We start from the raw sequence: 144,179 nt of genomic DNA, 5'->3' as shown, positions 1-144,179 counted from the left end.
AGAGATCTTCACACTGTGTTGAAGCAGATACTGAAAACCTCTCTCGATCCTGCTGATCCCCCTCGATATCTCATTAAATTGACAGACCACAGTCTATTACCATACTTTGGCCGGCTGCATGCTGGTTATGCGATCTAGAGAAGGGCTCGTCTGACATCACCAGCTAAACTAATACTCCCGTGCGACCTCTACCCAATTTGCAAATCCCTCTCTGTCTGAAGATGAAAGGCCGGAGCACTACCCTGTGAGTCCCTCCACTCCCGCCCTCTTGCACGGCGAAGTAAAGGAGGCAGAGTCGAAACAAATCTTACTTTGGAGCTGAAAAACTCTCACAGACCACTATAATTTATTTCAATTTAATATGGATACTCATATGCAGGTGTAGAGTTCTTATATTTTACAGCTCTTCCTAATTCCACATCTTACTGCAGACGGTAAAGACATAAAACATTTCATCACAGGCTTTGGTGGAAGGGTTTAAGAAACCCCCGTGTGCCGTACAGCACCTCCTCTCCAAACACCTGGCCCTGCTGCTCTGCTGTGTCGCGTGTCAAGAGTCACAGACTGAAACTGAACTGAAAACAACGGCCTATGAAGCTCAGAGGAGAAAAACAACACGGAGCTGCATTTTTATGGCAGGATTTTGGAGACAATGTAATACAGGCAGAACAAAACTTTCAAGTGTTTTTGAAGCCCCCTTTAAAATGGCCCAAGAGATGTAGCTCACCAAGAAAGCCAGTAAGTTCTCCATAACCAAAGGGACAGAGGACATCAACACTCGGATGGGCTTCATCCAGTCGGCATGCGCACACTGACCAAACTGCAGTGCTTTGCCCTGCTCTAGATTTTGGTTCAACTAACTGCAGTCAGATTAAGGAAAGAAAAAACAGGAAACAAGAATATGAAATCTGGCTGCCAAAGCCTCTATTCCAGCAGGAAGTACTGTTAATTCAGTAACTTTCAAATACCAAGTGATCAATTTGCCCAGCTTGCCCCTAGGTACCCAGCATGGCACTTCTTGCAATGCCGTGTAAATGAAATTAGGGCATTGCTGGCACAGGACATGACTCAGAAGAGTTTTTCTCCCCCTCCCATCCCTTTCTATAATGATAATCTGTCCCAGTCTTGTCTCTTATGCAGTTCAAGTCAAAATCATTCCTTTCTCCTTGAAGAAAACTGTATTTTACGAAATAATTTTGCCTCAAGCCTGCTATCCAGTAGATTGTTCTTCTTATACAGCCAGGCTGCTGGGTTAACTGGACTGCATTCACAAGCACACAGGAAAAAGAAAAAATATCTAGTATACGTACAAACCAACACTTGATCTTAATATTACAGTATATTTTAAAATAGTTCAGTGATTGTTCTCTAGATAGAAAGTCAAGAACAAAGTCACCTAAAGAACAACGGAAGTCTTTGTGGAAGAGCTGGTTTTCTTAGATTTCCCTAAGGAAAAAAAATACCCCCCCACACACAAGCAGGAACACAGTTAAGCTGTAGAGTTTCGCCTTCAGTATGCAAATATCACAGTCCAGTCTCATGTCAGCTTGAAAAGATAATATCATGCAGAAAATTAAGACCATCTGATGAAATAATGTTATGAAAAGTGCTTTGAGAAAGCAGCTTCTTGAATGTAGCAGTTTGATATATTCCCACAACAAAACACAAGTGTCCAGGCAAAAGAACTCAAGATCTTGAGTATTTCAATCAAATTTTCTTTTTCTTTCATACAGAAACAACTAGGGAACGGGGGAATAAAAGTATATTTTAATTGAATCTTTAGAGATTGGTATATAGAAAGGAAATAAATGTTTCAGCCTATTCATTTAGTGGTATGGAATTAACTTGATAGTAATTTGGATAACTAATGCTGCCTTTAATGTTAATTTTCTGAAAGCTAATGTCCTTTACACACACGCAGAGTACATTTACAAGCTACCCAGCCTTCAAAGTGGTATGCAAGTGCCTCTAATAAGTTTTAACCCATTTCTGGCAACTTGAAAGATGGAGAAGATTCATCTGAGCTGGAAAAAATCTTTGCCTCCTTTAAAGGTGGTTATGTCTCTGTTTCTCCTTTTGGCCTAACACAGGAGCGAGTGTGAAGGGGCAGGGGAAGGCGCCTCCCCACGAAGGGGCTCGGGAGAGGCTGACGCTGCCGGTCTCTCCAGGAGCGCAGGGCCGGTTCCCGTGGCCTTGCAGGAGATGGGAGCCGCGAGGTCCCAGCAGCGCTGCTGGCCCTGCCCACTGGGGAGGGATCCCATGGGGCCCTCTGCAAAGTGCGCTGCGATAGGATGCACGACCCGTGCGGGATGAATTACTGTCAGAGAGTTCCTAGAAACGTTACATAAAGTTACAGCCTTGTTAAACTCTGTTCTTGGAGTCTTGTCTCTCTTCCACCAGGGCCTGGGACAAGGAAAACGTGAAAGACAGGATAAATTACAGGCAAATTCCCCTAGTTGCTATGACAGTTGTTTTATAAGTGTTGCCTCTACTCCAGCAAAGGACACAAGGCCTGACGAGCTTTTCTTGGAACACAAGTTATTGCTGCAGATTTACGTAATGAGTTCGTTTTAGGAACTTAGTTTTGGAAAAAAACAAAACAAAACAAAACAAAAAAAAACAAACAGCATACAATTAGTTTACAGAATCAAACCAATTTACTATCGTACTACCTTTAGATGGCTTAACCTCTCCTTAACCTCTTCCTTCCTCCTGAAAGCTAGGAGCACTTGAAATAGAATAATAAATTAAAATACCAATAAATCATTGAATTTAAAATGTTGTAACATAGAATTACACATTTCAGCATATTTTTTTCTTCCTCGTTTTTGGTATACTTTGGAATTACATTCTGACAAGGTCAGATGACAGTGATAAGGTCTCACAGAAATAGCCTAAAACTGAAAAAAGAAAACTAATTAATCATGGAAACAAAACTATTCAGCTGAAGTTATTTGACTGTCCTATTCTACTTCACTCACTGCTCTTCCACCTTTTCCAGTTTGGCTTCAAATGTTTTTAAAGCTGCATCACTACTTTCAGCTCCTTTCTGCTTGTCCAAGGCAAGGGACAGAAAAAAAAGGATGAACCTGCCCCATGAGGTCACTCAGCAATTACTTTTCTGAAAACACAGCAGTTTCTCTGATATCACCAACATAAAACTGAAGGCTAAATGGGCTGAGTCAGAAAAGTTTTAGTAATCTTGGCAAATAATGGCTTGCATGGAGAGAGAGGCCAGAGCTACTTCTAATGCAGCATGGCACTTGCCCACCCAGGTCAATGATCCTGCAGGTACAGTTGCTATCTCCACCTACAGATTTGTGAGAGAAGGTAGTGGAGGCAACACCTTGACTGACTACACAACCTTATTGAAGTTTTACGCTTAACACCTGTGACTGCTCTCAGCTGGGACCGAAACAGACAGCGCAGCCTGCGGGCACGGCGAGCCAAGGGCTGCGAGCAGACGTTCACGGCCAGAAGCAGCAGCCCCACGAAGCTGCAGATCCTCGAGCCGCAGCTCTGCATCGTGTGCACAGCAAATGCCCAGGGAAAGCCTCACCTGGGGCCTTCCTGCAGCCAGGCACCACCAACAGGAACGAGGCACCACAAATGCAGACTTGGCCGGTTCACTGAAGCCAACAAATCAAACCAAGAAAGCTTCTCACTGTGTGGATGAAGTGTTCTGAAGAAAGTGTTAAAAGAAATAGACTCTTCCTCAAGTCTTTCCCTTTCCTACCAGACAGCACAGTTTCTTTCTGAGAATCCATGTCATCGTTCAGCTGTTTCTTCTGGCAAAGCCAGAATCCAGAACAGAATCTTCATGAAAAAGAAACCAATAAATTAGAGCTCTTTGTGAGCAATTTGCCGTTAGTTGTATTCTCCCTGCCTATTAAGATTCTTTATTTGCTTCACCAAGAGGTTTCTGCTGACAAGTCTATTCATTTACTACTAGCCTAGATAAAATGCTAATAAACAAAATGTCAAAAAACGTATTCATATGACTTTCCCCTTTTCACTGGGCTTATTAAAGGGACCATGGAACTAAACACTAACATCTGGTGAAATCAGGACGCTTGTTCTCCCCCTCAAGACTAGGCCCTATTTTAGACTTGAAAATAACTTGGAAAAGAACTATTTAAGCCTCCATATTTCTCTGTTCTGCCAGACATGCACTTAGAGAAGCTGCAGTTGTAACACCTCTACCCCAGCCCTGCCCCCAGCTTGACTAGAAGCACTTTTATGAAAAGACACTGCACCACACTACCTTTTATATAGGTTTTTTAAAGTGACCCACAAACGCTTTACAGTGGGATTATAATGCTTTGTTAAATCCCGCAGAAAAGTTGCATTATCCTGACTTCTATAAAATTACCCAGAAAAGCCCTGGGACCTTCTTTCATCCCTACCTGGTTTGTGCCCCTTTATACTCTCTACCTACACCAGAGTCAAGGTATGGTAGAGAAGAGGCTCTTTGCTCGGGTACTGCCAAGGGAGGGCCCATCCTGGCAAGTGAGGTCAGGTGTGCGGATGGGGCAGAGCCCAGAAGCAAAGATAAAGTCCAAAACCACCATGAATTCAGGAGTCAGACAGCAAAGCCTGCAGAGACAGCTCGCCACCGGGAGGTGATCCCAGCTCTCGCTAGCTGTGCATAAAACACCCACGTAGTGTGCCAAGGGAAGGACTCCATGTGACACTGCGGTGTGTTTTCTCACAAATCTTGGCTCTCCAGAAGTTCTGGAGATCATCATTTTCTTTATGTAAGGTGACCTGTTCAGCCTCTTTGAACAAACTTGCAGTCAAGCTGCAGGACAGGAAGCCATGGCAAGGAGCAGGTCATATCTGCTCCTGCTACCCTCACCCCTGGCTCTTTTTAATTCGGAGCGAATGATCCCCTCGGGATAGCAAGGCCCTTCCCGAAGCTGGCAGGAAGACATCTTCCCAGCCAAAGCTGTCAGTTGTCCTAATCTGATGTGCTAGATATATCCCAAATGAGATGGATGGGAGATGCAGCCTTGCATGCCCTCACACAGGGAGGTACAGGTCTGCAGTGCAAAAGGCCAATTATTTTATTTTTGGAGTGGGTCTTGCGGACCTTTCAGGTGAGAAGAAGAAAAAGCAGACCCGAACATTTCCATCCTGCTTGAACTCTAAATGAGACACCTACAATACAAACCAGAAAGGTACCCTCGGGGCACTTCTATGCATTTATTATAAAACAAAGATTAAAACAATTATATGGAAATTACGGATAATACGGAACACTTGTCTTTCTCTCAGTCAAACAGCAACGTGGCCTAGTTCAACAAACAGCAGCCCAGCCTGAGGCGCGTGGCGCGGCGCAACGCAACGGCTCGGGCCCAGCGGCCGGCCCCGCCGGCGCAGCGCGGTGCCACCCTCAGGGCCCGCGAAGGCCTCGTCCTGACTGAAGAAGCTTTTAAAAACGGGTACCGAGGTTAATCATGAAGTTTTCCAAGTGTGATCTTTTTTTGGGAAGGGTCTCTTCAGCCAGAGGAGGTTGCAGGGAAGAAGGGAGAAAGCAGTAATGCAGAAATGAGGAATTCAGCACAGCCCTGATGTTGTACGTATGACGGTACATAAGGGGGCAAGAATGTCAACAGCAGTAACTGCAAAAAAAGTCAACAACATTCACATCATTCTGAGATTAGAGAAATACTCACCTAACTCATTACTACCACTACTCTTTCTTTTGGGAACTGGTTTTCCACAGCAGCTGGAGAGGAAATATTCATATAATTTTCGTAAAGATTTAGGAATGTAAATAAAAACCCTTTCTGCTTTTAGTCACAAATGCTCAGTGAACCTGTGAATTATTGAGTAACACTACCCTTTGAGGTACATTAAAACACAAGGTTTTCATTATTGCCTAATATCGTTCATCAGAAAGAAACTTATTGCTTAATTACAATTTTTTAATGTTATGATTATAAATCACGTTTTAAAGTTGATGCAAACAATACAGTGGTTTACTTCCACAAAGGGAACATACTGTTCTAACTTTTTTTCTGTTACATCAAATACTGTCACAAACAGCCTCCTTAGTGTTAATGGGTACAACTGGAGTAAGGCAATATCACCCAAGTAAAACTGTACCAGTTTGTCCCATTATGAGTTTAAGTGAGACCTGCCCTATTAAAGCAACAAAAAGTCCTTTTCTCTCCACTTTTACAAATGTTTTGAATATAAGAATTCATCAGGATTTAGGGGATTAAGAAACCACTGTCCACAAAAAAAAATCTGCAGAAATTTTCATTAGTTCTTTTATGAGTTGGCAGCAAATACTCTAGCTGTGAACTTTTATGAAGCTATAAATATAAAGGACCTTCTGATACTGGTATGATGATAATTCTAAATTTCCTCTTTGCAGCTGCAGTTGATCCCCTGTATTTGGTAAAAAATCTCTCTTTTTGTGATTTAACAGAAAAAGTTGGCTCAACTACCGTATTGCCTTTGAGCACTTTGTGTGGATTTCATGAATTAAACCCACATGGCAACACAACCCCCCTCCGCACCTTTCCCTTAAGGTGGCTATAAAATGTCAGTAGAAAGCAAAGCTGTTTATTTTACTTAACATTTGATTCTGTAAGTAAATGAGTTTCTAGCGTGGCTTATGTGCAAAGCACATCTTTGCAACCAAGTCCTTTATATCACTAAACTTTAATAAAAGTATGCCATAAATATTAAATCAATGCTTAGAAATTTAAACTTAATACTAACGGCAAAAATAACTGTGCAGGTAACTAACAGACTTTCTGAGAACATATTCCCTGAAAGACCAGGATATTTGGTCATGGTAGTGGTGGTGGGGAGAGTGTTGTAGATAAGTAATAGGTAAAAAAAATCTTCACTATGGACAGCTTTTTAACAAAAACTCGTTTCCCAGTGGATTTATCTTCTGGGAGCAAAATTTAAGAGGGGATTTGTCTACTTTTGCTACATATTTCAAAATCTTGGTGGTGAACAGTATTTCTGAATTCCTCTGATAGATCTGTGCCACTCTGGATTTGTCTAACCACTCTATGTCAATACATTCCACTTCGTTGTCTAATAAACACAAGAAGAGTCATTTTTCCTCAGGATGTCTTGGGGAAAGGGCACAATCTGAGACATGAAAGGGATCTTAGTCCCTTGGCTTCTCAGCCCTTAAACAAATACTGGAGCAGCAAAAAAGATGCCCATAAAAAAAGCCATACAGAAAATATGCAAGGGAAATGGCTCTGCTGGGGCTGCAATTCGATTTCTGGGGAGCAGGACCGGGAAGCCACCAAACGTGCAGGCCGCCCAGACACACGCAACACGCACTGCGACAGCACTTGCGTTTTTCTGCCCAAGGCAAACCCAAGACCAGCTAAACCCCTGGGAAGTTTTCCATTATGCAAAAGAGGAAAGTCACCATTAGACACCCACTCTTCAGATCTCTAAATCTAAGAAACTGGATGCAGTGTCATTATGTACTGACTGCTCGAGATCATGAAGAAAGGCCAGGGAGCAGCCTGAGACGAGCACACAGCGGCCTCAGCTAGTGGTGGCCTCTGCTAGAAGCCTGAAGAGCCTGGGTGGACTCCTGCACTTCACAAAAAAGGTCCTTCAGATTTGAAATGGTCACTGTACAGACTGTGTTTTCAGTGTCCACTGATGGGAGACTGAGGAGTGACGCACATACAGGAATCCCTGGATGCTGCATTTTCCTATGGTTATCTATGATTTCCTACAAGAAGTAGTACAAAATACTTGATGAGGTAACTAAACCAGTGAACAGCTATGAGCTCCATTTCCTACAGCATTATTCTATAGCAATCTGAAAACTTCTATCTTACAGTTTACAACAAAGGATATTTTCTTAAACAATCTAAAGGTAACTTAAGTGAAGAGTCCCTCTTTCCATGCATCTCTCTTACAAGCAGACCACAAACTAAAATGCCAGAGAAGTCTGATTTGCTACCATTTTTATAACTAAGAAATGTAGCTCAGCCTAATACACTGTTTTCCATTTTTTCCTTGGAAAAAATACAATGGTAGGATATCTAATAGCATATTAGTAGCGAACAGTGGTTTATTAGGTGACCTCAGCAGGTCAACCATAATTAAAAATAGGGTGACACATATGGAAAGTAATCCAGGTGCACAAGCACTTCTATTTGTCTTTTTCCCAGTGTTAGCCATGTAATGTTCAAGAAGGGCATGGATATAACTTAGAAACCTAATTAGGCCATTAGAAGTAAACTCCATTACAAAAAAATTCTTCAGCTTTAACAGTAAACTGCAGCCATTTCAAATTTAATACTGCACCAGCAAGTAATGCTATCATTGAATAATGCAACGTACTGTAACATAAGGCGAGAAGAATGAGAAAGTGTAATTGCTATTTTCACTATGATGCATCTTTTTGGGAGATAGAGTAAAAACCATGTACCACTGACTATTTTTAGTATTTTATTGGCAGTCACAATTGGACAAAAAGTAGGTATTTGTAGGAGCAAAACAAGTTTTTGGCTAGATTTCTTCAGCCCTCTATACTTCAGAGTTTTATTTCTGGCTAAACTGAAGCTGGATGTCAAATCTGGGTCCCTTAGAACAAAATCTTAATAATTAACTGGCAAAACTGAACATGATCGTTTCTGACACACCTACACTGGTAATTATTGCTTTGAGGCCATTTACTAATGAAATTAATGTATTCATTGCCCTAACAAATTAGCATAACTCATACATAATGCCCCACATTTCAAGACCTTCCTAGAAAAACAACACTTAATACCGCAGAATGAAATGGCAAGGGCATTACATGCAGACGGTATTCACTGAATTACTACACGTTAAAAAGCACAATGGCTAAGTGTTAGTTATAGAGCAAAAGGTAAACACAACGTGGGTATTGAAACCATTAATAGTGTAGTCAAGAGTGTACAATTGATGATTATCTTTGCACTTCAAATAAGCACACATTACAATAGCAGCAACCATGGAATGTAATTAACTGGCTACTTTTAGTGATACCAAGTATGAAAAGGAAGCTTTGCAGAAGCAGTTTGCTCTTCCTTGTCAAATTCCTAATAAATGCAGTATGGCTCCCCCAGCCCCCCAAACTGCCATTGAGATGAGTTCAATGCCTAGAGTTGGCTCCAGCCAACTGGGTTAAGTAGCAGTAAAGGATCAGATTAAACGTATCCCCTTTGGAAAGGACAAAGGCATCGGCAGGACTCTACTGCCATTTTTAATGGGCAAAATTCAGTCTGTGAAAATGATTCCCAAAGTTTTCTCTTTCTTCAGAAGAGAGGTCAGAGGGGCAGACCACCATGCGGTTAGATGTCGTCCCAATGTGAGCGGGGGGAATTGCGTGTGAAAAACATCTGACACGGTGTCACCTGGCAGCCTGCGCGGCTGCATGGAGAGCCCCAGGCAGCGAATGGAACACGCACTGCCACTGCAGACCACGCGCAACTTGTGACCTTGCAGAGTGCCAGCGTGAGGCAGATTACCCGTCAGGAACCTCTGGCTTTGGGTATGAATAATGTATTTATGTGCTTCAAATGATAAACTTGCTTTGAGGGAGAACGTGGGGGCAAAAACACAGTGGGATGGCAGAAAGTCATCTAGGACTCTGAGCTGCACAACATCCACTTTTGGCTTAGGTGTGGGCAGTGGGAGCTAGGGAGGACTTTACCAGGTCTTTCTTCCACACATCTAAGGAGTCAAGCCCTGATGCTACAGCCAGGTTATTTTACTTCTGCTGTCTAGAAGAGCCTAATTCATTTTCTCCTAGGGAGCACCAAATAGCACCTGCTTCTGTGACATCTCGCTCTCTCCTCCTACACAAGGATAGACACACGGGGACAGAGTTCCCCTGCAGATCCTGCACTGCATCAGTAACTGCTGCTCCAAAGGAAGCACAAAAAAACAAAAAACTTCAAGGAGAAATACTTTCAGCTATCAGCTTGAAAATAGAGTTTTCTTAGAACCCCACCCACAAGTGTTTGGCTCCTGCCCACCGGCATAAAGTTTTACATCTTAATTTATTAATGTTTTTATTCTACCCAATGTAATTTGGATTCTCTCATTACTCATACAAATGTCTGATCTTTCTCAATCCTCTTAAGCTCTCAGTTCCCATGATATCTTGTGGCAATGAGTTCTGTATGCTAATTATGAGATGCATAAAATTTCATTTGCCCAGATTCATATTTCTTGGTTATCATGTCACTCTACTTCCTTTCCTAAACATTCCTCTTCTCTTTAGAATCCCTCATTTTCTACCTTTCTTCAATTTGAATTAAAAAAAATCAAAGTTTTTCCAGTCTTTCTAACTGATCTTTCTTTGACCATCTCTGGACTTCTTTGGTTTCTATTTTTGCATATCTTTATTAATTTCTTTTTATAATAGAAAATGACCAGAATGGATGCTACTGTAAGAGATTTTTTAGCCTACTAAATATGCCTTAGATGTGGCCAATGTCCCAAAGCAGAGTGGTTTAAACAGTCCAGTGGTGGATTCCTGAAGTGCTGAGCTGCATAGGTGATTGTGCTCTCTCTCCTCAAGACATGAAACCTAATTATATTGTGGCTGCTACTGCTAAGTACAGATACCTTGAGGCAATTCACGTATGACTGAGAATACCCCTCCTCTTGTATCTTCTAGAACCAGCTGATCTTTGAAGCAATCAGCTGAAGTGTCATGAAATTGCTTCTCTGAACCTTGCCCTGTTGTGACATATTTATAGATGGGTAGATAAAACCTATTACTATTTTATTAGACTCTGTTACCTCTTTATTGTTGCTCACAATTGCACACTCAGGGCCCAACTTTCATTTACACTAATCCTCTTTTACACTCAGGTAGCAAGCTTCTGTGTATTTCTATCTATATTCAGTAATGCTGGAGTAATGGCAGCAACCCTAGTGAGAACAACAATAGGGCTTCAACAGCTTCTCCTCAAGCAAGCAATAAGTAGTGTAAACCTGCTATGTATTTTTATGATTTTTTTTCTGCTTTATAAAACAATTCCACATCAAAGAGTATCCACACAAAGCTTAAGATGCCTCCCCAAATCATTTAAGAGCACAGAACTACAAGAACACTTTACATTCCTGTCAAGGCACTCTCTTCTTTCTCACTGGACCGCAGCAAAGCTCCTGCAGGCCATCCTTACAACTGGCCTGGATCACATAGCTCACAGCCAGATACTGATTTGCTCCTGATCTACATTGTCCAACTATGTCCTGCAATATTCCATTCATCCCATCATGTTTCTGGTGCACTTACTTCCAAAGGTCAGTCTTCTTCCACCCCCAGACACTGAGTTCACCCATTTTGCCTTTAGATCTGTCCGTGATAGAGAGACTGTGTTTTTGGCGGCATGCTTACTTTTATTTAATTCCTTTGTCTGACACACTGTTACTTCCCTCAAATCTGCCTCTGTGACCTTTCTTCCTCCAGGCCACCTGTAATTTCTGTCCTATCATTTACTACTAGATACAGGGTCACTTTGGTATTGTTGACATTCCTAGCAGATGTCTTTGTCTGACCCAAGAGCTCCTCACCACCTGCCACCTCGCTTCCAGGTCTGGCTATAAATAATCCCCCTCCTTGCTGGTTTGACTATAAATAATCCCCTCCCCACCTTGCTGGCTTTCAGCATCAGCTGGTTCCAATTTGGGTAAGGTAGAGCTTCCCTCTCCTTGCAGGGTTACAGTCCCCCCTCTTCACTGTGTTACCCACACGGAAACCCTCCCAGAGCTTGGAGACAGAAGTATTTAATAGAAAGATATCAGTAGGTCTCTAAATCAAATCTTTGGCCTGTTTGCCCGTGTTTCGATTCCAGCGCTGCTCCCCCTCTTCTCCCAGGACCAGTATGCATGGAGGCACCAAGGCCATGCTCGCTACCATATGCGCCTCTGCCCACCCCTGTGCAGGGGCCACCACAGCCACTTGGCAAGCGAGCCACCTGTGAGGTGGCCTTGGCCACTGTGCACCTTCGCGGGCTCTCTTGGGACCAGCTGAGGTCCAAGGGCTGCAGTTCTGGTAGCCTTTGCTAGCCCTGTGGCACCAGCCTGTGACCAACCCCCTGTGGCAGCTTTGGGCAGCCAGGGCAGGAGCAGCCTCTCCTCACAGGGCCGTCACCCTGAGAGACGAGGACGCTTACAGACCGACTAAACACCCTGATGTTGAGGGTGTCTATAGGATGAAATGGATAAGAAGCCATGGCCTCGTGTGCTCTGCAGGCCTGTCCCAGGATCTGCCAGCATGGGGGCCTCACAGGCTTGTTCTGAGCTGCAGCTAGATCTTAGCTATCCAGAAATCATACCCTGTACCCACGTGCTAAGTGATCACTGCTTTTCTCTTCGGTGCTCACCATTAACGCCTGGCACTTTTAGCATGCACTTTGCATGGTTCGTAATTAAGCAAGTAGGTTTCCTAAGCACACAGCCTCTCCACCTTAGTTCCTACCTGCGGGGTATGAACTGCAGTGAGGGGCAGAGTACAGTGGTGAGTGCCTCAGGTCGGCCCAGGGTGGAGAAGAGAATAGGAAAAGGGAAGTGTTGAGGCAGTGCACATGGCAGCAGCCCACATTGAAACCCAATTTGAAAGAGCTCACATCAGCGGAACTGTTTTCCAAAGTTTTGGCACACCTATTTTTGCTCTGAGTTGGCTAGTTTACATTCCTCTTTACAGAGGACAGCCGGTACCCATAGCAGGTAACTAATGCTGCTTTTCAAGTCAGTGGCCCAAGGCTTTCCTAAAGAGGATGCAGCAGAAAACAAACAGTGTCAACACTAGACTAAACAAAATATTGTGGGTTTATGGCCCCCTCTCAGGAAAAGCCACGATTGCAGCAGTAACAACAGGCCCCGTGCAGCAAGATGAGCAAGAAGTGAGAAACAACAGGAGAAGAAAGAAAGGGTGGCTTGGTTTTCTCAAAGCCCTTAAAGATTTGACTTCAGCCAAAGAACTGATGGATTTGCTGGGCTGACTGTGTTTCTCACATCCTCAGGAAAAAAATAGGGGAAAACAGCAATTAAAAAGTGTGCAAGTCTGTGGAAAAGAGCTGGTGAGAGAAAGCACGCTAAAATCTGGAGAAGACACGGATGATGCATTCACTCACCCGCTGGCATTACGCCCATTTACCCCCACTGAAGACCTGTACGTGGTGACATTCATTATCTGGCCCAAGCAGAGGCATTTCTGCAAGAAGGGTTAACTCGGGGAGCCCACGCGGGCAGCGATGTCCCTCCGTGCAACGGGAGGCACGAGCTCCGCGTAGCTGGAGGAACTCTGGGTGACCTTAAAGGCTGCACATACAAGTCTTGCCTGCAAAACCCGTGAGAACTTTTTCTGCTATGATTATAAACTTTACTAAGTTAGACTCTCACAGAGTTATATAACCCTATGTGGTAGTTAATGAAGTGCTGGATGTAAGAAAAATAACTGCAATGTTATTTTGCCCCTGGTATGCTTTGCCTTATAAGGATTAAACCTAGAGCTAATTCACTTGTGTTTTGTGATCTCTATCATGCTGCAATAATAATACTTAGCACTTTATAGCACTTTTCACTTATAAAAAGTGCTTTACAAACATTATCTAATTATTAATCTTCACAACAGTCCTGTGACATAGGTATACAGGTCAATTTAATGTTCTGCTTTAATAAACTACTAGCACTTTAGTAAATTGAAAAGGATAAAACACATTAAATTCACTTAAGAGAAACAAAAGTTAGTGAACAAATTGCAGTTCTCTGCAACATTCTACGTGGGCAATACACATAGCAACTGCCTCTGATCACCACCTCCGAATGGCACAATCTATGCAACAAATATTTCAATTAAGTAGAGGAGAGACTCATCTTTTAAGAGGATAGAGTTACCTTTTGGCTCACATTTTTCACACCATCAGAGCAGCTGATGCTGCTTGATTAAAATAACAGTGTATTAAGTTCTGAACAAACAAAACTTGCAGTGGTTTCTGCTCTGGGGGGGGTGAAATCTAGGTATAAAACAAGAGACAAGACATGGAGAAGTGGGGGAAATCAGTACAGCAAGCAGTAATCACCACCATTCAAGTAATATCTGCCTACACACGCATATGCAGAGCCATTTTATGCCAGTATGCTTCCATCTTCTCATTAGTACTCTGCAGTTCTTTCCTTGCTCTACCTCACAAGCCTCAGTTGTTTGCGATTGAAGTCAGTGCAAGAGTTTGACATTTGGTAAACACATCATCATACAGCCTTACTTATATAATCACAAACTATTTTTTCCGAAAGGTCACCATTTCATTCGGTGCATTGCATGGGCTTGTCTTGAGGATGAATCAGTGCAGGGCAAGAAGCTGTTGCCTAACGAACGGAGCTGCTGCTCCTTGGGTTGCAGAGGTTCAGAGTTATGTAGCGGCTGAGGAATGCAGGAAGAAAAAAGAAACAAAAACACCAGAAGTCTCCTACTTAAGGTAGTTTAAAAGCTGCCCTGAAGAGTTCAAGAGTCTTTACCTATGTCTGTCACAAGAGAGCCTATGTGATAACATACAAGTTTCTTAAAACCAAGCTTTTTACACAAGGTCATCCATCAATTGTATGTTCCTCATTTGCTCATTGCCTGACCTGAAACATGGGGTCTACCTTACTGAAAGTGCCAAAATTACACAAATACAGCTGAAGTTAAAGGGAGATCTGCTTTGAGCATAAAGCACATTGCTAAATACTCTGAAAAACAGGCACTTTTCAACCTTGAGCTGCTGTGTCCCAGTCTCCATCTGTCAGATAAGGACAACAATTCCTCTCTGTTTCACAGGGGTTTTGTGAAAATAGCTTCATTAATGGTTTGTGAAGCACTGTAGTTTTGAGTGCTATATAGAAACTATGAGAAAAATAATAACTGTCTCTGGGGCAAGTTTTGAAATGCATGCACTAAAAAGGGCCTGAAGGCACACACTGAACAGAAGACACAAAAAGCATTAAATTCAAAAATATTTAAACAAAATATTTGAACTGCTCATTACGTAAGTGCTATCCCATTCTCTGCCTACCGGGTTGCACCCTTTCTTTTACTCTCAACTTTGCAGTCCCAGCAAGGTTTATTTTCAATTTCTCATCCAGCTATCCAGCTCTCCACAAATGCCATGACGCACACTTATACTGACAAGCCCACGGCTCACTAGCACCACTGGCATCGTTTACACTCACAGTGCAGAGCCCCTTGAGCTCATGGAATAAAGCAGCAAGAGCATCTTTCTCAACATGAACCAGTACTTGCAGGACACAAGAACATACTTTGATATAGATTTTTGAAGGTATTGGTGAATAAGAAAAAAAAAAAAAAAAAAACCTCTCCTTTTTCACTCTGAAAGAAGGAAAAATATATTGCTTTGTATACTGTTTTGGCCACTTCATTTTTTTCTTCCCTCTGAATCTCAAAACTATAGAGAGCGCAATACGTATTCCCCTTTTTCAGAAAAAAACCAAACCATTTTGATCAAAGTTTTTCCAAATACCTTACACCAGGAGACAGCCCAGCAAGGGAAATATCAGTCCGAACAGTTGAAGTTTGTGAAGATTATAAACAACTGTACACAATTTTTTTTTTAAAAAATGAGAATTGTCAAGTAACCCTAATGGCAGGCAATATTCTCTGCCCTACCTAGCATGTTCATGCACACACTGTTCTACACTGAATATTTTTGAGTGTTTTGCTTGCTGTGCAGCTCATTTTAATTCTCTGCTAGCAAATCTTTGTCAGTGCTGAGTTTCCCTTTTTTTTTTTATTTATGTTTTTATTACACACCCCCTAGCTGTTTCTTATATGGAGAGAATAGTACTTCTCAGCTTCCCTTAAATAATATACAGATGACTAATCACTGTGGCACCCAGGAAAGATATGTCAGGTAAAGTAAACATTCAGAAAAGAATGAACCCTTGAGCTATCCCTGTCAAATAGTCTTACCTGGAACTGTCACAACGATTGTGGTGCGACCAAAGAAGGAGCCTTTGATGACTGAGGAGTTATCTAAATTAGTAAACTGCCTGGTGAGTAGGAGAAAGCCTACTGCCAGTTAGTTTAAAGCAGTGGCATTTAATAGAGATGATAGAACCAGAGGGCTGCCTTTCATGACTGTGATATTGAGGCTATGAAATATGTTTTTAAAATGTGAGCAAGAGAAAACTGCTCTTGGCTATTTTACTGCCATTTGTCCAACGGGCTGACCTGGTACAAATGCAAAGGCCACTTTTTGGCTGAATAACATTATAACATAAGGGTTTATAAGGGGCTGACGCTAAAACTAGAACTGCATCTCCCCACAAAACATACGTAAAGAAGAGGACATCCACTCCCCTCCCACTCCAGCATCTCGCTTAAATTCAGATTTTATAAGAAAACAGCTTTGAAAACTCTATGCAAGATTTTCTGTCTATAAATAAATAACGTAAAATACTATGATATTACTCTCAACATGAAAGAGGGCACAATATGTTTTAGCGGTGCTATGGCAGAAATGGCTCTGCTCTTTAAGTTTTTAAGAATTGCTCTTGCCCATTGTGTGTTTGCCCACAAACACCCATCGTGAACTTTTCAAATCTGCCTCAACATAATGTTGGCTGCCTAATCTGAAAGCCAGTTTTAACCTCATTCTAAAGTATCTTTTGGGATGTCCTCTCCATGCCTCAATTTTGGTTCTTAGCTGCCAGTTTTCCTATTTTATTTTATATGCCTCACCTGTATTCTGATGCCACCTTGTGTCACATGAGTAATGATTTGGACATCCTGGATCAATGGCAGCTGAGGCTGGTGAACATGTAGCTGGCACGTGCTCTGTGGGAGCATTCGAGAGGCGACCAGGCCAGGAGAGGCTCCCCAGGAGCCTGCGGACTGGGGAAGCCCGTGCTGTGCGTGAGGCCAGAGGCAGAGCGGGAGAGCGGCCGCACGGAAAGCTTCTCTATCAGAGTGAGACAGTCTGCTGTCCCGAGCCCAAATCTGCCAAAACTGAATTCAGTCCAACGGATCGCTGTAAAGGAACACACAATCCCTAGGCCAAATACACAGGAAGGCAGAGTCTGTGCACATGGTTACAAAACTGAAGCCCGCCTGCAATACCGCACCGAGCACGGCTCCTCACACCGAGCACGGCTCCTCAGACAAGTAACTGTCGTCTCAAAGGGACTGAGCTGCTTAAAACTCGCAGTTTGTCAGGACAAAGTAAGAGAAAATAATCTACAATAGACAATTTACTTCTCCTCTTGCCATAATTCCTTACACTAGCTCTTCATCACAAGCAGGCTCCTTGCTATCAGGCAGCTGATACTGCCCACTTCCAGATGTATTCCCACATACTTTGTGCTACAGACAGTAATGCTTTGTTCGGTCCTTGCAGGCATCTGGAGTATAGGCCTGGGGGACACAGCTGGGAGCTGACTGTGCAGAGATGCACGTGCTGGAGCTGAAAAGAGTAAACCCACTTCAAAGAAACAGTGCAAAGAGTCAGAAATTGGTTGGACAAGAAGGATGATGTGAGGAAAGGGAAAAGATAATGGGAACTGTGGTTTGCATGTGACACTCAAGAGAGGATTAATATACATAATTATAAGCAGCTAGCAACAGGGTCCTCCCAGGCAGGCTGCATCCGGCTCGTGTTAATGGAAGCCCCTTGGAGCACAAGGTCCAATATGAACTTTTAGGAAGTTTATTCTGATGATAAAAATATTCTAATCTGATTATACTCTGCTAGCAAACTTTACTGAGCATTACAGAAAAATCTTGAGTCATGTCTATCACCCCACTCAAGTTATTTCACATAACTTAGACTTTTAATAGGATCAGCCTCTTATTTATTGACAGACACACCTCTGAATTACACGACTAAGTAATTTACTTCAGAAAATACCTTCTACTATACAACAAAGAGAAATGCACACGATATCCTTTACTTTTCAACTAATTAGAGAAACATTCTCCTTAAGATAACTTCCACACTTGCCTGTGTCGGAAAACAGCTATTTGGCATCCATGGAACGGAGAAGGGAACACACACCAAAGCTTAGCTGAGGAAACAGCAGACTGAAATGTATCTAGTGTGTGAGGATGAGACTCACAGACCCGAAGGCTTGCGTTTCAATAGTCAAGATACGATAGAGAAACGATACAGAAAATTACTTATTTTTCTAATGTAGTTCTATGCATCAGAAGTACCACCATCAGAGTGATTTAAAACTCCATGCTGTTTTCTCCAGCCCTGTACCTGTCACTGCTGATACCTACAGAGGTCTTGCATAGGTATCTACTAGATTTTGCTTTCTTGAACTGCCAATTGTTAGTTTCACATTAAATCAAACACTTTTTGTCAAAATATGTAAATATTTTGTGCGACTTACCTGTGCTGTACACTCTCTGCATACTGGACTATCTTATAAATAAAAAGCCTAGAAGAAAAAGAGACATAAGAAAACTTATTTGAAGATTGTCTTTACCAGCCAAATATACATAAAACCTACTACTATCGCCCTCATGGCAGAATTAAGAACTAATAAAGCCAGATCTGTAATGAAAAGTTAATGCCTTAGCACTCCAAGATCTAGTTCATATTTGATAATTGGCATTTCTTTCTTCCATTTACAGTTTTCATATTATGCAAATACATATGTACCCCAAGTCAATGAGGTACAAAAAGATAAGTTTCAAAGAGTTCACTGAGGATCACCATAAACTAAAGCTCAGGACCCTTGGGCCCTTCTGAGGCTTTAGAAAGAATCAAAGTTTATGCTGTTTAGCCATCAAGGGAAACATGCAACTTTGGTGAGATAATGCACTCAGGAAAGAGTTTCATGAGTTTTTGTAGCAGTAGGTGTGTCTTGAAAAGTAAAACGATTATCCTTAATAAAACAAAGACTTCTAAAGATGTGGTTGTCAAATCCAAAATATACATTTAACACAAATCCCAAATGTGCCTGCACTGCAGACCCCAAAATCGATTCTTGCAAGTACAGAAATCTGCTTATAGTTTGATCAGCATTAGAGTAGGATCAACAACATGCTGAAATTAAAGTGCTGAAATACAAGGACCTAACAAAGGCAGGATATTGTTTTTGCTGTTTTGAAGCTCTGTCAGACACACAGAAGGTTCAGCAGAACAAGGGCATCTCTAGCAAAGTCTCAAATACAGCTGCCGCTGCGACTCTCCCAAGTCACATCGGCCTGGTTTTGCTTTCTTCAACTACCTAGAAACAGGGTATAGAGAAAACAGAGCCAGGCTCTTCTCAGAGGACCACACGTGACAGAAGGAGAGACCATCAACGGATACCAGTTGATCCAGCAAAAAGGGAAATGTAGGCATAGGAAGGAAAACGAAAAAAACCCCACAAGGATAGTAAAACAGTGTAACTGGTTGCCCAGAGAGATTGTGGAATCCCTGTTCTGGGAGATTTGCACAACTGGCCAGGACATGGTCCTGAGCTGCCTGATGCAAGTCAGCTCTGCTTTGCGTGGAGAATGGGCCCTCACGAGAGGCCTCTGCTCTCTGAGGTCAGAGCTCCACGACTCCGACCTGGGCTGGAATGAGCCCATTCCGACTGTCGCAGGAGACTGAAATCTCCCTTCTCACAAGACAACTGCCAACTTGAGTCTGGAAGGTATCCACACAACCCACATCTTTTCATTTGTGAATGGCAACTCAAAGTACATCAGCGAAATAACTGAATAAATGTTCTAGAGAAACAGACAGACTACAACTCTAACGGCTAAACGCTCCCACCACCACCGCACCTTTCACCTCAGAAAGGCTGTGCCATAAGGATGTCAGACACCACCTCAGATAGGCTCAACTACTGGCTGTGAGGCTTCTCCTTAAACCCTGTAGGAGATCAGAAGTGGCACAGAATAGGGCCTGCACTCTGCTGTGCTTAGTTGATTGGTTTCCAAATGAAAGCTCAGAGTGTAGGGAGAAGGCAGGAGCAGAGGGAGAGGGGTAAAACTGCAGCAACGGTGTGGCTGCACTGCAGGAAGGCGGCAAACAGCATCTCATATTTACTAAATAAACGGGTCATTCCTCAACACTAGTGACTGATTGCCATACAGGTGCCTAACAGAAGTTTGTTCAAAATTAACCGAGGAAAGTGGAAGAACCTCTAACACTTCTCCAGAAAATGTGAGGAGAGCCTTTCTGAAACACTTCTTGCTGCCCGGGAAGATGTCAGCAGAAGAGCAACAGGACGGTTTTCCGAAGAGCGCGACATGGGGCCCGGGCTGTTCCCAGGGAGCGCCTGCCCGCTGGGCTCGCAGGCCGACGCGCAGGAGCCTCCGACTCCAGGCGGCTGCGTCGGAGCAGCGGTGCCTTGTGCGGAGCAACCCGACCGCTCCAGGGAACAGCCCTCAGCACCTCTCCTTCGTGCTGCTCTCCCGAGCCCCATCTAACCTTCCCAGTGGGAACGGTAGGTAGCCAGTGTCACGGGGAGCATTTCTCCCTTACATTTTAGAAAACTGTAATTTATAACATGAAATTAAAACCAACACAAATTAGTAATTCAATCCCTATATTCCAATTTAATGAACTTGAGGCTTCATTGCATTATTGTTTTGTGCCACTGGACCAATCATTTGGTTTACAGACGGAATGCAATTCTTTGTTAATAAATAAATGCATAAAAAATAAAAGGTATCCTCAATGCAATTATGTTGATGTCCCTCAGGAACCAGAATGCAATTATTTAAAATATTATTTTCTTAGATTACTCTCAAGAAAATAAGGAAAGAAATATGAAATTTGTGTCCTTTTAGCTTAAGCTCATTTTAAGAGCAGTAACAGTGATGCAGTTGGTCCCCAGTGGCAACTGAGAAGCACTTAGCCAGAAAATTGTTATTGGATTACAGTTCTGGCTTCATAAAATGTGGCTAAAGATCATTTTAGACATCTATGAAATGACCCATCATCAAAACTCATGTGACAAACAAGTGACAAAGTTATTGTTCTTGGTCACTTTGGAGGATTTTTTGAATCACAAAGGTAATTTGGGGCAGTATCAGCCTACACAGTTTGATTCAATTATAAAAATAACTCACAATAAGAATAATTCTAGCATAAATAATTAAATCTCTCTGGAGGAAGAAAAAACCCTACAAACGTACATATGCTTTCAAGTATTCTCTATGTATAAACGATTGTGAAGTGATATGGTGACCAGCAGTCAATTCTCATCTTGAGAACTACTTTTCAAAGTAACTGGTCTTCCTTATTAAAATAAACAAGATGAAAAGGGCACCAAAGGACACTGCATGATTTTTAACAATGTGCAAACTGAGTCTACTTAGATATGTTCATACGATCTTTTGCATTTCACTTTACAGCTTTTCCTAAACAGAAGTTTTCCTGGATGAGGCTGCTACCTCCTATATTTTAATCTGCTGGCAAAAAAGAAAAAATCCTAATGGGAACATATGTCAGATGCACATGTGCACACTTGGCTAAATGCAAAGGAGAAACAAAATCTGTCACCTTTGCATTTGAAGCCACCATGACCAACTGGAACCACAGCAAGAAAAGAGGTCCTTAATCAAAAACCTAACATGGGATTTCATTTCTTCATAAAAATTCTTTGATATTCTTCTTCACTGACCATTACATGGTAGGTCGTTGCTCTTGTCATTACATAATTAACAGCCTCAGCACCTATTTCACCCCTTGTTAATTTTGCTAAATATAAACACAAACACACTTAAGGAAACCAACTTGACAAGTGTAGGGCATTACTAGATGCCTGTAATCCACCCGCTGGCCCTGCCACTGGGCACTTTCCATCAGCCCCTGGAAGAGTAGTGGCTACTGGGATGAGTCCATCTCTCCACTGGGTTGGCACAAGCCTTGGGTCAAGGAGGTCTCCTTTTTCTGTCGATAATGACTTGGGTAGCATGGAGCTCCAAGAAGCAGGAGCAGGAGTTGGTAAAGCGCAGTGGTCTCACAGTGGTCTCACAGCACTGTTAATTCCCAAATCCGCTTTCTAAAAATCAAAAGGATTGGAAAAGGGGTGGGAGGGATTTAGGACCTAAAGGCTCAAAGGTCTGCTGAATAAAAAACATTTTTGCAGTTTATCCAAGAGGCTAAAGCCACGTAGTTTAACTGACAGCACTGTATAACCATGATCATCATTCAATTGAAACAGGGGGTTGAGGATAACTGGGGTTGCAGTGTTCCTCCCTCACACCTCCGCAGCAAAAGAAGAAGGTAGAGAAAAAAAGAAAAGTCTACTGCAAACAATAAAGATCCAGAAAGGAAGTTCCCAAAGTTTTAATCAATCCACCCTTAGCTAGAAAACTGGCAGCCTTATTTCCTGCACAACAATGTCCAGAGAGCAATTCTGTTCATGCTTGTGAGAAAGGAAAATATCAGATGGGTTCCATTTAGCAGGGTCACGGAGACCAGATCTGTGCTCAGCCGAACATATGGATCCTCACACTTAGGGTCAGATTCTAAAACTCTTACTCACAACAAAAATTATTCAGCTGCTCGAATGATAGGTCATGGAGGCTGGTATTGTTATACCAAAGGAAGGGTATTGCTGATGGCTGCTGGTGTCGCAGCCACACACCTTCAAATTTAGGGCTTCCTACAGAAGACTCCTGTTTCTCTACCCAGACACACAATGTCACTTGACACAGCACCTATGGAGAGCAGAACTGTTCTGTTTTCAAGACTCTTCTCCTTAAGAATCACTATCCAGCTCATTTCATAGCACAGAGGTGTAATTCTGAGCTATACTGAAGTCCAAATATACTGTGCTGACCTGCTTATTTCCAGGGCTCTGTTTAATTATCCAAAATGTACGAGAAAGTAGAGCAGCCCTGTTTGAATGCTCTGATGCTTTCTCAGCAATTTCTGCTCCTGGCACATGCTATTTCAACAGCCAGTGATCACTGGAGTTAAAGTGCATGCAACCAGCTGAATGGGATGCAATTCTTATTCTTATGATGAATATCAGGGTCAGGGGTGAGTACCAGATAACACATAACAGATGTGGAGGGAGTAGAAGGAATTCTGTTTACTTTGGGTGACCACCTACATTTCAAGGGGGGGAAAAAAGAGCCTAAAACTGCAAGATGAGGATTGCTTAAGGGACTGCATTGTACAATATTGTGCAGGACAGAGTTACATATTTGTATATTAGCGTGAAATATTGTCCAGCCCAAATTAACCTCTCATGCAATGTAACTCTTCAGGAAACAAATAAGAGAAATTTTTCAAAACATACCCTGTGGTCACTTCTGGTATTGAAAGGTTGTACTTCTTTTTATGCTGCCTGTACTTCCTTCCATTTCAGGATTTTTTCACAGATGAGGAGCAAAGTTGCCTTATGAAGATGAAATGGATAAAAACTGATTTGAACCCCAGAGAAGTTCTGGACAGCCCGGGAAAGGCTCTGCAAGAAGCTCCTGGCAGCGCATTTCAGAGCATGCAGTGCAGGATCACGAAGCGCTGCAAGTTGTCACTAGCTGCTTGCTCTGGATCCTCAGCCCTGAAGCCCGAGTCTTCCCAAAGGGCCTTGAGACTGCTCCATACAGGTCATGGCCCATCCTTCCAGAGAACATAAGGACTCACAGGAGCAGGGGATTCACACTCCTGAAGCCAGCAAGACCCTCAGCAACCATTTAGCTGCTCGGCCCTTCCCAGCCCGTGCTTAGGGAAGAGGAACCTTCCTCCTCAACTCCCGCAGCTCCCAGCTCCGGGCAGCACGGAGGGGGCCTTGTGACTTCACCTGGCCACTGCTGGGGCAGACGGGAACATTGATAACTTCAAGCACAGCAGTGAACTCACTTCTGATATAGCAGTGAACTGACTGTGCATTCATGAGCTAAAACACTTCTTTGTTCCCTTGTTTCCTTTTTCCCTGTTTTCCTTCCCCCAAGAAATCATGAAAGTCATTAAAGGTCTTGATATTTTCCATACAGATGTTTCTACAAGTTACAAGGTCAAAGTGGACCAGTTAGGAGAACTTCAGAATATCAGGAGAGATTTCAATAGAAAAGGCAGGGTGTGGGGAGGAAATGAAGCTCGTTTATAGGAATAAAGAAATGAAGCCATTCTAGGACAAGTTGCATTTCTCAATATGCTACAGACATTTACCCCACAAACAGCTGAGAACAAATGCCACTGTGAAGTCTGCCCTAGCAAGGATTTTCAACAAGTGTACGGGTTTTGCTGAAAAAAAATCCAAAATATGTAATAAATGTGTATAAATAATTTAAAAACAGATAAGTAGCAATTAAACACAGACAAATTGACCAACTCAGAGCTCAAAAGAGAACTAGGGAAAGTATCCTTACAACTTCTTAAACTAATCTTTATGGAAAATCTAGCAGTTGCTGTAAGAAGGACCAGCTATTAGAAAATAATTGTGAGCAGGCAAGCTTACTTTAAGTAGGAATCAGCAGCAAAAAAATCACCATGTAGATGTCACCAGTTAGTCTGCTATCTTCCTTAATGAGTTTTTCTGCTTATTCCCTTAGAAGCCTTGCTCTGGATGTTGAGGATCCAATCCAATTTTTACGGGTGAAGTACACAGTGGGCAAGTAAATATGGCAAATGATCTCAGAAGTCTTTGAAGATACAGTTCCCTTACATTTTTAAAGATATACACTGCCTCATTTAGATGATGGATTGAAACGGAGAAAAGAAGACAATTTAAGTAGAAAACCCAATACATTTCGGTTCTAAGCCTTCTATGCAATGTAAATCTCATCTCCGGTAACATTAAAGATAATTAAAAATAAAATCCTGGTTCTTTAAAATGGAAAATATATTTGCAGCATAAAGCAGTCATTCTTTTCAAAATCAAAACAATCTGCAGGAACAACTCCTGGGCTATTCCTAGAATCTGTTTGGAAGAAACCAGCCAAAACCCCCAAACATTTCTCAGAAAGTGGAGAGGAACGTATCCCCACTACACCAACCTTTGGGTTGCTGCCACACCTCCATTTTGGCAACCAAAAGAATGCTCTGGGCACCATGAAAGGCATCTGTGGCAGCCTCAGGGTTGAAGTCCACATTTCTCATCTTTGACAGATGGTTAATTTGTGGTCATTATTACTAAATTCAATCGCTCAATAATTTAGAAATGACAAATGTGAGTAGGAATAAATGCCAGGCCACCCTTCTAGGAATCCCCATATCGCATCCCCCGCCCTGCTTCACCACGTGTCCTTGCACTGAGCACGACGGGGCTCTCGGAGCACCTCGGCTCCCGGCTGCCACTCGGGCTGCATTAGCGAGTGGCTGTAGAGAATTACTGTGTTCGGACCTCGGGGTGGATGGATTGGCTGGGCTAGAACCTCCACTTTGTCCACAAAGGCAATGCAACTCCCATTTCTCTGTTTTGATTTGTTTTCTGAGACCTAACTCCAGCCCTGCCTGGAAGGCAGCTCCTCCATACACTGCTACTAAAGGGGGGAAGGGAGCTCAACTACCTTCACGTCTCAGAGTCTGCTCATGCTTTTGCTAATCTGTGGAACATTTTGCAACATTTCACTAATTCTTGAGCTGACATTGGCTAATTTATAGATTTATTATAGAAAACACGTAATACTACATTTGTGCCACAAAACTGAGGTATCACACCCTGGCTTGGGGAGGGGGGGAGAGTTGGGGTGAACTTTTAAGATCTAAAGTTTTTATGTTTTTTTACTCCTCTCCTCCCCTGCATGCCTTCCTGTGCTTGTATAAGCCCTGAGATGTTGTATTTTTAGCTAGAACGTGAACCTTTTAGAGCAGAGACCTTGCTATTGCTTACTAGTAACTCCCAGTGTACGCTACTGCCGCTAGATAGCGTGAAAGAAGACCTCACAACACGAGTAAGTCCCAATCAGCCCCTCTCTGCCCGAGCACCATTCACGGTGCCCCAGCTCACAGCGGCTTCAAACCATCGTGGCCGCACTGCCTGGCCACGCGGTGGGGTGGCCCGCATGCCCCCAGCTGCCGCAAGGCGGGGAGCGAGACACCCCATGGGCCCTTGGTGACATCTCGTGCGGCTGACACTGCAGCCAGGAACTGCTCGGACAGGCGGCTTGAAACTGTCTCTCCCCTCCTTGCCCCCCGAGCGAGGTTAGCAGCATGTGCATGTAAGAAGCTTAAAGAGCTAAAATAAAACTCATGGAAGAGCATCATAACCTCAACAGTGCAGCGACGTCCAGGGCACCACGCGGAGTTCAAGGCAATCAAGGCTGGAAGGGAAAGCTCGGCACAAGTTTCTCCCCCCTTTTGTGGCCAGGTAACCGCCTGCTTCTGGTGAGCACTCGCCTTTCTGCAGCCCCAGAAGTGCAGCGGAGCATCACGGCCCCTCTTGTCTCCTGCTCAACAGATAAAGCATTCTTGTGCTTCTAATTAAAAAGATTAATAAAGTAAGAGGACACATCAGGTTTGCATCAATCATTGCCCATGTGGTTCTTATTATTGTAATTAAAAGTTATCTCCTCAAAATTGTTGGATGAAAGTGCCATGATCTGCAATTGAAAACACATTGAAGGGAGTTTTCCAACTTATTTGACTGTTTTAAGACAGCCAAATTTAAGAACACTGTGGAGATAATGCATTCAAAAGAGTCCTTAAAGGCAATCTGTCAGTAAAAGTGCACTTCTGTCCTACAAACCCCGCTTTAGAGAGAATGTGAACCTTGCTAAGGGTGTTTTTTTTTTTTTTTTTTAAAAAAAGAATGCTAATAGCAAGAAGGGATGTCTTCTTTCTTTCTTTCTTTCTTTCTTTCTTTCTTTCTTTCTTTCTTTCTTTCTTTCTTTCTTTCTTCCTTTCTTCCTTTCTTCCTTTCTTCCTTTCTTCCTTTCTTCCTTTCTTTCTTCCTTTCTTCCTTTCTTCCTTTCTTTCCTTTCTTTCCTTTCTTTCCTTTCTTTCCTTCTTTCCTTCTTTCAGAAGTTATTTCAATTCAGCCTCTAAAATTCAGGGCTTGATCTTGTGAGTTGTTTAGGTCCTGCATACATTAGGAATGTTCAGCTCCCCTGGGACTGAACCCTTTCATGGGTTTAACTTTCCACAGTGAATGGGCCAAATTTCAAATAAGCCTAAACAAACCTGGTTCTTTTGCTGACATATGACCCCTTTATTGCACCGAACTTAGCGCTGAGTTTTGACATGCTGGCTTTCACAATATACTGGCATTTGGAAACTGGTGGTCTAACTAAAGAATTTTTGCACGTGCAGGAATGCAGACTTACAAATCCATGAAATCAGGATGCAGAGCAAACAATTTATAATTACAATTCTTTTCTTTCAAACATTCATATGTAATAGTTTTAGCAACAATCTAATTACATCAAATTTTGTAACATGCTAAAAATCCAAACCTTTTAATGCTTTCTTTGTGTAAGACAAATTCTAAAGCTCTCTCCCTCACTCCCTTCCTCTCCTTTCTCTCCACCGTCATATATTTTGGCACAAGGCACAGCTACTTCACAGAGTTCTGTTCAGAATTACCCAAGATGTGAAGCCAGGCCCCAGTGTTTGAGAAAGGCTAGCAGGGTGCTATTAAAAACCACTTTCTTAATATGAAGGAAGGTACCTCCAGTAACATAAAGGAAAAATCTCTTATTTAACACATCACAGGAAAGCACCAAAGGGTGCTAACAGAGAACTTATTGGAATCTTTCTGTGAAAGAAAAAAGAACATTTTCCTGAGATCCTTGTTTGCAATTGAACTCTACCATCAGTTTTACTTTTGTACCTTCTGCAACCCAGTTGTCTCTTGCATCTTCTTTACTGGTACCAAAAGACAGCTTGATCCACAGGCAGGGGATCTACATGGCAGTTGATCTACGTGACAAGAGATGAAATAGTCTCCAAAGGGTTTTTTAGAAAGCTATAAGAGATTATATAATTTGTTTTACAATCTTCAGCTGTTAAGAAAGAGCTTTTTTAATTTTACTGTTTGCTCAGATGGAATTTTCCAGATTCACCGAATTTATAAATTTTACAGATAAGTCTGAGGGAAACTCAGCTTCCAAAGGAAAAAAAAATAATAGGAAAAAAAAGACTAAATAAGACAAGTGCATAATTTTGAAACGAGACCATGGGAGGAACATGGCACAACATACTTGTCGTGGCTCCCCTCTACAATTTCCTACAGAAAAATTACCTTGTATCAAAGAAAGCATAGAGAGAAGAGAAACGGTGATGCTGAATGTGACAAAAAGCTTGTTTACGTTTAATACCTAGGAGAAATTGCTCAAGAACAGTTAAATGTGACCCATTTAATATTCCAAGGTCTCCAAAACCTATGGTTCTCTGCTGAGTAAGTGCTGATTGTGCAAATGAAGGCAGCCTGGGGATACATAGTGCTTTTCCCTTGCAGTTTGAATTTTACCAGTTCTCAAAAAACTTTTAGAGGTGTGGACACATATTACAGGGTCACTAGGGCTGCTCTCATTTCTTGAACTGTTGGTTCATCTTTGAAAACTGCATCTCTCTAGCATTCTTGAGTCTTTTTGACACATATGCCCATGTTTTGGAAGGCAAAGATGTAATTATCACTTTTACCTGCGTGACTTAAAGCAGAGATGGCCAAGTCGATTTGAAACAGTATCCTAAGACTCATACTTGAGCTTCAACAGGAAAGAGGAATGAAAATGATAGTACTTACTGTGACTCCAGTTTACTCTACAGTTTAGGAAGGACTTGGAGGAGTCAAAGTGAACATAGATTATGTCTCTAGTACACACTCTATTCAAGATTTGATACCTGCTAGAAACCCTCACACTTACTGGCCTAGGTTCTTGCTATAATCTGGGCTCATTACACCTGAGTGAATGCAAGAAAATCCAGATTACAGCTCATCTCTGAATCTGGCATCAAACACCCATTCAAATATTTACAAATTAGGTGAAAATTGGGGAATGAGATGAGAGGGCTAAAATAACCTGCAAGGAGTTAGGAACAGCAATGCTGGTTTAATATGGGTATAATGCACCCACTGTCTGAACACAAAAGCATGCAATGGCAGGATATCCATCTTTATGATTTCACTATAATTATATAGGTTTTAACTTAAAGAGAAATATAGTCGCCCTAGTCCCCATTCCATAGACATTTCTCTAAAAGATTAAGATGTACCTCTTGCTCTGCCTATCTGTAGTGATGGCATCAGTAATTAAACATACTATGGTCCAGAGCCCCAAAGAAAACATCACTCTGGGTTCTGGATGTGCTCCACGTTATCTTGAAACAATCTTGAGCAATGTCTGGAGCCAGCCTTGTGATCCGGGTGATCCGCAGGGACCCACTGCACTTGCCAGGGGAAACGCTGGGGTTTGACAGTGAACACAGCTTTATTCCCTGTAACTGAGGCATGACACAGTGCAAAGCTGCTGGTGTTCTCCTTGGTTTCTCTAAGCCACTTCAGATCAAATCTTCCCTCTGACTATTTCTTGGCTAGAATTTAAACCACAGCCTGCAGCTCCTCAAGGGAACATCCCAAGCTCCTGATAACAGCATGCTCCCAGGGAAAGTACTCTGAACCCCCATTCTTGCAGGTTCTCCATCAAGAGAGAACCAGTTAAGGATGCAGTCCCAGGGACCTGTTTTTCAGTTCAAGAGATCTCTCTCCTGCTACTCCTGCATCTCCAGCAAGCTGCTGCCCTCCTCTATTCTGCTGCAGTACCAGCAAAGATTTGGGTTAAAAGCAGTAACACTTGCACCGACCCCTGCCAAGTGTCCTCCTGTAACTCAGGTCCTTTCAACGTCTGCAGGTCCACGGCACTGTTGTCTCCCAAAGAGTGGCCCCACAGGGCTGCACACAGGCCCTGCGAGACACGGCAGACGCGGCAGCGCGACGCGGAGCGGGAACGGGAGTCCTCCCGTCCCGGCTGCGGACAGCGCCTGCCATCAAATAGTTAATTCCCTCCAGAGCAGAATGAAATGCTTCCAGTGCTTGCCTTTTTTAAAGTGAATCCAATAGGAACCAGATTTTCTTTTCTTGCTGTCAGTTTGCTTGCCATGCTGCAAAATCAATTATCTCCAGAATCCTAGTTTACATCATGGACTTGGTGGGGTAACAACTGCGGTCACTCTTGCTATATAGTCCATATTGATAAGAGGCTCTTCTGATCTTTTCTTGACTTCTTTTCTGTCTTCTCTTTCTTACTAAGGACAAGTTTGAAAATTTGATACTTAATGAATAAAAATACACACTCTATCCACTAGCTGCATACAGTAAGCAAAGAGATGCAGATGGGCTGTTTAGATCCCTATCCAGAAAGCCATTAGGTATTTTGAACATATTGTTGACACCTACATAATATTTTTAGAGACCTGCTGTCTCACAACCGGGACCATTAGTGCATTTTATTTGACATAAGTCAAATAAAAGATTAACAGGGGGAAGAGGGCTTTTTTTTCCCAGAGATGACCATGAAATATTAAAATAAAAATTGCTAGAAGCCATTCTGAATTGTTTGTGCAGCTGTAAAAATGGATTCTCCTATATTATCTTTGTGTCTACCAAAAAACAAGCTGGCATATACTAATGGAAAAGCACACGAAGGCTTGCTTCTACACCTCACTTAGTATTATTTTCTTTCCCTCACAGAAACAAATCTAGTTATAAGGTAATTGTTGCAAAACACTTTACAGTGACTGCCTGTCAGAAAAACAACCTCAGCTATTTATGCCAAATCACAGCCCATGAGTGCAGTGGAGTTCAGGCTCGACACTCCAATGGGTGACACTATAGATTGACGTAATACTTTCTTCCAAAGGTGTAATTTCATTAGTTACTTAGTGAGGAAGGAATGTGGGTGTTTAAAGACACTTAATGTATACTAATGCTCTGGGTGTGTGTGTGTAAATACCTAGCATTTGTGTGTAAGTACATGCACCTATCACCAGAGAAGGATTCTGTACTAGACAGGGCACTGAGACAGGCCCTGCTAGTGATACTCCTTGCATGTTTGTGTATTTGTACAAACTATCCAAGATACACACAGTTCTCAGTGACAAACTGAGATATAAAAAAAGATCAAATACACTAAGAGACAGTACACTTAAACCCCTGGTTATTAGTATTAACAGTTATGGAGTGAGAACGACTGAAAGTTGACCTTGTCTGGCTAGTGTTTTTAAGCCACAGACACAAAGGGGGGTTCCTAGAGGCACCATAAAAAGCGGCACCGCAGAAGCATTTATGGGGGACAACTTTCCAAGTGCACGGTGAGGTTTTATAGCTATCTCAGACCTAGGGGCTAAATCCCGCGCTAGTGAAATCAATAGAGTTCCACTTACTCTAGTAGCACTACACCAATTTACATCACCCGAGGGTCTAGCCCGGGACCTGGAATGGGACTCCTGTGACTTCAGCTTTCACAGGACAATCTGATACTACATAAGCTAATCTGACAAAACCAAGATATTTGAAATTAAGACTTCTGCTCTGTCCGTATTTCACGCAGTTGTGTTTAAGTGCTCTGCTGCAAGGCCTCGCTGTTACACAGTTAGTGCGCTGAAACAGAGCCACAAGAGCTTTCTCCTCGCTCAGTAAAAGACCCTATTGACTCCTAACTGGTACTAATTTCAGTAGGATCTTATTTAAGCAAAGGTGTTTCAGGGCTGGGCGCAGTGACTGCTGTGACTCTGGAATGCCGGGTGCGGACAGTGGCTTCCCGCCTGCTGGGGGCCCGGTGCGGGTGACAAGCTGGGTTGACTTGGGGCCCCAAGTGGCAGCATTGAGATCTGGAGACCAATTTCCCCTCACCCTGTAAAAAAACCTGCCACTAAACTGCAGAACCAGAATATTATTCTTGGCCTACTGAGAACAAATAGAGGGTTACCCTACAAACAGAAGTAATTTTGAAAGAATCTAAACATACAAGGCCATTTTCTCAGTTGGCACGAAAACAACAGAGCTGCATTTACTTCAGCAGGCCTACAGAAATTCACATGGGTTGAAGGACTGACCCTTAAAACTCTGCAGTCTCCATGACACGACTTGGGCTCAGTGATGGTAGATACTATGCTCTGAAACTCATGAAAGAAATTAAAGGCCATCACTGGACAGAGACTGTAGAGCAAAAACATATTTCAGAAAAGGAAATTTCATGTTTCAAATCAGAGTTGTCTTCACAATGCAAGATGACCTCTGATACCATTCTTGCTTTGCCCTTTTAAACTCTTTTTGCTTTCAGCACAACTAAACACAGTTAAGCACTGTCTTCATCCTTCGATATCATCCTTATTTCTATACTCCCAACTCAACCACCATTTACTCCAATATTGTGCATCTGTGCCTCAAATCCTACCTACCTGTCCTCCCAAACTGTCCTGCGGCTGAGTCCAAATGAGTTTTGTGCATGTAAATTCTATTATCCACATGCATAAATGACAGAATCTACTGCCTATGCATGCAAATGTTACCTATCTGGACCAACCAACGGATATGGAGGAACAAAGCTTTTTTTGTGCACAAATAGTTAGGGTACCTTTGAAACCATAGCCCTAAAATCATGTTCAAGAAAAGAAGCAATGCTGCCTGCAAACAGTACATACTTCCTACAAGTGTAATTCTCATGTAGCTTAAACCTCTGGATAACCTTCACAGCATGAGTTCCTCTTGCTATCAGCTCTTGAGGATTTACCTGGCCTTTGGTAATGCAAGAGCACATTTACAAACTGTCCAGTTCAAGTGTTCAGAGAGAGGAACATCATCCCACTAACACAGATTATCCACAGCATCAGAAGGGTTTCAGATCATAAAAGCATACAAGCAACTTTATTTAGTCACCAGAAAGGCACTACAAGGGACAAGAGGTGACTTGAAAAGTCAAATGATGTACGTTTTGGGGACACTCTTTTCATTTTTGGCTAAGGCATGTTCTTTTAAACCACTGCAAATGTCAACATTTTTATTTATATTCTTCGCCAAAAAGGCAAAATCACTTTTTTTTTTCTTTTTTCTTTTTTCATCCCAGGACCCAGAACTTCTAATACACTAAACTTCAGTTTGAGGTCAACTTATCAGCTACTAAAATCCCCTCCTGAAAAGGTTTTAAACTGCAAGCTCTTACATACACACAGCAGTGTATCCTGTGTATGTTTCCTCTATCTGAATAAAAACTCAGGGGGAAAAGAAGATATTTCTGTTGCATAGCTGTAGCTAGGAACAGAATTCAGTTCAGTGTACGTTATCCCCACCTTTACAGACTCCTCTTTCACCCACTATGCAGACTCCAGTTATCACTCAGTGTGTGACTCAGTCCCTTTGCAGTTTATGATTTATACAGCTCGCTAGAAATAGGCCATGCCAGCCTTGAAAGCACTTTAGGCTTGGTTGTTTCTACTCATGAAGGACATGTTGTCCTGCAATTATTCTGTCATTTCTTAAAAGGTGAAATCCGTAACAGGTTCATGCTTTATGTGTTGCTATGTGTACGTGTGAGTTTGTGTCTGAGCACATCTCGCCAAGCTGGAATCATCATTCCAAATTACTTTACAAGGAGCTACATAGAACTGGACAGCTTAAAATGTGTTAAATATCCTTAGAGTTTACGCAGACTACTTCAGGGGGAGCAGGGGTGGCACAGGATAAGGGGGAGTCAAGGAAATCATTAATATGTTCAAATTACTGCCCTGATTCACAAAATACACAACTGTATAAACGTGTCACTTTCTGTTTTGATCCTGTCAGTAAAGCAATGCAAAGTTGTGTTTTCCTGCACCATTTAATAGGGGCGGTATCAGCAAAATGTGCGACTTTAAACAATTATGCAAATTTTCAAGTAAAGCGTTCAGAGAAAAACCAAAAGGAGCTCTGACATTAATCAGAGCCTGCAGGCTCTGCTCGCAACGGTACTGTGAAATACGGGCTAACCTTAGTGCTAGTGGCTAAAGGCAAAGTTTTTCTGCTGCCTCAAATTTACTGCAATTTTAGCTTATTTGAGAAAAACAGGAATATTAAATTCCCCTTTCTACACAAAAATCTGCCATTCAGCTTAAAGGACTAGCACAGAGACACAGAGAAACAACACTTCTTAGATATGTCAGGATATTTGGAGAATTTTAGCAAACTTCTAGAAACATCTACAAATCACATGAATTATGGGAGCATTACAATAGATTCTCTCTAACAAGTCCCTGCTGTGTCTAAGCAATATAGCTTGTCTGCTATAGTGGAAATACAAAGATAATATAGTGTGTAGATACAGAATACTGAAATGGTGTCAATGAAGGAAATACCATCCTGGAGCCCAAACAAGAACAGGAGGGAATCTGGATCCTTTGTTACATTAAAATAAAAGGTGATTCTGGCTTTTTTTCTTTTTTCTTTTTTCTTTTCTTTTTTTAACTACAGATGTGACAGAAGACAAACACAATTTCGGGATCCTCTAAGCTTCAAATTCAGATTTTAGATTTCTTTTGGTTAACAGCTACTTGTGTGATACTCAGTCCTTACTGTTCACCAGGGAAGGAAGCATAAACTGGAGACAGAAGAGGTATTTTCAGCATGACCATGAAGAGGAAATGCCACATATCTCGTAAGACAGAATGATTTGAAAGATACCTATCCTGTTCTTCGAACTGCTGGCGTCCAGGTAGTATACAAACTCTTTAAGATTATTATCTGAACTGCCCTCTGAACCTCTCCTGGGTTTCTCCACTGTGGCTGCAATACATAAGCACAACGAGAGCCGTTAACAAGGCAGTGCTAGTTATTCACTTTGACTTTCCCAGCTTTAGTTGGTTTAAGTAAGACCTTTAATGTCACTTAAACATAGTGTTTTTGTGTTATATTTTAATTTTGAAAGGATTATCAGGAAAATCTACCCTTTCCGTTAACTTTCTTTGAAAACCGATTAAGAGTTTTAGAAAGGATCTTCAAATATCCTCACTCTGCCTGATAAATTACCCAGAACGAAACATGTAATACAGATGAAATCTTGAAAAAATGTGGAGGCAAAATAGAAAGTTCTCAATCTGAAGCTACAAATATCAGTGTGTTACTTGGGAATACAGAGCAACATGGTCAAATATTATAAATTATATGTGTTTGTATTCAGCTCTGTATAGCTTTATTGATAAAAACTGCAATTTATTTTTCTTTTTATGGGGCTAACAATTACATACCACTCAAAAGAATTTGACTGCTATTAGCTGACTATAGCATTTGCAGAGAAAAATCCCATTGCTTTGCATAAACTTTACCGGTAAGTAATATTCCATCTAAGAAGGATTTTGGAGAACTATTAATAAAGTGACTCTTCTGTAGCTACTCTTTCCTAAAATACCACATTAGTAATCTCAGGCTGAAACTATTTTCCTGATACTGCATGTGGAAGTCACTGTGAAAAGCAGAGAGAGATGGGATGTAACAAATGCATCACTCTCATAAATGTGGTTCCTCAAACATAAAAATCTGGCAAAGCTCAAAGAGCAGAGCAGGAGGTAAGACAGCTTTCATATGTTGCTGCCTTTAATGCTCTTAATGTGCACAGGATAATTACGTACCTCATTTCTTCCAAACTGAGTAAGATGTTTTGTTTTAAACCTGTGTGTGGAGTATGCTGCCATATATCTGTTTTAATTTACTGTAGTATTCTCTGGTCCAAAGCAAGGGGATCTAAATTAAATAAGCTAACATACCTACTCCCCAGCGCAACCAACTGCATTCCAGTGAAGCCCCTTTGAAAGCTATGTCAAATCTCTGCCTCTCAGAGAAGAAAGTGCCTCATTCCCTCTGCATTAGTCACCCTGCTAGCGATTAATCCTAATGAGCTTTTCTTCTGCAGGCTTGGCTGGCACGCCCAGGATTTGCGTTACATACCTGTGATTTCTCAATATTTAGCCCAAAATGTGTGCGTTCAAATGCAGATAGATATCAGCTTTCCAGAAACCATTAACTACGGCATTACTGTAATCGCTTACGGAGGACGTCTGAAGAATGAGGGCGATCCCAGGGTGCCTCCTCAGCTTTGGTAAGAAGCCATCACACAACTACGTAGCGTAAAATCAACATGGGCCAACGAGCATACCACACTGGTATAAATGCTACATCTCCAAAAGGTCACTGAATTAGAGAACAACAGCGCTCTCTTTTTCTTCATTTCATTATCCTCCCCCTCATTATCTTCCTATTTCATTGATTTTTGGCAAAGAGTGGGCATCTATTTGATGTGACTAGATTGTTTGCAGACTCTGCAGCCGAGTTTCAAGCTTCCTCCCAGCTGTATCCTGCCCTATCATTAGTCAAACAACCATCTTTTGGCCTTCTCCACCCAATAACATGAGAAAAAAATAGCAAAATTTCAGTTCACACAGAAACTGGGACTTGGATCACTCCTAAGGATTTTCATTCCACAAATACCACGCATGAGCAATTTTTATTAAGGAGTAATACAAAACTATAATAATAGTCAGTATCTACTATAGCATCAAACCATCACAGAAAAGATCCTCCATTCAAAAAAGTTCTTCTATGCAAGTTAGTTCTGTCCTTTTGAAAATAAAATAAGTGCTACTAGATGCATTGGCTAAGTCAAGAGGCCTGGCCTCTTTTGGACCAAAGGGCTAGAAAATAACTTTCAGATATTAAGTTTTTTAAAAGCAGGCAGCAGCAAGCTCTTTCCCAGTTAAATAAGGGGACCGCTGGCCTACTCACCGCAGCCTCTGGAAATCGCTGCACTGGAATCTAGGGAAGCTCTCTCGTTAAGGTAGCCAAGGGCAGGTTCAGAGTTAAAAACACCACCACTCAAGCTCTCCTCAGAAGCAAAATAAAACTGCAGCTTAGAGTCTAATTACTCCATGGAGATATCTGGGTTTGAAATCTTCCTGAAAGTGCCTAAATCCTGTGCAAGTGTCCTAACCATCAGGATATCAGGTAGTCAGCATGGGGGCACTCTCCTACCAGCCCAGCTGCACCAGCAGCTCCTCGCCACAATAACACACGGGGTCTGGTGACCACAAGCAGGGCAGAAATCTACAGAAAAATGAATCTCAAAGTCCTGCAATCTTTTCAGCCTCTGGACACCCAAGACCTAACTAGAACTGCCTGGAAGTTGAAATGTGCTGCTCTCCCGATGGATCCCTCCAAGGATCCTCTCACCGGCGAGGGCTAAGCCCATCCTGCCAGCTCCGTGAGGCAGGAATCCCTTTCCTCCAGCTTCCTGCAGGCGTTGCCAGCTGCCTCCATTTGTGCAGGCCTTCCTGCGAAACAGCCAAACAACTGCACAGCTTTCATGCTGCACCGTTTAGCTTTGGCTGGGACTGCAATCGTGTGTCTGTGGTTTTCCTGTTTGGGTGCCTAATTTAACTGGCTGAGCCCGCTCCTCCGAGTGTGGAAGGGACTCCAAGGGTATAAGGAATTAGCCTGCTTCTGCCAGAGACATTCCACCAGGATCCCATGTTTGTTTAACATGTACAAGCAGCTAAAATAAAATATTTGTTGGCCTCAGTAATAAACAGAATATAAAATAGTGTGAAATTAAGCAGGACCAGCTGGGGTTCAGGAGAGCTGAAAGGAGCAGCTAACTTATGCTACACAGCTATCTGGAATGCAGATGCACTAAGATGGGCTGCTATTGATGTGTGTTTTTGATGCACTTTATATACAAAGTGCTGATTAGATCTAGCTACCAAAATTATGCCCTTTCATATCCATATGTCAGTAATAAACAAAATTTAGAGAAACAAATCTTTAGAATGCTTTCTACTGTTTTAAATCAACTGCTTTGCAAGCCAAGTTTGCAGTCTTGCATCATACGCTCTAGAAGTGTGAAGAAAACTGTACAGTGGTGACAACTGATTCCATTCTCCTAGGCAAGAAAAGAAGAAAAGTAAGACTTCATCTGCTTTACGGCAGGATATGTCCAGCCCTCAAAGATCTAGGAGAATTTCAGGATGTGCCTCCGCGTAAATCTTGTGACAGAACATATGGCCTTCCATACATATATATACACACATACATACAAACATATATACATACACACACATATATACACACTGAAACCACAAATCAAGCAACTGCTTAAACGGAATTCTTTGTGGAACTGAGAAAAGTTGTTGCCTGATAACACAGGACAGGAGAGACATTCTCTGTCTGCCAGGATTTTTTCTCCCTGAAAGGATGCGGAAGCAGGAGGAGGTCTCCATTCATCCTGACCCTCTTCCCCACCAATCACTTCCTTCAAGAACAGCACAGTGTTCAGCAAATATCCTTGTGAAAAACTTTTAAAAAGTTACGTGATTTGCTTCACATACTACCGAATCAATCCAACTACAACTCCAGACAAGGGCTACAGTGGTAAAATGTATCACAGTTTATTATATGTTTTCAGAGCTTGTGTCTTCAGAGTCATAATATGTTTTATAATATGTTATAATATGTTTTCAAAAACAGGTAGTTTATTAAAACCCAAACTTGCCAGCCAGACCTGGGACAGTACCCTTGGACCTGTTTCTGAAGAGAACAGTCCACCACCAGCAGGTGACACGCCACAGCCTGCCTACAGCTCCTGATACAAGACAAAAAGGGGTCCTCAAGAGACTGGACAACATTACATAAAACACTAATGTGTCCATTGTAATCTTGATAAAATCGCTTCACAGATAACCAAGAAAAATACAGTGCTGTGCAAAGATAGCATACCACATACATCTTTGTTTGACTGAAAGACAACACAAAGAGAACAAGTATTGTAAAGAATTCAGGAAAAAAATATACATATTTCTCTGCATTTGTGAGAATGTTCTTTTCTCAGGGCCATCACCTGAAGGATCAGGAAAAACTTCCAGACAGAAAAGTAAAGACAATTTGACAGACATACTGTTCAGAGCGATTCATTTAAAAATGCTGAATTAATATTCACAGCCTGAAATCTGGGAACTACCAGCAGGGCTGGGACTCAGAATTACCAAGATGGAGCAAGTTCCTGAGTTGTGATGCATTAAGCAGTGCAGGCAATTGCTTCTCTCACCTATCCCACCGGGAAAGGAGGAAGGGAAACATCTAAGAATTAAGAAAAGATGACTTAGGACTATTGGGTTACAGCATCTTGCAACGCTAGAGGCTGAATCACTGCAATTTGAAGGGAACTTCAACAAATATTTAAATAAATCTTTCTTTGACAGTGAGTCATTTCAAAATGGAGCTGGAAGAAAGACAAAATAAATAAGACAAAGCTGTGCACATTAAGTTAGTTCAAAAAGAATCTCTGTATGTACCTGACGTTCACTCACGATAAAAGGGTCAATAAAAGGTCCTTGGTGCGTTCAGGTATCATCATTACTGGCAAGGGAAGGAGTCATGTAACATGCACACAAGGGAGTATCTACAGGCTGTGTGTAACACATGGAGGGGAAAGCCAACAACGGAGGGAACTCAACAGCCACAGACTCCCACAGAGGTTCAGGAGCGGAGCGGGTCAGCAACCTCACCTGCTTTAGCCCAGGCCTGATGAGGCAAATGCTGTGAGCTCTCCACATGAGGCCAGGAGACACCCGGCAGGCCATATTCTCTCTAAACCACACAGAGTGACACAACTTTATGCAAAATAAATTTGATCCACAATGCCTAATGTGCTATTTAAAGCCAGGCAGTGCCAGGGTTGGTAAAACAGGCCTCAGAGTCACACCTTGGTAAGCAAGCACCCATGCGCAGGGTACGGCCAGCTGCTCCAACCACAGAGATACCGCACAGGAGGGCGACTCGCACAGCGGGAACTGGGGGTGCAAGTGGCAAAAGGACACGTGTGCAGGTTAGCTAGAGAACAGCACGGGGGTTCCCTATCACTCAGATTTACCAGAGAAACAGCTAACAGGAGGGCGTAAAATAAAGCAGGCCTGATCTGCTTTCACTCACCCTTCACCTTCCTCGGCACCCACAGGCACAAGCGGGCACCCCTCCTCCCAGAGCCAACGGCAGCGCCGGGCTGCTCTAACTCCAGAATAAATTACTCACTTTCTCAGGGTGATTTACACCAGTCTGCCTCTCCGAGTCACGTACGAGTTATAGCAACTTGCATCTTACAGGTATTTATAACTACAGGGCATTTTAGTCAGGTCAGAGAAATTTGATGAAAAGAGGAAGAGCTATAGAAAGCTCAAACAAAAGATCAAAAGGGCTCTGCCAATGTAATAAGGGCAACAGTAAACACACTAATTTCTTTACTGCATTACTAAGAGTGGCATTGGTATTGTAAACAAATTCATATTTTTAATTCAGTTTGCTTAGCATTACCTATGACCTCCATTTGCTTTTGGCATATCTCTTAGTTTGAACAATGAAAAGCATTAAAGCATGTTTTGCTTTTGCTTCCAGACAGTTTCACTTTCAGAAAAGACTATTTATGTGTTAAAAAAAAAGCTTGATTTCATTGAAATCAAAAACTGCACACATTTCTGTGACCTCTGATTTAACAAAAGCTTTGACAGGTTTTAGGTTAAATTAAGTTGACGAAGTTTTGACAACAAATTGATCTACCGAGCGATCTCTTTTGTGCCAAATGTTAGCACACCCATTGGACTAAACAGCAAACGAGAGAATTTCTGAGACACAGTAAGGGTTGAAGCTGGAAGAAACCTCTGGAGACCACCTTGTACAAGACCCCAGCTCAAGAGAGAAGAGTAGGTTGCCAAGGTCCATACCCAGTTGGGTTTTGAATACCTCCAAGGCCAAAGACATCACAATCTCTCTTGGCAACCTGCTCCAGTGTTCAATCACCCTTATGTAAAAATGTCTTGTTTAACAGTTAAGTGGAATGGCCTGTACTCCAATTTGTGCCCATTCGTTCCTGTCTTGTCATTAGGCACCACTGAGCAGAGTCTGGCTGTGCCTTCCTCACTCCTCCCATCAGCAGCAGACCTGTATTTTCGCTGCTCCTGCTCTAGCTGCTAATGCACTTGCCCTTCCCGCTGCTCTCCACGTCCCTCGCCACATCCCAGTCCGCATGGACTTTGGCTTTCCTAGCACTGTCCCTGCACACTTGGCCTATGTTGTTGTATTCCTCCTGGTCACCTCACCCTGCTCCCACCTCTTGCATGCTTCCTTTTTAAGAAAAGTTTAATTTAATAGAAGGCTAAGCCTGTGATCTCTGTTATTTAAATTTTACGTGGGTATTTTCCTTATGCAATTGCTTTCCTAGTCCAGTTCAAAGGGGATACCAGAGTCTTGTTTGTACATTTCAAACAGTTATTTAAAATGAAGTCTGAACGCCAGTCTCTGCAAAGGTGAAGTTGTGCAGCTTGTTTCCCCAGCCTCCCATACGGCACCTGCCATAGACCCGAGCACCACGACCAGGAGGCTGGACTGCAGCGCTGCGCTCTCCAGCAGGTCATGGTTTGTAAACTCTGAACAAAGAGTGATCAGTAAAGAACTGCACTGTGCAACCTGTACAGTGCTCATAAAATAAATTAATGAACAAATAAATATCCCCTGATGGATGAGCCAGCCAGCAAAGATCCCACAAGTTCCTCCCTAGCCCTCTTCCCGCAGGTAGGCTGAGAAGCAGGTACCTAAGCGCACTCCCACACACAGGCCTGCCAGGACACCTTGGGCCTCCTCTGCTTTCCTTAGCCTTTCATGCCTGGAAAGAGCAAGAGAAACATGAAGGCAAATCCCGATCCTGAGGCACAGTAGGTGCCGGGGGCTGTTCCTGTGCCCTGCGCAGGAGTGTGGCCCCTGCTCGCAGCTCGTCCTTCGCGCAGCGGCCGCGGGAGTGCAGGGCTGCCTGTCTCGAGAGGGTGCAGCCCCCCATGTCCTCTCACTGACACTCACAGGGGCCGCTGCACAGCCTGGTCACCTTGAGCTCCATGAAAATATCAGGAAGAGCCTTGTGCACACATCCCGGAGAAGCCAGCCCTTCTCTGCTACCTGCAGCTCACGTTTCCCCTCACGAGCCTGGGCCTTTCGGCGGGCACAGGTCACCGAGCTGCCTGCGGGCTGCTGCGGCGCTCTCGGGAGCTGCCGGCTTTGAACTTCCCACCACAGCATAGGACAGAGGAAGCACAGATTAATTCTACAGAAGGCAGGTTAGTACCAAATCTTACAAGGCTGCTTAAAATGTGCATATCCTTGGCTATATTTCCTAGCTACATGCTCCCAAGGACACGAGTGCTGGTAACAGTGAGTGGAGTTCTCAGCTTTTTGACTACCGAGGAATTTCCAACTCCCGGGCAGATTGTCTGTAACCCTTAGTCCTTTAACTACTTAGGAGTGAAGAGACCCAGCTGACACTATCTCCTCCAAAACTCCTCTTTCCTAGCACCAGAGGCATTACAAGTGCCCAGCAAGGATTAAGCAGCTACAGTCAAACATTAAATGATACATTATTTTCCAAAGGGGTGGTTTGTCTCACTTTACTGTCTGCAAAGGCCTTCATTACCACTGCATCAGAATGGCGTGAGGTTTTCCTGTCTTAATATAAGAAAAAGATAAAGACAAATACCACAGAAATCCACCACAGCACATGAGATGTTCTGTGGGTTTACGTTACTGTTCATTCCAAGGCTTAGTCCTGTCAGCCTAAATCAAACCTAAATTTCCACTGGTCTCAATGGCGGCTTTGCCATTTGCTCTACTGGAAAAGCTTGGGTTCACAAATAACTGGGTCTGTCCTTCTTAAACTATTCCAAGAACAGGGACCAGTTGATTTCGGTATCTCAAAAGCTGGGAGTGGGTATTGGGGAGATTTTGGGGAAGGCTTTGGCAATAGTATTTTACATCCATTTCAAAATATAGGTCATAGTTTTCAGTTATGATGGTGAGTGCCATGAGAACTGCCCACCAAGGTATCTAAGCTCAGGATCTGTTGGCTCAGGATCTCTTCTTGCTTCTCATGTCCTGTCACCATCCCACTCAGACCATCTTTAGATCACTATAAGTAATCCACTCTTACCAATGACTAAAAAAACATCACGTTTATCACAGCCCATCATTTTTATTTTTAGGGCAAGTCTACCCTCAGTTACTGTTTTTAAGAGATATAAAAAGGGTAACTGTTTTTCTGCTTTTTTAGCAGAAAACTAAGAAAGCTTTTTTGTATCTTTTACCTGACTGACTTTTCCTAGTGCTCTGTCTTCTGATGATATAAACATTAAGTCCAAACTCTATGCTGTACTGGTTTTGCCATGAATGTGAAAAGTTCATTAATAGGGTGAAAAGTTGTCCTCTTTTTAATGTAAGAGAGAGCTTAATTTTCACATGGCTGTTAACTGTTCTTTAAAAATACATCCTATGAAACAATACTTAAAGTAAATCAGTGAAAAGAGGCAAGAGTCTGGTGGTGCAAACCAACTGAGCTTACGTTCGCCATTCAGATGCCTTTGGCACAGTACTGATTCTGATGGGCAAGGAGAGATCTAGTCCATTGTGGGTCCTGAATACTCTCATGCTTTCACAGTTCCCAATAATCCACAGTTCACCTAATGCCTCAAGTTCTCCTCAGAGTTCAAAGAAATCCTGTATCTGGCTAGCACCAAGCACACACACTTCTTTTTTGTACCTTCATCTTTCAGAATATGGGCTGCAACAAATCTAGAGTCCATATTTCCCAGACAGGAGTTTCAGTATTGCCACTTATGGTGGGACAAACTGAAAAATCCATAAAGATCACTAAACTCATGAGGCAATAACAAATTCTCATTCAGTGCTGAATAACTCACCAAAAAAGTTTTCACAGCCATACCTTTCTTTCCAATATATTTTTTTAGTAACAGATTTACATGAAAAAAAAGAAAAAAATCAGTCACACAAGTGGCAAAGTTGGTTTCTATTTCCTCTTGCCCGCCCACCTTAATTCCTCATATAAATACAGGCTCACAGCAACTTCCCTAGTCAGGTACGTCATTCAGAACAGATACTTGCCTGAACTAATACTGGGGTAGATCAAGTAAAGATTTTTAAGGATTAATAGCTCTTGTTTATTGCTTAGTTCTCTGATCATGTGAAAACGTCTTTTATGATTAAAGCCTTTCTTCCCCCATATATACATCCCTGCATATATACATCTGATGTTCTTTTCCTTATTGTGTTTTCCTCCAGATTTTACCATAGCAATCTGGGCACCCGTCCAAAATTTGTAAATGAAAACCTCTTCATGCAGCACAGCATCAGCATCACATACCAGCAGCTAGAACAGTCTCTCTCTCTCCCTCCCTTTCCCTCTCTGTCCTGAACCCAGAGCTGGGAACATCCCCGTCACAAGGCTGCTCCTCGCAGGCTCCTCGCAGGATATGGAGCTGGTTGGGGAGGAGGTCCGAGCTGCTCGCACCACGGAGCACCCAGGCCGCGGGCTTGGCCCCAGGGGGGAAGGGGCTCCCTTGGAAAGGAACGGGGAGCCCTGCTGGGGACGCCTGCTTCACCCCAACCAATCCAGCTGCCTGGGGAAATGCCAGACCTTGCAGCGCGGGGGTCAAATGTAGAATTATGTGGCAGCTTGATAAGCTACAGTACACTAATTTATTGGCTATTTCAAAAAATGTAGAGGAAATTTTATTACGGATTACTTTGCTTTCCTGAAAACTTTTTATAATTAAAAACATCTGGAAGACATTTCAATATATCATAAACAAGAGGAAATCCAAAGCACGTGACTTCTAAGAAAATGATGCAAATACCTTTCTGTGCCAAAATTTACAGTAATCTGTTTTTTTTTTATTTTGTTAAAGATAGGAGGGAGAATTGATGGAGGAAGAGTCAACAACGAGGAAACTATCAGTATGAAGAAATATGAAATATGCTATATTAGGAACCATAACTTTATGAAAAGTAATTACATTTATTTAAAATTGCAAAACTATTAAAATAGATTTTGCTTTCCTCCCCCCTCCCAAATTAACCAGTAACCTGAGAAAATACCCTCCTGGAGTGGATAAACAATTACATCGATCTAGCCAATACTAGAAGGCTATCGGAAGAAAGAAGCAAACGGATAAGAAAATGCTGTGGATGATTCTAGGTGAAGGAAATTACTCCTTTAATCTAATGAATATTCTACTTCTTACTTCGTATCACTAAAAAACTTTAGACTATGATGACAGTTCTTTAAAAAAATAAAAACCAAAACGAAACACCAACACAGTTCAACACATTACTAAATGTCTTAGTCTGAGTAATCCATTATCTTAACAAATAGAGGAAGATTTATGTGCTCTTAAAACAAGCATAGCCAAAGAGCTTTACACAAAATCCCCAATACAGTTAAAAAAAAATAGCCCAACAATTAATAACTAAGTTTCACAGTAATTAAATAATACATGGGGAGAACTGTGAAAATTTTTATAATGAAATCTGAAAGTCATGAGAAACTTAAAACTGCTATTGGGTTCACTGTAAAGACATAGAAATACAACACCAAACTGTTCCAGAGCTCAAGGTATTTTGTATCTAGAAGTTTGGTTCAGCGCATGGGGAAGAACCATAAAGCTTATGCTGCTCTGCATAAGCTGCAAGGTCACTCAAACTCTTTGCCATTTCCATCAGAATTTCAATTCAAGACCACAGCTGAGTTTGTCCAAATCTATCGCTCCAGAGAACGACGCTGTTCTGATACAGAAAACAACTTTTTCCTTTCAGTTTCTACAGCAGAATAGGAGCAAAATGGTCTACAGGCCTCCACAACAAAATGGCGGGAGAGTGGTATGACAAACCTGGTCTAAGAGACGTGGTGGTTGCTTCTGTTTTGGATCAGCCCAAAGCCAATCATGAACTCAAGACTACAGGCTGCTGGGGCTGTGGCGTATGTGATTCAGCAGCTCTTTCCCAAAGAGGCTGCTAGGAATCTGCTTGAGCAGGATCAGATACCTGCACTGGCTGCTTTTTACTAGTCTTGCTTCATTCCGTGACAGTTCACTGCAATTCATTCAGAGGAACACCAAAACGTCATTTGTTGTGAGAGCCTTAAAATAAGCTTTAGAAAGCCAAGTAACCTGTATGTATGTGGAGAGGAGTTATAGCTAAATGCTCGTAATCTAGCTGGACCAACTGCAACACTGTAAAATCAGCTTGTGTGAGACCACTGGTATTTTATTGATCCTTTCTTATCAGTCTTACTGGTAGTAAAATAGTGACAAAGGCTGTCATTTAATATTTTTTTAGATTATTGTCACAAGGTACCTGAACAAGCCTTCTACGTGTTACAATGATTTTTGCAAATCCCACCTTTCAGTGTTAATTTTTTAGTCTCTTCAAAAACTCAGGTATCACTGTCTTCACTGACTAAACTCACATCACATTTTAGAGGTTTTTTTTTCCCCAATACTATTTACTTAAAAACAATGTTAAGGTCTTTCTTAAGATGACAATGGCAATTTCAAAAACGACAGGCTCCGTCCAGCTCAAAGCCCTAACTAGGTAATTTTAATATATCAAATTTTAGCATTTAAAGACAATACAGTGCTTGCTGGTGAGCTCCCCCATATAATTCAGGGAGGACCAGATGAAGTATATTCTCACAGTTCAAGAGGTCTTTCGCTTGTTAAAAGAACTTTAGGCTAAGCGTTTGTGGCAATTAATGGCTTAGGTGTACTAATTGCAAAGAAGGCCCAAGTCTGATTGAGTGCTCTAAGACTGTAATGCTGATAATGCATCATAACGAAGAACTCAGTTCTTTGTGTCCTCCTTGTATTTTGAAAAGAAATCACTTAAAAATGAGGGGAAAAATGTTCTATTAAATAACACATGGTTGATACATTGCTGTGTAAAAATTGTGATAACATTTTAATTTTTTTCCTCTAATAAGTATTTTGTGGAATAGGCCTCAACTCTGGTAATATGTTTATCAATTTAACAATCAGGCATTGATCCTTCTTGTGCTTTTGCTGATGAATAATACCTAAATTAAACTTTGCATAAAATCAAGCATGCTTGTATTTAAATGAACGAATTTCATCTCACAGGTTTCTTGCAAAATAAGACAGTGGTTGGTCATTTAAATCACCTGATACTGTATCACTTCTCTGGTTACATAACTGAACCTGGAGAATTCTGAATGACAAGAATGAATATAGAAAAGTGAATGCTCCTTTTCAAACATTATGGCTGAAGTTTGAGTGAACTGATCTGTATTAGGCAGTAAACAAACCTCTACCAAACAAAATCTATTCATGCAGATGCTGCCAAATAGTGAGCGCATGGGGGTACGAATTTTCTTGAACCAAACAACAATTCTGACAAATATTCAGACAATGTTTGGGCAATATTCAACCAGCTCTGTTACATAGTATCTTTTGTGTAATGGAAAAAACTTGTTAACATTTTCCCGTGAGAAATCTGAGTTTGAAAGGATATTATATTTTCATGGCATTATCACAAATGGAATCCCTTTATCCAAAACAAATTAAACATTTGTTTCCTGGAGTATAACACTGCAATGAAAGAACAATTCAAATAGCTTAATCAATAACTTTTTAATTTTAGGACTTGTCAACTTACCCTTTCTGTTTCAGATTTCTTCCTTTTAGCATCAATGATGACTGATTGAAGGGATACATAAATGGGTGAAACTCCTTGATTTTGCAACCCAGTTGGAAAATACAGTGTCATTCAGGAAATCTCTCCTCTGCAGACAAGAATAAAAAAGTTCCAATGTGTTATTGCAACAGCTGAAACAACCTTCTGGCCCACTAATACGTATCAGGGACAAAGCTGCACTGGCCTTCTGTACACACGGGCACAGAAGCCAGTGCTGGGGAAGGCAGGAGCTACAGCACCAGCAAGGCCTGACAGCTCCTACTCTGCTACCCCAGGTTCCTCTGACAAGCCCAGAATGGCTGCCACGTTTTTCTTCTGTTCTTTTGTTTGTTTGTTTTTTACTAAAATGATTAACTGTTCATGTTGACAGCCACTGCCCCTGGGCAGCCCTAACATGAGTATTGCAATAGGGAGAAATATTTGGTGGAGAGTAGCAGGAGAGAGACACAACATTTTCTGCCACTTTAGCCAATTTTGGAAGAGGTCATCCACCTATGATCTCACCCTGATGTACTCTTTATATCGAGATAGGAGGCACAGCGTTTTCACAGATGCTGCTACTTGTAATACGCATTTTCATTCTGCAGTGAGGTCTCAGAAGAAGACAGAACGTGAGCGTGCGCTTACCTGACCTGGATCCCCGGTGTCCAGGCATCACAGTGAATCCAACTGGAGTTTTGATGAGTCTAAAATAAACAAACAAATGCATAAATGAAGAGATCCTGTATAATTACTGAAATACAGCATGGTAGTTTTTAACACTTCAATGACGGGTGACCTGTAGGAAAAAATACTTAGGGCTGAGTGCTAAAACTAACACTTCAATATTGCTATTCTCCCTTAATCAGGCAAGAGCAACATTCGTACCCAGTGAGGTGGGACTGGAATCAGATCCCCTTGTATGTATGGTTCCCCTGTCAGATGATCGGTTCATTTTAACTCTTCAGGAGTGCAGTCAGGTTACGGTGCTTTAACATCTTGTCTTCTGTTTATTTCTTCCACTGTTTCCACTGTGCTTTCCCTCCTCCCTCCGCGCTGCGTCTCGCCTGCCCTCACCATGCTGCCTCCTCATTTAATCACGCATCAGAAGCCTCTTTCCTCCCTCCCATCGCACTGCACTGACTCCAATTTTCTCATTCACAGAGGAGGTTGTCCTCTCCTCCCCGCTTTAATTACGACTCGGCATTAAAAATAATAACAAAGGCTCGTTTTCCTGAGACATAAGTTATTGATGCTCCGGCCCTGGAGAAATACATACACTTTTATTTGAAGTCATTTTCAACATTTTGTTTCCACCAAAAATATGCATTTAAGTAAATGAGAGCTGGGAATGTACCTTTTTGGCTGGCTGGCCGGCCCCCTTGGAGCTTTGCCTTGGGTGAGTAACTGAGAGACGGCCACTCATGCATGAAGAAGAGAGCCTTAATTAATTGGATTGGAATTGTAAAATGGTACTTGATGTGGGGAAGGCACATTCCACACTTTTCCCCCATAAAGAATGTGACATTTTTGTGGAAGTGTTGAAGAGTGGGTCCAGGAGCCATCAGATGGATGAGACTTCATTAAATAGGTACAGCAGGGAACCCCGAGTCCTGGGTCTCACACAGACTTTTCCCCACGCATCCATTTAATTAACTCTCAATCTGTATCTACGGTTCCAGAACAATTCTATTCAATTTTTATGTTACATGTTACATGTAATTTAAAGTACATAATAAATAGTTCATGAGAGGTGGAGCCATGAATAGTTTGAAACAGGTTTTCCATGTCCAAATGAAGCTGCCACAGAAATCAATTCTCATTTCTGCCAAACTTAAGGTTTCTTTTTTTTTTCCCTTCAGTCTTGAAAAAATGTTGTTAAAAAGTCCCAAATTATCCAGGAAAGTTGATCAGGTTTCAATAAAATAGTGACTTCATTGTTAGCAACTGCTTATTTCAACCTTTTCATGAAATAGCTCCTTTTTACATTATACGCATTACATACAAAATAAAAATATATGGCTTCAAAATTCTGTTTAATGATATTTATTATAAAAATAAATTAAAAGGCATTTTGGGCCCTCTCTTATTTCCTCATAAAGTGCACTTTGCCTCCATTTAAAATATACTCATTCTGTGAAGAAATCAGTCTCAGAAATGTCTCTTGCACTTTGCTACATAGTATAGGAAGGAAAGAATAAGCTCTTACAGATAACTTCATCTATTAGTAACAATAAACCACACTATTTTGTGGCAGCAAGAATTTTAGAAAACAATTACACAAGAAATATTTTTTTTTCTTAAAACAAATGTTCCCCTTGTAAGCTCACTGATTCTTTTCTTTTGGGTCTCTTTTAAGGATTTCTGAAGCAACCCATCATATGTGACAACCCTTGATTTTGTTCTACCTTACCCTATTTTAAGGCTAGAATACCTGTTTGTGCTCCTGGAGTATGCCATCCACAATCAATGAGAGCTTTTTAACAAACTTTCAATCAAGACAAAGTGTAAATAGCAGGTTCACTGTACCTATTTCCTTAGGGACAGTGGCCCAGGCAGTATTTTTTTTTTTTTCCTGCCATCAAAGACATTTCATGTGATCTTCAGGGTGTGGATCCTTTTTCTTTGAGGCTACTGAGTTTTATGTAACTGTTCCTCATATTCAGAAAAAAATTAGAAAATAAAAATACATATAATAAGAAAAAAAAATGTTTTACATGCAGTAGAACTTTTGGTAGGTTCAGCTCTCTTTCCTTTTTCCATTCAATGCCTTAATTTGTAGCCCAGTGGAGCCAGAACATCATCATTGCTTATGAAGATGAGGATCGAGTCTTTATTTCTACAGAGGTCACATCACAGTTACTCAAACAGCCTGGTTTGAATACTACTAACATTACATATTGCTGCTGGGTCTGAAGCCCTGAAGAGTTACCAGCCAGACAAGCCAGATAAAGCTGCAATGTGCAGTAACATTAATCGGGTAAAATAAAGAATTGTTCAAAACAAGGAAAAAGGCAAGACTTTGTCTTTTGACCGTCTATCCTAGCTGGTTTTAACCTATTATTTTGTCACCCTCTGAAGGCTCAAATGCTGCATCTGATGAGTAGCTTTGAAGATCTGGCTGTTAGTAGAGCTAACATTGCATCTGGAGCTCTGCCTTATGCACTTATGTAAACACGTTGGTTCTGCAAGTTTGAGCTGGAAATCCGCAAGCTGTCTCATGAGCCTTTCAGTTACTGGCTGGGTGGAAAAATTTTGCATGCCGAGCCTTTCTTGTGGTAGTCTGGCATTTCATATTCAGGTCTGGGCAGAACTGGGATGTTGCAGAAATGGGGGGAAAAAAGAATGACAAAGAATGTCTCTGTAAATCTTTTAAGCACCAAGGAAATACTCAGGTGTGAGGCACTGCTAGTGGTTTGTTCTTTCATTATCTGCCAGACCTTAAAGAAAAAAAAAATCACAAAGTTTCCTTGCCTACTTCTTCAATACCTCATATGAAAAAAAATCCATATTGTATGTTTTATATACATACAGGAGTGAGTCGAACAGTAATTGGTGTTGCCAATGGATACTCACAGATAGCAGTAGCAACACTTTCATCTAATTAATAATAGCCCTAAGTTATTAGTGTATTGCTTTCCGACTGAAGGAACACCATGGATAAAAATGTACAATTACTCATTTTTACTCTAAAGCCATTTTAACTCTAAATTTCATGGTAAAAGTGGCCTGTCTTCTTAAGAAATGGAACAGGCTCCATTCTCATTTCTTTTTAATAGACAAACGTGAGAGTAAGAAAAAGCATCTAAAGAAACAACGTGTATAACAAATTAGAATACAAGTAGATTGATATGCTTTCAAGATAGTGGTATAGCAGTCCGCGCTGAGTTTACAGTGCCTGTGGTTTATAGCATGTGCCATAATTACTTCAGCTTAGAGCTGAATTGACTTTGAAAATCCAGAAACAGTTACTGTGGCTATAAAAAGTGAGACTTTGACTTTAGCGAATCTGTTCCAAGAGGGAGAAGTTAAATTTAAAAATGAAATTTCAAATCACATGTTGTTTTCTGAGGCAGATCCAAGAAAAATGATTCTTTGATTCAGCCAACTATTTTGCTGCATTCCTAGGCTTGATGTCAAAATCTCAGACCAGCAACCATGTAGGGAGAAATTTATATGTTAGTTACACAGATAAGAAAAACATAAGGAGCTTCCATAGAAGAATGTGAAGGAATTTTCTGTGGAAAAGGCTTATCTGTGCAATTTGTAGTCGAGTTAAGGAGACTTTATATTAGAACAGTGTTCTAAAGATGCACATGATCACGAAGTTCGTTTGAAGCATAAACACAGAGGCAGCTATGGCAGCTGCATACACACGACAGGTCCATGTTCCGTCTTGGCAAACGGATTTGCACAGGGCTGGGCTGCACAAGGAGCGCGGCAGCACACAAGGAAGAGGGAAGGCCACGGCCCAACACTCTGAACTACAGCGTCTACCCAGCTTACCAGAGGAACCTTATGTGGGCACGAGTGAACGAGGTCATGCAAACATCTCCAGCTTCAGATACTTTGGGTCAGAAGAACAAAATAATAAAAAAAAAACACAAAAAAACACTAGGTTCACCAAAACATCTTTTCTTTTTTTTTTTTTTTTCCCTAGAGGGAGATAATACTGTTTTAAACCTAGAATGGCAAAAATACAGCCATCTCCTGCCTTGGGTGTGCACAAAAGAGCACACAAGACCACCCAATTTCTAAGACAACTAGGACCCTTCAAGTTCCATACATTTCTTCACAGTCCTTTCAGAGGCACATTATATGCTTAGATTCACTACCACCACCCCACCATTCCAAGAGGTTCTGGAAGGTGTTATGGATGCCTCTATGTCTCTACCTCTTTTTTTTTTTTTTTAAGTATTTGTATTTAACTGATCTTTCATAATCTCATAAATTTTTTGCCTGCAGTATGGGAGAAGATTTATATTATCAGCATTGCAATTGTGCTTGGCCTGCCTCTAAAGGGCTGATGCACAGAGATCCTATTTATTAACTGGACTGTGTTTCCTGGATGAATAAATAACCTTCTTGATCTACAAATGAACACAGAAAAATATAGATGGTGCAAAATTTTGATGTAAATAAGCATTGAAGAGAAGAAGCTATACACTAACATACAAAAACTCAGTGCTGACTTGGTGGGCTAAAGAGCTTTTCCGTTGTATACTGGGACAAGTTCAGGGACACGGATGAAAAGGCTATTTCTGTACACTGTGATTTGGAGTCCTCGGTGCGTTTGAGGGCTGGAAGGCTCAGAGTGGCTTGTTTCATACTGAGGGAGTCAGCCATAAAATAATTTGGCCACGAGCCCCATCTCTTATGTATTTCCATGGCTGAGAGGGTTTTGAGCAGCCACAGCACAGATGTAGGACGAATGACTGGGTTCAGGTAGACCAGCTGTACAAGGAGGTGGCAGTGCATAAGGAGACCATGCCAACGATTCAGCATCACCTGGTATCTACTCTGGTAAACAATGTTGTCCTTTCTCGTCTCCAGTTTGGGTCTACGCTGCCATTTTAATTCTTGACTGGCTTCAGTTTCAGTGATTCTCCCCGTACAGTTCAGCTTTATGTGATCTCTTGAGACATCTTCATCTCTTGCCTCCTTGCAGGAGGAGCCGCCCAACTCATTTACTCCCTCCTCCTTGGTCTTTTCCTTCCAGGTCTTCAAGTTAACAAGATAAACGGCACATATCACCACATTTTTCAAGGCTCACTAGAGACTAGATAATATTGACCTAGCTGCTCACTTTTCCTCAGAAGCATTAAAGGCGTGCTAGAGTCCATTACAGGCCCATGAGAGTCCTGAGAGAAAATTCTGAGGGAACTGCAATTGTGAATAGAATTTAATTCATGTCTGCAATGCAGCTGAACAACTACACATCTTACTCACAGAACAACTTTTAACAAAGTAAATGGCAACAATATCAATTTTATTTTCTAAAACATTCAACTTTGTTGAGTAATACTGCTTTCCTTTTCCTGTTATGGGCTACATACACAATAAGGAACTACATATTTCAGTCTCTGGAATGAATTATGGGATCACAGCATTAGTGATAACACGCCTCGATTTGAAAACCAAAAATAATTTTGCTACATAAATAACATTTTTTAGCTTGCACAAATTTCAATACTTTATTAATCTATTCATTTGTATCTGTATATGCTAACAAAAAAGCTTTCACAATACAATACATGCAGATTTCCCGAAATTCAGATTTATTTACAAGAAATCAGAAATATATTATTCTTACTAACTTAAACTGAAAGAAAGTCTTCATTTAAGTGACTTAATCACACTCAGAAAGCACGTAATAAAATAATGACCTCTATTATAGATCATAAATAGCAATCAAATCTCTACAAAATAATCATCAAATCAGATAATAACTCTGATTACATTCACAATTCTGTGCTTCTCCTGTGTTTTATTTCTGGTGTGTGAAACAAAAATTGACTTATGAGAAGATGCTGGGCCAACAACAGAGGGGAGTCGAAGTAAACTAAGAATACCAATTAGGCCTGGAGGAAGCTGGCACTGGGGCAGCTTACCTCTTCCTCCAGACCTCCACCGTGCACATCACACCAACTCAGAGCCCTCGACACCCAACACTGAGATAAATACACTGAGACTTATTTATTCACTTAGCAAACTACTTAGTTTGCCTCCTACATGACTTACATCTTGCCCCTGAATCTGACACACAGATTCTAAGTCCCAGTTGGTATATCTCATCTTACAAGAGGTCAGGAAATGAATGGGAATTAAACTGTTGTACTGAATTTCCAACCTTTAGAAGGAAAATTAGTGGCTTCTTCTCATGTTAACAAGACATTCTCCATTCCCCATGGGCTTCCTTCCAGAGGATAGCGTCACAGAAGGGCCTGTCGCCATGCAAAGAGCCCTCAACAAACCTGAACGCATCTGTTTTGATTCCTACATTTGAAAACTAGAAATCTAACTGAAAGCCAAATGCTGACTAATAACGACATGATAATAAAGGCCTTGAGAATATATTTTGTTGGTAGAATGGCGCTTGTGGGGGCCAGGTACCTTTTTAAAATCCACTGCCTATAATAAATACAGCTGCAGAAATGACCAGGGCTTGCGGATTACAGACACCAAAGAGAACACATACAAAAAGGTGAAACGGATAAAAACAGAGAGGCAGTAAAGAAGGTCATCAGAGGCTGCACAATTAGAAGAAACTTTAAGACATTAATGGCAATGGCAAAAACGAAACAAAGGGGAATTTTCTTTATATTTTCAAAAGCTATAGCTCCACCAGCAACCCACAGTCTAGGCAGAAGGAAATAAAACCCGATGACACTTGCAGATAGGGAGGAAGATAGTGCAGTGCCTTTTCAGCCCTCTTATTATCCACCTGTACGGCCTCCTATTTGCTAAAGATATATGCACACATCATATAATGAAGCACATGTAAGAAACAACCAGGTAAGCCCTTTATCACTCTCTGATACAACTAGCTCAAATACAGATTTCTTGGCCTACTGTGCCTACATTTACATACACACAGGGAGGTAAGAGGAAAAAGAAAAGTGATTTTGGTTTTGGAGCCCTGTGCTGTCTGGCAAAGATCAGTGGCATCCTGGGCTGCAGTAGCGAGGCTGTTGCCAGCAGGGTGATCCTTGCCCTCTCCTTAGCACTAGTGAGACCCATTTGGAGTGTTGTGTCCAATTCTGGACTTTCCAGTACAAGAGAGACACGGGCCAACTGGAGTGAGTCCACTAAAGGGCCACAAAGATGTTTAAAGGAGTGAAGCGCCACTCGCATGAGGAGGCTGAAAGCACAAGGACTGTTTAGCCTGAAGAAGAGAAGCCTCAGGGAGAGTCTTGTCAATGTTGATAAATGTATGATGTAAGGGTATTAATAGGACAGGGCCTTTGATGCCAAGTGACAGGACGACAGGCCTGTACATGAAAATACTTCTTTAATGCGAGGGTGGTCGAGCACTGGAACAGGCTGCCCAGAGTTTGTGGAGATATCCTTTGAGCTACTCAAAATCTGACTGGACACAGTCCTGGGCAACCTGCTCTCACTGACCCTGCTTGAGCAGGGTCGTTGTACAAGACAAACTCCAGAGGGCCCTTCCAACCTCAGTTATCCTGTGATTCGCAACAACCAGCCCCTGCACTAGCATCTGAATCTTATGCACTGTCTCTTTCTGCTCATGATGCCAGCAAACCCTAGAAGTGAATGCTGCATCATTTCTTGGAACAGCTCAAGATATCGTAAGTAGGTCTGGAATGTCATAAAGACTTGGAAGGATGTTGTTAATGCCCAGGAAGGGGCCCTGGGCAATGAGCGGCTGTGTGGTAGACTCAATGAATCCACAGATATTTGGGGAATCAGTTGCTGGTGGGGAATAGTCAGCTAATTCTCTGAGAAGAACTTACAGATGACTATGGAGGAACCATAATTGCAGATTGTTCCCACCCCATAAAACATTTCAGCAATGAAGTTCCAATAGTAAATGCTAATTGAGAGGTCCTCAATAATTTAATAAATACTAAGTAATAATTTAATAGCTTATTTTCTTTAAAAATATCTGTATGCAATACACTCTTTTAATACCACAAACATTACCCATTTTCTTAGTGCTGTTCTTTAGGAGAGAACTCAAGATAGCAGCTATGCTGTACTCTAGTATCTGCTATTGAAGTAACACTACAAGTTGCAGCTTTATGGGTTCACCCTAAAAAGAAACCACACATATTGATTCCGAGTATAAATATTGTCATATAGCATAATTCTATTGAGTTACCTTTTAAAACTCTGTCAAAATAAATTTGGCAATTTAAGTTTCTCAGAAATTGAGCAAGATGCCTATTAGCCACATTTGTTTTTACTGGAAAATCAAATAAACAAACAAACAGAAACGCAACAGATTCCTCACACTCTGCAGTAGCTGTTTCTGTATCAAGCTGCCAGTACCTCAGGGCAGAGACTGCTTTATGTTACATGTACATGTAACGCAGTACATATGCACAGCCCTCAGATAATATTAGTAATAGAATAATAACAAAAAAGAAAACTTTAACATGAGCTCAGCAAAACAATTTGAAAGAAGAAAATAAAAACATATTAATCAGATACAAAGCAAATCCAGTTCAGTAGGAGCCTAGAACTGGGCTAAGCGTTGAGCTACATCTTCTCCTGGTCATACACCAACCCTACCAAATGTGGTGTTGAAGGCATTATCCTTCCCTCTGTGAATGAGACATTAATGTTAAGTTTTGTAGCAAAGATTCTGCAGAAATGGGTCACACTCCTGACTGGCTTTTTCAAATCCTGTTTCACATACTGAGCAGATCTGGTTTTGCTCATACTTTGAGGCATGGGAAAGCATTGGTTATGCTTATCCTCTGTGAATTGGCCCTATCCCCAGCTATGCAGAGCTAACATGAAGCTCTTCCCTATAGAGGCGCGAGGGTCAAAGGCTTCTGTCTGCTTTCACTCCAGCCCTTAGAAGCCAGCACAGTAAACTGAGGACACCCTTCCAAATGAGTTTGCTGCACTACAGGAGCTGGGCAATTTGGGAGTTTGTCAATAAGAGTGTATATAAGAGAACACTGATGGTTTGGTGGAATGAAGTGCTTGATACCCCTCCTAGACACGTACTTGAGGAAAGGCCTATGTTTGGTGTGATGATGAAAAACTGTTGCTGCTTGTCAGAGAATGAAAAGGGTTAATGATAAATTGCCACACTGTGAAGAAAAGTTGGTTGCAGACCCACAGGGATTGCGGACAAAACCTCTTTATCTGCAAGTCTCTATCCAGATGGTAGAGGGCTGCAAAATTTCTCCAGCGTGGGGAAGGTTAAATGCAGGATGAGGCAGGACTAAGCTCACGCATGAGCTGAGGGCAGACACTCAGAGTGGCCTGCATGGAGGAGCTAGGAGTAGAGCCAGGCTAAGAAACAGCCCATTTCTGACAAGCAGGGCAGCATTCGTCAAGGCAGGCAGACAGTTGGTGGCAATCTGCACACACATGGGCAACATGGGCAGGCTCTGAAGTGCATCAACAGGGGACTCAACCTTGGCTCCTCACTGGGAAGCTCTGGCTTGGCCACGCGCACTCAGTACTGGCGAAATACATGGAGAAAAACAGGGCTCTGTGCAAAGCCCGGCAGGTTCTCTCTCAGGGCCTGAGGTAGGGCGGGCTGTAGCGGTGACGGGGAGGCCACGGGTGCGCACATGTGGGGCCTCACCGCACGCAGCCGCCCACCACAGCCGGGCGCTCGGCTTCCAGGAACCAGGGACATCTCGCCCTCGTCCAAAGCACATGCCCATGCTGGAGAAGGTCATTAGAGAAATGAATTAGGCCCGCAAACCCGCATGGTTGCAGGTCTCATACCCTGAAGCATCAAGTCACAGGAGAGCCTGACTAATAGCTCATAGGGAGGGAGATCTGGGGCTTTGGGGCTTATTTTCCTGAGGGACACCAAGGGTCTTGAGAGAGCCACTGTATTATCTGGCCACACGAGAAAGCTGGAAAAAGCAGCTACATTTTCCAGATCACAGGACCTGCATGAGGTCATTTAATGTTTTGATCCTTTGAACATCAGCGCTCTTGGCTCAGTTCATGTACTGCATCTTTCCAAGGGCCACTAATTGATTTGGCTCTGCACAAGATGAACAAGCAGCATGACAACTAAAAAATTATTTTTTTTGTGTAGAATGCTGTGTTTTTGAGGAATGAGTATCATACTTCTCTTTCCACAAATTTCTCTAACAGGTTCTAATTAAATAGGCTATACAAGGGATAGGTAGGTTGCCTTGTTCAGAAACAAGCAGTTCATCCAAGCAACAAATTTGTGGTACGGCAGTTTGGCATTTACCTCTAGCCTAGAAATTTGTACCAATTATCTTGCCATTAGTGGAACATGGTACATCACAGATTGCATACTTCAGGCATATAATTTCAAGGGCAGGAAAGGCATATCAAAAACATCCTTTTCTAATTCTGTAGATGAGGGTTTGTTTACACAATCTTATACCATTTCAGATGAACAGAGGCAAGATCAGGAGAAAAAAATATCTTTCCTATAGATAATGTGTGCCTCAGCAGGCCTATTTCTTAAGGCTTATATTAATGTCAATACAAGTTTTAAGGGATTACCCATAGGATACTCTTGAAAATAAGATGTCACATTTCAATGAATTTAACCCAAGGCACAAATTTTTAAGTGCAGACTGTAAATATTAAATAAATTTGTCTACTCCCTTGTAGCTGCTGCTTATTGTTTGAGAAATATTTCAACTTAAAAACTAAAAACTGTGAAAATTTTGGCATGTGCCAAAAGAATTTTAGAATTTTGACATAAACTGTGATCTAATTAAACAATAAGACCTGACAAAACAGTCACCACTGTCTGATAATGACCTCCTGGGGCAGTTAAACATACCAAAGCAAAGCAGAACAGACTGAGAAGGTCAGCAGCAGCACGAAGAAACCTTTTACAAGAAGTCTAATCATTCTTATAGCTCTCACTTTCTTTTTTTATTTTTCTTCTATTTAAAAAATAAAATGAAACACGCATATAGAATTATAGAAAAGACATTGTTCTGAATTATTTGCAAGGACAAAAACCCCTAAAATGTAACTGTATGGTCTGATAAATAGTCCTAGTCTCCCTGGCACATTACATAGCAAATTTCATTAAAACATAATTATTGTTCTCACCCAGGATAATGGATACCAACATACTGAGGATAAAAAGAATGTGATGGAGAGAGACTGTAAAAGGTATTTATATTACCCCTAGCATATATATCCTCCTAATATGGAGACCATAATATCTGCATCCCTGCATCCTCTGAAAGATGCAAGCAAAGGTTCAAGTTCACAGGGTGGATTGGGCTTCTCTATGCGTTTTGCCGTGACAAGAGTTATTCACATGTATTTGAAAGCACCTGATTTTTGTGAGTTAAGACGTGCTTCTATAGTAATCCAAAGTGATGGCTACTTGCATAGGCTAGTAGAGAACTCTAAGAGGTATACTTAAGTTTACTTAGAAAAAATACTTTCATGAGCACCCTCCTTTCCACACAAACAAAACCAGAGCAGTTTCTAAGGCACCGAATTAATTCGGGGGAATGTTTATATTATTTCTTGTTTATGCTGCTGTTAAGCAACTGGAAACAAGGCACAGCCAGCTCCTCATGACTTAGTGTCTCTCGAATGGAGCAGCAAGCAGGGCCTTTGCTCTTTGTTGGTTTTTTGAAAGACCATAAGTTGGGAAAAAAGGCTAAATACAACATACTCAGAGGAACCTCCACAAATTAATCTACAAACCTGGCTTCTGAAGTCAATTAAAGGATTACACATAACACCAAAAAGTACGTCCCCACAGAAAAGCTGGCACCACGTTCTAGTATAGTCTCTTTCCAATTTGGAGAAAAAATCTGCACAAATAAATCTATGTGCACACATTGAAACTGCATGTAACTTGCTGTTCTGTAATATCCCAGCAGCATTACAATTATTACAGTAATCTTATTACATTTAGTCCCTCTAAGGATTGCTGTCCATGGGTACCAGAAAATGAATCCCAATATACTGCTTTTTTTTCTTTTGCTAATTAAGAATATCAGAGTATATGATATGCAAAAAATGATCCTATTTGCTTTGTCTTTGTAAAAAGGACTCATTTACCCTCCTTGTCCTCTAAAATACTCTGAATTGTTTTTCAGTTTTTTAGCAGTTAATGCTGTCTTTACCTGCTGACTTCCACTGGGATTTCTGCACGGTTTAGTCTAATTACTCTTGATGCTGGACCTCTCATAGCATGAACTACTTCAAAGGACAGAACTGGAAAAAGGATTGCTTCTTCTAAAAAGCACAATATCAAGGAGACAAGTTAGCATTTTGTTATCCTGATATGATGGACAAATCATAGAGAAAATCTATTAGAATGACGGATGGCATAAATTTTAATATAAAACATCCACACTGGTGCATTTTTTTCTCAGAGAGGCTTTGAAATTGCTCAGTCTCTGTTTTGTCCAAATTTATTGCTAAAGCCTCTAGTTGAAAAGTTCGCCAATGAACAGAATCAAAGTAATCAGATTTTTACATTATAAGAACTAGTGAAAACGTGGTTCACAGCTATGATTTCCTAATGAAGCACCAGTACTTGTAAATGAATATCATTTCCTGCCTCAAGGCTCCCCTGTGTCTTAAGCACAGTGCCCGTTTATCCATCAGCATTGACCAGATACTGTTGGATTATGAACTGCTGTTTGGAGGCAACATAAAGCAGGTCCATTTTAAAGATTTTATGCAGCATGCAGTTTATTATAATCTTTCTGGCCAAAGGAATTTTTCCATAAATATACCAATATACCCCAATCAAAACATAATTTTGGCTCCTGGAGCAAACTTTTTTCCTGATCAACATTGGTGCTTTATTATTAATCCAAACAAATATATATATGAAAAAACAATATTATGATATTTGAATTATAAGCAGCAGACTGGCAGTCGGTCAGTCAGCAGTATGGACCAGAGGGTATTGATGTCTGATACCAGAGGGTATTTAGTTTGTCTGACTAAAAGCCACCTAAGTAAATTTAACTTTAAGCTATAACTCCAGAACAAATTCAGACCAAATTTATGCCAGCTTTTACAAACACATGCCAAGGCCCAGTGCTCTGTTAAGTGGTGGCACCAGAGGAATAAAAGAGCATCACAGCTGACCAAAATGTGTGCTAGACAGCCAAGGAGCGAGTGGCCACAGCAACTGAGGAATGCACTGATTCAGCAGCCGCTAACAGCAAGGCTCATATGAAATCCCAACCACAAATTAAATTAATCTCCTTCCATCATCAGAAAACACCAAAGGAAGGCAGAGTCAATCCCCTTAAGGAGCAATGAGCCATGCTGAAACAAGAAAGTGTTATTTATATCTTCCAGACCCAGCATTGGTGAATTTGGCCCTTCATCTATAAATTACCCATTTATGCCTTTAATAGGTATTTCAGGGCCAATGATTTGTAAGACAAAAAAGAGGTTTGAGACTCATGCTCAATGCAGTTATGTGTTAACCAATAGCTTCAGCCTTTGCCCTAAATTTTCTGGGCCAAATTATAGCATTAATCAGATTGTAGCTAACAGCATTGCGGGGTTCTATTCAAAGGCAGAAGCTGGTTCTCTGTTTTGGGGTTTCAGTGCCCCCAGTAGCACAGTATGTTCCCAAGCAGTATTTCTATGCATTTGTCAAAATTTGTGAGCTTTGGGAAAGAAAATGTATTTGGGGCCATTTTGTAGTTTATTGTATCCTAGTATTTCAGGCGTTAACTTGTATCACTGTTGGTCTGAGTGGAGTTCGTGGAAACAGCAGCATTTTAAAAGATCAAATAAAGATAATAAAAAGCCTACTTAGATTTAAACCATTCTTAAGCATTCATTTTTGGCTTTTTGTAAATGTAAAAATAACTAGATTTAAAAAAAAATCAATGCCTTGCAATTATATGGATAAATTCATCTTAAAGTGCAGGTTCTCTGTGAAAGTAACAACTCCCAGTAAACGTGGATTTATAATAAAACTAATGACAGACGTTAACCACAGAGGTGTCAGTAGGCGCCACTGTAATTATTACTGTGATCTGCTTATTGACAGCTGTAACAAATTCTAGCAGACGGAAGCTGAGATCTTAAAGGCAGCAACTGGACTATATTTAAGTGCTATTAGCTACTAATATTAGTAAGAAGTGTCAGGCTGGCCTTACTTCAAAACATAAGGAAAACGTTCCCGAGAGGAACTCTTCTGGCTGGTTCCTTTTGCTTTTTCTTTGAGGGAGCTCCACAAGCTGCAGCGATCTCTGGAGTAGCAGCCGCGGGGCGGTGGCGCGGGCTGCGCTGCGGCAGGGCGCGCAGGGCAGCGCCGCGCGAGCTCACCGCGCACCGGCCGCGCGCTGCGAACCGCCCGCGCCGCCTCCCAGCCCGCGGCTCCTGCACGGCTGCCGCTCTTTCCTCCGGAGAGGGGTGAGCTATGGACCCGTGTGACTAGCTGAGGGGCAAGCGCACAGACGGGCCGGTGCTGTGGAGCAGGACACGCGCGGCGGGGTCGCGCCTCCCCTGCGTGCGGTTCGGCGGCCTGAGCCCCCAGCCCTTCCCGCCTCCGGCCGCCACACGGAGCGGGGCGCGGGGACGCGGGCTTTACGCTGCGCCACGCCGTGCAAACCGAGCCGTTACTCTTCATCACGTAGGCCACACCGTATCATCAATTGTTAGGCCTAAGTCCCAACTGAAATCAGTTAAGAGATCAGCCTAAAAAATCAATGACACAATATGGCCCAGAGATAGCAGCAATCTGTCCTGCAGACCTCAGATCTTGGCTTTTAAATCTCCTCTCTTGGACAGACCTGGTTGCTTTGTTTTCCTCCTGCTATATCTGTGTTAACATCAGAGGTGGGCCCTGAGTAAAAGATGGCCCCAAAATTCCAGTCAACTGGATGTGTTTGAAATTTGAATTCAGACCCTGAACACAACCCTAACATCACACACAGGGCCAGACCCTGCACTTCCTGATCTTGAGAGCTGGGGAATGCAAATTCTCACTCCTAATGACAGCAGAAAGCAACTGAAGATCATCAATTTTCAGGAGATTTTCACTACTTTGCAAGATCAAGTGCTTTATCACTATGGGATAAGCAGGGTATGATGAGACATTGCATCTCATAAAACCGAGGAGGTCTCGCTCACAGCTTCTATCCTGGGCCCTCCACCATCTCCAGATCACACCTGAGTTCAAGTGTTCTGCTCCTCATCTGTCCCGCTAATAGGAGGGAGAAGGTCTCATCAACAACAGCCTCTGTGAGGGTATTTTCATGAACAAAAAAGTCGGTTATCTCAGCAGCGCCAAGGGTTTATGGGTTAATCCTGTTCAGCTCCCCGTGTGCACAGAGGAGGCTGCTAAGCGAACGCGTCTCTTTTCAACACGATCAAGCCAGCTGACAGGTGGAAGCTCGCAAATGCAAGCAAAAGCATCAAGGCAGTTCAAGCTTTCTTAAACTAAGTGCATTTGGTGAGTTTTTAAAATAGCAATACATTCTGAAGACAAAAATGCCACTGTCAAGGCTGGCTATAGCTTGTGCGAGTGCGGAAGATTAGAAAGATGCCTGGCATTCCTGTCGCAGGGACCCAGCCCACAAGCGCCCCGCAGCCGCCGCCGCGCGAGGGGGAGGCCGCCGCCGCGCACTGCTGCCGCCACGTGCGCACGTGCCCACGTGTGGCTTCTAAGCCAAAGGGGATTTACAATCCCCTGGCTAATTCTGCCCCGCTTTACATCCACTTTAATCCCCGCAAAGTTGGTGGGAGAGCCAGCGCGCAGAGCAGCACAGGGCCGGCCTCCAGGCCCAGTGATTCCATTCACTGCACACACTGAGGCACTTGTGCTGAACGAACGCCTTTCCCCGCTCCCTTCAAACCGTGTATTTTAGATATTAAGAGAAAATAATTACATCCTCCTCTTGGGAGGTTTATTTCAAATCCTTGCTAGGGCCCCACTGTGGCCAGTGCTTACATTTTTCAAAATTGATTTTAGGCAGTATAAATAGTCTGAAGCGGCACGTGACGTTTCCTCACGCTGCCGACGCCGCAGTAGTGCAGAGGTGTTCCCTCCTGCCACCCGCGCTGCTGTTCGCTGACACTGCCTATTCGCCAGCCTGCCTGTCCCCGCCTGCAAGCGGCACCTCCACCCTGCGAACGCACGCGTGGCTGGCGGCAGGGAGCACAGGGCCGCAGAGGAACGCCGCTCTAGACAGGCTCACGACTGCACCCCCATCACTTAGCAAGTTATGCAATGTGCCAGCTGAACAACAGAAACAGATTGCGCATGCACTTGTCTAGCCCTAAAATTTGAGTAAAATACATTAACTTAAATCACCTTTCTGATATAGTCTGCATGCACAAATGCTCTGCATTGCGCAGCAAATCAAATTAATCTGCCTCCTGTTTCATTAAAAAACACATTTTTTGTTATTCTTTATTAAGGTGAGGGAAGAACATTTTAAATTTTAAGTTTACTTAATGATTCCTTCTCTTCCTGACTCTGTATGTTCCTGGACAGCTACTTGGGGAAAACACAACATGTCTCTCAAGAAACAGGCCTTGTAGTACTAGAGCTTAGACTAATTTAAAAGTAAGAATGAATGTAAGTCTTTATTTTCAGGTTGGTACACTAAGCCCATAAACATAGGGTAAAAGGCATATATACATGAATAAAAACTTATTTAGTAACCTTTAATGACTGAGCATGTGGATCAAAGGTATTCAGCACGTTGTAACTTCTGGAAGTAAATACTCCAGGTTATAACATTTATGCTTAATATTTACAGACTTTCTGCTGCTGCTAGCTACAGGGACTGCATCATCCTTCCAACTTGCACCTTTTTTTCCTGTTTCTGTATATGTATTTTTAAATCCAGGATATTAAAAGGAGGTGGCAAAATGCTTATTAAGATTTACGGAAATTCTTGACATCTGAAAGCAAATACTGGCCATCCCAGCAGAGCACCACATCCACCTAATAGTTTTACCTATCAGCCTCTGAAGATGAGAGGCACTGATGAAACAGTGAGGAGTGTTTCATCATTCCACAGCTTGAAGGCTAAGACCAACAGAAGTTTCTTAACTAACCTGGCAAAATATGCAGAAGTCTGCAAGGAATTCTAATGTTCGTGGGCTTCTTACTTTCACCACATGCAGAACTGGCTCAGGACTTCAATTAAAATGTAATCTTAAAGGAAAATCCCCAAAGGCCAATTTCAGTAGAAAAACACTTCCATAGATTTTTATTGGCTCTAGACATGGCCCCTGATACTCCTTAGCCATGTCTTGATATGATTTTGGTCTGCGTAAGTCTGAATGCTTTAAATCCCTAAGCTTAAAACTCCTTCCTATGAGCTGAATTTAAAACACATTGGTGTGACTGCTATGCACACATACACACATCAGCGGAAAGAGCAGTGACTGCCCTTTGCTAAAACATTTGTCTATTGATTTTGTTACAGTATTAGTTACAGCCATATTTTGAGTCTATGCTGTAAATCTGTTGCTGTTTAAACGTTTAAATGATAGTATAAAACTCAGATCATATTGATGTTTTGGGTATATGATGTCTTAGCTCAGTGAGTTGCTGGAACAACGCTTAGCCAACTCTCCAAATTACTGTACTTCCTAGAAATCTTTGTGCTTCTGGAATGCAGGCCGAGTTTCAGCCTCTGGTTTTCTAATATTACAGTAGTCACTTAGCAAGAACTCCTCGCTCCCACAGTAAACCCTCTCTACGAGCATTTCAGTTTGTTCACTATATCGCATTAACACACATGTGCATGCACACACGGGCGCACACACACATTTCATTGTTTATTTATAAAGCCAGGCAAGTATATGATAATATTATATCAAAAAGAATCCAGGCCACAGCAGCTGTAAAGCATTTAGCCTGAAAACCTTCCATCAAACATCTCCAAGTGAAGCTGCTTTGTTCGTTACGCTGACCTACATGAGCCATTATTGCCATTTGGCTCTGAATTATTAAAAATCAGTAGAAAGATTTAGCACACCTCCAACCCCAAGCTTGTCAGTCCTCGAAGATAAAAACAGTTTACTCTTCCTGCTAGTTAGAAAACACATGTGAGCACCCCAGCACTCAGCTTCAAGCACTAACCTTGTTAGTGCTCCATATAACTGCATGTAACCACTCAGCATGACAACCTTCTGCATTTCTCTTTATGAATAATTTTGTTACACCTCATCCATTTCTGCGTGCTCTTTCCTACAGCACGCGACTACATTTACTAGAGTCCCCATCAGAGAATTCCTCCTCTTGTTCTCCTAAATCGTGCCATGCATTGTCCTCTCTGGACTGTAAGCCTGGCACTTTTCAAAGCTTGTTCATTAGATTAGAGGCTTTATGTTTTAATATTCCTGCAAATAATTTTATGGGTGGCAAAACGCTTATATAAATATTCGACACACATACCAGACGCACGTTAAATACAAAATGAAGAATTTCAGGGACGTGTGGGTTGGAAATGGAGTTGCCATAGATAAAAGGCAACTCTGTATTTTGATATAACATTTTATGTAGGATTCTGTGATTCTGTGATTTTTCAAACAAAATTTTCATTTTCTTTTGGATGACAGAGGAGAGCAAATCTGGGTCTTATCCACTTTTTTTTTTTTTTTGGCCTCATTACCCTTTTACTCATTATATAAGCTGGGTGATTGAGAAGAGATTAGGAAAAACGCTGGACATACTGCTCTAGTATGACTATGCTGACCAAACCCACCAATTACAGAGCTTTAGGGAAAAAGTAATGCAACTAGTAGGGGATTTCCATATTGGAAAATTTGGTTTCATTACAAAATATCATGACCTTCAGGGCATGCTGCAAAGTTTAATGTTCCCAGGCCTTTATAGAGATTTATAGGTGGGAAGTAGGATCCAAGCTCTCTCCTCTCTGGTAATAAAGATGATATACTTTGGGAAATTGAGGTGTCAGGAGAAGAGGTTCTTGAGCAAACTGATAATTATAAAAACAATGAGTCATCAGGCACAGGTGATGACATTACACCAAGAGTTCAAAAGCCTTTATGTATAAATTGGCTAGGCTGCTGCCATAAGGCAAACTCTTATTAAGAACAGCTCCTATTCCAAAGGAAGGGGAGTAAGGGAACGTTGTTGCCTCCAGCACAAAAAAAAAAAGAATTCAGAATGATCTGGGAACAAGAGTCTTGTAGCAGCCATTACAGGCCTGAACTGACTTTGATAAACTGATTCAACTAACTGGGAAAAGAATCCATGAAAAATAAAATATGTCTCGCTAATCTCTGAATATTCTTCATGTGTATGTCACTTTGGCAGTACGTAAGGAGAGCTGCTTGCTGCAAGTGACTCAGCTGAGAAAGGGCCAGTGACAAGATTTTCATGAGATGCTACTAAGTCAGCATGAAGTAGGAGGACAAATATTGCTGGGGTCAAAAGCTGTGTAGCAGAAAGTAGGTAAACCGTAGAATTCCAGACAGTTTTCTGTATAGTGAAAGGTTAACAACAAGATTCCTTGTGTTCTCTACCACATCTTGATTATTTCACTGCCTACTAATGCTTTGAAAGGTAGAGCAGCAGTGAGATGGCAACATCTGTGGGGACCGAAAATTATTGACCTGAGGAGGTAGGGAGGAGGATCACAATGATCTTCAGGGACATGGAAAGAAGTTATATACATGGATAAAAAAAATTCATTGTTGACAAATACAAAGTAATGTACCACGGAAGAAAAACATATGTATCTTCAAAGTCAGGAGCAGAGGTTAAATAGTCCAAAAAATATCCTCAGCAAAATCTGCTGCACCCATGAATAAGGTAAGGAATGAGATAGTGAATAATTAGACTTTCACAATAGTCTGAAAAGACTAAGATTATTCACCCTAGATGGGAGATGAATAAGAAAGGGATGTGATGGAAGCACAATAGTAAGTGGCACAAAGAAGTTATATCTTGTTTTTACTGTCTCATGATCAAGAATAAATAAAAAACCTCAATTAAGCTAAAAGCTGAGGAATTCTAAAATTTTCATACCTTTTACTTCGACTAGAAGTAGCTGAGGCAAATAACTTTTCAAGATACAAATTGACACAACTTTTATAGAGACAAAAAAATAGTGATATATCTAAAATAATTTTTGAATACACTGTTGAAGGAATAGCAAATCCCCTACTTTCAAATTCAAATAAACCTCAGAATACTGTGTATCATCAAGACATTGAATACTGCAGGGAGGAGAAGTCATCCCACATCTTTCTAATGCAGGACAAATGAAGGTTTTTGTTATCTCAAGTGTCTGCCATGGCTCACTGTCAGAGACAGATCTAAGGTCCTTTTCACAGGGCGGGCAGCTCCACTGCTGCATTTTGAACGTTTAGTTCAACTTGCCAAGCGGGCAGTTCAACACAGCGGAATGCGTAACCAGCTAACGGTGGTGAAGGTCAGTGACCTGCTGTCACTAAACACTGACCTACCCACAGCACTCATCATGAGAAGGTGATTATTTGCTAGTGAACTGTACTTCAGACCCTCCTTCTTTGCACAGTTTTGGCAGTGAGAAACAGCCCCTTCTTTCATATATTGGAGATGCTGATATTTAGACCCATCATGAAGACTGTTTCTCATCCACTTGAAAGTTTCCCTACCTACGTCATACTCATTGCACCACACACTTGTCTTGGTTCTGGTATCAGAAGTAAGAATCAGCTTAGGACATGAATTACAAGAATATAAAAATGAGCTCGAAAATGTTTCGAAATGCACTTTTCACTATAAATTCCCAAATAGCACTTTTTGATACTCCTAACATTAAAAAAATAGTTGCCAAAATACCAATGTCAAGGTTTGCAAAACTGAATGCAAAAACCTGCTGCACTGAGGGTGCAGCATCTGGACCTTCCATGTTCTCTTGGGTCCCACACCTCTTCAAAACAGAGTAAGTCTACAGCTTGTATCATTTCAAATAAAAAGAACTAAAATATAAAATAAATTAGACCAATGCAGAAAGATCTACTTGAGTTTGCAAAGATTTGGAAAAACAACTCTAAAATATTAACTGCCCTCTTCATCTCAAAACTGGCCTAAATGGGCCAGCAGCAATAATGACATTTTAAATGCCAACATTGGAGGACAAGGAGGATTACTAACAAAAATCTGCTGGGCACTTCCTAGAGCGGGAGCGCCCTCCCACACGGCTCCGTGGGAGGCTGTGCGGAGCGGCTGCCTCTCCTGCCTGCGGGGGGTCCGCACAGATACCCCCAATCAGACACTGGGGCCGGGCTGCACGGACTCGTCTACGGACAGCTCAGGAAACACCACTGGAAGAACAAACTGAAGAGCATCTCCACAGCAGCCTGCAAGCAGACACGGGATGCAATATTAAACACTACAAACGAGTTTCAATAACGTGCTTCATGACCCAATGCCATAGCAGTCAAAAAGTGTGCAAAGCTACCATTTTTATGAACATGTAAGAAAAGATTATAATGAATTTAGATAAAATTAATAAAGGTACTAACAAAACTGCTGTCTTGAGAGCAAATCCTAGCTTTCATGTAAAAGTTTGAACAAAGATAAGAGGGAAATCTAAGAGGAAAAACCTGATGTATCCCCCCTATCAGTAAGAAGCATGCAAATTGGAAGAGTCCTTCAAGAACATCCCATTGCCAATAAAAGATTATGAGCGGAGAGTTTAGAGATAACTTACATATGTCCATGATACAATGAAAATATTATGGCTCAGCTCCCGCTTTAATCTTTTTTTCGGACTGATCATACTAATTTTTTAACAATTTTGCTGCACAAACTTTCAGCCAGCCTAAATCTTTATGTCTTGGAGTGGGAATGCTTACCAGCTCATGGTGATGTATTTTTCTAAAGCACTGTGATGTCCTCGGGCTCTAGCTGTGCACTTGGTATAACCATGTATTAATGGCAAAAAAGGCCTATTTGGATATAGGGGATTTTTCTTGTTTGTAGCATGAGAACTGAAGGGCTGGCAGGGCTGAAGAACTGCTGCCTTAAAAATTCCACAGAAGAAAGGGGGTGCGCTTTTTCTCTATGAAGTCAACAGCAGATACACTGATATATTATAAAAACATTAATTTATAACTTTAAAATATGTAAGTTGAGGTACAAAATGAAGTTTTGTTTGTTTGTTTTGCTTTGAAGTACAGGGCTATACCCCACTCAGCCATGCCCCGTCGAGGGACCGCACCGGGCCCGGAGGCGCAGCAGGCACCATCCTTGCGAGCATCCCCTGCGCCCCGCGCTCGGCTCAGGAACTTCTGGCAAAACACGGGCAGCGTCTGGGATCCCTGGGGAACAAGGAGCAGCCACTGGCTGCCTATGGGCTGTATTAATAGCACGGCTTGGAGGAGCGGTAGCAGATGACTTCATTTAACAACACGGTTACAGTGACTCATTGCCAGGATGGAAAGAGGCGACCAGGCTGCTCGGTGGACCTTCCACACAGCCGTTCCCAAACTGGCTTTGCTGCCCTTTTCCCCTGCACATCGAGAGGAAAAGTCAGTCTACCCTCTTGGCCAGGTCTCTTGACGCAAGCTATTGCAGGACAAGTGAGATGAGAAGGTGGTGAAGACCAGTCCCCTCTCAACTTCTGATTTGCTTTGTACATGGTATTTGCTTTGCCGCTGCAGGCAAGAACTGGCAGATGACAGAGGAGAAAGTATATCCCAGAGCAAATGGATCTATCCGTTGGCCTCTCAGGAGGAGTTGGCTGTATATCCTGGAATGCCTAATGTTCAGAAAATTTATCTTGGTAAAGGCTCAGGAAAACGTATGTTTTTATTTTACTCAAAGTAAAAATATTGGTCAATGTGAAATTAAAAAGTGAAAATAATACTCTCCCTTGTAAAAAATTCCAGCCTCCTACACTCACTGTATCTCATAGGCTTCTAAAACAAATAACATGTATTTTATGTGTTTTTTTCTACTAACGTTTTATTGGTATTTATAACGTAGTATAGAAGAGACTTTTAAGAGGGAAAGAGGCAAGTTACAATAACATACCAAAGCGTTTAGAAAAGGCTGTGATTGCAGAAGATACAGATCGTGCCACCTTCCTTTCTCTTTCACGGCAAGAAACAGAAAATACGAGACAAGTAATGCAGATCATTTCTGTTGCCATTGGGCTGTTTGGTGCTAACTCCTGAAGTCGAGCCCTCGTACTGAAGGAACAAACCTCCGAATATCAGCTCTTCACCTCTCCTATTCTGATTTCAGCAAAAGAACGGGGTTTACAGGTCTGGAGAACATTTATCTATAGATATCTCCAGCTCTATTAAAACAACAGGTAGCAAATACTCCACCAGAGGCCTGGCTGACTCCCTCTTCTGCCATGCTGCCAATAACACACGTGAGGCTGGTGCATGTTTTTTCACGACTTCCACAGGATTTGGGGACTTTTGAAAGACAAAACACAACCCATATCAGAGGTCATATCTTTTCATCACTGTCTCTTAACACTGCAAAGGTCTTAAGTTCCCTGCCAACCCAGCAGCTTGATGCTATTGCAGAGGGGCAGAATGAAACTGCTCACGTCCAGCAACCTACTGCTCACCTGGCATGCGAGGAGATACAGTGACCAACTGCTGGCCCCCTGAGCTCCCAGGGTAAGCGACTACCATCGCTGCTTAGTTCAAGTTGTTTCCGAGTAAATACAGTGCGCTCCAATTAGTTATATTAATACCCACGGCTCTCAAACATGTCTCCACCATATTGCCCTTAAATTTTATGTTCGTATATTGTTTTGCCAGAAGTTCTTTCACAGACTTGCTTTTTCTAAGAACCGCAGTCAAAGCAAAGACTTCAATGTAAAAAAAAAAGGCCTGCAATCCAGTAATAATATGTTAATTCCAATACCACAGATTGGTAAAATTCCTCCACTTTTCAGCAAACAATCTGTCTTTCTTATGGGCTAGAACTGCACAGATGATTGGGGCAGTCTCTGAGGGGGTGCGAAGGCAGCAGCCCTGTTCTGCGTGGCAGCTTCTTAACCACTGCAACGGGAGCGGAACCTGCTGCCTCTGGCAAGTTCACTATTTTAAAACAACGATAGTCCAACGACTGCAGGAATCACTGGTGACCCCAATACACAGGCCTGGCTATTACTCCTGCTAAGGTAAAACCTCCTTATCATTAGAGAGCATCAAAGCAATTCTCATTGAAGGGCTATTATGCAGATATAGTTGCTAGCTCTTTCTCTCCTAGTTAGTCATCTCAGGCATGAACGCTTGTAAGTGCATGATTTTTATATCGCACTGTCTGCAAGGCATGACGTTTTGGATAAGTACATTAGTTTAACTCTAGATTTCAGGGCTAGGAAAAAAGATAGCAGTCTGTGATATAACGTCAGACGTATCTACCAGCAATACCTTTCTCATGCAACAGTGAAAGTTAGTCTGAGGTTAAGAAAGAGGTTGTTACTAGAACATTAGAAACATGATGACCATCTGCATCACTGCATAATTTGGTGAGACATGCAGGAAATGGAGAAGCCCTCCGGGAACCAGAGCAAGGGTTTAGCACAAAAAGCACCTGGAGAAAGAAACCTGGACGGGGGAAGGGAAAGGAAAAAAGACTGACATATTAACAGGGGAAACAGGGTAAGAAATGTAGGAGACGGTGTCCAAATGACTAACTATGATTGCCCCAAGAGAAGGATGCCTGGGCTACGTAGCATGTTCAGTTCCTAAGGGAACAACAGAAAATGACTGAGAAACTTTAACAGATCATGAAGCTGTTAGTTTCTGTACTCTAAAAATAAGTAGAAATGACATCAAACAGTCCTTTTTCCTCTGAGACTGCAGCTTTTTGCTTTTTTCCTCCTCTACTGACTGACCAGCCAGGCAGCTTCATCTGGAAGGTGGAAAGGAGGTTAATTCCTACAATTCTTGGCCTGCTACAGAGAACATGCCTAGCATTTATATAGGAACTAGCTTTTTGTTAATAACCTAAGCTCCCAAACACAAAACTTTTCCCACGTCATATTTTTGTACTTGGTAATTGCTGTTTGCCTGCATTTTTTAGAGAATAGCTGGTCTATACCAGCAACATATGAGCTATCTCAAACTGCTGTAAACTAGAGCTAATTGGGAGTTTTCCAATAAAACTTACTTGTTGAAAATGCTTGTTCATCAGAAACTATTTTCCCTATTTCTCTATTTCAGCTAACATCCGATGAAGCACTGTCTATCAGGCAGGTCTTGGCATGTCTGGCCTCCTGCCGACCTGTCTGCTGAGCTGTTGAGAAGTCCAGTTTCCCAGACTGCTGCAAGTCCTTGGAGTTGAGTTCCCAGAGCTGAATTCTTATCTTTCCATGATAATGCATTTGTCCTTGCAAACCTCTGGCAAACCAGAGCTTTTGGGGATCAAGGACCTTTGCCACAGGCCTGACATTGGCTTTCAGGGGCTGTGGCTTATGGATGTCTGCAGGACGACATCTGTCACAGTGTTGTCTCCTAAATCTTTCCGACCCCAGTCATGAGCCTGTGCCAGCTGCCTAGCTCCTATACTGCTCTGCAAACCGGGAGCCACTGGGTGCCTGCGCCCAGGAGAGACCCTACAGGGGCTGGTGGTCTCTGCAAGCCCTGGCACTGACAGAATTCCTTCTGGTTAAACTTTTCCTTTAACTGATCAAAATCACGTCAGCCCCCTTTGCTCAGCCTTGTGCTCCTTGCAGCACAGTCCATTTTGGATATACCACATTTCCTGTGGGTTTGGCTTTTGTCAAAACTTGGGGTAATTCTCCCCTCCAACCTCAAAAAAAACCCCCACTAAAATCTAGGGTTGAAAGGAAATTTGGTTTCCTGGCCAGTTCTACCTGCACTGTGTGAAGGGACTTATTTGGGTATTTCATGAATCTAGAGATGTCTGTAAGGCAGACATTGGTATTTTGACTTCTGTTTTCTACAGCTCTTCTCTGTTAGGAAGAGATTTATTTTCCTTTCACCAGGCAGAGGAGAATGCACCTTGCCCTGCAGAGGCATTTTTAAGTTTCGAAATAGGCCCTTCTGTTTCCAGCATTTTCTTTGAGATTGCTTCAGTCACTGCTTGATGAAGTAACCTGCACTGTATCAAAGTGTCGGTGCAGAAGCCCCAGGAAATCGTAATTTTCCAAAACTTTTATGCTAAGTCTCTCCAACTACAGTAACTAATACAGTATGAACAATATTGAGTCACTCACCCTTTTAAACCTTTGGGTCCCTGTGTTTAAAAATTAGTTCCTTTAGGGTTCATTTCTAGATATCATGGGCTTGGTCCAGGTCCATTCTTTGCCAAGTATATAAAGAAAAAATCAAAAGCATCTTCAGGAAGCATAATTGAAAGCCTGGCAGAATGCTCACAGAAGAACTAAATGGGGTACAACATGCCCAAGCTTGTTTTTCCGTCCCAGTTAATTGAACGTTAGGCATAGTTTAGAGCCTCGTTCAGCACAAAAGAGACACACAGTTTCTCTACAGTAGGAGCTTGCACAAGGCTTCTGCAATGCAAACCCTGAAAGAGCTCTTTGCTAAATCAGGCCTTTAGGATTCTCAGGACGCAAACGTAGCCACGGCTGGAAGCGGGGGAAGAAAAGGGGCAGAGTCCCTAGCGCTGCAGCTCAGGCCTGGTCTGCGCCGCGGAGCAGAGCTCACAGCGGAGGCTGGGAGGAAGCCGCGTTCGGCCCCACTCGAGCACAAGAATTTTATGTTCGCTCAGAAGCAGAAGGAACTTGGAAACTCCATATAAGGGCTGAGACTCAGGCTGCTGGAAAAACCTGCTGGAGCTGTGCTCTGTGCATAACTCATAAGAGCATTAATGAGAGTTAAATGCATGCATTGAAAGAAGAATAGACCCCTTAGTGATTTGTCAAGATAAAATTCAAAATAACTTTGAATGCTCAGAGGTAAATATTAGGTTTAGGAATTAAAACCAGGAGAAGTAGTGGAACAATTGCCTATAATGAGATCCAGGAACAATCTACCCACTGTACTAGGTTTTCATTAGAGTTATGGCCTGCAGCCACACCACCTTGTGCTGCGATCTGAAAAGCTAAGGAAGGTGGGGCTGGTTATAGTCAGAAGGGAGACCTCCAAACTAGCCTAGCACTGCAGCAACACCTTAGAGGTGCCACAGACACTGTTCTTCCAATTCAGTATTGGGTCCAAGTGTTAAGAGATCTGAAGAGCTTTTGTATGAGATCTGAATCTAAGGATCTGATGATGTATGGTCATTAGAGACCCCCTGTTATTTCTTAGAAGTGTTACGAGGTCACTTTGAAATGGCTACTGCATTTCACTGCAGAGGTGGCTGCATGACAGTGACAGATAAGCACAGCCAATAGAGTGCAATGATCAACTTCAAAGGAAGCCTGGAAACCTAAGTTTGCCACTACAGGGAAAGAAGTTTAAGTCTTAAAAGCTTCAGAGAGGTGCAAGGGGCTGTCTTCTGTTTGTTTTTTTTGAGGGTGAGTGTTCAAATCTACCTTGAAATGTAGCTCCATGCTGGAGCTCTACAAAGGGAGGTTGCTTTTACCATGGGGTGCTCTGCCCTGGCACACCCAGATGAACTGCCTCTGCAGCAGCCATCAGAGTCCACAAAAGGGGCTTTCCACCACCAAAAAGACCCCTTGGGTCTTAAACCCCTTGGGCATTAGCCCTTCAAGGAATTAGGCGCATATTCAGTTGTAGACGTGGAATGGTTCCCTAAGTCAATGGGACAACTCACAGCACACAGTTAAAGATGCATCTGTCTCCAAAGAACAAGGGCATAAATGAGCAGCACAGCTACACAGAACATCCTAATTGATGTTCTTGATTTATTAACCTTCCTGGTTGTCATCCAGGGCCCTGCACTAACATTATTTTGTTTGTCCATGCAGGACCTGATCCTGAACACTGCAGAGAGCCCTTGAGTCTGTGGTGCTGTGAGGGCTGACTGCATTGGGAGCTCACTGAGATTCATCAATTGGAGTTCATTGAATTCAATGGGATTTAAGAGCATTTTGCATCCCTTAGGAGGCAATTAGCACCTTCAGAAACAGGGCCTTGGACAATCAGATCTGGGAAGCTGAGACAGATTTTCCCTTGCGGTTTGGGGCAGTTGCTATTTGTGTACAGTAAGTAGCTATTTTAATTTTTTGCTTTCATTTTAAGATGTCATTTTGAACACAGCTTGGGTTGTCCATTAACATTTGGTTTCACACTAGGACTGGACACAGCAACAAGCCTCACTGATACTGGTGAATAACCTACCGGTCAGTTGCCAAGAATTGGGTTGCTCAATTGAGATACATATGGAAATATACTGTAATGTGACCAAAACAAAATATCTCTCCTCTTTAACATGATGCTTTTATTTGCATCATGTGGCTGAATATTTTTTTTTCAAATTCTCACCCATACAACTTCCAATCGTTGCTCATTTCTGACTTCCTGCAGTGACAAGGAGGAAGCCATGAGTCTGCTGGCTTGCAGTAACTCCCAGGCTGTGTCATAACTTGTGTGTGTACATAGGCCATATTTGCTTAATATCTCAGTTTTGCTATTGACTTCATGGGAACAAGCAGGGTCACATAAACCAGCTGGCGATACATATTTGTGAGGAGGAGGGAAAGCATCATCCCACACTACCCGCTGTCTTATATCAAAAACTCTTCCAACTTATTGTAGATGAGATTGGAAACTGGAGGCAAAAGAAAAGCCCCTTCTTAATTCTGGTATTTTTCTTTGCACTAAATAAACTTAGGCATCCACTCCTATTGCCACAGGAATTCTTCTTGAATGTGTGTGTTCAATGTCTGTGCGTGTTACCGTAATGCAGAGAAAAAATTCTAGGGCTGTTCAACACAGTGAAGACTTTCCTATACAAAATACTGGATAGGCTTCTTTGAGCTGACAAACTGCATGTGAAATCACAGTTATTCAGGACAGCCTGGTGATCCGTTTGAGCGCAAGGACCTTGAAGGGTTTTCTATAGACAAAATAGGGGGCAGAGGAAGAGAAATTGCTAGTTCAAAGTATAAATAATAGGCACTGATAATGGTGATGCAAGCAACTCGATCCCATTCAGAGACGACTTTCAACAGCGCCCGGTGTTTGCAATAGCACCAACTCTTGTTTCATTTATAACTAGAAAAACAAGGCATCTGTCTTCCCTTAGGGTCTGATGCAAAGACCACAGGTGCCCATAGTTCTTTTAAGCCAACTCAGAAGTTTTTGGATTGGTCCTTTAAACAAGAACAATTTTGCAGGAAAATGAAGCATCCTAGTTAGTAGATAACTATTTCATATTCATAAATAGTAGAACCCTCTTTAAGCCTGCACATTTTTCTGTCTTTGCTCTGTTGCTTATGTGTTTCCTACCTACACTTCCTACTAATAACAAAATACAACACCTAAGGAATCATGTAAATGCTCTGTACTCAATACAATCAGAAGAACTGACGGGGAAGCAGCTTCCCATTTAGTTTCTGAATATTGCTCTAATCCTTCCTAAAGTCCTAGCAGCATCTACAGCACCACACAGGAATTCCTGTGCTTCAGAAATATGTCTTACTTATCCACGCAGCAGGCAGCTCAAGGCAAAGGAAAAAATCCACATTAGAAATAAGAGGAGTGTAATACTTCTATAGCATCCTACATCAGCCCTCACATCAGAAAGATGTAAACCACCAAATGTCGAAAGAGCGTATTATCCAGGATAAACTGAGCCCTGCTACCACTGTAAACTGTTTTAATGTATGTGCACTCGAAGCACTGACAGCAATAAGTGAAACTCCTGTTTACATTTTTTATAAGAAACACGCATCCTTTTTTTTTCTTTTTATCCAGACAATGCTGTAAAGTTCTAGCAAGAGGTTACACAAAGCAACTACAAATAAAGTGAATGTACATAAATAACTTTGTCTGACTTTTTGTTTAATGTCCAAGATGATTGGAACAGATTGTATCATGAACTACTTTCCCTTTGGCTAATTAAATAGCCGTCCCCACTTACCATAAAGCATATTCTTATTAAAACAAGTATCTATATTCACTCTGTTGGATAAATTACTTCCAAGTAAGTGCCATAAAGCCCATTACACTCCTGCTTTAGAAGTGGATTAGGTCCAAACAGACAATCAAAGGATTTCACTGGGATTATTTTAGATTAGAAAAACTAAGGGAGACATAAGGCACTGACAAGATCATAAAGACATAAAGGATAAATTAGCAGTTACATACCAAACAAAGTACTTCAGTGGTATCCTAGCACATCCAAAAGGAATAAAAAAGGAAGGAAAAAAAGAAAAAAATTCTATTGTATTAACCAAGGCCAAAATGGAAATCTGTTTATGCAGAAAGAAAATGACATGAGTAAATGTTATCTCCTCTACAAATCAAATGGCTATTTCAAAGCTTAAACCTGGTAATATTAATCTATAAGCAAGTTCACCAGCCAGCTAAGTAGGAATTTACTCTTTCTACAGGTTCCTTTTCAAATTCAAAGAAAAGACCATGTTATGATTTACCAAATTAATGAGCCATTATTGCATAACTGTATATTTATTGCAGATATATTACCTGCTAAATGATGCTGTTTTTCCAGAAAAAGTTCACAGTACAGATTCTATGGGAATGTTTCCTGCTGACAGTTCTTAAATCTTTCAGAAGCTGTCAGCAACCTCAGAAATCAAGTTTGCAGTACCCTAGCAAGCAGAAGCACATGCATAGGCCCTCTATTTTTAAACTGCAATCCAAAGCATTAAAGAAACACCTTAAGCATAACAGATGATTGAAAATAAGATCATCCTATCTCACTTGTCAATCTAAAGGACACTGTCAATTACCTGTAATCTAATACACAATTTCTATAAATATAACTTGACATCAAAAATCTGATTTTTTTGCTAACTTCTGCCAAAACTGATTATCCTCAGAACCATGTTAACAAAACCTTGATATTAGAAAAAAATAAAATTAAATAAAATAAACATTTCCACAGAGAACACTGATTCATGGGAGACATCCTACATATTGGATTTACCTGTACCCAACCTGCCTATCACAGAGTTTACACCCTTCAAGCTCAAAAAAAAAAAAAAGACAGCAAGTTGGCCAGAAGCTTACAATAAATTCAGGGAAAAGGTTGTGATTACAATTAATTACTGAAGTTGTCCTATGAGGCTTGTGAAATGTCCTCCTGCTTTGCTTCACTGTGATGCTTTTGTTCTGCGTGCGGCTCTGCTCGGAACGCCGATCCCGCGGACGGAGGCTCCAGCCGCGGGGACAGCTCCTTGTTGCAATGACACAATGTCTTGATTACACACGGAACGGATTTCTTACCAAAGCTTGCTGGAAAACCTGATTACCAATGCTGCCATCAAATCTGATTACTCCCTTTTTATTATAGTGGCCATTTGCAAAGTGGTGCTCAAGAGTTTACAGGCACAAACTCTGTTATTGGCAAATGGGATTTTTATGGCTAATTTCCCCATTTGCTGTTTGTTATGAAGATTTGTGCACATTATTCTGGTACACAATTTCATGACTATATTTTATAATGTTCTTTTGTTTTGGATATTAGCGAGCAGATAACTTTCTCAAGAGCATAATGTACTCCTCTAATATACAATATTCAATGCTGCTTTTTATCTGGTTTGGGCAACACAGAGAAGCTAGAACATTGCCACAGCGGAAAAGATAGAAATTTCCTTGCCACAGCTAAGAACTTGTAAGTTTTTTTATCCCTAAACCAACCTCTCTTCTGGTCTGTGAATCAGGGTAAAGATATTCCAGGAATCACTAGCTGGCAGAATGTTTTGTATGAAGACTGTGTTACCTCCTTAGCAAGTGGTGATTTAAATTAGACATGGACCAACTTCAAGACAGGTCAGAAAAGGTGACTTAAGATGAGGCTCAGAATAAGTCACTTCCACCTAACTTGCAGGTGCTTCTTTGAGACCAGATTGAACAGCCTGGCCTGAAATCTATACATATCTGTGTAAAAGCTATAGCTACTCACAAATAGCCCAAAACTGTCTCCTAAGCCTGCGTGAGATGTCCCAAAAACTGACTGCTCTGTAGGCCGGGCAAAAAATCTTACCAAAACAGGAGCTGCAGGTTCAACAGCACCATGCTCATTGCATAAAAACAATTTCTACTTTCACTTTTTAGTATTTAAGAAAAGTAATGAGGAAGTTTTTGCAAGTCTCAATTAAGCTTTTCAAATAAACATGGCTTAACTGCAGTTGGCACTATTAGTAAGGCTATAAAAGCAAAAGCCATGGCCAGGAGGGTTGCGTTAAAACTGAAGCTAGGAAAGAAAGAAGAGAAGAAAAATGTGGATCACAAATTGCTACAAAGAGAGGAAGGAAAGGATGGATCATAAAGTGTAAAGTATGTACATACATGCATGTGTGTGTTTTTATACATATTTATTCACACACTTGCATAAATATATATCCTTCTGGTCTATACGTTGTTGGACAATACATGTATTGTACAACAAATAAAGAGAAAGCAGTGGAGAGTTTTCATTACTTATGAGATCTGCAGTAAGTCCAGAATGTAGGAATATTTGTATTTTTAATGACTTCATTATTGCCAGTAGCAACTCCTTGGTTATGGACTGACACAAAGATCATCACTTGAGAAACAGAAGCAACCCTTCTATCCCTGCCTTGGGTTAGAAAACCTGCAGCTGAACCTCATCAAATCAGCACCAACCCAGCGAACACCTCACAGATCTGACCTGACCCACATCGGAGTTTGCCAGGGAAAACAGAGCACTTTTAACAAAGCTTTGGAGAAACCTGGGCACAGATGGTTAACACATCTGGCTTCTCAGATACTCTCTAAAGGTTTTCCGAAAGCCACTCTGGTGTTGAGAACTACTTTTAGGTCTTTACCAAATCTACAAAGCCCTGATTAGTTTCAGTTTCCCTGCATGTAAAGTTGAGAAATAATGATATTTAACTTTTTTCATAAAAGGCTTTGATACTTATTGAATAAAAACACTCTGTAAGAAACTCGCACATATATAATTGATTTTATATATATATTTATATATTAATTAAATCTATTGGTACGGATGTATGCAGACAAGGGAATAGCAAGTTAATGTTCCTACAAAATAGAACTATAAAACTATCACAACATTTATGGTCAAACTTTATTTGTTTTGTAAATCGCATGGAGCCTTAAGCCAAGCTAAAGCATTATGCTCTATGCTGCGTACTTGGAATGGCTAGAGTTTCTAAACAACTACCTAGCAGAAACCTACTGCATTTCTGAGCACAGGCTCATCTTCAGTTTCAAAATAGCACTCTAAACAAGCTGACCCTCCAAAAACCTGATCAGCATTGTTACAGTTTCTCATATAAATCATAACTAACTGTGAATACCTGTAATTGGAATAAATTGAAATTTTTTGAACATTATAATTGTTTTCATTGGAAGGTATGGAAATGTAATAACTTTTCCTCCAAAATTTTGTCATATTTTTAAATGGAGATACTAAAACACTTCTCAAAACCACTGTTCAGATAGTTTTATAAAATGGTGAGGATATTCCAAATTCAAAGTAGGATAAAATCTTGTTCTGAGTGCATCAAGCCTTTTGAAGAGGACTGACTGCATATGGTGAATATGAGCTAATTTAGTAAACTGTTAATTTTTCTTGTTATTTTTTCTGAGCAGAACATTCATATATATACTTCATGGCACAATTACTGAGCTAAATCACTTTTTGAGGTAGAACATTTCTGGTGAATGTTTACTGGTTACACATATGCAAACATTAATTGGCGTGGGAGGAGAAGCAAGATGAATGCTGGTATTTGTGAAGTTAAAGGATCTAGCAAGCTTGGAAACAGAAGCATTTTGTTTATCCAGAATCCAGCTATGATCTACAGGGTGCCAACACAAACTTCTAACTACCATGCAAAAAATGACAAGAAACAGTCAGAGCCATCTCAGTTTAAAGTCTATCTGTGGTTAAACATCAGGCACTAAACCATGCTGTCTGTTACATAGCAGTTTTTTTAAATGCTTTGTATCTGACTTTCTCCATATTTTTATCTCAGCAGGAATCTACTATCAGCTATGCTGACTGACTGTGTCCTCTAGCCAGCCCCTGCAGGCATCAGAGGTACAGCATGTCCTTCAAGCTTTCATCCTCCCAGAACACCTGGCTCAGTAGTTATCAGAAAATCTCTCTTTTGGTCTCTCCATGGTCCCTCCTGACTGAGACCTGGTATTTGTAAAACCCTTGAGATTCTCCTCTCCTAGGGGCTGTAATTCCCATCTTCCTCACAGATTTGTTTCTCTCAGCTGGCAACATGCTGTGCTAGAGGCCAACATTTTTCGTGGTGTTTTAACAAGCCCTGTCAAATGTGTCACCTCAAATGTCCTGCTTTTTATCATAAAGTGAATGCACTACTACTAAATGCATGGGAATTGCTAAAATGGGAAGAAAAGGGTTCCCCTTCCACTGTGGTCTCTAGCTCATGTTTAATGGAAAGGCTCTTCCAGATTTTCCCAGCAGCAAGTCCTTCTCCCTCTCTTCTAGTGCCTTCTTCCTACATAACTTTGCAGTCCAGGGTGCAGCTATTTGCTAGTTCCTGTGAGCTTATCTCATTATATCTGGCTTTCCCTGGGTCAACAAACAAGAGAGGCTCTATAGCTGAAGTGGGAAGTATCTTCTGCCTTAAATAAATGAGCAGAGACCAATCCCTCCTTTGGAGTGTTCCCACTTATAGAGAAAGGCGCCTACCTGACAGGATGCTCTTTTGCTCTGTTACTGCCAGAGCTGCACAGCTGCAGTTAGGACTCAGTCTATGCAGTACAGAATAACTCTGATTTCTTTTTCCTTTCCCATGGATTACAAGGAGTGTCTCCTTAAGAGTTTCAGCCCAACATGACGACTGAAAGGGAAGGAAATAGAGTTAAACTAGCAGTTCCCTAGTTGGGAACAAGTAACAGTGTCTTTGAATGACCACAGACCATTTTTTGCCTAATTTTAACAGGGGGAAAAAAAAAAGCCATCTGTCATATAACAATAAAGTCCTAATAGCTCTCTGGCTTCTACTTGCTATTGAAATAAATCTATCCATAGCTGCAACATCCTATTTCTTACTGCCTGAATACAATTCATCACCTCTGAGAATAAATCACAATTCCTTTACAATAATAATCTAAATATTCCAAGAACACCATGGATAGACATAGCCTATCAGATGGCAGAGTTTATCTCTGGACAAACATAAAGGAATCATTAAATACCTTAGTAAAATAAAGGTATTTCCCCAGGCTTCTTTCTTTTTGCAGTATTTAAGATTGGCTGAACCACGTCAGATAAAACACCCATCCAGCCAAGTATCCTGTCTGTGACACTGTCCAGCACAGACTGAAGAATGCTTGCACACAGGTAAGTATGTAGTGATCATTCTCCAGAATACTCTCCCAATGGAGACAACAGAAACAGTTTCTTTATATACAATAGCCCACAATGGATTTTCCTTTGTGGTTTTCTCCATCACATTTCAATCCATGTAAAATTTTAGCAATTACAGCATCATGTAGCAAGGACTCCCACAGTAACCTGCTGTTGTGTTAGAGCGGATCTTCTTTGGTAACAAATTTTTGATCAGAAATACAGGTTCTTTTCAAACCATATATCTTTTTAAGAATCATTCATTACCTGCTACAACACATACTCTTTAACAATTTAAAACACAGTAGCATTTCTGTTATTATATAAAAATCAAAAATAAGGCTTAATGAAACAAAAACAGACAAAGCAACTAAGCTACATCTACTACATAAAACAAAGAAAGATCCAGAAAAGACAGAGTTAACTTTTAAAATATATTCAGTTTATCTGATAGGCTGCTAGGTGCCATTAAGGAGTTAGGATTTCCTAATTGTTATCATGGAGTGATTATCTAGAATGTCACATTTTTATCCCACAGTTTCACTGCTGCCATTCTATAGGAGACTGAGAAACTGAGATGCACGACACAGCTGATGAAATGAAGCTGGCAACTCATTAAGCCAATCAATTACACACAAGTCCTTTGTACTTTGCAGGCAGCATCAGTCCTCTTGGACTCAGCTGATCTCCATGCATACTAGGCGTTAGGAAGATTTGGGTACTGCATCTTCCAGATCTGTTAAGTAATGCAGGGGTTTAGACAGAAGCTACAATCAAGAAAGGTGAAGAAGAAAGAAAAGAAAAAGCCACTTTATGGCAAATGCATCTATTTCTACCCTAATAGAGGTCTAATGTAACATTTGAAAGAAATGACCACTCCTTTATATTTTTATTGTTGCTACAACCCAGTGAACACTGCAGTTTTCTGCTGGTCTTAGATGGCCAACGAAGAAAACCTGATAACATAAGCCTGAAGTCATCCTGCGTGCTTGCAGGACTGTCGGTCCCTTCAGACAAAAGCAGCGGAAGGTGCCCGTGACCCTCACACGTGCTATAGGACACAATCCCGTTTGCTCTAAGAACTCTTCCCAGCTCCCCCAGGCAATGAGGGCCAGCCCGCTCCGGCCTGCACTGTGCCAGCTCTTGGTGCTCACCGCCTGCTGAGCCAGAGCACATGCAGGCCAGGTCCCTGCTTCCCCATGGGAAGCTCAGGAGCTTGAACCCCAGTTTCCCTGGAATTCTTTGATTTCCCTGCACTTTTTGGCCCCACTTGACTGTTTTGCTCTCCCCTCCACACGGAGTCCAGACACCTGCTCCAGGCTGCTACCCCTTGTTAGAAACCCTGTCTAACACCTCCCTGCTGACCTTCCCTACCCGGCAAGGGCCACGATTCTGCCAAAACCTCACCAAATCTGTGTCACATCACACCTGGGGCTTCTTGTAAGGTCACATGCCCTGCAGAGCATGGCCCTGTGCAGCGTTAGGACGCCAGTGCACAGTGCGGAGCACGAGGGAGGCCCAGAGCCTGGGGCCAGGGACGCGGCACCGAGTTGTCATCGTTTCCACCACCATTGTTTAGGCTCCTCTGTAACTGTGGGGAGAAGTTACCATGCGCCACTTGGGCCTGTTCGCATCTCAGAGATGCTGAGCAAAAGCTGGTGGGGGGAGCAGAGTGGATCTGGCCCTCTCCTTAGCGAATGCTAAACGGGATGACAGAAAAAAGTTACATCCAAGGTATTACCAGATACTAGAAATGCAAAAACTATTTCTCCTGACTTGAAAAGAAAGCAGGTCCTTTAAAACAGATCTGCCTCAGGTAAACTGTACCCTGCATTTCCATAGAGGGACCAGCAGAGCAGAACGCAAGTCCCACTGTCTCGCAGTAACTTCTTTGGAAATCAGGTTAGCCAGGGGAGTGCTGAATGGAGCAGAGAGCTCTCAAGACATGCCAGAAGATGCAAAGTACAGGCAGGACAAGTGCCTTGTAAAGGTAAGTACCCCCTCTACTGACCTTAAGCTGATATCTTCCCAACAGACCAAAGCACATCATGTACACTCATGTAATTACATGCGCAGCACAGATGTACACACATGTATTGATATATTCACAGAAATGCAACATGCAACTCAACTATTCATATGGCAATATCTCCTCTCTAGTGACGTATTGATATAGGTTTATTCCTAAGTTATACAGGTAATTTCAACGCTAGGTCATACAAACTTCATTTAATAGCACTTCCGCTTATCAAATGGGTCACACTACATCCTCTAGAAAACATGCTGAACCACCTTCCGAATCCATTCCTTTTGCCAAGAGTGTTTTGGACAATGCCACCTGCCCAAGGAATTATTTCTGCTAAACGGTGTCTGAAACCTCTGTTGGCTGCAGCACTGCTTCTCCTCTTCAGTAAAATCAATGAATACCCTTGACTTCAGTGACAACAGGGTAAGGTTTCATGCTATAAAAATATAATGCTCACAGTATTTGTCAAAGCAACTTCATTCGGAGATCTCCTGTCACCGAGAGGAAAACCCAATTACTGGCTCACTTTAAAACTGAACTTAGTCGGTTTAGCACCAAGTGCTAAATCAAATTCAGTCATATAAAACCAAAAATCTAAACATATATTTTAAAAGCAGAGCTAAAGAGCATTTTAGGCACCACCTCCACCAGCTAATCCATATGTCAATGTGATGCAATCTCAAGTACATGGTATATCTGCACTTCAGAATGCAGTGCTGGTTAGGACATTTGAGGCAATTCAGTGTCAGAAATATATGACCCAGGATGGTCCAGCACGCAGTGAGTTCAATATACTCAAAGAAGTTTGTTTAAGACTAGCTCAAATAACCTTACCTAGCACAGAACCAGGTGAATATCCATAATTTTAAGATCTACTAGGTAAAATACATTTGCTCTTATCTGGTGGGATGGAGCTGTAAGTCATCCTCTGTCCTAATTCAGACAAGGCCTCAGAAATGATGTATGAAGGACAGCTAGACTAAAATGAGAGAAAGATGTATGTTCAAGAAATCCAAGGATGGTGACGAGATGGAACATGCTGAAGGAGAAAAGATAAGATGTCAAAAGCTACTTGAGTTTGAACTTTCTTTAACTTCATTTAAAATGTTCCTAGACTTGTCCCATGCTAGCAAACTTCTTCCTTCCTTCAATGCCGACTGACTCATTCCAAATCTTAGTATCTTAATTTTAAAATTTCTACAGTTATTAAACAGTTAGAAAATATGGTATCTGGAGAACACATGAGTGCTGAAGGCAAAAAAAAATCAGTGTAACAACTGCACAACCAGTTGTTTAACGAAAACATTATTTTATACAAATTTAAATAGAGATAAAAATGAGATAAAGTGATAACAATCACTTTTGTGACTGCTAGATTGCTACAGGATATTTGAATGCCAGTATTTAAAGATGGAGATTTATATCTAATTCATCCTTGAGAGACTTAAATGACAAGCACCAGAAAGACTTTTCCAATATCAACAACAGCATAAGGCACTGACAAAAAAATGGTGATACCTATGAAGTCAATACCCCAGATATTCCCCTTCATCACACCTTATTTTTGTGTTGATCCCCAAGTAGGCCACTAAAAGCTTTTGTGCTGATGAGAAATGCAGATGCTGTGGTCAGCCCTTCAACAGTGAAATGTACAATTAACAGATATGATTAATCTAAAAGTATCTTAACTCCTAAACCAATTGATTCACTCCCACTAGCAGCACCTTTACATCCAAGTATGGTGTTAAGCCTCACAAACAACAAAAACGTAGGTAACGGTGGTTGTACATCAAGGTCCATCAGGTGCTGGATATCAAACTGCTGTTCTCAGTGCTGTGGGCTCCATATATTAACACTCAGAAGAGTTGAATCAGCACACAAGTCCATTTCTTGAAAGGTATTAATCTTTTTAAAGGTGAAGAATTAATAACACGGAGAGAGAGAAAGGATGAGAGAAATGCAATCTGTTACAGGACTGGGAGAGTGCAAATGAAGATTAGAGCTGTAGTTAGCTGTCGGAAGAGATTGCAGCCTCTGGTGAACAAACACTCCCGACTCGCTGGCATTTGTCACTCTCCAGCATTCAAGCCTAAAACACATTTAAAGTAAATCTGAGACACTGGAACAGCTCAGAATTTCTACATATGGGAATATGAACATGGCAGGAGGCTGGAAGTAAAGAAAAGGTGTGGGGGAATAGATTCTCCATTCATTAACATATTCTCCTTTCAAGAGAAATAGGCAGATGGGAGCAAAACAGTATTTGTTTTCTAGCTTGTATTAAATAACAGGATGAAAATAACTGCAAGTACAGAACCATCTGAAAAAAAGTCTGGAGATTCAGCAGGATTTAAAAATTGTTCTTGTTTCTCTAACCCCAGCCTACTACTTGACATGTTTCAGAGAAGGCAAATGATGGCCAGGATGTGAGTACAGAGGAGATGCAGGCAGGTGAGACATGTCCTAAAACAGGCAGCCACTATGCTAAACCCATTTGAACAGTAGTGACCTCCTGGGACTGCAGCTGAAGGGACAGCAGGTGGAACCACTGCTTTGAAAGTCTTTTCCTACTATTTCTCTGAAGCTGTTTTGGTCAGGGGGATGGAAAACAAGGATATGCAGAATTTTCTTTTCACAGCAAATACCCACCATGAAGAAGCTACAAATAAGCTAAAAGAATTGGCCTGCAGGCAGACTAGTTAATGACAAATCCCATGTGGATCACATTTGGGAGTGACGGGGGTGTATTTGTTTTCCCTATTGCATGAGGACTGAAAGCAGTTTATATATTTGTATCCTTACTAACAGAGCACATATTAACATACATATGTACAGATATCAACCTTTTCGTTTGTTTTACCTAACTGGGCTTGCAAGTTCAGTGATAACCTTTAGCAAGAAGGCCCTTAGGCTTACTGTGTGGGAGGGAAAAGAACTCTAAAGTTGTGTCCTGTCTTCTAATGTAATTTCATCTCCATTTATTCTTGTAATTCTTAGGAAGTTTCAGGAGCGCACCTGAGCGAACCGTCACAGAATCACAGAATCATAGAATCCTTAAGGTTGGAAGGGACCTCTAGAGGTCATCTAGTCCAACCCCCCTGCACACGCAGGGTCAGGCAGAGCACGTGGCACAGGACTGCGTCCAAGGGGGTTTTGAAGATCTCCAGAGAAGGAGACTCCACAACCTCTCTGGGCAGCCTGTTCCAGTGCTCTGGCACCCTCACTGTTAAGAGATTTTTCCTTAAGTTCCTGTGGAACTTTTGGTGCTTCAGTTTGTGGCCATTACCTCTAGTTCTGTCGGTGGCCACCAGTGTAAAGACGCCAGCACCATCCTCCTCACTGCCTCCCTTGAGGTACTTCTAGACACTGATTAAATCCCCTCCCAGCCTTCTCTTCTCCAGGCTGAACAGGCCCAGCTCCCTCAGCCTCTCCTCATAGGGCAGATGTTCCAGGCCCCTGATCATCCTTGTAGTCCTGCACTGGACTCTCTCCAGCAGCTCCACATCCCTCTTGTACTGTGGAGCCCAGAACTGGACACAATACTCCAGATGTGGCCTCACCAGGGCTGAGTAGAGGGGCAGGATCCCCTCCCTCGACCTGCTGGAGACGCTCTTCTTAACGCACCCCAGGATCCCATTGGCCTTCTTGGCCACGAGAGCACACTGCTGCCTCATGGTCAACTTGTTGTCCACCAAGACACCCAGGTCTTTCTCCGCAGAGCTGCAGCTGTACTGGTGTCTGGGGTTATTCCTCCCCAGGTGCAGGACCTTGCACTTGGCCTTGTTGAATTGCATGAGGTTTTTCACCACCCAGTTGTCCAGTCTGTCCAGGTCCCTCTGGATGGCAGCACAGCCCTCTGGGGTATCGGCTACTCCTCCCAGTTTGGTATCATCAGCAAACTTGCTGAGGGAGCCTTCATCCAGGTCATTGGTGAATAAATTGAACAGGACTGGACCAAGGACTGACCCCCTAGGGGACAGCACTAGCAACAGGCCTCCAACTAAGCTCTGTCCTAAACTTCAATCTTTTCATTCACCTGTATTGCTCTTTGCTGGCGTGTCCCATAACCAGGCCTGTAGCTTTTGAATCTCTTCCAAACTCAATTGGAGAACTCATGTATGGAGGAGTTTCCAGGATGAGAGTCTAAATATTTTATTTTAATCTTGCAGATCAATTTATGAACAATGACATAGCATGAAATAATTGGGTTTTTTTATGTTTCAGAGAAAACCATGTAAAAATCCTGTTAGAATATAGCGTAGTGCAACTGTGTTGCATAGTAGCTTTCGCACAAACTGTGGCTGAAAATGCTGTGCAGAATTATATAAAGCAACAATTTAAATTAACTTAATGCAGTTACAAAGGCATTCTACGTGAATAAATTAAAGCACTTGGTTATAAATCCAATTAGAGAGAGAGAAAAACTAACAGGCATAAGCAAGGCTGAAAGATACATTTTAAGATGGATTTGAGAAGAGATAAGGAATTGGCAAAGTACAAACACACGAACGTGGGTCCCTATTGCTAGCAAAGCCCAGGAGAAGATTCTGTATTGTAGAGAGCTGGACTGGGGTGAGGAACAGAGAAGGTCTTGAGAAAGAAGGCAGGAGAACTAACACAGGGTGTATGGTCCACTGCCTTGTCCCTGGTGCTGTCATTTGCCCAAAGTATAACCATAGAACAACAGTATTTGTAACATTCCATACAAAAGGGCTGAAAGACCAAAAGACAATGGAGAAAGCAGCAGAGCAGTTTCTGAGGAAAGCTACAGGAGAGGTAGTAAAGGGAAATGAAGATGGGAGAATTTAGCTAGAGGGTATAGAGGACATAGCTGTTTTTGCACTACTTGCTTTTGAATTTGGAAAGAAAGAAAGCAGAGTTAGCTGAGCATGTATGCTAGAGCAGTGACATTCAGATGGGACATGAAAGGTGATGCAAACCAGGTCATACACTCTGAAGTCAATGTACTGCAGATCAGATGCTTGCAGCAAACTCATGCTGCACATGCCCTAATAACCCAAGTATAAGTCCCTTACAGGGAATTCTAAAATTGTGTTCTGAACAACAGGGACCAAAAAATTAAGCTAACTATGACAATAAGCTCAAACCTGCTATGTCTGGGAACCTAAATACATTTCTCCACTACTTTCCAAGACAAAACACTGCTAAGAAGCAAACCAAGCAAGACTCTATAGAAAGTCTGATGGATAAGGAGAGTGATCCCTACCCTTTGCAAAGATCCCAAGACTTTGCAAAGTCTTTCACAAGCACCTCAGGCCTTCTCAGACTAGCATAAGCACTCAGGTGACCAAAATCCAACCAAACAGGTCACTCAGTCTCAGGTCTGCAACGAGCTGCACTCATAGAGATTTCAGAACCTTTCTCAAAACCTGGTGTCGTCTGCAAAATACTATAGGGACCCAGATTCTACTGGTGGGGAGGGTACTGGTGCCCAAAGGATTTTTAAAACTCTGATTAATTTCTCCATAATTCTGTGATGCACATCTTAGGCCTGGGCACACTGCTGACTTGGATCCAAACAGAACTGACCTCTCCAGCGACAAGCATGCCTTTTATCTGTAGGGGTCTCCTGCCCTCTGCACTTGCCCCAGACCATCACCTCTCACCCTCACTCAGGTCTCCTTTGTTTGAAACAGAGCGTAACTTGTGCCAGACTCCACTGATCTGTGTGTGCCTATCTTACAATGTCTATTTCCACTAGAAGACAAGCACATTTATATACATATTTTTGTATATAAAATCACATTAGTAGATGTAGACTAGAAGATGACAAACAGAGAATTTGTCACAAGATGCCTTCAGTTAACCTTTCATCATAAGCTGCAGTGACCATGAGCTCAGCATAACTATGGAAGTCTACCACTAAGGTAAGTATCAGACCACTCATTGCCCCGTTCTTCCCCATTTGGTATCATAATGACAATAATCTTCACTGTGTAGGCAGTGTACCTTGTCTTTGAAGCTAGGATAAAACTAAAAAGGGAAAATGTAAGAGGGAAGATAGGACTCCAACCCAGTTAGGTCTAATTTTTAATGGAATCAGTGTTTTTCACTCTCAATGCCTGCTTACTTATTCAACTCAAGTTCATTCTTAGGGGGATCTTGTCAATAAAGTCAAATCAGGCTCTCTGTGAGCAGGGAGGTTTTTGAGGGTCTTTTTTGAGGGCTTCATTAAAAGCAGACAGTTTCTCTAACCTTTTAGCAGAACCTGTTATCTGATGACGTGAATTAAAGTCTCTCAAATGACTAATAATCATATCAAGGCTGCCATGTCAGCTTGTAGATTTGAATAAGAGGGTCTGAAAACATTTGCATGCCTCGATGTGCCAGTGCTAAGAAGCTAATGTGATAGTGCTGTCATAAAGCACTGGAAAGACATGACTTAATGTAATCTGTCATGTCATATGCTAATCTTCAGCCATTACTTGAGTGCTGTAAGTAAGTAGAAAGCATTTGGGAGAAATCCTTTTCAATTTCTCTGAGTACCACTTCTGCTGCTGGTCAGCTCAAATGGGTTTTGTGCATTTAATGCAGAGCTCAAGTCAAGTTGGTTTAGGTCACACTTAATTAACCAGCGCATTGATGGGTTGGGCTGGTACAGCACTAAGGAAAATGGGTATTTTTGATACTGCCTAGCAAGTAAATATTTCATAGGCTGAAAGAAAATAGACTTTCTCGGTCCTTGATAAGAACATGTCCTTTCAGAAAAACACTGACTCTTTAGCAAGACATTGTTTTCTGTGCCTCACTTACCTTGCTTCTATGTGGGAGCACAGTTTAAACAAAGATGATTATAAATAGTTAAAGACATTTTCATTTGTAACTGCAAACTTTTAAATCACTTGATGTAGACTTGTCATTTAGACAACAATAGACAGAGGCAGCTTTAAACTCAGTGTACTTTTCATAAGAACAGAAAAAATGATCAAAGGGAAAATTTCACTTATTTGTTTTAGGAAAATGACACCAACCTTTTTAATATACAGCAGGTAGAAGAGGGGGAAATTCTTGCAATGCTAAGTACTGCATGTGGGACGGAAAATGAAACATATTAGTGAGAATGACAGAAATTTCAGGACAATTTTAGCAAAGTGTGAAGGGATTTTCAGTCAACACTTGAAGGTTATTTTAATAATAGCACAGCCTATTCAAATAAAAGCTTAAGAACTGTGTGCCTTTTGCAGCACAGGATGTTTAGCAGGGCTGAGGATGTTTAGCAGGGCTGAGTAGCTTGCAACCTGCCCCAGCTAAATCTGAGTGCTTTGCACTCAAATACTCCAGATCATTTAGACTAGACCTGCTATGAAGAAACATGGGAACATTACACCCACACCAAGAATAAGAAAACCTTCCTCACTCTGTTTTCTTGGTGGTCACATTGAAATCAAATCCTGCAGAAGTCGGACATTTCATAGACCTACAGGAAATACAGATAGATAATCTTTACAGTATTAGGTCATTTTGTTCATTCTCTTGCCAACATTGGATTGTTCCCCATAGTAAATTGTGAAGTGCTTCACTCAGTCTAAATTTGAAATGACTCAGTTTAATGGGACTTCCACCATTCTTAAAGAAAAAGTGTTCTCACCCTCCAGCATCAGGCAGGGCTGTCCTCCTTCCAGAGCTCAGCTATTTCTTCCCTATGCTATGGCACAGGGGCAACCTATATAATAACTTACAGCCTCGCTAGTAGGCTATATAATAACTTACAGCCTCCCTTGCTAGTAAAACATCTAAAAGTTTCTGATTAAGAAATAAAGCCTTCTTTTCAGGAAGAATAAAAAATCCAAAATATGTTGTCAAGTGCCTACGGGATCAGTAACTCTTCACTCCTTTAATACTGTGCTATTCAAATGTCCTCACAAGCTAAAGAGATTCCTCCTTTGCGGTTAATGGGCTGCAGTTATATTTCAAGCCCTAACCTTTTAGAGACTTTTCTTCTACCTGAAGTTCCTCTGTAAATAATAAAACCAATGAGCTCAAGTTCCCAAACTCTTCCTGCAGAGGGAAGGTATCTGGTCTTCCTCCCACCCTCCCTGAAGTACCAGTTGGATGTGACCGCAGGACCTCCAGCCTTACCATCATCACTGCAGCAAAACAAAGTCATGGCTCTTGGTGACCATAAGTCACCTGCCTCCTTATGCTGGAGAGTAACCCAGCACCAGAGATGGACAGCCTTGTGGACCACAGATTTAAAAGGATACTCTCCTTCTCTACTGAAAGTCCAGTCTATAGCATAATAGATGTCACTAACACAAAGCTTTTTCTGATAGTTAAGCCAAAACATGCCAGTCAGTCAAGCTATTTATATTTCTTTTACTCTTTCCTCATATGGAACATTCATCATTCCGACTTGTTAATCATTTTTGTTGCTGTTCTCTGAACTCCCTCCAAATTGTTGACAACCTTTGGATATAACGGTGCCCGGAATGATTTGTTAAGCAGAGGCTCCTTAGAACGGTGAGAAAAGCTGCACACCCACAAAGTGAGGCTCACATGTTTCCCTGTCCTTTCCTGGGCCTAAGGGAAAATAGGCCATTTCATTCACCAACAGAGGCAGTTTCATTAGGTGATCATTATCTCCTTCCTCTTGCACTCCCTTTCATTTACCCAACTGTATTCTCTGAATATTGTTTCATTTATCAATAACAGATCAAATCTTATTTATCTACCTATCTATATATATCCAGCCATTTTTGTAAGCTCATGAATCTTTTTTAGGCACAGACTCCTTCTTCAGTCAGACTATCCCACTGCTCTTTTCTGAACTATTTCCTTTATAATATTTAGATACAAACTACTGCCTGTATCTTTTGCACTCTTTCATATTTTTTTTGCTCTTGTCCGCCTGTTTTCATAAATGAACAATTGGGACTTCAGCTATATTGACCTGGAGGTCTCATACTGGCAGCATGTTTTGTGGAGTATTTGCCTTATACTAGAGACAAGTATCTTTTCAAACTCATATTGGGTTTTGTCTTTACTGCATTATCACCTTGAGCTGTAACTCCACTTTTACATATAACTTGAGTCCCATGTACATGCAGGTAGGGGAGTTTTGGGGGAGGATCTAAACACATACTAATTCAAACTAACTGTTGCAGTGAGGTGACTTAGCAGACATTTTAAAGTGGAATGTATATCCTCAGTCTATTGCCACTGCACCACTACCTCCTGAAAAACACCATCCTGAAGACCATAACTGCAACTAAAACTTTGGTTCCCCTGCTGAGGCTACTGTGAGTGGTCACAGTTAGCACCAGCTTTCATAGCACTTGTGAACCATGGGCTAAAACTACCTCATCTCACTTGTGGCAAGATATAACTATCCAGCAAGAGGCAACATTTTCATTTACTGTTGTCGGAACAGGCAAGGCTATGATTGAGAACGTGTATGCACACATGATTACACACACAAGTTATCAAAACAAAGCAAAAAAGCTCTAAGCTAGATCAAAATTACTATTTATTGGTCTACAGAGTGATATTTATTGAGTGTCATAGAAATATGGAGCATCAAAAAGAAGAATATGAAGTCATTCATTATTATAGGTGGTTTCAAAGTTTGCAATGAACTTTTAAAAGATGAAGAAATGTATCCTAAATTTTTCATGGTTTATGATCAATAGGCTAAAGGAAATCAGTTCAAAATGACAGTATTAAACTATGAATGTGTTTGTGTGTACCACCACAGATAACTACCTGAAAGAAGTAAATCAATAATATAACAAATGGGAAAAAAGAGAGATTATTTTTGTATGCAAATAGAATGACTTAAAGTAGCACAAATTATATATCAAGACTGTTCAGCAAAGGTTTTTTGAAGGTTATCATCAAATCTATATTTATTAGTGATTTCTCCTTGCCATTTTAGGAGCAATATTAAGATGGCAAAAATACAAAAGCAGGGTGCTCCATACTGCTTTCTCTCATACTGATGCGAGCTTGCTTTATAGAAATATGATGCCAAAGGAGATAAATTGCATGGACAGCCTGAATAAACTAAGATAATTAATTAAAAAAAAAAACAAAACAAAACCAGCTTATTAAACACAGGCACTGCACAGAGAACCAAGTAAAAGAAGAGAGAAGACTGTAACTGCTCAAAAGTTCCCCTCTTAAATTTTGATTTCTTCAGCTTGACTTTTTCACAGCTTTTTCTGTCTCTGTGAGAGGGGCCACAGTGGAAAGCAGCTCATGGGACAGTCTCACTGTGGGATGCTGGTAACTAGATGAAAAGGGCACATTTTTGAGGATCCCACTGTATCTCCTTGCCAGTGGTAACTCCCTGATGAGATTTCTTGCATCATGCTAGCATCAAACACCAGTGAAAGAACAGTTTTGTTGCACTAATACACACTTAGACTTTGGGTTTGTAATTGTTTGGGTGTAACACACAAAAAAGAAATCTACGCTCTGTATTCTCTAGGTCTTACAACAAAAAAATTCAGCACACGAAAGATTACTTTCGTGTGAAAGGAACAAAGGCAGCTGTTTCTTCACTTGGGAAACTGTACATTTACATGCCAGAAGACTCAAATACTTGCATACAAAGAGAATCTTCTCCACCATAAACTAGGCAGGTTACATATTTGGAGAACTACAAGGATAGAGTTTTTTGCTCTCTAGACACATCTGCTAATGCCATTAGGCACAGGCACCAGGGTGGGTCCCCCATTTTCTTTGGCCCAAGTTTCAACCTCCCCTAAAAAGATGTATTAAAAACCAGTGGGCACTGATTTAGCTTCTTGCTTTTCCATAAGCATCAGGGCCAATGGCAAGCAGTCAAAATATTCACTTAGAAGTTTGAAGTGGCATTAATATAAGCTTGGGACTTTACCAGGTCTTTGAATACAGAATTTGGACTTTTCTACTGTAACGCTGCACATATGAATGTTCTGAAGCTTCTATTACCTGCAGGCTTTTTTAAAATACAGAAGAATGTTTAATTTGGATGGTTGCATTAGATTAGGGATATTAATGGATTATACCCACAGCCTTGAAAGTAATTGCCAGTTGTCTACAAGTGACTATTTCTATACGAAGGCCAAAATTATCAAAGCAAACCACAAACAGTAACTCACAAGCCCTGAACATGTGCTCCCTGTTTATCTTTCTAGGTCAGTGCCTCCAGTCTAGGCAGAGATTTCATTACTTCTTGAATACAATAGACACCAGTTAGGATTCATAAACTTGGCTTTATTTGCAAAGGAACAAAACATCCTACTTGGGGGTAACTGTTGCTGCATAGACACTCCAGAGACAAATACCCACTTATATTCAGATCTAAAACACAGTATTTCGAGTAGTAAGAAAAATGGTGAACTGGAATTTGCAGAGTAGTTCTGTTGTAGACAGAAAAAGAGGGCTTTAGATTTTTGGTAACAGATTTCTTCGGAAGCCCATCATCCTAAAAAACACACAAAAGATGCCTGCATATATATGTATATACCTACATGCGTGTGCATGCCCATGTGCGTGAGTATATCACATACCTTTACAGATCGGTTGTTTATACTGTGTAGCACTGCAAAAAGAAAGCACAGACTGCAAAAGGATATAATAGAAATAAAATGTTAAATTCCTTTTTTGTTTGTTTGTTTTTAGGAAAAATGTTTGGCCAAACCTCTTCTGATCTAAAGAATTCTAGTATGAATTGCCACTCAGCAATACCAAGCTAATAAACACCGCTATCATCTGCACAATAAAGCCAAAAAAGGCATATCAGTTGAAAAGTCTGAAGAAAATGTGACTAAGCAGGTACAGAGAGAGTTCTTGTTTATGCATAGAACTTCAAGAGAGATTGATACACCTTAAACCTTTTGCAAATAGCTAACAGGGCAGTTCTGCCCTCACTGGAACATCTGTGTCTGAGCACTGGAACTAGCGCAGAGCCAGCCTGCCTGTTCATGGAGAAATGCTGCAGCTCCTGTAGCCTGGACACACATGTTTGGATCTGATCCCTAGCGTTAGACATTCCTGTTTGTTCAAGTGTGCCATGCATTAGTGCACCAGGCTAGAAGCTGTGCGGAGGCTGTGTAATCCTCAAGCTGCCCCAGCAGAACTATAGCACATGCCCCAGCCACCACTCACTGGAGGGTATCTAGCCCCCTAGAAGCAAGGGCTTTTCAGACCTTTCTTTCTTCTTCTGAATCCAAGATAATAGCCTTTTTTCTGCTCCCCATTTTATGTCCCATATTTTTATATTTTGCATAATATAGGATCTGCACCTACACAGAAAGTCATTCTGGACATCAATACATGAATGTTAACACATAGTATATCTATTTTCAGAGTAGTTACAGCATAAGTAGTCCGAATACTTTTTGTTTCTTTACAAGACTGAATATAAAAGTCTTTGTACTCTTTAAAATACAAATACAGCAGGATTTCTAGGATGAAGTCTCACCTAATGCAGTAAGTATTGTAGTTAAGAAACAGAACAGAATATATGAGCAACACCTCTTACAATTTTTCCACTGTGGCATCCATAATTTAGCAAAACCATCCAATTCATTCTTTGGAAAGCTGCAGCTGAGAAATACAGCAGAAACATAGGTGAAGTTATTTACTTCAGTGTTCTGAAAAACACTGACAAAAAAAAAAATCACATGAGGCAAAGAGCAGGTGCAACAGTGTAAGAGACCACGGTAGATGCGAAGGCAAAAGCTTGCCTACCGAAAGCCAGCCGATCCAACCATCGGAACCATTCCCAATGCCTAAGAACAACCTGGAAAGTTCAACCGAAAGGCCTCCTTGAATAGAGAAGGGCATAACGCTCATTCCCAGGAAGCAGATGATTTCATGAAAACGACTTCATTTCAGGATCCTGTTTTTAGACAGGATGATGGAACAGAAATCAATTTTCTAAGTATGCAATAGTATCAAATTGGAAGAAATAACAAAATATGAGGAACAGCATAATCAGATACGGAAGCCTTTTGATCTTTTGAAGATCCAAGTTAATAGATTTTAAATGCAATTCAGTGGAAGTATTCATCCAGAAAGGAAACAAAAATCTCCGAACGATAAGATACTGCAGTCTGCTGATCAAGGAAGAAATATTTTGAAAATATTGAACTGATCACTGATAGAAAGGGAGAGATGTTGCTAAGAGGCAGGCAGACAGGCATTCTCATGTGAATTTAGCAGTCTCCCAACCACATGGCTGCAGTTAGGGTATAACGATCTAAATTCTGCCTCATTTTAGGTGTGAAATTGGATCTCTGTGTTTCTGAGATGTCAGGGTCTTTGCTAGCTGAGCCATAGCCAACTTCTTGGTTGGAGAAACATAGTGTTTCCAAAGAAATTTAGACTTTGAAGTAGCAGAAGAATAGGGTTGTTCTGATTGATGACCTTAGGAGCTGAATTATAGCCATATGGAAGACCTGGAATGGGATTGGTCCACACAGATATATACATATATAATGTGAGGGACATGCAACCAAAACCTCCATCTCTAGAAATATCACTAGAATTCACAGGTATCACCATCTTTATGGCAGTCTACCACATTATATATTTGCCTGTTTTGAATGCCATCTGATAATTTGCAGAGTGGGCAGGGTAGGTTTGTTCTAGCCAGATACGTATATAATTTTAATAAAATGGACCCAAAACAGACTCTTCTGTAAGTATCTAGACAATTAAAACACAGTACTCAAACCACAGAAAACTTACAAGGGAAAAAAATAGGGAGTGGAGAAAAAACAAGGGTACAGACACAGAAACGCTCCCGCGCTGCCATGAGGGGCGGCCACGTCTCTGCCAGGCACCACCCTTCCCCAGGCTACCCCGGAGCACGGGCAGGCAAGGTGAAAGGGAAAAGCAGAGCTACATATTGCATAAAGGGGCCGGGAATCCGCCTGAAGGTGGCAAAGAGCAGCTGGTGGAGACAGCGAGGCAAGAGAAAGGAGAAAGGTGACAGAAAATAAATGGAAAGGACAGTAAAGACAAGCCAGATCCTGAGTCTCACATTCGTTTCATCTCCACTATTCTGGGGGTGCTCATGTAGCAGACGGAGTAACAGTCTCAATATATATATACTTTTTCCAGAAGCCGAGTCATTATTCTCTTACACTCTCTATGTTGTTGTGCTTTCTTTGGCACAAAAGAGAAAACAAAGTTAATAACAAAGAAAGGACTAGATTTCTTTAAAATGTTTTATTGTCAATTGTAATTCAGCTTTAAATGGACTCCTGTCAGTTGGGGAATTGGTCTCAATTATACTTTTCCCTGCATGTGAGAACACAAAATGTGAACTACAAAATATGACTTTATTTATCAGCATTGTGAGAGCTGTCCTGGGGGATCTCCCCTTTCCTTTCCATTCCACCCTCTTTGGAGTGCTTTTGTTGTTATGGTTCCATAGCTCAGGACCACTATTTATTTTCTGCCTCTTCTAGAGGCAAGAACCAGGAACAAAACTCTTATAATAAATAAATAAATAGTTTCTGGTTCATGGCTCTATCTTTGGCTTGTGTCCATATGTTTTTCACTTTCCACTAAATTTTTAAAATTATTTTCAACTTCTGCTATTGAAATGTCCCTGTCAGTTCATCAGTCTATCACAACAACTACTAATTTTAGTCTTTAAATAAGACTAAATACTTTTGCTCTGGCCCTTATTATATATAAAAAACCTACAAAACCTACAAAAACACCTAAAAAACTGACTTACTAGTACCTTGATTCACTTTCTCTTGAACTTCACCTGGACCACTCAGTTCCTGTATAATAGGCACACATGTAGGTGCTGTTAATCTCTTCCTCAGAAGGAAAGGCTGTTGATGTTGAGCACCATTCAATCACTTTCATATTCACCCCAAAAGAAGGATGTGCCAGAATCTGGCTTTCAAAAGGATCAGACATTTGACCAACCTGCCTTTAACCACAGACAGAAGATGGTTTGAAAGAGCACAAAAGAAAGTTTGATCTACTCTTGTTCTGCAAAGCAGAATGTAAATGCAAATTATTGAGAAGCAGTATGTCTTTACTATTCAAACTAAAAAAGGACAATCTTAAAGAATGCAATGAACTGTTTCCTAGACTCTATGTTCTTAAAAATAGGATTCATCACAACAATGTAAGTTTCAATATTATACCAAGTATAAATGACCACACTGCATTTGTAAAGTGGAACAAGACACTGGCTGACTGGACTAACAATATAGTTACCACCACAATGCTAAACAAAGTCCATGTCCGAAAGACAAAACACAGTCAGAGAACTACAATACAGAATATCATGCCTAGATTTATCAACAAACTTCTAAAGATGCAGTAGTAAATGTGGTTAATATTATTATAAAGTCCTCATGAGGTTTTTCAGCACCTAAAGAGCTTTGAAAATCTGATCCATCGGTAGTTTTCTATGTCCTATCTACCGGCATTTTTAGCAAAATTGCTCAGTACAAAGGCATGCAGAATGTGCATTTTCAGTCTTAGCATCAGCTGTTCTATAGCTAGGTATTTTTCCTTCAGTACCACCGTAGCATCCGGAATGTACCAAAAAATCATGACCTACAGTTTTTTAAAACAGAAATAATTGAGGATGATTTTCTAGTTTGGGATGAAAATATTCATTATAAAAAGTGTAAAATCATGCAGCAGTCCAAAAGAACAAGTCTTGAGTATCAACTAGAAGGAATCTAATGTAATCAGCGTGAAGCTGGAAATGTGCGGGCTGTGGATGCTGCTAGTAATGGAGTTGAGATTGAGAAAGAGAACTTGGGGACTGTTGTGTAAATGGGGTGTTGAATGATTCAACCACTTATTTCTTTTTTTGTATCTATTTGTGTTGCCATACAGGAAGCCTAACAATCTTAACCAGAGGCTGATTACATTTTTGACTGTGCAGCTAGGTAGAAAAAAGAATATAAAAACAAATGTAATATATTAGGAAAACAAACATCGTTTTTTCATATACCAAAGAGCCAGAAGTATTATACAATATTATACAAACTAAACAGAAACAAAGCACAGTGAATAGACTTCCGTGATTTTAGCTTGACAGCAGGCAGTAGTACTTGCAGAGCTACTTACAAGTAGCTTAAGATGCTGCACATATATCTCTCCATGTTAAGACATTAGAAGCATAGAGTAAAGCTTGAGACACATAGACTGACTCACCTCAGTTAAGACTGCAAACCTGGTCCATTCTGTCCAGAAGGAGAGCCAGGCAGAAGACATCCACTGTAGAAGAATAAAGGAAAATATTTTAGGAATGACTGACATCAGGGCTCTTGAGCTTCAAAGGAACTCAAGAGGAGTTGTGTTCAAAAGAGCAAATGAGAACATGGAAAACAGTTAAGTGGAGGAGCTCACGCAATCCTCGATCTATAGCGAACCTTTAGAGCACAGGGAAATAGTTTTTATTATTATTTTAGTGATAAGGTGCTTAATGTTTCACATGTGACAAATTTTCTTTGCCATAACATTTATACCAACATAAGGTTCAAAATAACAATCACTTTGTAATCTGCATCTAAAAGTGAAATATTCCACTGATTCACATCTAGCATTCAGCATGGGTAAACTATTGAAAACACCCACTTCTGCAATGGTTGGGAACCCAAGCTCAATGGCAGACTATCCAGGAGTTTTTTTGCCTTTCTGATCAGTTATGTCCTTGTTGCTGCTCTGCTTAGAATATATATTGCACAAAATGTTCTAATCTGGTACTCCTCTTTGCTAGTCTGAAGCAATTGACACTGTTCTTTGTTCAGTAGCTGGACCCAAAGAAAGGCCTTCCCCCCCACAGAGTAAGTTCTCATTTGCTAGGAAAAGCAAGCATGGCAATGGATATCTCTTTACTGACCAGAGATATTTCAGAAAGTGAACAAAAAAAAGAATGTAAAGATACAAATATGACAGATGCTTAACAGAAGAGGACAAACAAACTCCCTATGTCAAAAGTAAACAGACACACTCCTCTTGAAGTCCGTTCAGGGGAACAAAATTATCCTCAGTTTGAACAGTTTTGAAGCATTTCCTTTTCGTCTTTCTTGCTTTTTTAATTGAAAATATACAACTAGGCCTCATGATGGTAGGACTAAAGGAAATATCTGCCATTTTATCTTTCTTCCAATTAATTGGACCACAAAGTTGGATTTTCTACACGTATAAAAAGAAGCATCTATTCTGCAAGCCCTGGAAGATGGTAAGTGCTCTCAGCTTGATAACTTTGTTGATCAGCCCATCACTTGGCAGCTGTAAAGGTGCAATTATTCCTGAATTACTTATAGTTTGACAGCTCTCTGTCTCTCTTAAGCAGCCTTGCCTTTTCCGCTCTCAGTCTGTTTACCCCCACCTGCTTTACACTTTCTCTTCTTGCTTCTCCTCTGAACTCGACACTCTCAAGTAAAACACTGTCCAGGTTCTTTTCTCCAAAGAGATGGCTGGGGGATAACAGGAAGGTGTGGAAGGGCGGGTTGCCTTCACACAGAATTCACAGTCTTAATATCACTAAAGATGAATGATTTCAAGAAAGCAACACCGACGACTGTGCTAGAGACCCTTCTAGTCAGGGTAGTATGGCTAATTTCTCTTCCCTGCCAGAGCATGGCCAGAACTGTATATCCCACTATATCATCCAGATTCTGCCTTTTGTCATGGCTCTGCAACACCATGGCAGACCTTCCTGCTGAACAGCATTCATTTTGCAATTTGCCCTTTTTTAAAGGCCAAAGAAGTATTTCTAAACAGAGAATCATATATTTTCAAACTACACTTTTAACTATAAAAAAATAACAGGCTCATTTTTAAATCTCATATTAAATTCTAACAAGCTGCAGTTTAACAACACACAAATGAAACATCAAGAGCTTCATGAAAAAGTATCAGTAGGAGTTTAGTTGGAGACAGCATTTCAAAAGACATAAAGGACATGCAATTAGAAATAAACCCATTTTTAGGCTTGCATAGCTTAAGAATTTAAGCCTAAAAAGAAAACTATGCAGTCTGCTACTGCAGTTTATTCCAAACTGTCCTGCCTCAGTGTGAATTATATAACATTAACCAAAATTTGAAGGGATAATAGCAAATAGAAAAGTAAGTTTAAGCTGCCTTTCAGCCTGTACACATGATGCTATACATCAATTAGTTCATTAATCAGAATAAAGAATATTATTAATGTTTTCCTTCACCTGTCTTCATCTTCTAAGCAGTTCAGTTAAAAAAAAAAATGTGTTGTTTCTTATTCATTGCTGTGAGCTTCATATGTTAAACAAAGACAGACCAACCTTAAACCTTTTGATAAATATGATGCTGTGGTAACTGCAGCATTCACTTCATATCCCATTTCTCCAAGTTCCTGTCAGCCAGATGTCACTTGCAATGCAAACACTAGAAAAATATGAAATAATAATTTCATACATCATCTATGCAAGCACGAGCCAGTCAAACATTCAATACAAATTCAAACTGCTACTACACATAAAGCAAATATCATCCAAATAATATTTAAAATGATTGAAAGGTTTTTGATTTGGAAGTGTATTCTCTTAAGCTAAGTGGTCCCCACAACCATCTAGAAAATTCAATTGTTTTGTTTTAAAATGTTTTCTGCCCAAAATTATATCAAATCTTAATGTCTCAGTAGAAACACATGGGATTCGATTGCTGACTGGGCGCCTGATGTCAAAGAGGAATCTAATTTTCCAATGGCATTTCCTCATACTGTCTCACCAAAATACAAAATTGATAAAATTTTAATGGATAATTTTCAGAGCAGGACATTAACCATTGTACTGGGAAGCAGTGCAGGAGAACACCACCAAGTAGCATCAGAAAGGCAGTATATCAGAAGACAGCTTAAATAAATATTAATATAGAAAACAGACCTGCATTCTTCCGTTTTAAATAGAAGCAAAATTCAGAAGGTAAATTTTGCAGTAATGGGAACCTATCTTTCTCTCTGTCCTTTTGCAGGGCACTTTGCACAGTGATCTCTTTTAAAAGTATAGGTGCAATACATTATTTAAAAGCGTTCATCGTTGATAGGATGACAAAGTCACAGTAAACAGCCCTCCTCTGATTGAAATCAACTGCAAAAGTCATACTGAATTCAATGACTACATCACTAACCATTTCATACTTTTTTTTTAGTGTAACTCTGCAGCAAAAGACCACAGTGACGGAAATATCACCCTTTTACACCTCCTGATGGGGCTATGTATTGCAGACACTGAACCAAACACCCATAGCCATGACATAACATAAGAAGAAAAGGACTACGTTTGACTCCTGCTGAAAAAGAAGTTATGCAAAGAAAGAAGGTTCTCATTAACTGTATTATGTTCTCACTCAATAATGATGCAAAATACATGTCTGACAATGTGTTATCTTAAGCGTGTTCCTCTCTGACTAATTTTCCTTTTTATGAAGTTAGGTCATTAATCATGTAAGGCTTGAGAGTATTTAGAAAATAAAAGTGGACAACTGAAAAAAACCTCACGTGAAAAATCAGTTTTTAATAACTTTTTGCATTTACCTAGAATTTATACTGAAAACATAACACAGTGGAATATAAGGTGAACAGGACTGGCCTGGCTTCCAGGCAAGCATTTAGTGTCAATTGGGACTAGCTGGGTTTTGTTGTATGTATAAATATATACACACACAGATAAATGTTTATGCTGATACAGGGAGTCAGTGCAGGATTTATGCTACAGAAACCTAAAGCTACCTTCATTATGAGTTAAGCATTTAAAAAGCTTTAATAAATATCTTACTAAGGCCCTCAGAACACTAAAAAGACCACAGCAAAGGAGATCAGTGAAGAATGTAGAGAAGCCTAATTTTGTGGGGAAAGAGACCTCTCCATTTGCATGCCAAATCTGCCATAGGTTAGAATTGGGCTTTCACGGCAATCTGCAAAACATCACTGAGTTCCTCAGACTGGTTACGAACGAGAGCTCACCATGGAGCCAAAGACACTGCAAAGGGTGGGGGTAAGATTTAAAAGATTATTTTTCTAAGTAACTCTGGGATTGGCTGGAGGCTCTCCCGCAGTTAGCCTTGCTGTAAGAGTTTCTGAAATCTAATCAGTGAGATGCCTGGGCACAAGGCAGTAACCACGCACCGCGGCTGGTACGGCTACTTGGTGAGCACATCCAGGGCCAGAAAGGCTTGTCAGACCACGGCTTCCCGAACCGCCAAGCGGCACGAGCGCAGGAGAACCATCCCAGCACTGCCTGCCTCACAGCCCACCAGCTCTGCCCTTTCCAGCGCTCTCAGCGCATTCGCCCCAGCAGCCTCCAAGACCGCCACAGCTCTTCTATCCTCCACTCCAGTCACCTTCATTCCCCCTGCAACTCACAGGAGTTCCCATTCCTGTAGTAACAACGGAAGAAAGGGAGAGGAAAAAGGAGGGAGCTGAGACTGACAAATTTACTGAAAATATAAATGAGGATGCAAGACTCCCCAGCCCTGAGCAGGACACGCTTTCTGCTCCTCTTCCTTCTTTCCCCCTCTATTCCCTGGAATGAGATGGGAGTCTCCATTCTTGCTGCTCTTCGAAGATCACAGAGGCCAACCCTGTTCACACACTCTAAGGGTCTAACTGGGAAAGTGATCCAGTGTGGGGAAGAAAAGCACTTTCAAATAGGACTTAAATCCTTGAGAAGATTCATAAAACCCATATTGTCTTGATTTGGCTGGGCATAGTAATGAAATCTAAACAGACTTTTATTAACAAGCCTTTTCAAACCCCCTCTGTTCTCATCAGCTGAGCTCAGCACAGGGAGGCAGGCTATAAGGCAGTAATGTTGAAAAGTTTTCTGGGCGTCTCTTAAACGTGCCATGCACTGCTTACCTAACTGTGCATGAGCCCAACATGGCACAGACCTCAGCTCCTGCCAAAATTGTATTACTGGAAAAAACTGCAAAATTGACAGATTTGCCATCCTAAACTCATAACAGAGGAAAAAAAAAAAAAAAAAAAAAAAAAAGAGAGTGAAATGGCCAAATCCCCCAGCAAACTCTGCTGTGAGTCCTGGCTTATCTAGATTTATATCCCTTGGTAGTTCAAAGGGCCCAGAAGAATTCTTTAATTATCAAATTGGCTTAAGATTTTACTCGCAGCCTTGAAAACACTGCTGAACTTTTAAGTGGGAAAAAGCACATCTGTCAATACCTTTCTAAGTCTACAAGTAGTAGCCTCATTCTTTCAGAAATAGTCTTTCACTTTTCCTCCCCTGAATAATCTTACTTCTTTTAGTAACTGCTGATTCCCTTAGTTGTGCTGTTCATTTCCTAAGACCTTGGACTTTCCAACAAGCAGATTAGACTGGTAGCTATCCAGGAGCTTAAGCCCTCGTGGTCCACATGCTGAATGCCTAATGCAGGGCAGGTAGACCCTGAAGCTAATGCAGAGAAGCAGGCGCTGCAGAGTTGCTACGGAGCCTCTAAGTCGGCAGCTTGACTACCTGGTGCACGGGCACAGCTGTGCAGCACAGCTACGTGTTATGCCACTTCTCAACAACACATCCTCTGATAACTTGGCAGTTGTTTCCAACAGCAGGCATTCCATCAAGTAAAATCTGACGTTATCACAATAAATTCTTCATAATCACAGCGAAGATGGAGCCCTGCAGAAATATGCTGCATTGCTTTCTGCAAGCTAGACTCTTCGCATCACCATGAGCAGCAAAAGGTTTAAAAAATACTTCATTTTAAAGTGAAGTGCGGAACCAGACATAGGCTAGTTTTACATGTTTGCATTCTTTTTGGTTAACATTGTTTAGATATATATGTGTCTCTGAGACAAAGTACCTGTTAATTACCTCGTGTTTGCATTTTGAGGAGGCAGAGAGCTACCTAAGTGCTAAGTACTATTTTTCTCCTTCAGCTTTTAAGTGAATATAATGCTTGTGAAAGTTGTTGGATTGACAGCCTTGGAGACTGAAGTCTAAAATGCAGCACACCTGCTGAGCCAAACAGAACTGAAACACAGAAAAGCCTCTCACCAAATTTCCAATGCATGCTTCATTTAGTTATTGCTATATGGCTGGGTGTAATAGGAAAGCTGAAAATTTTACCGCTCTCATTTATTTGTTCTAAACATTGGTTCAAAATCTTTCTGTATTTCCTACTTTTAAAAATAATTTCTTTTTGATGTGTGGCACTCCAGAGACCTCTTTCCTACCTTCAAAATCCTCCATTAAAATGGAAAGCTGTTGAGGCATAACTTTACGCTGCTGCAGTCAGGTACAATGCTGCGTCCCGACATTCACTTTGCACATCACAGGAAAGTACATTAGCTAATCTCATAGCTTTAGTACTGATCACACTAAGTGCTTGGCTGAAGAAATGCTGTTCTGTATTATGATCTGAATCTGAAGCCTAGGAGCCTTCCAGTGGAAGTCCTATTCCTTTTGTTAAGATTATTGATGTTTCTTAGAAGACTAAGTCAATACTAAACCAACAATTCAGCACTTCCAGATGAGGCTGGCTATAACACTTTAAATTTCCAGGACTGCACTTTTAACTACTAAAGTTTTTTTCTTTGTTTTTTTTTTCCCCTTGTTTTAAAACTCTTTTTAACAAACCCAAGGACAAGTCTTACCTCCTGAGAAATGTCTTTTTGGACAAATGCATTCCACTTGTTCACAAGATTTCCCTGAACTCTCAGCAAAGATCTCCCCTCCTTCCATGCCTGCTTTCCTGTTACTGAATTCTCTAAATTGTATAAACGTTTTCTGGCTGTAGTTCTCTCCTGTTTTTCATGTTCTACTTGCCTCCACATGCAAGTCACCACAGAGCAACTCAGAAGACAAAGACTAAGATTCCCATTGAGTACTGAAATCACATCAGATGCAGAACACCTGTAGTGCTACTATTAACACCTGCTGTTTCAGCTACTTCCAGAATATTCCTTCACCTGTCTTGAAAGCTTCCAAAAAGTGAATATAGTGGTGTGGGACATTTTTAGTCCTGAGCAACTACAAGAACAGTCCCCTATGGAAAGTCATTCCTTAATATCCCCAGTTACGTTCCAATTCAGGATGTTTTTTCAGGATTTCTTGCCAGGGCAGTCTGGTAGTTTATGATTTTCAGCCTGTAATCCTGTTCATTTCTATTTCATCTTGACTTAATGTCATTAGTCTTCTTTCACAGAAACCTGAGCATTCATTTTCTAATTTATCTAGATGATACCCTGACAGAAGCTCCCTTGATCAAGACGTTGCCATTTATGTCTCTCCTTCAGTTAATCATTCTCTGAAATGAGATTTATAGAGAAAAAGGATTAAATCAAGCCTGACTGCCTTCAAGTTTCTTAACTTTCTATGATTCTGGATGCTCATTCAGGTCAGGTGCTTTGCAGACACTGTGCTTACTATGGTTTATTAAACAGGCCATTAGGGCTATTTTACTATCCTGGAGGGTCACAGCAGGCTTTCCCACTGTAAAGCTAAGATTTGTGCAATGCAGCTATGACACCCAGTCATGTTGCTATTTGCTAGTTCTAACAAGTATCCACCTTTGTCCACTTCTGCCTATATATTAAAAACTTTGAATGTGGCCACATTTTCCACCTTCTATGCTTTCTGAAAATAACTATTCTCTATCACAGAAAATGTCTACACTGAACTCCAGGCCCACAGCTTTCCTGTTTCTAAACCTTAGGTCTAAACCTTAGGTCTCTCTGCCTCATGTTTCATAAGTCTGATTCTGAATGAAAATCTCCAGCTTTTACAACATGGCAGGATCTCTCCTCAACACGATGAGCCACTTCATAAAGTTCAAATCTGTTCTCTACTACTAGGAGATACTGACAAGCTAAATTCTTAGTCCCTATTTCCAATATGTGTGTCCTGATTGCCAGAAGTCTGAAAGACCAACTAGAGTCAACATCTCAATTTCTCTGACCAGTGGCATTCTCTGCATTAACAGCAAAGTCGATCTATTAAGGAGTGAAACTTCCATTGGCCTGAAATGATAAAATGAATTGTGCCAAGGGTATAAAAAAATACCATAATACTTATCACTTTTCATCTCAATGCAAGGGACATTTCTTTATGACTTTGCTATCAGAAAAAAAAAAAAAAAACACATATAAAAGCAACCCCAAACTTAGCAAAGCAAGTAACACTATTAACCACCTTCTCCCAGCTTGGGAAAAAGTGGGAAGAACAAATGACACGTGACAGACGTGGAGTCACATTACTTGGTCCAAGGCCAGAAGATGCTGAGGTACTACAGTGATAAATGCATTACAGGACTAAGTTTTTGAGTGTATTTGTGTGTATAAAATACATATAAGGCTATCTACAGATCTACATATCTTTAGAACAGAGTAAAAAAGACACATCACATTATGAGTTTTGTAACATCTTGTATAACAGACCTGTACCTGTGATTAAGTCAAAAATGATCACCCAGCTTCACCAAATACCACTGATTTTTATGAGAAATTGGCCCACAGCCTGCTAAATTCAAGGCAAATCCTTGTCCAGTTTCTTGTAGTTCAAATAGCTGCATTTAAAGCATGTTCTTGCTATTAGGTCTAAGGCATTACAAGACCAAAATGTTCTGTATCTCATCTCAAATTTTCAAACAATCCAATATCCAGGCTATATATAGACATATTCTTGCTGTTCAATCTCTTAAAAATCAATCAATATTAATGTGTCTGCCTTAAACTTTTAAGGTCATTGTCTCCCTTCTGACATCTTTAACTACATCAACATCACATTATATCATTATAGACTCATGAAGCAATGTACTTTTACATTTTTGCAAGATAATGTCTCTTTTGTGTTTCGGTTTTTATCATAATATAAATCTTGAAATGTCATTTGCATATCTTTTGTTTAGCAAAGGAGACCCCCCATTTAAGACTCTGTCATTTTAATACATAGACTTAAAAGCGGATGACTTTTTAAAGAAAATGCACCAAAATATTCCAATTTATTCTTCAACTGAGGCGGCTGCTGCATCAGTAAATTAGTAAATTCCCTTAACAATACACTTGCTAACAATTATGGTCTGCTTGCCTTTGGGCTCACTTGACAGTAGGGCTGCCATCTGTTGGGAAGTCCATTCACGGATTTTTAAAGGGCTATTTATAGTTTTTTTAAATTATTTTAAACATTGCAAAATACCTCTTTGCTCTTCACCCCTCTACCTACTCATTTTGTCTCTCCTGCCCTTGGAGCGGGCTTTGCTCCCCGCGGAAGAGCATCGCTTCACCTCCCGCTCTCCGCGCCTCTGGCCGCAGCCCCAGCGAAGGGCGCTCAGACACGTTCGTTCCGGAGGCGAGAGCGACCCACGTTGACCAGCCGAGGGGGGAGCAGAGCGGAGCGAGGGCGCTTCTGCACACGGATGGACAGAACTGAATGGGATCAGCCCAGAAATTCAAAGCAGCCATGGAGGAAACAAAATCAGGACAATGAACAGGAAGGGGATGCCAAGAGCCCCGGCTCTGGCTAGGTGGATATTTCATGAATTCCTTCAACAAATAGGCATCCTCTAGGGAAATTCAACACCTGGCAATCTCAGTGGATAGTGGTGCTGCAAAGAAAGCACAATGTTCGCCCCTCTGGTAAATTCAAGTAATTAAACCCCTTTAAAAAAGGACCCTCTTAGGCTTTCTGCCCAGTAAATTCACAGTGAAAAGCAACTTTAATAAATGTTATAAATCTCACCTCTGAGCCAACAGGAAATTCAAATGTTTGCATGTGCAGGAGCCAGGGAGCTGCTGAAACAAAAGGTGAATGTGTGTATTAGAATATGTTCTGCCCCTGCTCTGCGTGGGCAGCAGCAGAAGCACGAGGCCCAGAGACACGGCAGGTTTCTGAGAGGACCCCGCGGATGCCACCTGTGATCTGTTCTGGCAGCGCTACCGCCACGCTCTCCTTGCCTTGGTTGTGCACAGGTCTGCTTAGCGACGAGTTTGCTGGCTGGAAGAATTCAGGGTTACTTCTTAACACACGACGTACTGCAAAGTAGTTCTGAGTTTCAATGTTTCAGACATAAAACTAAATTAAGACATGGCAACAAATATCTGCCATTTGTAAAATGAAAAGATCAAAGAAAGGAGACTGCAGAGAATTTCTGATCAACGCCCTGACAAGGGGTGTTAGTTTTAATAAACAGTAAGAATTTGAGGCCGTTATGAAGTATGAGATGCAGTCTCGACTGTGTTTCTAATTTCCTTTCTTGCCTTTACTGCTTTTATATAAAGCTCTGTAGTGACGAAAAACATTCATTGCAAAAGCCTGAGTGCCCCGCTCGGGATTACATTACTTCATCTGCATGGGGCATTCCCAGCCAAGGAGGAATATTCCCCTCTCGTCCCTCCTTGGTGCTGCTCGTGCCACAAGGCGCTGCACAGATGCGCCTGTGTGAGCGAATGAGAAATGTGCTGTTAGGTCTGAAGAATAAATGATTGTGGAATGTTGTTATTCTAGGTTGTTCTTTTAAAGTCATACACAAACATACTCAGATCTTTGCACACATTCTTTACAGTGAATGTAAGTATATAAAAACAGTAGATATTTGGCTATATTAACTATTCAAAAAAGGTTTTAAGCAATACTTCTGGTAACATGGTTTCTACTGTGGCTACAAAAAAAAAGTACTTTTTGTGTATTATGTACTTCATAGACTTACCAAGCACAGAAGGCCATGAAAATTAAGTTGAGATGAAGGAAAAGCAAAGGACGGACGGAAGGGTGGACAGGAGTTATATTTGTTGTCTGAAGTGTTCACAGGAATGAGGGGAGGGGACAGTTAAGCCATTACAGGAACTTAACAAGAAGGCAAAAAGTGTTTTCCATCACAACTGGCTTGGTTTGTCTCCCTATTCAAAAATGTGGTAGTTTTTCACTTGACAGAATGCTAGAAAGATCAGGACAGGCTCCCAGCTACATGATAATTTAAAAGGCATACTCAGAGTGGAAAAAAATAATTTTCCCATTTTTTACATTTGTTTTCCAGGTTTTCTATGAAGAAAAAATATGTCTTCTCTCTTTGTGTCTTCACGTTAGCTCTACAGTCATCTATTGACAGCTATCTAGATAGCTCATCCATCTTGCTTTCCATCTTCAGACTCATGACACAGTTGGAAGTATCTGGTGTGGTTTTCCACTAGGATACACATAACTGGCTTTGTAAGCAGATTTTATAAAGTTGCATTTTTAAATGATGGTCTTTTCTCATCTTAACATGACATCTGAATCACAGATCTGTGTTCTTATGAATATATATATATTTCCATATGTGTATGCATATGTATATATATGTATACACATATAATTATTGTATACGTCTATCATTACAGATGAAGAGATGCTTCTGATAAAACACTAAGAAAGAACAAAACTTTCATGCCCTAAGAAACAATATTTGCAACTGCAGTGCAGCATGTGCAGCAGAAGGCAGGAGAGCATGGATATACCCATCACACAGCAAAAGATGTCTCAGGGTGTCATGCTCTAGCTGTGGCTGGGACATTCGGCTGACCGGGGGGTCACCACAAGAAACTCAGCACCACCTCAGCAATGGTGACCAAAAACACTATGCACAAAAGCAGCTTTCCTTCTGCCTGTGAACAAAGAACTGCAGGTTACACCCTTCCAAGCGTGTTCATCAACAGGAAGAAAATATTTTTATAAACTCTGTTTAATAACTTTAAAACATTCCAAAAAAGAAAGTAGGTGGTTATCCCACCTCTTTTACCCTGGCACTATATTCACTTGATTTCTGGTACAACCCAGCTGCAGCTGAAGTTCTATATACAAACCTTGGCTATCCCAGACCCCATATATCAATTTACATGCATTTAATATAGTACAGTGCTAACAGGGATAAGCACTCAGGGCTGGAAACATCTAGAAGCCACACAGCACTGGTGTCAAAGATAATACAGGGGGCTGAGAACAGCCATTAGGCCACCTCTGCTATCTTATGTACAGGATATTTTCTACTGCCTCATTCCCAGACGCCAGGCAGGCCTGATGGCCATATCTACTTGCAGAGAAAAGCCTGCTCTGTAAGTCACTCTTGTGGATTAGGATAAGGATAAATTCATTTTACCACAGGTGAATAAGCCACTTACTAAGGAGGGAAAAAAACACATCATGGAGGGGATCTCAAATTTTGGTTTTGGTATACATTTTTTTTAAATAGAATTTTATTAAATGGATTTGTTATTTTAGTGAAGACATGCTTTGGATCTGAAATTCTGCATAATAATATGTTGCAATTCTTCAGAGTTAAATCTCAAGAAATTCCTCTAGATTTTCATCAAGCAATTGAGTTTCCCTAAAGCCAAAATGCAATACAAATCCTTGTTATGGATCACTCATTAAAACAGACATAAGACTAGTTCTTTGCTCTGTTGCTGTATGAGACCTTGCCTACCTTAAAATTTTTGTTGGCTCCTTAAACATTAACTTAGCGTATGGTGCAGAGTATGACAGACAAGTTGCTATTTCAGACTTGAAACAGCACCTGGAGGGCTGAGACCTCTCACAGTTTAATAGTGGACAGAGAATCACTGCAGTGATCAGGGTCATGCAGTGGGTGAGGCAATCATGGACACTGAAATATCAGATGTCACTGTGACAGCTGTAATAACCACGGCTTACTTCCTTCAGCCAGAATATGGTGAATACAGTATATGGCAGGATCTACCCCTTCGACCTTTGCTTCATGCTATAAACATTTTAACTCCTGAGGCTCAGTGAGCAAGGACAGAGTGACCAACCTTCACCCTATGTTTTATATGGTGAGAGATGCATGACAGGTAGGGAAGGAACTTTTTTTTTTTTTTTTTTTTCAAATCTTGAGAATTCAGCAGAAAAGTTATTATTTGCTTGTTACTGACAATTGACTCCTCTGAGATAAAGTAACTTAGTTACTAAAGAATCCCAAGGAGACAGCTGGCAGTGATGAAACAACAACAAGCCATCCTCAGCAAGTGTACATCATAAAATAGGCACCATTGGATTAAAAATAACCTTAATCTGTTTAGTGTACACAAAGGCAGCCTAGTCAAAACACTTCAACAATGATTTAAAATCTCAAGTTGGAGGCCAGTCTGAACCTTCAGGGAAGCCTCCCTATTCATAAAGAGCTTAACTAATCATAACTTTCCATTACTTATCAGAACTGGCTGCAGTGTGTCGCAGCATGATAACTGAGCCCTGGAAATGTAACAAAAGATGTCTTTTTTATAAAAATAATGGTGAGACTAAACCCAAAATTTTAATCTTTGAACTTTGTGGGGGGAAAACATCCTGTTACTGAATGGAAGTGTTTCCATTCCTGTGTGGGGGATCAGAGCAAGGAGCTGAGCAGGGCCGAGCCCGTGAGGGCCTCGGCGCCCCAGCTGGGCCGCAGGGCCTGGCGCCCGCTGCCTCAGCGGGGAGCGCAGCAGCCCCTACCAGGCCCACGTGTTTCTGCACAGCGCTAACGACAGAAAAGCTGTCTGAAACACAGTGCTACTTTTACTTAATTGCTCAGTATTAACGACTTAGTGCTTAAGAAGGCAGGCAGTATTAATTTTTTAACGTGCTATATGCTATAGCTGTATGAAAGCTTCAGAATGAGGGTTAATGGGGCCCAAAAAGGACCAGATTTCTATCTGCATTTTCTTCAGTGTAGTTGCAGATGCTCTGAGACCTCAGCCGAGACCTGCAAGCTTTATGTATGGCTTTCTTTTATCTTCAAGGGAAACAAAAAAGAAAAGAAAAGCGAAAGGGAAAAGAAGCGAATAAAAGAATGAAGCAGTGCCAAACATTACAAGAAAGGCTTAATAAATAAAGCCCAGGGTCACAATGCTGCTCTTATTTGCCCTGAAATATATCACTGAACCTCGGTATATTCATATTTGTTTACATTATAAATGTACTAAATGAGCTAATTACAGTGATCATAATTTACAATTAAAAACAAACAGTTAGAAATTTCAAAGGCTTTCAATATCTTTTCTTTAATCATTCACCCAGGCTCAAAATATGCATTTTTTAGATTAAAGCATTAAAGTTGCTAATTATATTCTCAGAACTAACAATTATTTCTTTACCCTTTTACTACCTTCTTCTGGCAACAAAAAAAAATGTCAGCACTGATTTAATTTTTTGTTATTACAGGATTAAAAGAAGTTTCTAAAATGCAATTAAATGTGCCCTATAGCTATAGTAACTTTCCTATCAGCATCCAAAACCTCTTCGCTAAAACAACAGCATAAAAAAATTATTCAGACTTTCTAGACATACTTTTTTCTCCTTTTATAACACATTCCTTTGGTGATTATCTCCAATGACAACTCAGCCATCTTAATGAGACTCCACGCACATCTAGATCTTGGTGAAAGTAGATTAATAGAAGAAAATGAAAGTTAAAGAGGCTGTTAAGAGTGCAAAACCCTGCACATGTCAAGCACTGGTTCTTCACCTTTGGGAGCTTGGTTCAAGTTCACCCTGAGGCCCTAAGTGAAAAGTTCAATAGTCTCAACCATGTCCCTACTTGATATATCACAAAATCAATTATTTTATGGTGGTACATTTGGTAACCTATGCTCAGAGAGAATCAAGATTTTTCCCACTGGGAATTCACCAATTATCTGCTCAGTGAATTATTCTCAGATAAAATAGAAATACCTGCTGTCAGCAGGAGTTTCCCATTATACTGCCTATCAGTTTAGTAGTTGATCTGTTTGGGAACATGGTGCTGTTGCACTTGGCCCAAGCCCCCTGGCCACTGTGTCATCATGGAAACGCGTGGCGACAGGACACTGAAGCATCATGCAGTGCCCAAATTTGGACTGTTTTGGAGAAGAGAAATAGTCCTTGTGAGCAACCAAAATTCAGCCAGAGAAAAATTGTAGCAGGGCATTTTATTATAGATTTTACAGTTCTTCAAGGAGTTAGTTTCTTTTAGGTGACACAGGAAGGTAAGATCCCGAGTTCCATTTTCCTACCTACGAACACCACTTTCTAACAGCCATGAGCAGTGTACTTGGTCCAGGCCACAAGAGCATATGCTATTAGTAGCATTCTCAGATCTACATTTTGTGTTACTTAGTATGATACGGCTGCTGTAGAAATAGATATATTTACCTTAATTACTTTTACAATTTAAAATTACAGTTTAAATATAAATGTTTTCATAAAATGAATATCAGCCTGAAAAATAAATCCATGTCACTCAGATAAGAAATAAGCACTCTGTGTGCTGGTGAATGACTGCTTAAACAGAGCCCTGCTCGTTGCAAAGTACCACTTCATGCCCCACCATTGTCTGTCCAAACTAAGCTCAACATGCTTAACCCAGTTCTCAGTGATCAAAATTTTGTTTCATAAAAACACCTTCGACACAATTAATGTGGACTAGGATCCTCTGGCACATTCTGCTAATAACCTGAGTAGAGGTGTTTGTTGTCTCTGAGAAATCCCTCAGCCCTAGGTTGAAAGAAGTGAACAGGAAGCCAGCAGGGACGCTGCCCTTGCCGTAGTTATTTTGCGAATTGCCATTTGTTTGAGAGACATCTTTCAAGTTGAACTAATCCAAACATTTTCTCTAGTGGACAATTAAACAAAATCTTGATCTTATTACATATTTAAGACAGAAATGTCTAGATTTGGCTGTGGAAATGGTAGAGGCCCAAAGGCTACATATGAGAAGATAAAAAAGACAGAGACTGACCAAAGAAATGATGGCACAAAAGCTGCAGACCAGATAATAAATGGTAGAAAGCCAGTCAAAATTCCTACCTACCCTTACATGTAATACAAGAACATAAGGACATGCACTGAATGGACACAAATTTAAAAACAGTGCAAGGATGAGTTTTAGTCATGCTGACATCTTACTGCTGCTCAGCTAATTCACATTTTCCCATGTATAAAATGGGGATAATATTCTTGGCTCTCCACATGCAGATGCTCTCATTAGTACTTGCAAAGTATTCAGATAACTCTGTAATGAAGAATTCCATTGGAAACAGTAAAAAGAAATGAAGAATTCAAAATGCAGTGCAGGTTTAGATTACACTAACTGGCACAGTGAACACTAAATAAGGCCCAGGACTACAGACTAATCAATGAAGTTAAAAAGAACTATTCGAGACCTTCCTCATTCCCTGAAAATCATCCCTCTTGCACACAAAATGAAGCAAAAATAGTAAGTGATTGTGCAAATGAGGGTGTTATCACACCACGCACCTCAGGGAGCTGACTTAGGGTTCTACGACCATCCTCTAAATCGAGAGTGATGGACTGCGTAACCTGAGTGACTTGCAAAATACATTTTTAATATATAGTTACAAACAAGTTATCATTTCTACAAAAACAACCAGTTTATTAGATTTATTGTTGGCAAAATAAATGTGAAATGCTTTCACTGCTGCTCTAGAGAGATGCAAAAGATTTCATTCATAGCCTTCGATTCAGTGAGCATTTAGTCAGTTCCTCACAGGAAAAATGCACTGCTAGGACCATTTCCATGCCACTGTAAATGCTACATTCCTCTAGTGAACTCTATCAACAAACTCACTCAGTGCTCATGCTTAGTTTACTGTGTCTTGCCCAGCAGACTCTTTCTTCATCAGGGCCAGGAATATGCCCATTAAAAGAGCAATGAAGAATGATGGGACAATTCAGAATTTCACAAGTGCAGAACCTAATGTACCTGCTCTAATTTAGGAAGGCCTCTGGACAGTCATCAGGCCAAAATCTTGATGGAAGGATTTTGAAGACTGAATAAATCACCTAAAATAAAACAAAGGAGTAAGTGTACCAGAAGTTATAATACCTACTTTATTTAATGTGTTTTGCTGAACAAAGAGGACTTACAGCTGGCTCTAAAAGCTTATCTTTTCTTTTGGAGCATAGCATACCTTTTCATAACAGTCCAGTGGGAATCCTTATTGATATGCAGAGAGATTTGAAAACATAAAGCTCCAAGGTAAAGTTCTGGATGAGACAGTTACAGCATAAATTGCCCTGGTGATACGATGCCAGGGAACTAGAAGAGATGCACTGGGATGTGTCTAAAGGGCCAAAGCGATCGCACCAGATGCTGCATCTCACAGAGGCAGCTCAGGTGTCTGCCCATAGCCTGACATCTTCTACATGATCCCCAGCCACTGGCATCACCTAGAAATTTACAAAGAGAAAGTTAATTCTTTTACACCGTGGGTTATGATGTAACTGGGTGATGATCATGGAAAAAAGCAAGGGCTATCACTTCCTAATCCGCAGGTTGCATATTCCCTCCAGACATTCCTTCCATGCATTTCCCAACTTGGAACTGTCAATAAGCAGCTCCTATTCCTGTTGATAGTGTGAAATAGGTACTATTATCTGTGATCAGACAGCAGTTGGCCCTAGTAGAACTATTCATCTGTCTTTGGAAGGCAGGACAGATTTTGTAGAGTTCATCCAGAGGTACCAGTAAGATTTAGAAGGGAGCTACTGAGGATAGGATACTGAACTGCCCCAAGGTTAACAATCCAACTTCCAAGAATAACACAGAAAATAGGAACATTATAGAAAAAAAATAACATCCCAAGGTTCTGTTTGGAGCAAAAATTAGAAGACTTTGGAACAAAAATTAAGCAGGATTCATCATTCCTTTTGTGTGCTTTCTTTCTTGAATAGTTCTTAAAAGTCAATTTAAGCATGGACGTCAGTCCCACACACGACCTTTCTCTGAAGTTGTAGAAATTTGGATCTGAGGCTTTAATATGTCTATAACTCTGATTTCACATTTGGTACCAGATAGGCGAGAACAGAAGAGTAAGTATAGCAAGAAAAGCTCTCCAAGAGGCTCTCTGCAAAGTAAATATTAATGCTTAGTAGAGGTACTGTCACTAGTGAATATTTTTGAAAATAAAATGTGAGCTTAAAATCCACAAATTCTATATGCATCTTAAAAAAAAATAAATCCAGTTACATTTTTACAGGTGACTATAGAAACACTATACCTATGTCTTGAAAATATTTCCCTGGAATCTTTGAATTATCTCTTTAATACCGTCAGCCTATTCATCATAAGGCTCAATGTGAGCTTTTCCCCCCATGCTACCAGCCTCTTTCTCTGCCTGAGGCAGAAGCTGCTGGAGGTGCCGCGCAGCCGGGCAGCCTCCCTGGGCATTGGGATCTCCTCTGCAGGCCAGCAGGTACCTTCGCACTGGGCACACGCTGTCCCACCACATCCAGACTGAGAGCAGCTGCAGGCCAACAATACTATTCATGGCAGCTATCATTCTCAAAATCTACTGGTAATCCTCCATCCAGGCTGAATTTGTTCACTTAAAAGACATTAAACGTATTTGCTCTCTGAATAAATGATTCTTAAACCAAAAGGTTTTCAGACTGTATATGCAAAAAATTTCTGCATGATACATGACATGGACCACATACCCAGTCGCAGTGGCGCTAAGATTTCTACTTCAGTGAACAGTAAGGAAATTCTATTAAGGAATTTCCTAGGTCTCTTGTCTACCTATTAGTGACTATATCTAGAGTCAAGAAGCAGAAGGATACACAAACAGAGAAAGTCCACAGCATAATTAGGAAACAATCAACACATTTTCTTATGCTGATTTTTTCTTCACTTTAGACTGCTTCATTGACTTTAATTAAACTTGCCCTAGGCTTATAAATCTAGCAAGCTGCTGAAACACTTAAAAATTAAATAAAATAAAATCAGTTTTCTTGGCAGAAGGGTTTTCACCGGTCTGTTCACCTGCACCAAACTTCTGATTTAGAGGCTTTTTAAATGATTAGAAATGTTGTATGTGATACTGCAAGACTCTCTGTTGTTTTTGCTCTTGAATTAAAACGACCTCCTACTGACACAGTAAGAATCACAGAATTAAATTGTTGGGATTCTCCCCACTTCCCTATCATCAGGGCAGATTTCTTTGCCGATGTCTGAGAAAGGCTGCCTTCCCCACCTTCTATACCAGCCCTGCCCCTAGTTTTGCCAAGAAAAAGAACGTGGTACATTTAGAGTCCTGGCAATTTACATACCGATACCTCAGATAAACATGGCTTTGGAGGAATAAAATAAATTGCATGTGTCCTGCTCCAACCTGGGCCTGACGCATTAGAATATAATCAAAAGTTGTAAGAATGAGACTGAATGCAGGAACTTATAGAACACAATTTTCAGGAAAAGGAATGGAAAGTGAAAACAAACTGGTTTGTCTGTTTTATCTATTCAATATGCGAATATTTATTCTTAAAAATTACTTCAATTTCCCCACCCCAAACAGATATGAATTAATCAATTACTTATTAAGAGTATTCCAGAGTATTTTCTTTTTATTTATACATATACAGTGAGGAGACAGGCATACACATAAAGGACAGCTGGATCTACTTTTCCTCCTGGACTAGTTTAGGTTGGGTAGAGATCAGCTGGGGAAAGTCAAAATAACCTTACTTACTGAAAGAGGCAATTTCTCACAAATACTTTTTATGTCTTATCTCTACTGTGGATCTCTGCCATAGCGTCTTATGGTCCTACCTTTTTTCCTGATTTCCCTTTTCACTTTAGTCCATTTTAGTTCTGTTTCCTAATCACTTCTATTCAAATGTTTACAAGGTGATTTGTACGTGCTGGATATAGAAAGTACTGCATGTTAATGGAAAATTTAGGGTCCTGACTCGATTAAACATGTTCCACCTTGGAGTCATCTAGTTTCATTAGATAGTTACCCTCATTTTACTATAGTATTAAACAAAATCAGTTTTAGTTAGAGATGGGCCTAAGTACCCCCAAAACATTCAGAAAGCTGAGGTCTGTGAATATGTTACAATTTGACCTATCGTTGTTGTTTTGTATTGCTGAGACACATACACTCCATTTTCTCCCAGGAATTTCTTAGAGACAAGTGAGAAGAGTTCAAATCCCTTATTTTTATGTCCAGACAAGCTACTAAAGCAAAATACCTTTTGCAAAAATTCCAAACTCTGCTAAGAAATTACAGAGCAGCTGAATACTTGCATTTATTTTCTTTCTCTGAGCAGTAGCATGGAGTGGTTTTGGCATTCATCTGAGGCTTGAGAGAACTGAACTCAGTTCTTGAACCAATTATTCATTTCTAGTTTTTTCCTGCACACATCCACAAAACAAAGGGCATATTAAGCCCTATTGCACTTGAAGCTTTCCTGAAACATCTTTACCAAAGCCAGAAAGATTTCTTCAATTTTTTTTTGACATTGGGATCAGCCCTCTATATCTGTAAATAGCATAGATATAATATGGTAATCACTATTAGTTATATTTTGCACATGCACATCATCCATTTAATGCTGACAAAAAGTGAGAAGTTTCCCAAACTAAAGGCATACATATTACACAGAGCAAGTAATTTAAAATAAGATTCAGCTTCTACTCGTGTCAACTCAAGCTGTGTAACACCACAGCAGTATTACACCATAGTTTATGAAGCTCTTCCTTCACCAAAAAAAAATTTATTTGGGAACTTTACATTAACTTCAATAGCTGCCAGAACAGGCCCTAGGGCAGGAAATGAAGAAATATACTGTACCCAAATGAAACTGCAGTGGAATTTAGGTAGGCAGAATGTAATTATTCACCCTGGAATGTGGCTAGAGTTCTGGGTTAATATCCCCGCTCCGGCAAAAATATCGTGAGATACATAATTACCCAGGGTAGCGGGGCTACGGGCTCACCTCTCACTCAAAAGACAAGACAAAAGGGAGAATGATCTGCTGGGACTTCGGTTTGATGTTGAGTAAAAGAACGGAGTGACATTTACTGCACCTGCGACACTTGCCAAGAAACAAGATGTATTAAGTAAATAATCACCTTTTTGGGACCTCCATCTTGAAAACAGTCATTTCTTGTGAAATAAAGACGGGTTTTGAAAAATGAGAAACTTGGCTCCTTGCTGGTGAAATGCAAGCAAACATTTACCACTTAGATATCCATACAAGTCCTAAATGCATGGTTTTCCTTATTGTGTGGACCGTTGTAGGGCACAATCTCTGGAAATTAGTACCTCTGCAACATGCTAATACTTACATTTTTATATTCACTGATACAGATGAGGACACCAAGAAGCACTGAAAAAATAACAGTTTCTCTTGAACTGAATGGTAAAATAACAAAAACTTTCAATTCTTATAATAGAACTGCGTTACATTCCAACAAAGTGGATCCATTTCCGAGGTGGAACATCACAGCTTTTTAACTTGCTCCGACAATGTGACGGGAAGAATACTACATTCAGTGGACACTGTAGGGCGATTTATGGAGGCAGAATGCAACAATATAAATTGTTTAGAAAAGAATTGTTTCAGAAAAGACACTGCGACTAATCTTACAAAAAATGCTATGGGATATTTAATGATCCTGGTGGGTTGGAAGTTCTTAAAAACAAAAAAAATCAAAAACCTCTTTTAAGACTGATTGCCATTAAAGTATGCACATCACTTGGTTCATTTTTCATTTAAATATGCAGTCTAAAACTGTTGTCAAGTGCAAATACTCGCATTGTAATCGGATACCCACAGCAGCGGAACCAAGTCACCAACTCGTGACCACAACTGCAGAATCACACTAAAGTTATGGCAGTAGGTGCCAGTGTCTGGCCCCACCTCTCCAGCGATCCCCAGCACTTCTCACTGGTGTCTGTGGTACTCCATTAAACTGGGCTAAATGTGAATCAGGCCTCATCCTAAACCTCCTTGCTTGACCTCATGCTCTAACCTTGCGCTAGGCTTTGCCATGGCCACTGCCTCCTTGCACGTGTATGGCCATGGCACTCGAGTGGTTATTGTGGAGACCAAAGTGAGCGGAGGAGAGTGGAGAGCACCACATAGTCCGCTGGAGGGCTTCACCCAAATCCCTTCAGAAACGAGTGGGGAGACTTTCCTTTACTCACCTGTGCTCTGGCTTCGAGAGCTGGTTGGGCAGTGCAGAGCTTTTCCTCAACACCTCGCAGCTCCACGACACGGCAGCCTGTCGCACTGTCCCGAGCACCATGCTGAAACAACACCATTTCCCAAGGAGATGGGCCAAGGAGCAGAGGCTGCTCTGAGCCCTGCAGCCTGTGGCCTCCTGCCAGCAGCGCCATCTTCACGGAGCAGCCAGGACTCCCAGCCCTAGGCACCAGCACTGAGGAGATGGTGGCCAGGCTGTCGCGCAGGATGTGGGGCTGGGACAGCGGCTGCCCTCCGGGCCCCAGTGTGACGAACAAAAACCTATGGAGAGAGATAGGAATCTTTTCTCCTTTTAGTCTCACCTGGTCTGTCTTTGGTTACAATTGTACGTTCACTAGGATTCAAAATCTCCTCAGCCATGATTTTTAGTGCTGATCTTAGATCCAGATGCTTTTCAGCTCCTCATTGTTAGTGGGAACAAATGAAAGAATAATATTTGTGCTTTTCACAAAACATCTAGATAGGCTGCTGTCTGCCTGCATGCTATCCATTCCCTGGCTACCCAAAAACCCCATGTTTTTGTAGCTCTGAAAAAGCTGCTCCACCCAAAGGTTTGGCCGGCGCTACCATTTTCATTTGGGGCTTTGGACTCCCTGTAATACCATAAAATTTTGCTAACAAATCCATGAGTTCTTTAAAGATTTTTTTTTCCAGAAGATAAATAGATGTTTAATGTATACAGTGTGTCAGGTGTGGTCCTGGTGTCTTTGTTGCGGCACGCAGCCTTTCCCACCACAGGATGCAGCATGTGGCAAAGACCACCCTGGAACTATTTTTTCACTGTATTTCACATTACCTCTCTGTTAAGTTTAGTGGTAGCCTTCAACTCCATAAGGTAAAATATTCCTAGATACTTAATACCCTGCGGTTTTCAATCTATATTTAAACCCTGTCTTATGCACTGATTGTACAATATGTTCAGGGACATAAACTCCAACTTACCTCAGTTTATTTGCCATTCAGTTTTGCTTGCAAAACTCTCAGCTAGCTTCCACATATTTTTCTTTTAATGTTCTAAGAGCTGAAATAAAAAGGGCATTTATCCTCCATAATACTTATTAGAGGTAAATAAACAATGCATAACAAATTGTAGGAGAAAGGGAGACTGCGACACCATATGGTCATCGACAAGACTCGTTTATTGAACATTCAGTGTGCACTCTTATACACAACTTAATTAGGTTCATGCATATTGCAAGGCTTGAGCTCAGGATAGGTTAGCTCTTATTTGCGTCAACTCTTTGCCTCCTTATCTGACTCTCCGCAAGATCTCCTTATCTCTTAGTCAGCAGTCCTTCCACCCTTTCAGCTAGGCCTGGCGCCCTTCTGCCCTTATCTGGCTTGCTCACAGCATGACCACTGGCCTTCAGGAATCCCACAATTCCCCCTTCTTGTTTTTGAGCAAGCCAGGATTCTTGATGGTTCACCCAAAATATGTCTTTGATCGCCTTGTCTACCGTCTGTCTCAGACACTTAATCAGGCAGGGAACGACCACCAAAATGCACAAGATTAGTAGAATCATCAAACCCGTTTTGCTCAGTGATTGTAGCCAGCCAAACCTTCTTTACAGCATTCTCAATCATATTTGATACACATTTCAATAAGCAAGGCACAACTAGTAGAATGCAACATAGGATCAACAACACCATCCCAACACTTAATACCTAACACCGGTGCATCGAGTTGATCTGCTGTTCCACAAAGCCAACCACTCTTGATTTGGTTATAATTAACAATCTGCCTAAAAAGCATAACATATCCATTAGCGCTAAAAGCAGCATTAACCCCTATAATAGCGTTAAAAGCAATACTACCTCCTAAAAGCTACAACATACAGCTAATAACAACAGTAACACTTCTTCCTCCCATGTTTTCCTTCTGCAGGCTCACACTTTCCACAGCTAGGGTACTGGTTGCTTGCCTGCTACATCTGATCTAGGCGAGTTTGCTTCCAGCCAAGGTCTCACCCATTTCGCTGGCACCCATCTGGTTCCAATATCTATAAATCAAAAAATTTAAAAAATTCCCAATTCTCCCCCTCTTTTTTTTTGTTTTTTTTTTTTTGTTTTTGTTTTTGTTTTTGTTTTTGTTTTGTTTTGTAGCCAGTATTTCAGCTTTTGGTTCTTCATTCTTCCGGTATCAAACCGGTTCCTGTTTGCCTTTGTTTTGTGCAGCTGCATCAACTTCTTTATCTCAAGGAAACTCTGTCCTTTGTCTTACTTAAGCCCTCCGTATCAGCTCTGCCTGGCTATGTCCTTTTTCCATTAACCAGGTTTGAACAATGCTCTCTACACTTCCCCCGTTTTCTTTTTGGGCTACTAAGCTTGTATTCCACTCTTGATTAACTATTCGCGTAAGCATGTTTTGCAAGCATTTAAAGATACATGGTACAAGAAGCAAAATTGCAATAAACACAATCCCTATGGTAATTAAGTGTTGCACAATTGATGTTAGCCATGGGCCCAAACCGAGACCTTTTATCCAGTTGTCAAGGCCGAATCCTGTATTGTGCTGTAAATGTGTAGTCAATTCATGCAATTGTTCCAATTGCTTATGTATGGAATTTGAATGATCAGAAAGGTTCATACAGCACATTCCCTCTAGTTCCTCGCAACCATGACCGTGTGCTAATAATAGGACTTAGTCAGTCCTCTCTGCTGATATATATTATACAATAAAGATCTAAAGACTACACATACAAACAGCAAAAACATAGTTTCTATCTAGTGGCACGACCTCACGTAGCTGTGCACTTCACTAGTGAGTTCCACTGTCTCAATTGCCAAAGCCCATCCTTGTCGCCAATTAGGTGCGAATGGGCTTGGGATTTGGCAATAATCACCCAAAACAATGTGGCTACTGCGAGCCTCTATTCAGGTGAAAGCACCTTTAATAAGCAATGTATGAATAACTACTCTTGAGGTAATACTTGTCGGCAGGATACTGAGACTGAACATCTTCTCGAGTTGGCAGATTAGAGGGTTGCTGACAGGCTCCTAACTCGGCGGGCGTCCCCGCGGAGACAACGTGGATCTCAGTATTAGGAGTCTCACCCCCCCTCTCTCTGCACTGTCTGTTTAAGCCCGGTGCATCCTGCCACGTAGGGCCAGTACGTGCCAGCAGGCAGACCAGGGGGCGGACAAACCCCGCCTTCAGTCACATAACCTTCCCTCCTGGGTGCGCAAATGCGCATATCAGAAAGCGGTCCCAGCTGTCAGTCTGAGGGTCCTGCCTTCCTCATCTTCCTCCCTCTCAGGTGTTTGACCTTCAAACTAGTTTAGAGGATGTTTGCAGTTCCCGGGCAGGCAAACATCTTCTTTCTCAAGATCCCATTATGACTCTACAGATCATACAAATTTCCTCCTTTCAACCATACCTCGTGTCAGCATCATTATACAAAGGACACAACACACAATAAAGACGAACATAGCAAACAGAAATAATAGCCCTAATAACGGTTTCTGCCCTTACTTAACGCATTACAATTCTTCAACCCCCACTTTAAAAGACAGATCAAATTCCCCTGCACCTCCCCCCTGGCTGTTGTCAAGCCATCAGCAACGTCAGTCTCCTTGATCTCATTCGCCTTCTCTTCCCCGGCCCCCTTCTCTAATTTTTCAAGGCGATTCAACAAGTCCTGGACCCAGCCGGGCTGTTCCTCAGGCTCGACAGGGGGTCCGGAAGTGGGGGCGCAGATGGTGCAGGTGCTGCAGGTGCAGGTCGGGGGGTTTTGGCGATGGATCTCCAAACACCAGCGGTTGTCGGTGGCGTGGCGGTCCCGGTCCTGAAGTGCTTGCAAAGGCTGCCGTGACTCCGGCGGCCACTTTGCTTTTTGCTTTCACATCGGATTTGAATACTAGGTGGGGCTCGGCTTTGAACCCATTCTCTCTGCACCAGATCAAAAGCTTGCAGAGGGCCTGTTCATCAGTAGCTTGCTCCAGGGATTGCACAAGCCTATTCACCAAATTTCCGTAGGACTTCCACAATCCCTGCTTCACCATGGTCTTATCATCATCTAACATTGCATCCCATAGCTTATCACCCAGTTTTCGCCACTCCGATAATTCATGCACTGTATGTGGGACAATAAAGCAACTCTTCGCGTACCTCCATGCTAACAATCCCGGTAATTCTTTCTTTAAGTCAATTCCCTGTACGTTACATTGTTGTAAGGTACGGGTAAATAATTCATACGCCACTTGCCTATCCATTCCTGACGTCAGCGCGCTGTTGCAGCTCTCCAGGCTCCGGTGGCGCGTATGGCCCGAAACCATCTATATGATCTTCGGGGGTGCCGTCCTTCCAGCGTTTGCTTGGCGGATTTGCACCGTCCTGGCTGCAGAGGACCCAACTCCTACTTTCTCCACCGTGGTGCGTCCTTCTCCCGATTTCTTTTCTGTCCGAGAGAGGATTGCCCTTCGTTGCATCACGTCGGGGTCACCATTTGTAGGAGAAAGGGAGACTGCGACACCATATGGTCATCGACAAGACTCGTTTATTGAACATTCAGTGTGCACTCTTATACACAACTTAATTAGGTTCATGCATATTGCAAGGCTTGAGCTCAGGATAGGTTAGCTCTTATTTGCGTCAACTCTTTGCCTCCTTATCTGACTCTCCGCAAGATCTCCTTATCTCTTAGTCAGCAGTCCTTCCACCCTTTCAGCTAGGCCTGGCGCCCTTCTGCCCTTATCTGGCTTGCTCACAGCATGACCACTGGCCTTCAGGAATCCCACAACAAATAACTTAGAAAACTATTCTGTTTGCTAAATACGATCATGAGTTCTTTGAATTTACTCAACATCCTGTATTTGTTGCATTTTTACTCCTTGCTTTTGAGGCTCTGTACTTCAAGTGCTCAATGGGCATTAGCCCATCTATCCAGGGCAGCTTTGATGAACATGCCTTAGCACATCTACAGAAAGTGATTTTTAATATTTTTGATAGTAAAATTTGATGATACAACTGTGGTGATATTAATACCTGTGATGATTTTAACAACCACCATATTTGGAGTGGTTCCTGAGTTAGTTGTAACCATGCTCAGAAGTACCAATACACTGGAAAAACTGAAGCAGCACAACCTCATCAGTGCAGTGCTATCTCTAATTAATTACCATTGTCAAGCTGGGGGACATGGTATTTCAGGTACAGCATCACACAACCATGGGTCTGGTGCTTTCAGAATCCAAGCTAGTAACTCCTTATGCTGCTGCCCCACTCCTGATGGACACATGTCTCCGACGGAGCCAGTGTGGCGAGACCCTTGTGCTCCAGCAGGCAGCACTGTGGTAAAGCACCCAGGCTTCTAGCGATCAGCAGAACAGCCCAAGACAGGGCTATTAAGGCTTTTCTCTTTCATAGACCTAAATAAAGAGCTAATATAAATGGAAAATGTCCTGCCATTCTAGGATAACATTTCAAGACATGTAACTTATAGGACTGGGCTGAAATTATGGGGAAGTTACAGATGTCTTTGAAAAAATCTTTCTTTTCTTAGAACTACCTTTTCTTACTTACAGGTATGTATCATTAAGCAATATGACCAGAAATAGAATTGGCATTCAATAAAACCAAGTTAAACAAGGAATACATTATATATCTTAAATCTCTACACACAGACCTACCACTACTAATGCAAATGAAAAAAAAAAAAAAAAGAGAGAGAGAGAGAGAGAACCAGAAGGCGGCCATTAGTTGATTTGTTAATGCATGTAAGTGTCAGCAGGTGTGGTCAGCTGGAAAGAGGCAGGTGTTACCAATGTATTGTTGTTGTCATAGAAAAAAGATCCTCCAGAAGCCTTAAGAGTAAAGTCAAAATTGAAAAGCTGCTAAAATCCTGTATCAACCAGCACCTTATAAGTATTCCATGTCTGATTTAAGGCTGGAAATATGCCAGGAAAAAATAAACTTACTACTTAAACATGTGGATATTGAAATAATTGAACTTGATTCTAACATTTGCACATTTAGATTTCTGTACCCCATAAAGATGCCCTCCTTCAGGGAGGCATCTGATCTTATTCCCCTGCTATTCACTTGTGGCTTCAGCTAAATGCAGCACCATCAGATATCTGTCTAGCTAGGATATTTTTTCATGTCTACTTTCACGATATAATTCTTACCAAAGAAGGATTAAGATCATATTAAAAATGAAGATTAAAATGTCTTTATTTTGAGATCATATAATTTAATGAGGAAAAAAAACATACAATATGAAGAATGAAATAAAAGAAAACACATATAAAACTGGCAGCCTACAGAAAGAAAAAGCCTGGGAAAAAAAGTTCTATTTTTATACTAAAATCCAATTAGTTTCTAATTGAGTTATGTTAAAAAAACCTCTAAATTATCTTTTTTTCCCTTTTTTTTTTTTTTTTTTTTTTTACATTTTCCTGAATGTACACGATTGCTTGTGAAAGTAGGGGATTAATACTACTTGTGATAGGAAAGCAAGAGTGTAGATTGGCACAGAGGAATTTTTTCTTCAGAGCAAGGCTATTTTACTACATTTCAGTCCTGACCTACAAAAGTCCTTCTTTACCAGTCCTCACAGAAGTTAACGGTAGACAAGATTCATAAGATTTCCTAATTCCAGACCCCTAGTATCAACATCACTTCAGTCCATGTAGTTACACTTTTTATAGTACATTGTGCACTCTGAGTCTTTCTAGTGAGGAGGGTTATTTTAGTTCTCTAAAAAGTCTGTTCCACGATCTAATTAGATAGTTCCTAAGAAAATAACTTTTCTCTATATTAAGCCTGTTAAAAAAATCCACTCACTTCATTACTTCTAATTGCAGATTCTTCTAATAGTCCTGGACAGTGTCAGCCAGTTCTAGTGAATTGTCCCAAAAGAACAGGTAGTTTCATAACCCAAATCACCCAGATTTACATATCTGACCTTTTCTAAATTCAAAATAAATCCTGCAAAGTAGAAGAGCTATAGCATTAACTCAATTTGCCCATGTGGTAGAGAGGCCAGACTGGTACTCTCTCGAGAAGGTAGAATGTTAAAGCCGAAGTACAACATGTGAAATTGATTCTGGTGCAGAATACCGTGTAGATTTGTGATGGTCAGATCCCAAATAACTCTTATTTTAGGGCTATTGTTATTTGATTGGATACAGCTTACTTGGTCTTCACACATACACATTTCACCCAAAAGGTCTAAAGAAAAAGAACGGCCCCTCTGGAAGTTAGCCGACGTGCCAACAAAAGTATCTCCTGAGCTGTTACCCAAGCTGAAACATGCTTCCATGAAGTGAGCAAAAACTAGGATCATCTGTGGAGGGTTGCTTTCTTTGAGCCCCATCTCCTTTCCAAATTTGCTCTCAGCTATTGTCTCCAGATGTGCTGAGTGACTAACCCTCATTGAAATCAAGTGACGACTTGTTGAGAAAATAGTCTAAAACCATGAGGGCATCAGCATTTTCTGTATTGGACTAAATTATTCAATTTTAATTAAAAAAATAGTATGAGTGGGTATTATAAAAGCATGCAATTAACAAAATCCACTGAACAAAACATTTCCATTACCAAGGAAATTTCACTATTTGAAGAATGTCGCTACAGCTCTGCAAAGAAAGGTAATTTGTAATGGAGTTAATTTCAAAATTTGGCTTTTTTTTCTATTAGGAATAAAAAGGATCAGCAACTAGGCAAAGGTTCTATGAAGAAGAGTACCAAAGTGCAGATCAGCCATGCTTTAAATAAATCAATTTATCCTTAGAAATGGGAAAATACTATTGAGATTGGAGCTATTTGGGAAGAGGAGCCATCATCTCTTATTTGTCTCACATTCTGGTACAAAACGGTTAAAATAATAATGCTGATAAAAAGTGATTTTGCAGATGCTCCATTGGCTGCTACATGTGGGCCAGGCCAGGAGAATGAAAATTACCTGAATTGTCTGTTAAAGTCTAACACTGTGTCATGCACAATATGAAAACTAGTGCCTTTGGTGAGGGTATTCTTTTGCCGCTATAGTTTCTCTAATTTCAAAAGATCTATGTCATTATAAACCTACACATGATTTTTAAAGCTTGATTCTTTACAATATGGGCACTAAAATCAGGATTATAGTACAGGATTGTACAGACACGTATATGAAGAAACGAATCCTACTCTGGCTGCCATCCTGATATCAATGAAGCAAAAAGTGTATGGTAGTGTAAGGTTTTGTGCTACAGAACAGATAAGTGACATGGATTGAAATTATGGTAAATTTAAATTGATGGCCTAATTAGTATTATCTCTTCTTTGTATTCTTTGTAAGAAATATTATCCAGGAGGAACTCATTTTGCATTAATGTTGATATAAAGTGTAATTCTGTAGCATTTTCATTGTAATCCGGCCTTAATTAATGCATCATTATTCTAAAGTGTTAATTAAATTATTACAAAAAAGGACATCTGCCCCAGTTCAGAAAGAAAAAAAAACACAGTGCATTAAAATTAGACTTTCCAAGGTCTGACATGGCGTGTGAGTTCCCACAACACTGGTAGAAGCACAAAACAAAACACAAAAACAGGCATAATGAGCTCATGCTCTGATAAACCATGGTTTGAAATCTACATTTGCTCACCTGTGATGGAGTTTTACAACAGCATCCAAAAGTCAAAACTAGGCAGGACATCAAAAATCTGAAATGGCAATTTTTTAATATGACAAAAGAAATATATTGTACACCAGCAACCAGGAATTGCTCATGAGCAATCCAGGGAACTAAATAGGGACAGGAAGATCTTTGCAACTTCTGCAGACTCCATAAAACCCTCCATTCAGCACTCGGGCAGGAATACCAGCTGCACATAAGCAATTGGTGGCAGTGCTAGAGCACTATCCAGATTCATTTCAGAGAACCCAACACACCTGTCAGTGATGATTCTCCCCACCTTCCGGCTACAGTCCTACCTGGCTTCACCAAAGACATGATTCAGTTGCTGTTCTTGTTAGTCTCGTCCGGTAGTAGCTTTTTCAAACCCAGAGAGGAGAAAACTCAATCCTCTACCAAAGAACTTCAGTCCAATCTAATGCCCAGCAACGTCTCCAGCTGTTGGACCACGGCCATGAGGGAGCGAGCGCCTAGGCTGGTGCCACAGCAAGCACAGGCAGCCCTCTGTGGGGAGCGCTGGGGACAAGGGGCTCTCTGCATGTGGCCACCTGCACTCCGTGGACCTGGGGTCTCTGTTAATTATTAAACATAACCAATGATTCAAGAAAACATTAGTCCAGAGCCTGAAACAAATTCTCTGCAATGTGGTCCACCTGCCAGAGTTGCACAAGATACTTCCAGGATGTGGCTTCCATAAGATTCAATGTCTACACTATTCAACAACCCTGCCTGTTTCAACAGCTATAATTTTCTTTGTTACATTTGGGCTTGCATTGAAAGATCTTTAAAATGTAAAAGTTAAATGAGGCTCTTATAAAGAAGTGGTTTGGGTGCAGTATATTACGAAAACTTCAAAGGAGCTCAAGATACCTTTCAAGCTAAGGTACAAAAATTCAAACAAGAACAAAAGCCTTTCTTGTATTTTGAAGCATTAATTGTTCCACTTCTGTTGATGTAAAGTGAAAGGAGAAGCTTTTAGTTAAAAGCACGTAGTATCTTCCAACATGGAACATTCCAAAGTCTCATGGAATAATTTTAGCTTTGATATAATGGCACAGGTGAATCCCAAATTACAAAGCTTTCTGCAGCATATGCAATAACTGTTGGTAACCGAATCTATTACATAAACATTAGCACTTGAAGAGATTTATTGGCAGAAGTTAGACTTTCAACTTTTATATTTATAACATATTTCATATTTATAAGATATTTCATAACTTTGTCAACATTGTTTGCAACAGAAACCTATAAATTAACTTTGAGAGGTTTTATCTACCATTTTATCCTGTTTTTCAAAGGGTAAAGAGCTGGTGACATTGCACTGTCTGCTCATTTGTCAATATGTCTGTCAGCTCCCTTCCTTTAAGGAGGGGGCAATATTGTAGAAACTGCAAGAATACAAAGTTCACAGTAAGTTTCATGAAAACTGGAACCTGGCTAGTACAGAGGGAAATTAGTGCTTCTCTGGAAAAAAAAAAAAAAAAAAAAGGTTTCAACGGTGAATTCAACAGTTATGTTGTCTGTTGGCCTATCGACTGGCCAGCCAGCATGAGGGCAGTTCAGTGCCAACCACAATACATTACCTTGCCCATTTGTAATTAGTCAAGGATACTGTGGAGGGATTTATGAGACAGAGGAAGTAATTAGAAATCCCACATGTGAGCACATCATGGAATACATTCAGAGAGGAACATTGGGTACTTTTGGTGCAGAGCTGTAGGAAATTAAGATACAATGTGCAAAATCTCTAAATTTATTGGTGCTGATGCTCATGAACAACGTTTTATGGCATAATCTGAGCACATCTGTTGACCTATTCATTAGACAAGGTACAAATGCCATGCCTGCTACTTACTGCATTAGAAATACATAAATAATAATTTAAATCTGTAACACATCTAACATTGGCACCATGTCAGATGATTGTCAGGAAATGAATACATGTTGCTTGTTAGCTCTGCTTTGTGTCACAGCAAGACTATTCCTCCTTTACATAGTAGATAGCTAAAGTGAGACGCAGAAGAATTAATTAGTTTTCATTGGCTTCCATAGGATTTGTATACACTAAGAATTTTTGAAAATGGGATTCACTGTCCTTCCCTCAAGACTTGCAATTACTGGAATAATATGTACATGCAAGTTACAGGTACTGAAACCTGCATTTCAGTATTTCTTACTCTACTAGCCCGTATGTGAAGTCAGTGAGTGAGAGTCATAAGAAAATCTGCTTGACAAAACAATGAGAATCAGCCATAACTATAAAGGGGAAATATCATAAGCCAATAAATATAAATAATTAAACGTAAATAAACTTCCAGTCTTTTCTCTTTCCAGGCACTGGGCACAAATCTTCTAGATCCCAGAATGGAGCTGCACGATTTTCCATATTTAGTTTGAGCTGATAATACTACAGAATTGGTAGAGCAACATCTAAAGTTTGTTGCTGAGCTCAAGACCATTAACTTACAGCATTATCATGAACCTTACTGCCCTGAATGTTGTTTATTTTTACAGTGAACAGTGGTAAAAACGCAGGCTTTACTGTATATATAAATTATTTTACTATTCAGCTTTTCCTGACAGATGTTTAAGTGGCTAGCCAAACCTCCAGAGACATATAAGCTTGATCTACATGTATGCAAAAATTAATTGAAAAAGTAACCTAATATTGTTTTATTCTTTAACAAAATGACAGGATATTTTCATTATTTGCTGAGTACTTACAGATAATAACAAATTAAGTGTTGATCAATCAATATAATGATCCATTTGACCCAGAAATAATAAGAGAAGATATGCAGAATTTCTAATAAAATTACAATCCCAACAGAATTTGAATTCATTACTTTTGATATATACGGCAGTCAGTTCCCTTCACTAACATGGATTTGAACTTACAGAAGGTAAATTATCAAAGAGGCCCTTGTTGCTCACATGCTGCAATACAATTTTATTACAGATTACAGTGAAAAAATATTAAGCACTGCAGAGCTCAGAGTCCGGAGGAACAGCATGGTTTAGATCTTGGTGCAAACTTGGGAACATGCCATGACTAGGGTGCGTATTCCTTCGATTTAAATATTACTGATTTGGGCAAGGTTAAAAACTCAGCTTATGTCACACAGAGCTGCAAGAAGCCTCAGAACCTGCCACGTGGTCTGAGTTTGTCAGCAGCTGGTGCGTCGGGAGCAGGTTCCTTCTGTGCGTGTTCAGGGCTAAGGAACGAGTTAAGGAAGCTTCTTATTAGCAAGATTTTCTCTAAGGAGGAGTTAGTTTTTCTGTATGGTGAACTACCTAATGCAAACTTACCAAACAGCACTCCCAGTAATTACCAGGATAATCTTTATCCCAAATCAGACTTGGTGCTTTGAATTCACATATTTCCCAAGCACACACCGTTGCAGCTTGGAGATGAAGCTCTCCTTTTGATCTCTTTCCCAGTCTCTCCTCCTTCCAAGAAGAAGGCACAAACCTTCTAGTTCCTAGAATGGAGGTAGATGATTTTCCATTTTTAGACTGAGTTGATAATTTTACAGAAATGCCTGATTATTAACCACGCTACTTCCAGCAGGGCCTGCCAGGTTTATCATCTGTTACAGAATAGTGTAGAGTAATATATAGATCCTGGAACAAAATTTAAATGAGCTCTGTTACATCCTGGAGGAAATCCAGCCGTTCCAGTATACAGCTCCATAGTGCTGTAGCTATATTGCTTCCTACAGTGTAAGGCAGCTTAGATGTAACCAACCATTCAATGACCATTATGAGACTGTAGGACATGGTATTCAGGCAGAGAACAGGAATTGCCTACAGAAACATCATAGCAGAAAGAAAAGAGCTAGAAATAGCCAAAGACTAAATACATATTCTATTATCTATGTTCAGTTTCAAGAGGGTATACAGTTACACTTAGATTTTCTCTTTTGGTATCTTTCCTCTCTTTAATTTCTTTCAAGTTCTTAATTTGAAAGTGTCTCCCTGCTATTCCAGCCAAATTCTGATCTCATGATGAACCAGCCCCAAACTCAGAGGAGGCAAACTTCCCCAAACTATGAACTTTTGCCTGTTACTGTCAGTCTCAAAATCTGTTACCTGAGAGTATTCTTCACTCCCAAGGCCAGATAGCTGATTTACTCTGGAATGGCCCCCACAGAAATATGTGCCATTATATCACAAAAATACTATAGTTTGTAATATCCAGATTCCTCAAAAACACAAAGAAGAGGAGCTGACAGAGCATTAGCAAATTCAGGTAAATTCACTAAAGAAAGAAACTGTAAGACTGTTCAAGATGATCACCTTTTCAAAGGGACCTTTCTACTTTTAAGCAAAAGAACTCAAACTGGAATACTTCTACTAAGCATTACTGGAAGAGAACTGCAAATAAGCCATTACCTGCTCTGCAATTGTTTATTCTGATCAATTGAAAGTCAAGGACTTAGAATTTTTTCTTCAGTCTTCAAATCTAGTTTTACTTTCTTCCTCACCATTCACATTTCTTGAAAATATGCAGGATTATAAAATCTGTCTTTTCCCCTGCTCTTCTGCTGTGCCCTAGTTCTCTTCCAAAAATGGCCACTACCTCTTTTGGCCTCTGTGAATTATAAGCCCAAGTGGGGTGAGGTATTCACCAACACAAGTTGATGAATAAGTGAGTATTATGGGTCCGGGTGCTGGAGATGGCAAATATACTTCAGAAGAGCAGCTGCCAGAGGTAAGCATACAAAATGTGTCTCCTACACAAAAGAATGAGATTTTCAGAGAATCTGGTGGAAAGCCCGACAAGTACATTTTGTTGCTGCTAAAAGAATTTATTTCTGCTGAAACCTATAACTCCTGGGTTAATAAAGTGAACTTTGATGGGACTAGAGGGAAATATGGGCTTCCCAGGAAAGTTAGGACAAACTTAGATGCATTTCTAGAACACAGATTTATGGAAGTGATTGAAGCTGATAAGATCAAACCCAAGTTAACACTTTCCTTTGCTTTCCTATCACACGCTAAATAGACCTCTGCCACAGCTGGCCTGCTACCAATAAAACTAATGATGCCTGTAAACAATAAATTCCATAGAATCATCAAGCTCACACAATTAGTATCTATTCATGTTGCTTTGCTTTGACGTTTGAGGGATTTTACAGGACCTATTATTATGATAAGCTTAACTGACTATGGCAATAGCCAATGGCTTGTCAGGTTTGACTGCTAAATCACAAGAGTAATGGAAAAAAAGACATGGAAAATCTGAGTTAGTCTAATCAGGTCTGTCCATTGAAGTCATTACCTTGATAAGAGTCTCCACAAACAGTAACAATGAAGGATCTTGAAAAGGCTGACTCTGCTCCTAGTCCTAAAAGAATATGCACATACCCAGAATACATTTATAATGCTCAAATGCTAGAAGAGGTGCATTCTTTATTCTATTCCTTCTGGCTCATATCACCACCATTAGTGCACTATCTAAATATATGCAAAGCAATAAGCATTTGTCATGTTCTTGTTAGAGGGATAGTCAATAGACTGCAGGAAACTTGAACACAACGAAAAACAAGAGTTTAGCAGAGGTGATAGCGATGTTAGAAAGGAATTATCTGTCTCCGTTGGGATGGCAAACCCTTCAATATGCATCAAATCACACATTGTCTTCTCGAGGAACTAAAGGACAGCTAAGTGGCCTTTCTCTTGACATGGGAACAGAGGAATCCATTCCAAAAGAAAAAACAAAACCCCACTATTCAGCAGGGATGTGGAAGTTACACATACATATATGGTTGTATGATAGGAGACAACCGCGTTCTGGTCATGTGATGGGCATATTTCCTTTCATTCCTCAGGGAGGGAAATGACAGCTCTAAGGAAAAGAGTAGGCCATGAGCTGAAGGAATTGCTTTGATGAGACAGATGCAGCCTGTGGGCTTGGGGTCAAGCTAAACAAGACAGGTCTAGGGCTACCATGTTCTCTATTTCTCATAAATTAAGAGCACAGGTTAGTTTATAAAATTTAGTCAGCAAGCCAAAATTACCACTGCCTTTGTGTTTTGTAATTTGAATGTTGAAATGTCTACATCTTTTTCTCTCTGTTTCAGGCATAAGATCACAGCTTGTTTTTTTTTTTTTCTGCTGAAACTCTCCTTTTCCATAGGAAGCGTTCAGGGCCAGATCTAATTTAACAGCATCGCTTCTTAACAATTAGGCTAGTCCAGGCTTCTATTTCAGTATCTTTTTATTATATTTTCTCACTTAAGTCAGTGCTATCAGCAAGTAGATTATTCAGATATTGGAAACATAGACAATGTTACTCCATATAGATTTAAAGCCATAAATAGGGAAGAAAATAGGTTCACTTGTTGTTTTATATACATATATATACATTCATGAATGTGTGTGTGTGCGCACGTGAGTATATATCAACTGACTCATGGAACCAGCTACATTAATTAATCCAAAAAATATACACTGCAAAAGGTATTTTTCATCTTTCTAGTTCATTCATTCTGTTTGCAATATAAATCAAACATCAGAGGCATGATTAGACAAAAATCTTTCAAACATGTTTCAAAATTAATTGACTAGGATGCCTGAAAATGAATGCTACATCTAAACACTATACACTGCTGTATTTCCTGAGGACTTGCTTTCTAAGGCTCTTGTCAGAAATTGGAACAATCTTTCAAAAAAAAAAAAAACCACAGTGTTTCAGATATTATATAATTATTGTATTTTAGATTGCATCTAGAAGCAAAATCTTTGTTTTAGGATAAACTGCAAAGCATTTGAGCAGGAATATATCCAGCTGACAATTAAATACTCATGTACAAAAGAAGCCAGTGGTTTTTCATAAGCAAAAGCTTTGTCTAACCAATGAGTATTTCTCAGTCTCAGAATTACTGTAGTCTATAGAAATGTCACATTTACAAAACAAAGCACTGAAAATTTCTAGAGACAATTCAAAATTGACTCTGTATAATTTGAAATTTATTATGAGCATTTAATAAAAAATTTAGAATTATTTTTATTTAGTAGTCAGTTTACTATAGTCCTCTATGGATTCTTACCTCTGAACTGAAACAGCCCATGTAACTTTATTACAGGGGAGGATTGGCTTTCACAAAGCCCTATTTGCTCTACAAGTTTTGTTGAGACAGGCTTTAAAAAATGATAAATCAGGGAGATATAATCTCTTGGAATTAAATCATCACACCTACTAGCTTTCTAACGTCCTCTCTATGAGAAGTGTTGAAAAATGTGCATGCTTCTATCCTGAAGAAAACATGCTTTGCCTAGATAACTTCGCTCAGTTTAACAATACCCAAATTGAATGTTTCCTTCTCTGCTAAAACATATTTACATAGCTGTTCAGAAGAACTCTGAAATGCAGAAAAGCATATAATAATGAATTCCTATTACTAACAGGAAAATTTTAAGAAACAGCATATTCAAAATTACAGAAATTATATAGTTTCTTCAAAAGTCTTATTTCCATACATTGTTTCCATTCGAAGCATTTTTTAAACAAACTGTATGGAAAATTTCTGTGAGTCGAGCATATTGGGCCTTAAGTCAACAACACACCTAAATTATGTTATAAACCAGTCTGTATAAGTAAATGCCCATTTTAACTATCTGAATTTCAGATTTGAGTTAAATTTTACATATTTAGAACTACAATATGCTAGTGACACACTAAAATTTTGTTTATTGAGATACAAAGTAGAATCTAAGAAACTCATATTACAGTGGAAAGTAATCTAAATTGCTTTCACAGAATTCTACCACTTTCAAGTAATAAAAATGTTACACTCTACTTTCTAAATAAAATCCTAGTTGCTATCGACAGTTAGTATGAGATTCAGTCAGAACTACCAAGCTGTGAAAATAAGGCCCAACTTCTGTTGTTTTTGTTGATACATTTGGCATCCAATCATGAAAAACAATGTCCATGTCACTAAAATGGCCTCCAGGCATTCAGTATATCTACATCGAGGTTAAACATCTATGTGAAGATGTGACAGCACACCTTATAAAAGATATTATTGAGTAATATAGACTTTCTGTAATAACCAAACAGTAAAGAATATAGCTTTTTAAAGGTCTCCCCATGGCTGATCTCATGACTCAAAGATGAGAGACTGTGCTGCAAGCTAAGTAATAAAATCTGGTGGATACTGTGGGCTAGCTTGTGACAAATCATATCAAAGTATTATTAAAGAAGGAACTTGAGACCCAAGACTATTATTGATTCTTGACAGAATTTCTTATAAATAAATGTTGCAATCTGATCCTGGACTCCCAAGGCCCTGGTAGAATTCTGACTATTATGGGGCAGGTTGCAAAACAGTAACATTATATTAGAGAAAGTTGAAGAAGCATATTCAGTGTCAAACAGGTAGCACGGGCTAAAAAGACCAAAAAGAAACTGTTTTTTCACAGGCCTCCTACACCTACAGCTGCAGATTACTTCTTAAAATGGCAAAACAATTTTTGAGCTTATAACAGGGCTGTGGACGTGTTAGTGGATTGAATCTGTGACCCTTTAGAGCACTAAGGACACACCTCCATTAGTGTCCATATTCCTGCTCTGAAGAGGCTGATACAGTCAACTGAAATGACAGGGTGATAAATATAAAACCACTATCATCAATAAGACTGGAATGTAAAAGCACTTAGTTTCAGCCTAAGTAACTCACAGAAAGTTTGGTTTCAAGAACCAATGTATCATCCATCACTACTCTACCTTCTGTTGACAAAGTAATTGTAAGATATCTAGAATGGAGGCTCAATATGAACTGACATTTTTGAAAGGAGGAATTGTGTGCTGCACTTACTCATTAAATGTATTTTCCTCCACTAAAGATGTTTCCTTTTTTAGTTTATGTATGAATAACTTTAGTTAAAGTTCCCCTGACACACTGACTTTGCTTTGAATAGCACCTATGTTCATTAACATAAAACCTGAAAGAAAATAATTTTAATGCAGCTTTTTTAACACTTCAAAAGCCTTTAACAAATTGATCGAGCACAATTATGTATTCTAAAGGGAATTATAAAGAGATCACACAAGGTTGAAAAGTTCTGGTTAACAAAAAATATCCTAAGTAAAAACAGGCACTCTATGTGAAACTTTGATGCACACTAGAAGAAAGTAATATAATTTTATATATAAAAAAACCCAACCTCTCCCTCTTTCACTGTAGACGCACAATTCTAGTATGCATTGCTTAGTGCATACAGAATACCATGTTAGGTTGGTAATGGAAAAAGCAACTGTAAGAGTCAAGATAGTCAGAAATTAAACGGAGCTAAATTACCGGGCCCCTTATTACCGCGACTGGCGAGTCTAAGTAGGAACCTGAACAACTACTCGGTAAGAAGATCACATCCATTTTTAAATATGACTGCCTTTGGGAAGGAATAAATCTCATAATCATGGCAGTCCTCTGTTAGCTAAGGACATAATAATACAGGTGTTATTTCAAAGTCTGCATGATAACAGCAATCGCTCTGAAACCTTATAAACTGCAACAACCACCCCGGCACCCCAGCTGCTATTGAACGAGCAGTTACCAAATGGGAAGCAGATTCAGATCTGCAGATACCTCCATTGTTTTTTTTTTCCTCTGTATTTATGAGCCTAAACTTAGATCTGTGTATTTGAAAAGTGTGTTTTAGATGGTGGCGTTTTCAAGACAGATAACTGAAATTTAGTCATATTGGTTCAGCATAAAGGAGAGTGCAAACTGGCAATAAGGGGCGCTCCAGGGCTCCAAAGCTTCCTCCTTTGCTCTGCTCCTGAATCTCCAGCCTTCTTGTCTCCCTTTTCCGATGATGGTGCTGAGGCTGCGCTGGCAGGAACGGATTGGGGCACCCAGATGCGCCCAGTCAAGGAGCCAGGCAAGGAGGATTTGCCCTGAAGGCTGTGGAGTCTCTTCCCTAGGAAGAGATTTTCACTGGTCAGTGTTGCTGCTAATTGCTTTATTTACCCCTCAAATGACCCTACGAGATTGAGGTCTCATCAGGCAGGCTCCAATGCGCTTTTCTGGAGAGGCTGGGAGGGATGTTTACTTGTTGGAAACTCATTGAGCTCTGTTGAAGCATCATTAAAACAAAAACCCAACCCAAACCCAACCCAGCTTAGTGCCAAGCTAGCTTCAGAGATGATAAAATGACTATGATTGAAGTTGAGATTTCAAACAACAAATCTGTGTGTCGATAAATATAGCGATCAGGACGAGTGAGAGGTGTCAGACAGAAAAACCTGTTGCAGTGTTTGCTGCTGCCAGCACATAAAAAATAAAGCCGAGGAGAGATTACTGAAAATTTCTTAGGGAATTTTACAGAGTACCATGGCTTGAGAGTACAGAGGCTATTTGCAGGGGAGGATCATTTGGGTGGAGAATTCCTCCGAAGAACAACAACATGCCTCCCACACACATCACACCTCCAGCAAGGTATGTTTCTTACATCTCCAGCCATGTAGGAGCACGAGTGCTGAGTCCTGCTCTCCTGCATGTCATCTTAAGAGATAAGGGCAGTTTAGGCAGGTCCTGACCTCTCCCAGCACACACCTTCTGGCTTCTCCCACCCCTGTATCCATTTCCACACCCTCTTGTTCAGATGGACAGTTGTTTGAAAGGGAGGGAGACAGGCTATGAAACAGAACCCCAAACAGTTGGCATTAACACCTTCTCTCCCTGTCCTTTCCTCCCCACATTCATGTCTCCCTTACAGACAGAGGTCCTGGCAGAACCAAAATGTCAAGCAGCAGCACGGTCACAGACAAAGAACTTCAGAAGGAAACTTCACCCTCATGGAAAAAATCTGCAGTTACATTCCCATCTTGAGAGCACAGACCTTGCTATTGAATTAGGAAGCACCATCAGATTTTTAATCACTGTTTACTCTAATTAAGTGCAAGGTGCTAATGTATTCAGATACTAAACACCAATAACTCTTTGTGTAAACAAGGCAATGCCAACTAAGGGCGTTCAGGCTACCTCTGGGCAAGCTAGTATGAAAAACCATAGCCAATTTTTTTTTTCTGTTTTGCTCAGTGCTGTGGAAATGGCTGCAGAAATGTTATAAAGACAGCCAAGCTCATACTGAGCCCCCCTCTAGTTAAGGTGGGTAAAAAGTACAAATAGCCACATCTGAAAAATCTAAGTTGAAAAGAGTAGGTGTCATATGGCTGTGTGAAGGTGGGAGAAGTTACTGGATTATGAAGAGCAAGCAGATAGCACTTCAACACATTCATCACGGAATTAAATATAGGAATAGTTGCAGCAAACAAAGGAAATAGGGAAAGACTAAAAACTGGACATGTTGCCACGAAGTAAGGAGGAAAAGCTGGATATCAAATTTATAGGTCTTTTGAGCTCTTCAGTGAAGAATTTGGAGAAGGTAAAATGTCATCTTCATCAGCCCCAGCTGACTTGCAAATTTTATTGCCAGATGGGACCATTTTTGTCTGACTGAATTATAATCACACCAGACTTGCACTTGGATCCAGGAATGATCCCGAGTCCAGGCAGAGCTCTCCCGCCTTTGAGAGCGGCACAGCACATGATCTGGAACTGGATTCCGGTCTGTCTTTGACTCTGAAGCACACTGTTGTGAACACTTCTTACTCCAGACTTCATGTTGTGAACCTCATCTCATGTTTCTCTTCTCTTTATTTCCTCCTAATAAATATGTAAAGCAAAAGTTTTTTTGATTCACCTGTGATTCCAGGATAAAAGGGTGATGGGAGGGAATTTGTTTTGGATTGGTCTGACAACAAACAGAAAGTAAAATATTCAGGCAACCAGAAAGTCAGAGGTTTGTTCCAGGTCACATGAAAATTTTATATAACATTTCAGCACTAAAAGACTTTTTTTTTTTTCCTCATACAAGGATTTTTCTAAAAGGGGTTATTTCCAAACAAAATTGTTTTGAAAATATTCTGACTTTTAAAAAACTGAGCACTTCCTGACAAGTTACTCTGCAAGAAAAATCAATGGAAGCCTGAAGTATTTCTCAACATCATTAAATCTGGACTTTTCAATGGTGAGTAGGGGGGAAATGCTGAGTACATTTCCAGGCTGATTCATTCATTTCTTCTTTGCACTGTTTCAGGAAC

General features: G+C 40.9%; 1 long non-coding RNA gene across 2 annotated transcripts; it reads right to left on the bottom strand.

Moving 5' to 3' along the window:
- Positions 1–48,058: 48,058 nt before the first annotated feature.
- LOC148594472 (uncharacterized) lies at positions 48,059–118,192 on the bottom strand. Of its 2 annotated transcripts, XR_015913461.1 has the most exons (4): positions 118,155–118,192; positions 111,164–111,213; positions 101,646–101,708; positions 48,059–48,119 (listed from the first exon to the last, which is right to left on the bottom strand). It is a non-coding gene; the product is annotated as an uncharacterized LOC148594472 (long non-coding RNA). The 2 variants fall into 2 exon arrangements; XR_015913460.1 differs by lacking the exons at positions 48,059–48,119; positions 101,646–101,708; positions 118,155–118,192 and adding exons at positions 82,904–82,958; positions 103,757–103,859 and having other exon boundaries at positions 111,164–111,207.
- Positions 118,193–144,179: the final 25,987 nt, after the last annotated feature.

The sequence above is a fragment of the Tinamus guttatus genome, unplaced genomic scaffold, assembly GCF_059628265.1.
Source record: "Tinamus guttatus ecotype Peru unplaced genomic scaffold, ASM5962826v1 Tinamus_guttatus_pri_ptg000242l, whole genome shotgun sequence".
NCBI lineage: Eukaryota > Metazoa > Chordata > Aves > Tinamiformes > Tinamidae > Tinamus > Tinamus guttatus.
This window is presented reverse-complemented; position numbering and strand designations above follow the sequence as displayed.